This window comes from Sceloporus occidentalis, unplaced genomic scaffold, assembly GCF_023333645.1.
Source record: "Sceloporus occidentalis isolate IW3139 unplaced genomic scaffold, rSceOcc1.0.p SCAF_3, whole genome shotgun sequence".
Lineage (NCBI taxonomy): Eukaryota > Metazoa > Chordata > Lepidosauria > Squamata > Phrynosomatidae > Sceloporus > Sceloporus occidentalis.
Genome location: NW_028316983.1, coordinates 177,499,831 through 177,621,726, shown reverse-complemented (window position 1 = coordinate 177,621,726; position 121,896 = coordinate 177,499,831). Strand labels below are relative to the sequence as shown.

At 39.7% G+C, this 121,896-nt stretch overlaps 1 protein-coding gene and 1 long non-coding RNA gene across 4 annotated transcripts; one reads left to right on the top strand and one right to left on the bottom strand.

The window, feature by feature from the left end:
• Positions 1–738: 738 nt before the first annotated feature.
• LOC149317160 (uncharacterized) lies at positions 739–12,425 on the bottom strand. Its single transcript, XR_016280592.1, has 3 exons — positions 11,072–12,425; positions 1,755–1,922; positions 739–988 (listed from the first exon to the last, which is right to left on the bottom strand). It is a non-coding gene; the product is annotated as an uncharacterized LOC149317160 (long non-coding RNA).
• Positions 12,426–14,945: 2,520 nt separating this feature from the next.
• SOCS6 (suppressor of cytokine signaling 6) lies at positions 14,946–43,627 on the top strand. Of its 3 annotated transcripts, XM_089516953.1 has the most exons (3): positions 15,019–15,120; positions 21,214–21,362; positions 39,173–43,627. In XM_089516953.1, the coding sequence occupies exon 3, from the start codon at positions 39,298–39,300 to the stop codon at positions 40,894–40,896; it is 1,599 nt and encodes a 532-aa protein (XP_089373079.1). In that variant the 5' UTR covers positions 15,019–15,120; positions 21,214–21,362; positions 39,173–39,297; the 3' UTR covers positions 40,897–43,627. The 3 variants fall into 3 exon arrangements, with proteins under 3 accessions (XP_089373081.1, XP_089373079.1, XP_089373078.1); XM_089516955.1 differs by lacking the exons at positions 15,019–15,120; positions 21,214–21,362 and adding an exon at positions 14,946–14,965; XM_089516952.1 differs by lacking the exon at positions 21,214–21,362.
• Positions 43,628–121,896: the final 78,269 nt, after the last annotated feature.

Below are 121,896 nucleotides of genomic sequence, written 5' to 3'. Positions count from 1 at the left end.
TAGCTTAGCAAGAAAATTAGTGTTTAGAAAATAAACATGGAATCGGAATCTTAAAAATAAGAATAATATGTGAACCATATAGAATTATTTGACCATAAAAGACATATAAAGGTCATCTTGACTGAGGGTTCTCAGAGTTCAGCAGGCCTCTATAAATCATTTAAAACTATACATCAATATCTCCTCAGATGTAAATTGTAGGGGAAAGATATTTTCTTTTGAAACCATGGCCTTGTTGATAGTATTTTTTAAAACTTAATAATCTTTGAGTCAGGAAAACACTTTAAATTAAGGTGAGATATCTGTGGAAATATTACACTGGGAGAAAAAAATTATCTGATCGTGCTCAATTCCAATAACACAAGCAGATGAGCAGACAACCATTGCCAAAAGTATATACAAGCACACCTCCTTAGAAATCACTAATTAAGACTGAAGTATAAATTAGTGTCATATCCCAGTCTGTCCCGTGAATTAAATGTGATCTAAAATGATATGAATGGACCTAATTTTGATTGTTTGATAAATGAAAACTGTTGAATACAATGCTTCAGCTACATTCTTAAATTAAACATAACAACAACATTCATTCAAGTATTTTGTCTATCTGCTAATGGGAGTATCTGTAAGAAATGCAACAACAGTGAATTGTTGTGAGCAAATGGAGCATTTATATCAAAATAAATATCTACCTTCTGCATTAGTATGATACTCATATTTTATTTGATTCCAGACCAATTGAATTCAAGGTTTACACATGATGGCCTGTCTGATGTACTGAACAATATAAATACCACAGAAAAGGCAACAGCTGCATAATGCAGGCAGGGGATCAATAATGCAATGACATCTGGCATAATCAGGAATAAATGTTGCACACTGGTTGCTTAGCCACTGCTCAGTCATAATGAAAGGTGGAGATTAAGGGTTGGTTCATGGGCTCTTATAGGCTGTATCCCTTCAAAAATCACCTGGAGACATTCAGGTTCTAATAGGAGGAGAAATCACAACATTTAAAACAATTTAGTCTATAAACAAAGGTGAGTAAAAGGAAGCTGTTCAAAAATTATGTATGAGAAGGATTTTTCCCCCTTCTCTTTTACAGTAGTACTAAAATCATCCACATAGTTAAATTTTGGAACTCTCTGCTACAAAATATAATGACAGCTGCCAACTTGGATCACTTTAAAGGAGGATTAATCACCTCAGCTTTTCCTGGTCCACAGTGCCACAGCTATTCAAAATAAACCAGCTTCAAGTGCTACTGACTGCCATACATTTTCCATGCCCAAATTCAAATTGGTACAAAAGGGATGTGCTCCCCTTCCCAGCATGCCAAACCCTATCAAACAATAGCCTATGTCATGGAGGTTAGGGCTATCAATGGCAGGTGGTCTGGTTAGCTCTGAGAAAGAGGGGGCAGTTGCACTTATGTCCTGCTGGTGGGATTACCATAGGTATCAGGTGACCACTGTATGAACAGAATGTTGGACTAGATTGGCTTTTTCTTTTACTCCTAGTGCCATTTTTAGGGTTTTTTTAAAGATGCCCCTATCAGTTTGCACCCCCTGTCAAAAAGCTTTCACTGCTCTTACTTCTCAACAGAAGCAGTGATCAAAGTAGAGTAGGATGCTATCCTACATCTTTATAAGAAAACACTAAACACAACCCCATTTATAATAAATGGACGTAAAGTCCTCCTCCCAAGGTTGCTACACAGAACATAATAGCAATATGGTGAAAAATCACTTGACCTAAGCCATTGTTGTATGTAGAGCTGGGAGAGGCAGGCACTTGGGAAAACAGTTTCCTCTTCCTCCAGCACTTGAAGTTCTTGGCCCAGCAGTATTCATCACCCAAGTGCTTGTGTGCCTCTGACTATCCCGTCTCCATTTTCACAGGTAGCTCTGACTTGGGTAATGCTAGAAGACAGCAACAAGGCTTTGTCACAAGCAGCTGCTCATTTTACATTTTAAAGATTTTTATACAAACATCTTCAAATCAAAGAATCAATTTTTTCATAGCTAAACTACAAGGAACAGTTTCATAGGTGAGTCCTAACTATTTCTTGGCTTCCTTTGAATTGACAAGCATGAGGTTTATGAGCTACAGTACAACCTATCCAGCTGTGGGAAGAGTAGGCATATGTGTCTGTGTGTCTGCTGCCATACTGCAGAATTAATGCATTTTGATACTGCTTTAACTGTCATGGCTCCATCCTATGGAATCCTGTGATTAGTAGTTTGTTGTGGCAGCAGAGCTCTCAGACAGAGGAGACTAAATATCTCACAAAACTACACATCCCAGAATGCTATAGCATTGAGCCATGACATCTAAAGTGGTGTTAAGGTGCATTAATTCTGCAGTGTAGATGCAGCCTGTGACTGCTAGCTCATTGTCCTGCCATGACAATAATTAACTGTCTGATTGATTGATTAAAAATATTGCTACCTGAGGATCTCACAGCAGTGTAGAACAGTTTAAACAATATCAACAACTTCAAAAAATTAAATCATTTATATTTTAAAACAAATACTTTTAAAACCAGTTAAAACAATTTTAAATACTTTATGTTTAACATAAACTTCTCTACTGCCTGTCCTAAGAACTCAAATACAGATATGTGATGTTGCCACTAATTTTCACTTTTTCATTAGATTCTTCCAAGCTGTCACTCACCAATCTTCTAGTACCATATAAAAATAGAGAATGAAACATAATATGTTTGGCTTCATCTGAACATTGTGGAGATATATGAACTAGGCATGTAAATTGAGAGATTATGCTGCTCAGTGTCAAGCTAGTGAAACATTAATTATATCTTTTATTGTACTCTGCTTATCTCTCTCATTCCTTTGAATAAATTCTTCCTAATTTGGCATTCTGAAAATGGGTTGTTTACAAAGAACATTTCTGAGATATATCTCATGAACTCAGAAGCTCAGGTTGTATGCCACAAAGCTTGAAGTTGTGTGCTTTGCCATAAAGACACTTGGAGGAAAGCAGGCTTTTTTCCAGAGGTGACTGAAAGTTCATCTGGCTGTTTCTCTCTCTGCCTCCTTCAGAAAGGTCCCAGATGTGGGGATGCTTCTCTGCATCTCGCTAGTTAAGGAATATTTGTAGATCGGCAATAAAAGTTTAAAAATGGATGCTGTATGGCATGAGACAAGGTTTCGTCTAAACAGAAGATGCTCCTTGATAGGCCTGTTTCATTGAAAATAATGAAAATGGGATGACATGGTATCCCACCCCATCTTAAGCAGTATTTTCCATGGTGATTTCTGAAACTATTTGGAAGTGTATATGTAGGTTTACAGACTATATGCTCCCAGATTAGGGTTGCCATTAGGACAACATTTTAAAATGTAGGACACACTTTTAAAAAATGGAGGACACGCGAAAAAATTGCTGATTTTTTTAAAATGTTACTATAAATGCATGTTTCTTAGGCATGATCAAAATGGAGGACATTTTGGCATTATTCCTAGACAGATAACAGAAATGTTCTTCCTTTTCTGGCCAACCCCCCCTCCCCTATTCCAAAACACACACAAAGCACATTTGGGCATTTGCAAACTGACTGCCCCGCTTGCCCCCCCATGCCCTCGCTTCCTCGCCGCTTGCCTCCGCTTGCCCCCCCATGCCCCTGCTTCCTCGCCGCTTGCCTCCGCTTGCCCCCCCATGCCCCTGCTTCCTTGCCGCTTGCCTCTGCTTGACGTCCCCTGCCCCTGGTTGCTTGCCGCTGCCCTCTGACCGCCGGCCCGCAGGGAGTAAACAGAGGAGAGCTCCTCCTCTTTAAGATGGCCGGCCAGTGGGGGCAGAGAGCTGGAACAGCCCCGCCCCCTGCCAGGAGTCACAGGCTCCTGAAGCAGGGGGCGGGCTGTTCCCCTATTGGCCAGCCCAGCCAGCCAGCCAGCCAGCCAACCAGAGGAGCTCCAGGCTCCCACCAAGCCCTGCACGCGCGCACGCAGAAGTCTTTGGGCTCACGGGCTTGCGGCGAATGCCGCGGCGGTGGCCGCAAGAAGGGCCGCAGGGATGGAACAGCCACATTGGTGCCGGTGGCGGTGGCAAGGAAGAGCGGCCGCAAGTAAGAGCGGCTAAAGGCGCCGCAGCAGCGGTGCCCTAACAAAACCTGAGGGGGGAGGGTGCGCCGGGACAGACCCAAAAACGGACCGGGACCGTGCAGAACGGTCCAAAAGCGGGAATGTCCCGCCCCCCGGGACATGGCAACCCTACCTCAGATATCCCAGACTATCAGCTCTAGGAAGGCTAGTTGGTACTGAAGAAAATGGGAGATAAAGCACAGCAATGTCTGAAGGGCCATGCTGTGCTTACTTGTTCACTACATTATTTGCCAATGTTGTTGTTATGTGCCTTTAAGTTGACTCTGATCTATGCAATTCTATTATAGGGTTTTCTTGGCAAGATTTATTCAGAGGCAGCTTGCTGTTGCCTTCCTTTTAGGCTGAAAGTTTATGACATGCCCAAGGTCACTCAATGGCTTCCATGGCTGAATGGGGACCTGAACCTTGCTCTCCTAGATTCCTAGTCCAATATTTGCACCACTACATTATACTAGCTCAAGTAAATACATAAATGCTGAATGGGTCACATGCATTCTACTTCCTTTTCTTACTTGGAATATTGTCCCCAAGATGGGATTTGCAGGAAGGTGAACCAGGAGATCAGGGAGGGAGGAGCCATTCCGTATGGTATAAAGGCTCCATGACACATAAATTAAACTCAGGCCTTGAATAGTGCCCAGAAACACACTAACAGTGAGCAAAAGGCACTGGAGTTGAATGTACTCACATCATAAGGCTACAAGCTGCAACATTCTAACAAAGTCAGATCTACAACCCCTTGCAATAATCAGTCCTTATATTATAAAGGTACAGAAGGTAGGCGCATGTGTATTGGTTATTTCAAAATAGAAAAAATATGTCCATTACAACAAGAAATAGTAGCAGCAGTAATTATTTACAAGTTTTATAGATACTCCTTTCTCATGCTATCATACACTCACTACCTCGATTTTTAAAACTAAAATGTGAGATATTAAAGGCATTCAGACAAACCATTGTGGATCTACAGTTGCTATTTATACCTATTTTGGTTAGGATATGCACATGTCTTTAATGAAAGAACATACTTTCCCCTGTATTCTTGATGAAATTTCAAATCTATGTTTAAGGTTATAGCACCAATACCTTGGGATTAACTATCCAAAAACGAGGCTGTATGTGAAGGAGTGGGTATTACCAATTGCTGACAGTGCTCTGCTGGGAAAGAGGATAGAGCACAATTGAATACTCAGTCATTTGAAAGAACCTTCATATTAAATTTTACCTTTTGTGCATTTCTTTGGTAGTTAAATAGCAGCATTATACATCTCACAGCTTGACGCATTACTTTATGCTTTATTCCTTATGTTTTCCAAGGTACAACATCAGTGCCCCAAAAAGCATTAAAAAGATGAATATGAAAGGCATTTCACAGTATCCAGAGCTTCATGTAGAACATTTGATGCAACACTGACAAAAATTACTACTTGATCAGTGCAGTGTGATAGAAATCAGAGATCTGAAATATCAGATGAAACAGTTTTAGATTGAAAAATGTAAGTTGTGTTTAGTCTGTGTCTGGGACTTAAAAGACACAAGTTAAATTCCCATCTTCAGTGAAGATTTCCCTTGTGACTTGAAATAAATCATCTAGTGTCTTTTTGTAAAATCCTTATCCACTGAAGTCAGTAAAATGCATTGCTTTTTCATTAACTTCAGCATGCCATTAATGGTCCGTCCTGAAATCAGAAACAGACTATCAGCGTGTACTATCTGACAGTATTGGGGTTATATCACCTCCATGCAACACAGATCTTTTCAGCTTCTAAAATTTGAGGATATTTCTGTACACCTGATTGTAACTAAGCAAGCTACACTCTGTAATCCTGTAAAAATATTTATGTTGATGTGCAAGAACAGGGCAGAGGTGTCTGGGATGGGGAGGATCAAGGCAAGAGCCAGCACTATTATACTGTGGGGGAGGAATAACCAAACAGCAACAGAATGAAGAATCAAGGACTTATATAGCAATGAGCTGCTGTAGCCAGATCTCTCTCCTACTCTGTTTCTCAAATCAGCCCTTTAAAGCTAGAGGTGGGACACCCATTAGGTTTTATCTGTCTTTGGATCACCAGACGATTGTCAAAAAAGTACGCTGCTGTGATGCTAGCCCTTTGCCAAGAAATGTAAACATAGTATGCAAATACAAAGCTGGAGTATGACATATTCAGAGAAGTGGTTTGTTTCAATATTGTTTTAAAATGCTTATGTTTCAAAGTGTCAGGAAAACCATGCAAGCATTCTAATAAAATTAGTTCTCTAAAGAAGGACTAATTAGAGAACTTTTAATGACACTTTCCCATATTCTGTCATTATATCGGATGAGCAGAACATAGCAGCTAATTATTAAAAAATGAGCCAGAGAATATAAAAATGTTATAATTGCAGAGTACCAGAAATGCAATTTCTAATCCATTCTCAGCATAAGTGGAGAAAAAAACATTTACAGCTAATTACAATCAATATGCATTGCTAACAAGGCCAAATCCAGCAGATCTAATGTTTTATTGTGTGAAATTAAAGCCAATAATAATCAACATTAATGTTGCTTTTGAAACACTGAAAGTATCACACGACTGTGGTTTGCAGAATGTTGCATATATTCTCAGTATAACAAAAAGGTTAACCAATTGTCTTTGACTTTGTTGTTATTCTGAGGAAAGCTTGCATGACTGGCAAGCAGCCCACTCCTAAGGCATATTCCTCAGGAGGATATGAACAGAGATTTTAAAAAGTTTAAGAGGCACTTGTTGACAACTTAATTTGTAGCAAACTTCCCAAGAAGAGGTTTCATATACACACCTTTTTGCCACAAACTTATTCTACCTCAAAAAAGTGTTTTTATAACCTTCTATATCTTATTTTTGTTATATGTAAGCATGTGTTGAGATAACTTTATTTCAAACATCTGTACCCCACTCTTTAGTTAAAAAAGGCTCCCTAAGCAGCTTATGCAAGATCAATAGACACTATCACAAAGAATCATTACAATGTGAAAGGTGATTCATAACTAATGTCTCTGAATCTTATACAGTACAAGACTAGATTCAGACATGTTACTTATGAATCACCTTTTACACTGTAATGATTCTTTGTGATTGTGTCTATTGATCTTACACAAGCTGCTTAAGGAGCCTTTTGATATTCGTCATTAAACTTTTTTAAAAAAATCATTATACATTTGATTTTATTTTTATACCAAAGTCAAATCAAATGTACAATGATTTTTTTAAAAAAACTTTTTATGACAAAAAAATAAGAAAAAATAGGGAATCTTAAATATTTTAACACCATTCAAAACGTTATACCTTGCCATAGTGCTTCCAGCATACCTACCACTGGATTTTTGCCTGAAGTTGCTGAAGCTAGTTTCTGCATCTAATGCTTCAACCTGTTTCTTTTGCTATCAAGCAGAATAATCCTTCCTGGTTAAATCCTTCCAGGGAGGTGATGCAGTGAAGGCACTACTAGAATCTATAATTAATGCATCCTTTAGGGAAGGTAAATTTCCAGACCAACTAAAACAAGCGATGGTCAAACCGCTTTTGAAAAAACCCTCCCTAGATCCCCTGGTAAGAAATAATTACAGACCGGTCTCCCTTTTACCATTCTTGGGCAAGGTGATTGAGAGGGCAGTCTCTTTCCAACTCCAAGTTGTCTTGGAGGAAGCTGATTATCTGGACCCATTTTAAACTGGCTTTAGGGTGGGATATGGAGTTGAGACTACCTTGGTTGCCTTAGTCGATGATCTCCGTCTGGGCATTGACAGGGAAAGTGTGACCCTGTTGGTGCTCTTGGACATCTCAGCGGCCTTCGATACCATAGACCATGGTATACTTCTGGAACGCCTGTGGGAGTTAGTTATTGGAGGCACTGCACTCCAATGGCTCCATTCCTACCTCTCAGGCAGATTCCAGATGGTGATACTGGGAGACAGCTGCTCTTCTAAAAGAGAGCTGACATCTGGTGTCCCTCAGGGTGCCATCCTGTCCCCCATGCTGTTTAACATTTACATTAAGCCGTTGGGCGAGATCATCTGGAGACATGGGGAGCGGTGTTATCAGTACACTGGTGACACCCAAATTTATTTCTCTATGTCTCCGACTGCAGCAGTGACTAAGGATGGCATCTCTCCTCTGGATGCCTGCCTTGAGTCGGTAATGGACTGGATGAGGAAAAACAAACTCAAGCTGAATCCAGAGGAAACGGAGGTACTTGCAATAGGTACCTCAAGTCCAGGGATGGAATTTGCCAACCAGTCCTGGATGGAGTCACACTTCCCCTAAAGGACAAAGTTCGCAGTTTGGGAGTACTCCTGGACTCGTCGCTATAACTGTCATCTCAAGTGGATGTGACGGCCAGGAGTGCTTGGTACCAATTTCGGTTGATACACCAACTGCGCCTCTACCTGGAACAAAAGGACCTAGAAGCAGTGGTACATGCACTGGTAATCTCTTGTCTTGATTTCTGTAATGCGCTCTACATGGGGCTACCCTTGTATCAAGTTCGGAAACTTCAACTGGTTCAAAATGTGGAAGCCAGATTGGTCACCCGTTTGTCCAGGTTTGACCATATAACACCTGTCCTAAAATCTCTTCACTGGCTGCCAATTAGTTTCCAGGCACAATACAAGGTGTTGGTTATTACCTTTAAAGCCCTACATGGCTTGGGCCCGAGTTACTTGTGGGAACGCCTCTTCCTACATAATCTGCCCCGCACTCTCACAATAACTGGGAAGAATGTGTTAGAACATTAATCAACTAGGCTCATATCGACTGCCCAGAGAGCCTTCACAGCAGCTGCTCTGAAATTGTGGAATGGTCTTCTGGAAGAGATCCGTCTTATTACCTCCTTGGAGGCGTTTAAGAGGGCCCACCTGACCTTATGTAAGAGACACCTTCAGACCATTCTATGAATCTATTGCATTACCACTTGACAATGAGTTAGCTTCTAAGATTAAATCTATTTTTATTGATGTATTTTTATATGTATTTTATTACTGATGTATGTGTTTTTGTGGATTGTAATCCCGCCTCAATCCATCTGGGAGAGGCGGGAAAATATAAATATATTATTATTATTATTATTATTATTATTATTATTATATACAATAACAAATACTCAGTGGCATGCCCATTAGGTGCTACTGTTTTTAACTGAAGCAAAACAAGATCTGTTCACAGTATTTAGGAGCTGGAAAGAATCTGAGGAGTCATATAGTCAAATTCCCTGTTCAGTGTAAGAAATACAACTACAGGGGCCCTTGATACCTGCTAGGGTTTGGTTCTAGGAGCCCCCCATGGATACCAAAATTCATGGATGTTCAAGTCCTATTGAATACAGTGGGTAGTAAAATGGTGACCTTTATATAAAACGGCAAAATCAAGGTTTGTTTTTTGGAATCTATATATTTTTTGTATATTTTCAAGCTGTGGATATCTGGATCCATGGATAAAGAATCTGTACATATGGTGGGCAGACTGTACAACATCTTCAGACGAGGCTGTCATGCTTCTACTTAAATGCTTTACAGAAGTCAAGTCCCTTTCAAGATAGTCTTTACTACTGTCTGACAGCTCTTTATATTAAGAAGTTTAACATAAAGATTGACCAAAATTTGTTTAGTCAAATTTGCTTCCTTGGGATTTCCATCCCTTTGGGTTCAGTCCTGCCCACTGGCCTGCTCCACCTTCTCTGTTAGGGGTGGACAACTTGTCCAACATTGGACTGCAACTTTCAACAATCCTAAACAGCACAGACAAGACTCAGGAGTGTTTAGGCTTGCTCTCGATCAGCATCCATACAGTCATGCTGTATCCACCCCATTCTACACTTGGATATGTGCAGACAGCTGTCATGTCTCCTATAATATTATTTTTTTCCAGAAGATATAGCCAGTTCTTTCAAGAGTTACCCATAAATGTTTGGTTTTAACTGCTTACCATCTTACTTCATATTCTCCAAAGCTCTCATTCAATTCTGCTTCTGTGCAGCTAATTACATAGAACTGGGGGGTTCATGGATGAAGATATGAAGTGTGACTTATGCCTATGCATACATCATCATCTTAATTAAATCCTACTATCATCATCATCATAATCACCACCACCACCTTAATTTATATCATGGTTTTGGTTTCCACAAAACTAGGGGTCAAGAGGGATTACAAATTAATATTTGAAAACAGCTATCAGGTCTCTCCTTATTCACTTCTCCTTCTTGTCCTTGTTGCATTTCTCCAGAAAACCCAACAACTAATGAAATATTGCTCTGACATAATAAAAAAGTATCAGGCTAAAACTGACAGTGGCTCTTCAAGATCTCAACCAGAAATGATGAATAATCACATTCATGAATGTTAATTTAAAAATACTTGCAGGTAAAATGTCAGTACAAACACTACCAGGAAGGAGCTTTCTCCCTGATAATAATAGTTTTTTAACTTTCTAGGAGATAATGAAACATTAAAAAATGTCATCCCCTACTGTAAGTAAAATAGCTTTCTCTCCTACCTTCTCTGGATTCACCTACATGTGCAAATAACTCAGGACTGGTCAGACAGGTAGGGGAAAGGAATACATGCAGTAAGGAGCTTTAAACATTGATTGCTTCAGATTGAATGGCCGTTGCAAAGGATGAACACAGAAGCAGAACAGTTTGGCTGGGGGGGGGGGATTTTCAGGAAACAGATCCATCTACACTACAAAGTTATAGTGATATTAATCCACTTGAACTGCCATGGTTCCATCCTAAGATAACTTGGGGTTTGTAGTTTGGTGAAGCAATAGAGCACTCTGGCTGAGAAATCAAAATGCCCCTTCCTAAACTGCAAATCCCAGCCTGACTGGCCTGGACAGACTATTTGCCCATCTAGTTTAGGATTGTTCATAGCACCATCCACCAACTCTCCAAAGTCTGATGGAGAAAGCTTTTATATCATCTGCTACCTGTTTCTTCTTTGCCATGGAGAGCATACAAAGCTTGACTTCCAGCACTGAGGCAGCATCACGTTTGCTGTAATAGAAGACAACAAAAAAGGATGTCAATATCTTAGATCCCTGCCTTGGAAAAATTCTGTGTGGCATTCTGCATGAGTGGTCCTCATTTGATATCTGAAGAACTACAAGTTGGCCAAAGTGCAGTGTAAAACTGCAACTCCCAGCACTCCCTAGCATTGGCTATCCTGCTTGGGGCTGCTACAGACTGACATATGGAAAGCCACAATTTCCATCCATGGTTTAGAGTGAAGAAGAAAAGGGGCTGAAACCGATTTTGTTAGCACAGTGTAAATCTCTAATTTACACATGCAGACCATTGCAAGTTTATGAGATTCCAGACAACACGTAAAGACCAATTTTGAAGTTCTTCTTAAATCAGAGGTGGGAAATGTGTGGCTTTCCATGTTGTTGTACTACAGTTCCCAGAATTCCTCAGTTTTAGCTATACTGACTAAAATTGCTAGGAGTTGCAGTCTGACATATGGAAGGCAACAAATTTTCCACCGCTGTCATACTCTCTCTCACACACATCTATCTATCTATCTATCTATCTATCTATCTATCTATCTCTAATACATGTATGTATGTGCAGGTTGAGTCTCTCTTAATCTGGAATCCCAATATGTTTTTGCATAGGTGGCTGAGATAGTGGCACCTTTGTTTTTCTGATGGTTCATTGTACACATTGTTTGATGCACAAAATTATTAAAAAATGTAGTATGGCTTCTGAGCAGATCAGGCCCAAAATCTTCCTTGAAGCTAAAATGAGTATGCTGAGGTTGTCACATTTTGGCCATATTAGGGGAAGAAAATACTCACTAGAAAAGATTATAATGCTTGGTGGAGTGGAGGGCAATAAGAAAAGAGAAAGTCCACACACCAGATGCATAGACTTAATCAGAGAAGCCATAGCAATGAATCTGCAGGGGCTGGGCAGAGCAGGGAGGTTGAGGACAGTGTGAACTTGTAGGTCTCTCATACATTAGGTTGCCATGGGTTGAGGTCAACTTGAAGGCAATTAACAACAAAAAATAAAATTACCATCAGGCTATGTGTATAAGGTATATATGAAATATACATGAATTTTGTATTTAAACTTGGGTCCCATGTCCAAATTATCACATTATGAACGTATAGGTAAATCTAAAAAAATTCTGAAACCCAAAATAACTCTGGTCTCATGCATTTCCAGTAGGGGAGACTCAACTTATATGTATGTGTATGTGTGTTTGTGTGTGTATAGTGCATATATGTATATGCAGATACAATATATATATATATATACACACACACACACACACACACACACACACACACACACACATATATATATACACACACACACACAAACACTGGCTAGCATGGTGTAGTGTAGAGCACTGGATCCTGGCTAACCACATAAAACCCACTGAGTGACCGCGGACAAGTTACACTCTCTCAGCCTCAGAGGATGGCAATGGCAAATTCCCTCTGAAGAAACTTCCCAAGAAAACCCTGTGATGAATTCGCCATAAGTTGGAAACTACTTGAAGCCACACAGCGATACACACACACACACACACGTGTGTGTGTGTTTGTGAGTATTTCTCTATATATATGTCAATTAAAAGTGATCCTGGCAATGATTCCCAAACTCTGGCCTTCCAGCTATTTTGGATTCCAGCTTCCAGAATCCCAGACTATTGGTCAAGATGGCTGTGGGAGTGACTGTGTGTATAACAAAGATTGTAGCCCAGCCCTTTCCCTGATGGTGTGTCCGTTTCCTTTTTGTGTTGAATTTCTGCACTCCACAGGGAGGAAAAAAGTCTGTACATTTGGCTACAAGTGAGGGTCTCGGACCTCCTTCAGGACGTCCTAACACCCAAGATCTCCCATTTTCACTGGGATTTGCTCCTGAGTTAGTGAAGGGGCACCGAACCCTGTCCAAAACAAACAGGATGCTCTGGCATCTCTATTCTGGGAAGGAAGGAGAACACCCCTCGCTCAGGGTGACCAGATGTCCAAACCACAAAGGAGGACAAGGCACCGCAAAATCCAGGACATTCAAGAAAAATAGAGGGCATGGCCAAATACGAGCTAAAAACACTCCTATATATGCAAATCCATGCTTCTTAGTCATGCTCAGAATGGAGGGTATTTTAGAATTCCTCCTGGAAGGGCGGCTGAAAATGGAGGCCAGGTCCTGGAAAAGGAAAGAGAGAAAAAGACACATGAGTGACTTACATCTTTTTGCCCAGTTCAGAATTAAGGGGACAAAGACTGTTTTGAAAACAAAGGAGACTCCTCTTACTGAAGTGACTAAGTATCCAAGTACTACAAAGAAAGGAAAAAGGGGTGAAGGGCTGGGAGGGGCCCAGTGTTATGTATGTGTGGGTAAGAAAAAAGGGGGCATTCATGATTTATATCAAAATCCATAATTTTGGCCCCCAAATCTGCCCTCGACTTATATATGAGGTCGATTTATAGTTGAGTATATAGATACACATACCATATAAAAACTATAAACAAACACAACAATCTAACATAATGCATAAATAAAAGAGTCAATGTGGTGCAGTGGCTTGAGCATTGGACTATGACTCTGGAGACCAGGATTCAAATCCCAGCTGGACCATGGAAACCTATGGTCTCCATAAGTCAGAAACTACTTGAAGGTACATAACAACAGCAACAACATACAGGGACGTAGCCAAGGGGGGTTCTTGGGGTCCGGACCCCCCCTTCCATTAGAAAAATGAATGGTGCGTGCTGCTGTGCCGCCGCACCCAAGCCCCAATATAATGGTGGCACTTAGTCTGGACCCCCCTTCCTAAAATCCTGGCTACATCCCTGCAACATATATATACATATATGTATGTGCATACACACACATATATATATATTTGCTGTTGTTACATATGTTGTTTCATATATATATATATATATATATATATATATAGACACACACCATACAAAAACTACAGACACAACAATCTAACATAATACATATATAAAAGAGCCAATGTGTTGTAGTCATTTGAGTGCTGGACTATGATTCTGCAGACCAGGGTTCGAATCCCAGCTGGGGCATGGAGACCTATGACCTCCATAAGTCAGAAAGTACTTGAAGGTATATAATAGCAGCAACATATATGTGTGTATATGTATACACACACACACACACACACTAGGGTTAGGGGCACAAGACCCACGTGAATATGAAAAAACCGCAAATAACAAAAACACCATGATTTTTACCTGAGAGGACACTCTCTGGGAACCTCTAGGTCCTCCAGTGTAACTCTGTGGCCAACGTCCCACAGACACCGACCATAGAACTGCACTGGAGGAGCTACAAAGGCCCAGAAGTCTATTCTCTCTAGGAATCGCTAGGCCTTTCAGTGCAACCTTTAGTTAAAGTTGACCACAGAGTTGCAGCGGAGGACCTAGATATCCCTAGAGAGGACATATGAACCAAATCAGTGAATAATCAAATCTGCAAATGCCAAAGCCGCAAATACAGAATGATGAGTGTGTGTGTATATATATATTGTTGCTGTTGTTATATATGTTGTTTTATATATTGAGAGAGAGACACACACACACCATACAAAAACTACCAACAAACACGCCAGTCCAACAAAACATAACACACCTATAAAAGAGCCAATGTGGTGTAGTCCTTTGAGTGCTGCTGGACTATGACTCTGGAGGCCAGGGTTCAAATCCCATGATCTGGGGCATGCATGGAAACCCTCCTTGGTTGGGCTGCAGCCTCCTGAGAGAGAAAGGCAAGGAGGAGGGCCAGCCTCTAACTCTGAACCACCAACAATCTTGCCGAGGAGGAAGCCCCATGGCGGGGAGGTGAGGCGAGAGAGGGGGCCTGGCGGGTGAAGGAGGAGGAGAGAGAAGGGAGCCTGGCGGAGGAGGCGGAGCCGGCTCTTTAGCCCGGCCGGCCTGGACTCCGCCGCCTGCCTCAGCAGCAGCCACAGCATCGGGAGCAAGCAAGAGAAGTCCCGGTGAGTGGGCGAAGTCAGGCTTTGGGGGGAAGGAGGGGAATCCCAGGCCTCCTCAGTGGGCTTCGGGGAGCTAGGCCTCAAAAAAGCCCCGGCCTCGCGTAGCGGCCCCGTCCGCCCTGCCCTGCCTCAAGCCCGGCTCTCTCTCTCCCCCTCGCTTTTGTTCCTGTTTCTTTGCAAGGCCTTTGGAGGGAGACGGTTCTAAGGGGATATCGTGCCTGGGTCCCTCTCTTTATTGCTTCCTGCCCCAAAATAGTGCCCTTTCTCTTAATAATTTGTGGGTGGAGGAGGATTGGTTTCAGAGTCCATGAATGTTAGCTCTTTCCCTCCTTTCTTTAGTTTCTTCTTTTAGGGGATCGGGGTCCTCTTTCACTGCAAAGGAGGACGGGGCACCACAAAATGGAGGACCCCCAGAGGAAAGACACATCTACTCATAGATATGTAATGAAGCCATGCTTTCTTAGCCCTGCTCAAAATGGAGGACCTTTTTGGAATTTTCTCCCTCCCTTTTCCTGGGGAGAAGGGATGGAAATGGAGGACACGTCCTGGAAAAGGAGGACGTGCCTGGCCCCTAAACTTGTTTGCTTTGGAACAGACATCCCAAATCTGCCCCCCCCCCCCCATATATATTTATTATGGGCAAGGCTGAAATGGGGGTGTTGTTTCTAGCTGCTCTGTGTAGCCTTTCCAGGAGGAGGAGGAGGAGGAGGAGGAGGAGGAAGTAAAATGCTGGGAAGCAGGAGCTGGGGGGGGGGGGTGGTGGTGAAAGAGTCTCTCTTTCCTAGGCTGTAGTAAACCCAGATCAAACCCCCCTTTTTTCCTGTTCGCAAAGTGGAGTAAGGAATGAAGGCTGGACAGTTGATTTTCCCTTTAGTTAGGCCTCCTCCTCTAACAACCGAACTGGACCCTGTGATATTCCTGATGTAAACACTCATTAACAATAGAGCACATCATTCTGACATCCACCTCCATCTTGAAAAGTGTTTTCTGACTGCTTAGTTAGTTGAGTAGCTGGTGGCTCCCAAGGTGTTGCAGAGTAAGAACAGCTCTTATCAGGTGTAAAGCTGCCTTGTGTGGAATGAGAACAGGTCTATCAGCTGTAAACCTCTCTTTTTGCAGGTGTAATACAGTAAGAACAGATCTATCAGTTGCAAACCTGGCTTGTGTAAGTGTAGTAGAGTAAGAACAGATCTATCAGTTGTAAAGCTACTTTGTGTAGAATGAAAAGAGATCTATCAGTTGTAAACCTCTCTTTTTGCAGGTGTAATAGAGTAAGAACAGATCTATAAGTTGTAAACCTGACTTGTGTAAGTGTAGTAGAGTAAGAACAGATCTATCAGTTGTAAACCTCTCTTTTTGCAGGTGTAATAGAGTAAGAACAGATCTATAAGTTGTAAACCTGACTTGTGTAAGTGTAGTAGAGTAAGAACAGATCTATCAGTTGTAAACCTCTCTTTTTGCAGGTTTAATAGAGTAAGAATGGATCTATCAGTTGCAAACCTGGCTTGTGTAAGTGTAGTAGAGTAAGAACAGATCTATCAGTTGTAAAGCTGCTTTGTGTGGAATGAGAACAGGTCTATCAGTTGTAAACCTCTCTTTTGCTGGTGTAATAAAGTAAGAACAGATCTGTCAGCTGTAAACTTTCCGCGTGTAAGTCAAGTAGAATAAGGACAAGTCTATTAGTTGTAAACCCACCCTGTGTAAGTATAGTGGAATAAGAACAGAAATATCAGTTGCAAACCTGTCTTGTGTAAGTGTAGTAAAGTAGGAATAAATAATAAATACATAAAATAAATAAAACTTTTATTTATATCCCGCCTTTTGTTACCATAATCAAAGCTGTGTACAACCTTTAAAAATACAGCAATACATACAATTTCCGCCCCCGTTAAAAAAGGATTAAACAATTCTATCCATTAAAATTACAGACAAAGAAGAGCTTGATCAGTTGTACACCTGCCATGCGTAAGTGCAATGGAAAAATAAGAGATCTATCAGTTGTCAACCTCCCCTGTGTAAGTGAAGTAGAATAAGAACAAATCTATCAGCTCTAAACCTCCCTTATGTAGGACTAGATCTGTCAGTTGCAAACCCCTGTTTGTGTAGGATATCAGTATTTTACACTGGTTGGTTTTCTTTTTGTTTTCAGAATTAACTTACTATGAATTAACCATATTATGTATCAAGATACATAAATTGGCAAATTCCTGACAGGGCAGAAATTATTGATCAAAATGAGGCAACCTATGATAACATAATAAAATACAATAACATTAGAAAAACCTCAAAAACAGTGATATTTTTATTGAGCCAACTATAATGCACAAAATACATGCCACAAGCTTTCAAAGCTCCACTAGCTTCTTCATCATAAAATAGTGGTTAAAAATATAATACTGAGTGCATCTTTCCTTTCACTCTTAAATTTCTTCTTTTGCCACACTGCTACTTTTGGTCCCCCTTGTTTCAGATTTAAAGGCATTGTACACAAACAGGTGGAATTGAAAGATATAGCCGTGATAGTTTGTAGGATCAGTATATAGCGAGATCTTGTAGTACCTTTGAGACTAACTGAAAGAAAGAAGTTGACTAAAGTCTCTTTCCTCAGATGCATTAAGGGATACAAAGATCTCTACATACTGCTACAAGATCTCTACATACTATACACAAGGTAGGTCTAGCAGAGGTTGAGGGCACAAAACTAAAGTGGCGAAGCAGAGAGAGCTGAGGCTGTGGCAACTGCATGCAAATTGCTACTCCTTTTCGAGCTGGCAAAAAGCCAGCTTTTCCCTCCATGTCGCGGCTTTACGGTGTTCCTGCTGCATGTTGCATGTAAATCCCATGCCGCCAGAGCAACCTGGGTGGGTGGGCGGCACAGTGTTGGCTTCCAGGCATCTTGGGGGCATGCGTCATCTGCATGCCATGTCCCCAAGCCGGCTGAAAGCCAGCTTTGTTGGCCGGTCTGTTTTGCTCCTAAAACTTTGAACTCAGGAGCGCTGAGTGCTAATTATTAGTTATGATTAAACTCCATACTCTGATTTGTCCTATAAAAATGACGTGATAACTATTATTTTTTCTTTTTGGAATTCACATAAATTGTAAAACATGTCAATTGGAATTAATTTAACAATCTTTGAGTTAATTTGCTGGTAGCACAGTTGCTAAATTATATTTTCTTTGTAGACTCATAGAATCAGAGTTGGAAGAGACCACCAGGCCATCCAGTCTAACTCCTGCTAAGCAGGAATACACAGTCAAAGCACTCTGGACAGATGGCCATCCAGCCTCTACTTAAAAACTTCTAAAGAAGGAGACTCCACCATATTCAGAGGCAGTGTATTCCACATTGTTATTATTGTATTCAGTAGAACAATAAATAATGCAGAATTTCAGTAAAATAATAACTTCTAGTAGAAAATGTATTTGTATTCTGTGAAAAATATTAATAAATGTTTTCCAAAACATACAAATTCATTTTCTGCTAGAAGTTATTCTGTGTAAAGTAATTTTACCACCCATTCTAATTAACTTGGGTAATGAGCCACTGATATTAAATAGGATAGTTTTATCCTACATCACCCCTCTCTTTCCTCATTGCAATGGCCCAATTTATCATTAGGGTGAAGGAATTCTGTTCAAGATCCTGTGCTTTTACTGTGGCCTTAGAGGAGTTTGGATTAGGGATACTGACATTCTGTAATATTCTGGATACTGATCTCCTGATTTGGACACTGGTTATTCCAAGCTTTGATTCCCCTTATTAGAGAAATAGTGTATAGGGGATTCTAAGATCTTTATTTATTAATATTTATATATATATTTGCAATAAGTAAATAAAAATCAACATTGTATTCTTGATAGTTCTATTCTGGGCAATAATCAGATGAATGCTAGTATAGTGATATCCCATGCCGTGAACAGTAGATGAGTAGGGTACTTCGTTGCAAGATGGGTTGTCTTGCCTGTGTCAGAAACTACTTGAAGGCAAACAACAACAACAACAACAATGTGGTACAAGTATATGGAAGTTCAAAAAGGAATTAATTAGTAAAATGGGAGGAAATGACATTTTCCCATTGACAAAAGATTGGTGCATCTCTGTACACTTCTGCTGAACTATCTTATAATCTACATCCTTATCTATACAAGTGCTTTATCTCACCTCCTCCATGCACAATTCAATCCTTGCGCTTTTTGCACACGGTAAAAAAGTAGTAATCTTTGTTGTAGTTGCATCATGATCTAGTCTTCCATATGAATTGCTTGTTGATCTTTATACAGCCAGCTTTTATAACTTCTTCTCTAAAACTGATTAACGTAGCGTACTTGTTGACGCCTTTCAATTGCAAACTTACATTTGTTATAAAAGCAACCAACATTGGAAAACAATAACTTTTCTAAAAAAAATTAAAAGTACCAAGGAATAATAATTTATTACCTCTTTTTCCAGAAAGCTACATCTGATGCTTCTGTATATTGAATTAATTAAAATGCATTTGATTTAATGTTTATGTTGAATTATGTTTTGATTAAATCCTGAAAAAGTTTAATATCAGTTTGTATATTGGTAAATTAGGGGCTTGGGACATGAAAGAGCTCCCTCTCTTCTTATACAAAACACAAGATTCAGTGTCTAGTATTTAAAATTTGGGTTTGATTTTATGTATCTTTGCTTAGAAGAAAATCTTTCAGAATCCAATGAGGCTTCTATTGTATATGCACATATAGTTTCAGCTTTGGCTGTAATATGTCAGTATGTTATTGACAGTAGGGCTCTGTTCTCACTTACCTGAGAATAAGTTTTATTGAACATAATGGGACTGACATCTGAGTATCTGTGGAGAGGGGTGTGCTGGAAAATGCTCAAATAGAGTGATTAACAGTTAATGTTGTCTGCTTAATGACAATATAAAGAACAAATAGAAAAATAGTAATAATATCATTAGAAACATCTGAAACACTTATATGAAATAATCATTGTATGGTTTCTGATACAAGTTCAGGAAAATTATTTATCTGGAAATAGGCATAAGGAGAATTGGAAGACATTCAATTTGTTCACCAAGTGCTCCAGTTTGAAGTACTTAATGCACTACATTTACAGTAGCAACAAGCAATAAGATACCTTAAAGGGAAATGTGGCTGATGTCATGTAAGTGAGTTCAGATGACAAGTTACACGCACCTCTTTTTGACAGAATATAATGGAGCTATCAAAAGAAGTCTCATTGAGTTTTTGAAGTGGAATATTCATTAACCATGTTTAAATAAGGCAGCTATGTCATTCATGAAATGTTTGCCTCTGATCTAGCCGGTAAACTTTATGATGTTGGGCATATTTTATTTCTTTCAAGTTGCAAGATGAACATTCAAGCAAAAGCATTTAACGGGCTTAAAAATGGCTGATATTCTAAGACTGCCAAGTTCTTGTCAGTAACTACATTTATTGGCAGGGATAATTTTAAATTGGGCAAGTATAGATAGGCTAGTCCGGAAGCATTAGGTTCAACTATCATTTTTTTCTTTAGGTATATTCTATGGACAAAGAGTCCCATAACCTCTTTCTCTTGGAAACAGCAAAAGAGCTTTTGACAGAGCTAATTCTACTTTTGAGGGGAAGAGGGTTAATGAATTACAAAGGAGATCTCTGTCAAACCATCTTGTACTCTACCTTGGGAAAAGAAAATTAACGTACAAAGCTTGATTTCTCATTGTTGGTTGCTAAATTTATTATTTATTATTTTTTTATTTGGCGTATTTATACCCCGCTCTTAAGCCAAAAAGACTCTCAGACCTGTTGTTTAAATTGTTAAATAGATTAAATTGTTGATCATTTGTAACTAAATGTATGAACTAACCCCAATGAACAGTGTTTGCAGTGATGTGAAAGTAGTGCCTTTAGTTCTTGTTCTGTGATGGTTAAGTAGTCACCACTATGATGCAGCTACCATGTAATCAACATGAATGTGTGCACTGGCTGTGTGCCTCAGCTTTGTGGAAAAAATATACAAGAGTAACTTTTTAGTTCTGACTCATCAATCAAGAAGGATAACAGAAAATTTGAACTCCAGAATAATGTTTATTCCTGTTGCTCTAGGGAGGACATTACTAAACCTGGTACGCCCCAGAAGCTTTGGAGTACAGCTGCCATCATCCCTGATCATTGATCCTGCAGGCTGGGGCTGATGGTATCTAGTGGATACCACTTTGGGGGATGCTGGATTACAGATTTAAAAGAAGCTGGAGGTAACCCTTCCTTTATGAAATACACATTTATTTATAAACCAAAACACTGTCAATTAGCCAAAGCTAATTAATGTCCATATACATAAAATGTGGGGTAGAAGTGTTCAGCTTGAAGATCTAGCCTAGACACTGAGGGAAAAGATAGAGTACAGTGGTACCCCGGGTTACGAAATTAATTCGTTCCGCCGCCGCTTTCGTAACCCGGAAAACTTTCGCTAGCCGAAAAGCCCATAGGCTTTAATAGCGAAAGCCGCGATTTCGTGTGAAATCGCGCCGAAAAGCACCAAAAATTTTTTCGTAACCCGGAATAACCTTCGTAACCCGGAAACAATTAATTAACTGGATTTTTTTCGTAACCCGGAAATTTCGTAAGGCGGCGCATTCGTATCCCGGGGTACCACTGTAGATAAAAGATACATTTTAAAAAGCTTAAAGCAGGCAATGTTGGTAGGAGAAAGTTAGGTGTAGTTTACCAAAAACTAAAGATAATATGAAATGTATAAATTATTTCCCACCTCTCCTCCAGGCTGGAGGTGGAGTACAGCATGCTAAAATACAGAACACAATTAAAAACACATAAAACCAACAATTAAAATCCAATACAGTACACTTGCGTCGTATGCTGGTGTGAAAGCTGGGGGGGTCCGGAATGGGTCTCCCACATCAGGGAAGGGACCACTGTACTATACAAACAGTTATAGTACACTCCTAAGAGCACATTGTTTAGCCCATACAAATTAAAAGTTTAAATTAAATTAAAATTAACAGGAGCCCTGGTGGTGCAGTGGTGAAATGCCTGTACTGTAGCCATTCACTCAAAACCACAAGGTTGCGAGTTCAAGACCAGCAAAAGGGCCCAAGCTCAACTCAGGCTTGCATCCTTCCGAGGTCGCTAAAATGAGTACCCAGACTGTTGGGGGAAAATTAGCTTACTTGCTAATTAGCTTACAGTGGTACCCCGGGTTACGAAATTAATTCGTTCCGCCGCCGCTTTCGTAACCCGGAAAACTTTCGCTAGCCGAAAAGCCCATAGGTTTTAATAGCGAAAGCCGCGATTTCGTGTGAAATCGCGCCGAAAAGCATCAAAAATTTTTTCGTAACCCGGAATAACCTTCGTAACCCGGAAACAATTAATTAACTGGATTTTTTTCGTAACCCGGAAATTGCGTAAGGCGGCGCATTCGTATCCCGGGGTACCACTGTACTTGCTGTTCACTGCTATGATCTTTGGGATAGCGGTATATAAATAAAACAAATTATTATTATTATTATTAAAAGTCATGATTTGAAATTGACTGAGTAGGCCTACTGAAAGAGCTACATCTTTAATGCTGTTTTAAATGCAGTCAGCGTTTTCAGCTATCTCTTCTGGCAGGTCATTCTACAGACTGGGAGCAGCAGACAAAAAGGTCCTTTGGGAAACTGTTGCCAGTCTAGTCCTAACCGGTTGGAGCAAACATTTCCTAGAGGACCTGCATGTACAGGGTGATCTTGTAGGTAACCTGGACCAAAACTCTGTAGGGCTTTAAAGTTAGTAACCAACACTTTGTACTTTACCCAGAAACTAATTGGCAGTGATTTTAAGATCGGTGTGATCCCTCCCGAGTGTACTCATAATCAGCATGGCTGCCATATTCTGAACCAGTTGGAGTTTCCAGAGTTAACACAATGGCAGCTCAATGTATAGCGCACTGAGAAGTCCGGCTTTGAGGTAACTGGCATCCTCACTACCATCTTTAGGTCTGGTTCTAGGAAGGGATGCAGTTGGTGTATCAGCCAAAGCTGATGACAGGCACTCCTGGCCGTCACATCTATCTGAGCTGAATTTTGGAGAGGTGGATCCAGGAACACTCCCAGACTGTGAACACAGTCTTTCAGGGGGAGTGTGACCCTATCCAGAACTGGTTGACATAGGTCCATCCCTAGATTAGGATACTTGGTAGTAAGCACCTCTGTCTTGTGTGGATTCAGTTTCACTTTTTTTTTTACATCAAACTCTTCTAAGCACACTGTCCTTACCTAAAGTTTTTTTTGAAGATATGGAGAAGTATATTTGGGTGTCAGCATACTGGTAGCATCCCGCCCCATGCCTCCAGATGATCTCATAGTGATTTCATATAGATGTTAAATAGCACAGGGGATAGAATGGCACGTACTGTAGTTGTATGCCCTACAACAGCTCCTTTTTTGAGGAGCAGTTATCTGCAAGCACCACCATCTGGAACCTGCCTGAGAGGTAGGACCAGAACCACTGCAATACATCTGATTCCCAACCCCACCAAGCATACCATAAAGGATACCATGGTTGATGGTACCGAATGCTGCTGAGAGATCCAAGAGCACCATGGGAATACACTCCCTTTATTGATGTTAAGATGTAGACCATCCACTGAGACGACCATAGCAGTCTCAGCTCCACATCCTGCTGTGAACCCTGTTTGAAATGAATCAAGGAAGCATGTGTCATCCAAGGCTGCCTGGAGTTGGAAGGCAATTGCCTTCTTGATCACCTTGCTCAAAAAAGGAGGATTTGATTAAGGTCCAGAGGATCCAGGAAGGGATTTTTCTGCAGTGATCTAATTGTAGCCATGTTGCTGGCTATTTTGCATCAAAATGTGAAATTTACTCTCCTTCACTCTCTCAGAGGTAATGGACTTCAAGTGACAATGAATTAAAATTGGCTGGAAGGACCAGCCTCTTCAGAAACCCTTCTCCATGAGCCTTAGGCTTATTCACTAGATAGACACATCTTCATATTAACATACATAACATATTGGTGTTATATATAATGTTTTACCTTATAATTTGCATGTTCCTCTCTTCCTCCCCCAGCATGAATATCATCTTAAGAAACCCTTATTAATTTGCCCCTGCTAAATGAGGTGCAACATGTGGCTACCAGAGAAATGTTTTGTTCATTGGTAGTAGTAGTAGACCTTGGGCAAGTCACATGCTCTCAGCCACAGGGGAAGACAAACCTCCTCTAAACAGATCTTGCCAAGAAAACCCCATGATAAGTTTGCTTTAGGGTCACCATAAATCAAAAACGACTTGCAGGTACACAGCAACAACAAACTTTGGTTGTACACTGTTGTCTACAGCGAAGCTCCCTGGTACCCACGTTGTGGTCCTTTCCCTAAAAAGTTAAGTTCTTTTTATTATTCTAGCTCTTTAATCTTAAAATTGCTTAGTGCTTTTGCTAAGTGGTATATTTTTTTCTTTTACTTTATTTATTTTGATTTACATCGTGTTTGTTTTATTTCTGTTTTGATATTTAAAATTCACTTTAATGCTTCTGGTCTGTTGACTTTAACTTTAATCAGAATAGTTAACATTAGTAGAAATGTGACTATTCGTGTACTTCCTTCATTGTATCTTTACAGCTGCTTACCTGATTGTATTTAGACTCATAAACGTTGCTAGCCTTTACATTCTTTTGCTAGCCTTCAAAAAGATTAGTAGTCTGTATTTCCATATTTCTCTGCAGAATAAAGAAGGACCTTTCTTTACCAGCCAGTATGGAAACACAGGTTGCTAGTCTTCAGTCACATAAGCTGCATTTGACTGGCAGGTTTACCTTTCCTTTTGCCCAGCCTAAAAACCAAATAGAATGTCAGGTACAGAGATAACCATCCTATATCAGGTATTTACTTGAATTTCCTTGTTAGCCATAGTTACCAAGAAAGTTGTTAAACACAAGACTGGTAGTGTGGTATCTTTCCATTGACTCATCTTCACCAGAACATGGTTTTTCTTGCCTCAACTGTACTTTTCTTGTGCTCCTGATACAGTAATCTACTTGCAGTGTTATATAGGTATTCTTCATTTAGACCATGGGCTGTGCAGTGAAAATGTCTGATTCAGATGGTTGAGGAAAGCATTTGGTACAGAATCCAGTTGCAACAGTGGGATTCATTTGCATATATACAGACCCAGTTATCTTTCAGCTTCCATTAGACTGCACTTGTGACCAAAAGGTTCCATTCTGGAGCCAAGTGTCTCAAGATGTGTTGTCAGCCTTTCACATCATTGTTAGCATTTATGGTAGCCAAACCTGTATGTTACAAAATCAGAATGGAGTTTTTTTTTTCTTTAATCTCTGCTTGCCGAAGACAACAAAATATGAAAATATGACACTGAAATTTTGCTTTTCATTTGGAAAGGTGATTCATGCATTTCTGCTGAAATTATATTCTCATTTCTTATCTTAACACTACTACTTCCTTTTCTTCCCCTCTTCCTAAAACAAACAAAAAAATGCAAGGGTTTATTGCACAATTTTTAGACTCTTTCAGCAACTTTGTTCATACAGTGCAAGTCAGTAAGAGTCTTTTTTATTATTATTATGAAGGTGTTTGCATTAAACACCTTTCTATTTGATACAGTGTGACTCTTGCCGTGCAAATTGCTTAGTTAAAGCAAACATTTAGGTATCAATTAAAAATTACTGTGCTAATATAGACTCAGAGCAACTGCTGATTTGATTTTTTGCAGAAACAATATTTTTTTAAAAAAACAACAACCTTCATGTGTGAGCATTAATGTAATGTTTCCATGGACTTTCCTGTGATGTACAGGATCCATAGGCTATGCACATTTACTTAAGAAACTTAAATATTTCTGTGTTGTTATGTAAACTTTGGCTCATTTTTGTTTATTTAAAATATTTGTAGACTAATAATTTAGCTGCTAAAGTGGTCTACAAACAAATAAAATGTATATCATAATGAGTGCAAGCGAAGCATCAAAGATAATTAAAAATCACATGAAGGCCAATATTTAGAGACAGGGAAATGCCAGAGGAAAGAAATATTTTGTGTAAGTTCTAAAAGCATATGACTGTTGGGCATTGTCCAAAGGTTGTCTTCTGAAGATCTTAGTACAGGACACAATAGCCTTTTAGGTTGTCTGATCCCATGTTACACAGGACTTCGTACAGTATATTAATAACAATACCTTGAGCATGGCTTAGCAGCTAATAGACACCCAGTTCAGTTCTTTTAGTATATTTCTGCCCTGCCACATGGCTCACTGACTACCAAGGATTCATTTTCTGTGGGCTAGAGAGACTTACACAATTCAGCTTCTTCACTAATTGGTCTTAAAATTGAATTTAATGAATTGCTATTTCTTTTGCATAAATGGAAAAAAACCCTGAAAATTAAATACTAGAAATATTTTCACCCACATCATATATGAGTAGTAGAATACATATGTCTGAGAAATGTTAGCATTTGAAAAAGGAGCACAAAAATGTTTACAAATATCTGGGGTGGGTGAGGAATAAACTTTGTAGGTGAAATGAGAGCTCAAGTTTAAGAGATGTGTCCATTCCTAGTTGCTGTTTCCAACTGATTCTGTAATGTAATCCCAAATAGAGTACAATAAAGTAATAAAATCTGGGGTTAGTACATGTGTCAGTGTTAAGCTATTGTGACTCAGCAAAAGGAAAAATGAATTTAGCATAAGAACTAAATTTGGTAAAAGGAACTGCTAACCATACAAGACTACATGTGGTTAGGGCTAACATTTCATTGCAAGGCTCTGTGGAACCATCATTGATCTTTGGTGTTGAAAGGATCTCAAGACAGCAAAACAGGTTTCATTAGATTCTTCCATACCAAGGGGAATCAATACATTCCATTGGCCCTCAGAGTCTTCAATGCAACAATAGCTGCTAAACTGTTACAGTATATGTAATAGCCATTTGGACTGAACCTGCCAACTCTAAACTTGATAGCTTTCAAATAAAATTCTTTTGGGCTCTTTTATGTGTTCTCAGATGTGTTCCCAACAGGAAACAGGAGAATATCCTCTTTCTACTAAGGCTTGGCTACTTGCATTTAAACTTTGGCTTTTGTCTTTAAGTTAGGAATAGGCCTGGTTAATCTCCTGGCTTCAGATAGTTACATCAGTAGATGGACTAAGCTTCCTAAACAGCATACCTATTCATATAGAAAAGCAAACATTTTCTGTTTGGAGCAGCAGAACTAGCAAATTCCCCGATATCTGAACTTGAGCACCACTCACCCATAGTGTTTCCATCTTATCAGAATTGATTCTTATTTTGTTGGCTCTCATAAAATCCATCTCTTCATCCAAGTGTCTCGTTTAGATCATATGCAGTATCTTTTGACTCATTTATAACAGAGACGCACCTGGGTGTTGTAAGCATGCTGCTGACATTTCATTCCACTCTTAGTGGCCATTCCCAGTGGATTCATATTGATGTTAAATGGCGTTGATGGTATCCTTCATTATGCCCCAGGATAGCTGCTAGGATTCTGAGGTGTAGTCTCTGAAATTGGCACTGAATGTAGGAGGGGAACCACTGTAAAACAAGGCTTCCAATATTATCAAGCAGGAGAGTGGTGAAAAGTAACAAGGAATACATGGCAATTTAAATGATGAACATGGAAATATACATAGGTTTTGTGTGGACTTAAAATTCCATCTGATGCAAAACCTAGATGTAGTGAAGTAGAAAAATTAGCATTTGACAAGATATTTAGCTTGATAAGAGTCTCTATCCCTAATATAGAAAGCAGCAGCATAAATAACACACTACAACTGAATGTTCTCTTCTTTCAAATTTTTATCAGCGTTTTATTATATTCATTATCTTCTTTAGGCAAATGCTCCCTGATTTGAGAACAAAGTTCGATAGGCATTTGTTCTTAATGTTAGTGTGAATGTTAGATGATGATCCGTTATTGTAGTGAATTAATAGTAATGTTATTGTTTTAACGATTGTATTTTATATGGAATTGTTTTATTGCTATAATCCTGCCTCGATCCGCAGGGAGAGGTGGGAAATATAAATAAAAAGTATTATTATTATTATTATTATTATTATTATTATTATTTTGAAGTTTTGTATGTACATTGCTGAAAGTAATTTTTCTGTACTGAGTTCTTTAGAGGCAATTCTCACATTTTCGAAGAAATGTGCACATGCCCCCCATGTGGGGGGCGCTGTCTGCACATAGTAGGGCTTGGGACCGCGTCCTGGTGGTGTATACTGGGCCAGTGTTGTGAGTTTGCTCATTTCAATTAGTGTTTCACCGTTGTTTTCTCTTTATGAATCTTTGCTATTGCCCAGAGTAATTATTATGCATATCTTGATTATTGTGTATTCAGTAAATTTCTCCTTTTAGATAATACAGTGGGCCCTCTCCTTACACTAGGATCTGTTCCAGACCACCCTGCATAAGGGAAAATCCGTGTATGCTCACGCTCCATAGGAAACAATGGAGTGCATGCACATGGTGGTGGTGTGGTTTGTGCGTGTGCACCATTGTTTTTATTGTCATGCGGCTTCTGCATAAGGAAGAAGCCCCGTATAGTGTGCTTGCATATGGGGCGGGCACACTGTACTTTGTAAATGTGGATTGTTAACTCCAATTTGTCTTAGGCGTGAAACACACAGGCAAAAAAGAGCAGCTTCCGGCTGTTTTGGGGTGTGGTGTCCACATGACACTTTCCCCTGAATCAGCTGAAGCCACTCTGGGGCCACTAAGGCAGCCTTGGGTCCCTGGAAAAAGGAGCACAGAAAAGGTGGTCCTTGCTGGTGGTCCGTTTGGGACCATGGCGGCAGCCTGCTTTAAGAACAGGTCATGCAGATGCCATGATCCTCAAGCCATTTTGGGTAGAGTGGCCACCGACCGCTCTATCATGCCCATTTGTTTGACCGCATGGACTCCCTACTGCATGTATGATCCTTTTCATATATATGCATATATGCATGCAGAATTCAAGCATATCTTTTGAGAATATACCTAGCGACGCAATATAAACAAGACATTCAAAACTGTGAAGGTGCAAAATAATTTTATTGTGTCACAAAAGTTCAGTAAACAAAAATAAACTAGCATTCTTCCCATTGTGGCATCCTAAATAAGTTCTGTTGCAACCCATTGCCTCTAGCAACCACATGCTGTGTGCCTTTTAATGATCTAAGATTACATATGCCTCTTTGTGCAGGGCCTTAGAGTTAACTGAAGATAATTTCCAAACAGCAGCATCCTGAAGACTAAAGAGCTATCAAAACAAGTGCAGCAAATATGCTATGTCTGGTGGAAAGTTTAAAAACTGTCCATTTTAAAAGTCTTCTGGAATAAAAAGTCCTTTCCCTGGCAGTGGAAGCACAACAGTGAGGGGCATTCTGGCCTTCTTGGGGAGGGAGTTCCAGAGTCTAGAGCAGTGATGGCGAACCTATGGCACGCGTGCCAGAGGTGGCACTCAGAGCCCTCTCTGTTGGCACACATGCTGTCTCTCTAGCACAGAGTTTGCCTGAGTTTATTACTAGAAAGCCAGAGGGGCATGGCACTTTGCAATAAATAATTGGGGTCTGGGTTGCAGTTTGGGCACTTGGTCTGTAAAAGGTTCACCATTACTGGTCTAGAGAATGCCCTTTTGCATGCCCATCAACTATGCTTGTGATGAGAGAAGGGCCTGTCATGATTTCAGGGCCTGAGCAAGCTCACATAGGGAGATACTGTCTGCTTGCTAGCCTAGACCTGAGCTATAAAGGATTTAAGTAGCACTTTTCATTGTGCCTGGAAACAAATTGGCAGCCAGTGGAGCTGTTGTATTAGGGAGTAGTATGGTCCTTGTGAACAAAACTGGAACTGTTGGAGTGGGGTACTGTAAGTTACTGTATTTCCCATCATGGGCTATTATTATTAATACTATGGAAATAACATTTTATAAATGCTTGCAACAGCTCTTGATTTTGTTTGTGAACAAAATATTGACCAGTAAATTGTATACTTTATGAGAGTTGTCTAACAGTTGCAAAAACAGAGGTATCGTTGTTTACATAGTTCATGCACAGAGGTCTGCTATTTGATATCTGATACCACCACACTAAGAATTTTGAATTGCTTTTAAGATCTTGGTACGGTGGTTGTAATTAAGAACACAAATACAGTAACAGGCTTTGTTGATAGGTAGCAAGTTTAGTAGCACCTCCAAGGGTGTCAGGATTTTTTTTTCTTTTCACCCTCATGTATGATGGCCAACTTAATGTCCTTTCAAAAGAGAGAGAGAGAGAGAGGAGAGAGACGAGACAATGCTGATTTGTTCCATATTTCAGAGCCAATATAATATTTGGCATTGTTTAAAAGAGATAAAGATATCAATGGCTGCTAGTCAGGATGGCAGTGTAGTAGCACTGAAGTAGCAGAGGCAGTAAATCTCTAAATATTGATTGCTGGAAAATGTAAGTTTCATTTATGGCTTGCTCATGGGATTCTCATAGGCCTCAAGGTTGGGCTCTATGATACAAAATGCTGGTTTCCTTTGATTGGATGGCATATTTTTCTCTGTGTTTGCATTTTCAAGCTTCTCTTGAAAACAGACTTCAAAACAAGATTTGTTTTTGTTGCTTTTTAAAAGGAACTGCGACTGTTTTTAAGACCTCGATTAACATCATGCCTCTTAACAAGAGGTATATGCTTTAATTTTTACAATCTTTATTCTGACATAAGAATAAATTGTTTCATATTCACTGCCATGTTTGTGTACAAGCAGTTCTACTATTTAGTGATGCAAAAAATGTTTACACATGGTCGGTTGGGGTTGTTTTCCTGTCATTTTAATGCCAAATTGCAAAAGCATATCTTGCAGATTTTGTACAAGATAGTTACTAGTTGTGCTGACAGAGCATTACTGTTGATAGTCAGATAAGAGTGTTGTTGTTGATTGTGCACTTCATCCTAGAGATATTAAAGTTTGATACCTCTGTATGTGTATGTATTAATTGTGCATTGAGAAGACTGAAGAGGCAAGTGGAAAATTTCAGTCCTCTTTAATAGACATTCTTTTATATATGATTTCTTTTCCTGCCCTTTTGTTATATTTATATCTCACTATTCCATTTCTGTCTTAGGGATGCAGTGGCTCAGTGGTTAAGATGCCAATTCTGTTGATTGCAAGATCGGCAGGTTGTCAGTGCGAGGCTTAGGGGCTGCGTGATTGTGCGAGCTCCCATCACTAGTCCCAGTTCCTGCCAATCTAGCCATTCAAAAGCATGCAAATACAAGTAGATAGGTACCACTTTGGTGGGAAGGTAAATAGTGTTCTGTGCAGCCGTGCTAGCCACGTGACTCAGTGAGTAATCCTTGAAAACCCTGGCTCTTCAGCTTAGTAATGGAGATGAGCACTGCTCTCTACAATTGGACACGACTTGATCACCTTGTCAAAGGGGGAATACCTCTAACTTTACCTATTCTATTTCTATCTTACTTTTCTTTTAATAAGTCTAAGGCACAGTGCTTCTTTGAGGTCATGTGCCATTAGCTGAGCTTCATAACTGAATGCAGATCTGAACCTTTGTTCCTCCATTCCAAATCCAGCATTTCATCCACTGGGTCATATGGAATCTCTCTGGTTCTGTATTAATTTGAGGTACAGGGGAAAAGAAATAGCATTAATGTTGTCATGTAATCAGGACGATTGGTAAAAGAATTTTGGTCATATATTATGTCTTTATTTAGAAATTGTGTTAGAAAATTTCAGTTTAAATGTTTTTTCTAAGTTTAAAGAACTCAGGACATAAAATATGTAGTTGGACATTATGGAAGGAGAGGAAAAAAATGTTACATCACATTCTTGAATAACACAGCAAGTTAGTATGGTCTGCTTTTAGCAGGACCTTCCTGTAAGGAAATAGGTGATGAACATACAGATAAAGAGAAGGAGACAAGGAAGAGCAGCGCCACTGAGTTTGGAAAAGATAATTAGTAATTACATATAAGATAGGGTTTTTTGAGTATGAATTTTTAGTGCAATGACATTTTTAGGTATTTTTATTCCCTGTAGCATCTAACACTTACTGTAAAAACACAAATCTAAAAGCTGGATTTTAGACACAACCAGCTTTAAAAATGTCAAAGAGTATTGCTATGTAATCATCTTATTGTTAAAAAATACTGCTATGTACTTGTGTTTCTGCATTCATTGTATGCTAGACTACAGAAAAAGTGAGCTGAAACCTTTTCCTGACAAATTTTTTTCTAAACAAAACAAAACCCTGACATGGAGTTATGGGGAACTGTATATTTAATTAAAGCAATTAGTGGTGAAGTAAGTTTACCCCTTTCCTGCAGGCTATACTTCCAGTCAAAATCTTTGCCAGAAGCTGCTTTCTCCTCAGAGGAGAAAAGGCCGAATTTTACTTGCTTGTAAGCCCTGGTTCACACGGGGAACTCTAGCTTAATACAAGCCATGCTATTTGCATTGAAGTTTATGGAAGATAACAAGAGGGAAAGAGTGGTCAGTCTCAGTGACTGATCCCGGTTTTATAAACCATGGTATATGAAGCCTGAAAAAATATTCACATCCAGAGCATTATGTGTAAACTGTGTGATGGGATCTGTTTCATTATTAATATTGAAGTTTACTCCTTTGGAGGAGGGCATATTAACTACGTAAGATATGCAGATGATACCATACTACTAGCAGAAAATAGCAAAGACTTGGAACAATTGCTAAAAAAGTCAAAGAGGAAAGTGCTAAGGCAGGTTCAATGTTGAACATTAAGAAAACAAAAATAATGACTGTAGAAAATTTACATAAATTCAATTTATAAGATGAAGAAATAAAAATAGTAAAGATTTTCCCCACTTTGGATCAACCACTGATCAGAATGGAGATTGCAATCAAGAAATCAGAAGAAGATGAGCATTGAGAAGGGCAGTTATGAAGGAACTAGACAAGATCCTAAAGTTCAAACATATAAAACTGAACACTAAAGTTAGGATAGCCTAAGCAATCATATTTTCCATCACCATGTATGGATGTCAGAGCTGTACAGTGAAGAAGGCTGACAGAATAAGAATCAACTCATTTGAGAAGTGAACTGGAGAAAAGTGCTTGATGATACTGTGGACAGTCAAAAATACAAACAAATGGTCCTAGAACAGATCAAGCCTGAACTTTTATTGGAAACCAAGATGATCAAATTGAGATGGTTTACTTCAGACACATCATGAGAAGGAATTAATCATTAGATCAGTCAATAATGCTAGAAAAGGTGGAAGGTAGTAGTAGAAGATTGCATATGACATGGATAGACTTACTCAAGGAAGCCACAGTCCTTGGCCTGTAGGACCTGAGCAGAGTAGTTGAGGACAGAGGGTCTTGGAGGTGTCTCACGCATGGGGTTGTCATGAGTTGAAGTTAACTAGAAGGCGGTTAACAACAAGCCTATTCAGGAGCAATTAATGTCCATTTCAATTTCCTGATGGCTATTATAAGAACCATAAGAACCATACAAAAACGTGGAAATAATTGGCTTTCTGTTTATCAGTACACTGTTTTAAAACATCTTAATTAGTTGCATTTGGTCCAGTGTTCTTGTTCTTGTTGTATGTTATAAAGTTGTTTCTGATTTATGGTGACCCTAAAATGAAGTCCAGTATAAAAGACTTTAATTTTAAATATTTTGTGAAACACAAAGAAAATGTCTAGTACATTGCAGTATTCTTCTCAATCAATTATGACTAATGCTCATCTTTAGGCATGACACTTGCATGTACTTTTAGTTTTAAATGAGCGTGATTAATTACAATTTGTTTTGGACTGGTTTCTTTATCTTGTGAGAGTCACAGTTACTGTATATAAGCATAAATAAGTTTATGTCTTTTACTGTGTCATGTGAGAACAGCTGGTGTGTTATTCACCAGCTCTGGAGGGTATTTTTTGAGTATTCTGACTTAATATGTGACATGCATGAAATTCATGGGGGGAAGAGCTGGGGGCATCCTACCTTTTACATTCATTCAGAGTAGTGTGTGAGGGTCTAATTGAGAGAGGCATGCTCTCTCAAGAGCAGTTGATACTAATGTACAACATAACATCAGTTATCTTCCTGATCAGTTGGTACTGAAGGATCATTAAGAAAAGTTAATGATAGCCCTGAATAATGCTAGATGCTATGGCTAGTAACAAAGAAAAATGTTAAATCAAGACAGTGCCATTTGTCACTCACTAAAGTAGATACACACTGTCATCCATGTCTATTAGCATTTGCTCCAGTCTGTTCTGACATGGATACTGCAGTTAATACAGATGAGTGGATGTAAGCTTAGCTTTTGCTTGTCCAGGGTGAGTGGATGATTTTCAATTTGTACAGCTAAGGATAGGGACAGTGTTAGATCCCTGCACAAAGGGAGAGTGACCAGGTGGACAAATTGATATAGTCCATGTTTCTCTAAAAGGCGTAATCCAAACATTCCTAAAGGAGGCAGTTGTAGGACCATTACTGGGAAAAAACAACAACACTCCTTCCTGTTCCCACTACATTTTACAATTATGACTAGCTATCAGTACTGCATTTCTAGCAAGGTATTGGAAGTTTCACTGGGATGGGACTTAAAAGAACTGTTTTATATTGGCTCCATTTCTTCTTTGCGGGGCGAGTTCACATGGTGGCACTGGAGAATTTCTGGACATGAGAGGAGGAAGCTGAACTGTTTTAGCTTGAACTAATCACAGTTAGCCAAGACACCTAACTCAGGAAAGTGTATTTTGGCCTCTCTGTGATTAGTTCGAAGAAACAAGAATCTAACTGTGGCTTTATGTCCTGACTTGATAATTTACCACAGTTACAACACACTTCAGTTTTTAATCTGACAATGAACTACAGAAGTTCTGAATGTTACTGTTTCTTATTTCCATGTAGGGACAGGAGTTGTGTTTCTGAGTTGTGTTTTAATTTAATGTTATAAACTAGTTTTGTTCCAGATTAAATATCCCAGTAGGGATTCACTTCAGTTTATATTTTTACATACCGGCAAGAAAGTTCTCATTTGAATGTAGATACATAGTTATGGCCATAGTTTCATTGGCTTCACTTGGAAGGACTGTAGGACATTAATGCTGTTCTTTAGGTTAAATACTAAGCCAGTAGTTAACAGTTGCAAGGCCAGAGCCAAATCCAATTAAAATAAGTGAGAGTCTTTTCACTGGAATTAGTGGCTTTAAATTAGAGCTGTAATTAAGTGACATTGTTTAGCTTTGAATGGACAGTCTGGTACTTTGTAGCAAACATAAGGTTATCCTGTAGATAAAATAACCTAATGTTGTGAAGGTCTGAATGCAGAATACTTACTTTTGAATCTTTTTAGAGCTGTTAAGGAAGTACAAGAAACTGCAGATACTTCATATTAAGTGATTTGTGGATCACTCTGCAAATGCTGTAGAACCAAATTTGGTAATAATGTTCAAATCATGTCCACAATGGAGAACTGGCTGGAGATAAAGATTAGTATCTTGGAGGAGAATAGTTGTTAAACACAAGCACAGTCTCACTCATAGAATGTAAGAGGGTTAAGTTCAGTTGGGATAATTGGGCAAGTTTTACACTTTCAAAGTCCCTCGTAATTGTAATCTTTAAAATTAACCTAATCCATTACAGTGCTGAATACTTTTGGAAAAATTATTAGGAGATTAATATTTCAGTAGAGGAGCCTTATGCCTATAGGCGTGGGCTGCATCCCCAGAAGGTCCTAGTAAGTGTTGCAGGGCTGGGGTGGCATAGGCATAGGATTGTTGGGAGAAGGGCAAAAATTAAACTAAGAAATGGGTTCACAACGGACAGGTTGAGTGTGTTTTTGAATATATTTATTTTTCCCATTCTCTCTCTCAGTGTGTGTTTTGAAAAATAGCAATGACAGGTTCTCCCACTGAGTAAAGTTTAGTTTGTCCAGTTATTGTTTTTCTGTAAAGTCATATGTAGTTTAAAACTGCATGTACAATTTAAAATTAGCAGAGTGATAGCTGCATTAGTTTACTGCAACAAAATCATGTAGCTGTTTAAAGGCAAATAAAAATATGGCATAAAATTCTGTGGACTTGTCTTCAAAATAAAGCACACTTCACCAAAAATGGCAGCTTGAAATGAACTCTATAGATCAGTGGTATTGAAACTTTTTATCCTAGAGGCCGCCCTTTACATTTACATGCAGACATCACACTCCCCCTCAATGTACATCTATGAATAAAAATATTTTATTTATTTAGTGTGGACTTTTTCATTCACACATTCATGTATTTTGACATTTTGTAAGGAAATAACATCGTTCAAATTAGAACTGTTATTTATTTCAATTCAATATTTAACTTAATGAATGTGTAAATTTTATATATATAAAAAGTTGGGGAAGAAGAGAAGGAGGAATCAGGGTCTTTTAGTATCATGCTCCCCTTGACCCACTCTCATCCCTCTGAGGTCCCATCCCTCTTAGAACCACTGCTATAGATACAATACATACTTTCTTTTGGGACGGACATTTGTTTTGCAGAAATTGCTCCAGTTGAAAATGTTCAGATTTTTTTCTTACAAAAAGATATGCATACATTCCTTTCCTCCAGTTAAAACTTGCTAAATGGGATGTCATTATTGGGCAATCCACAAAATAATTTCATTAGAAATTGTAATGTAGTATTATGAGAGCCAGTGTGATATAGTGGTTTGACAGTTGGACTGGAAACCCACTGGGTGACTTTGGGCAGCCTCAGAGCCTGCAGTGGCAAAACTCCTCTGAATAAATCTTGCCAAGAAAACCCTGTGATATGTTCATTTTATGTGTATATGTGCCTTTAAACTGCCTGTTCACTTAGGGTGACCCCATCAATTTCATAGGGTTTTCTTATGCAAGGTAGACTCAGAAGTAGTTTTCCCAGTTCCTGTCTATGAAATATTGCCTACAGCACCTGATATTCATTGGCAGTCTCCCATCCAGTTTTTACTAACCAGGTCTGACCCTGTTTAGTTTTCAAGAGCAGATGGGATCTGGTGCCTTTAGAGTAGGTCACATAAAGCAGAAATGACTTGAAGACATAGAACAACAACAATTATAGTATTCTCTTTGTGGGTTTTTAAAAAAGCATTCTCTGTCCTAATTTTTTGTAAATCTACTGTAAGAATAAAGTAATACATAATATCTCCTCCTCCTCCTCCTCCTCCTCCAATAGAAATTTGGACACGGCCACAGAAAAAGACAAAAGGTCTATGGATTTTTATGGTACAAATGTTCAAAAATTTGAGGACTTTTCAGAAAACAATCACTAATGTCTATAATCTAATTTGGTTGTCAGATTCAGGCATATTGGAATGAAGCTGGCCAAATTTCAAACCATAAGCACAGCAGGCCAAACCTGCTAAAATTGAGAGTTAAGTACATGGACTTTGTGGAGGAACAGCTTTTAAAGTCTGGTGTTTTTAAAAGATGCTCCCGATTCTCTGTGGATTATTTGCAGAGGTCTTCATTGTGTGTATGTTGTGTATTCATCTCAAAAGCACAGAGATTGGAAATAAAAGGGAGAACTTGTTCGTGAGCCACAAAAAGGGAGCGTATTGGTAGAAGGTTAAAAATGTACCCAACTGGTTTAACTATGGCTCCATACAGACAGGCAAAAATAAAGCTGCTTCGGGTCACTGTGGAAGTATGCTGTTTAAATGATGCATGTATCCTAAAATGCCAGAAGCCACACCAAAGCCACGCTCCAATCCTAAGGACTCGAGCGCAGCTTTGGTGCAGCTTCTGGCCTCTTAAGATGAATGTGTCATTTACATCCTGGATGAAGGACAAGAATGAAGAACAAGCAAAAAAAGACGGGGAGATTTTCTATGTTTATATAAGAAAAGAATGGAAAAACATTTACTTAGGATAAGCAACGGAATAAAACTGGATTATTAATCTAAAGGAAATAATAGATATAAGGTAAAATAGGTTATGGCAAGATCATAATAATGAGTTAGACATGTTAAAAGAACTCATCAAGTGATTAAGATTTGAAGGCTTTCAAATTTAAAGAACAAGAACAAAAAATACAGATGGAGGATTTACAAGACCAATAGAAACGGAAGGATAAGATTAGATATAACAACAAAAGATAGAACCGAGATATAAAGTTTAGGTAATTGAGAAACCAAGTAGTAGGAAGTGAGCTTGATGTTATATGTATTTTAGTATACTGTATATTGTCGGAGAGACTACGTTCTGTGTTTGGTGTCAACTAAAAAAGCTTTTAAAAGGATATCTTGATAAATTACTCACTTAAAAAAGTAATCAAATTAAGAGAAGAAAATACGAAACAGACGTATTGTGAACAAAGAAAAGGAAAAAGAGCAGATTTGGCTAATATTGTTCATAGTATTGTTTAAGATAAGCTAGCATTATATGTAATATAAGTATTATATGAAAACTGACACCAGTTGTTATTGTATGTATGTATATTGTGTTATATGGGCATTGTGTATATGTATGGTGTAATGTAAGGTATTATATGTCAAGTGTAAAACAATTAAAAATTAATAAAAAAAAAATTAAGATGAATGTGTCATTTAAACAGCATACATCCAAAGTGACCTGAAGCAGCTTTATTTTGGCCTGTCTGTATGGGCCCTAAATTAACTAAAAAATTGACAACAGTTAAGTTATTTTCTGTTCAGATTGCTTTCTAAATCAGAATGGGAAACAGTAGCTTAAAGTGAGTTTTTGATTTTGATTTGGAATACATGAATTTACTGACAATTTGCACACTATAGCATACTATGATTAGTCCTACATTTGAAATGTAAGGGAAGCCTTTTGAGAGATAGGATTTGGGATCACGAGAACGGCAGTTGCTCATGATTCTCCAAATCATTCTAAGCAGAGTCTAAGCCCAATGTTAAATAGTCAGCAAAAGAAAGATGAATACAATGAAATATATAAAATATACTTTCTTCACTAAAAAGTATTTTAACACTAGTGATACTGATTTTTATTTTGTGTAAATTTTGTTTTCCTGTTTTTCAGAAAATGGATCTTGGAAGTTAAATGAGAGTTGATGAAATACATCAATGAAGAAGTTTCTGCTTTACATGTTTTAGGGATAGAACTCCAAAAGACTTGAAACGGTCAGACTTGCCTGTGCTTTCATAATGAAGAAGATTAGTCTCAAGACTATTCGTAAGTCTTTTAATTTAAATAAGAGCAAAGATGAAAGTGACTTTGTTGTAGTCACACAGCCGTCACTGAATGATTTTGGAAAAGATGACTCCTTGTTTGGGAGCTGCTATGGTAAAGATTTGGCTGGCTGTGACATCAATAGTGAAGATGAGAAAAGTGGGAAGAACAGATCAAAAAGTGAAAGCTTAATGGGTACGTTAAAAAGAAGACTTTCAGCAAAACAAAAGCAGAAAGGTGGCAAAGGTAGTACACCTTCTGTAAGTTCTGCTGATGATGATACCTTTTCGTCATCTTCTGCTCCAATAACCTTCAAAGATGTGAGAACTCAAAGGCCTCTTAGATCCACATCCCTCCGAAATCATCATTATAGCCCAACTCCATGGCCTCTTCGTCCAACAAACTCAGAAGAAACATGTATAAAAATGGAAGTGAAAGTGAAAGCCTTGGTCCACTCATCAAATCCAAGTCCTGCACTGAATGGTGTTCGCAAAGATTTCCATGACTTGCAGTCAGACAGCATGTTCCAGGAACAAAACAATTCATTAAAAAGTACAGAATCTCAGAATGGAGATTTACATCTCCATATTGATGAACATGTGCCTGTAGTTATTGGACTTATGCCTCAGGACTACATTCAGTATACTGTGCCTTTAGATGAGGGAATGTATCCTTTGGAAGGATCACGTAGTTACTGTTTGGATAGTTCCTCACCCATGGAAGTTTCGACTTCTTCTCAGATGGGTGGTGGTGCATTTCATGAAGAGGAAGCTCCAGTGAGTCAAGATGTAGTAGTTGCTCCAGATATCTTTGCGGAACAAAGTGGTTTATTAATTGGTACCACAGGAGTCATGTTGCAAAGCCCAAGAGTTAATCAGAGTGATGTTCCTCCACTCTCTCCATTGCTACCTCCATTACAGAATAATCAAATCCAAAGGAACTTTAATGGCTTGAATGGCACAGATGTCCATGTGGCGGAAAGTATGCGTTGCCATTTGAATTTTGATCCCAACTCTGCACCTGGGGTGGGAAGAGTCTATGATTCTGTACAGAACAGTGGCCCCATGGTTGTGACAAGTCTCACAGAAGAACTGAAAAAACTTGCAAAACAAGGATGGTACTGGGGTCCAATTACAAGATGGGAAGCAGAGGGAAAACTGGCCAATGTTCCCGATGGTTCATTTCTTGTACGAGACAGCTCTGATGACCGCTATCTTTTAAGCCTAAGTTTCCGTTCCCATGGTAAAACTCTTCATACTAGAATTGAACATTCAAATGGTAGATTTAGCTTTTATGAACAACCAGATGTGGAGGGACATACTTCTATAGTTGATTTAATTGAACACTCTATCAGGGACTCTGAAAATGGAGCATTTTGCTATTCAAGATCTCGATTGCCTGGATCTACAACGTATCCAGTCAGACTGACCAATCCAGTATCTCGTTTTATGCAGGTGCGCTCTTTGCAGTATCTGTGTCGCTTTGTTATACGCCAATATACCAGAATAGATTTGATTCAGAAACTGCCTTTGCCAAACAAAATGAAGGATTATTTACAAGAAAAGCACTACTGAAGGCTTATGGGAACCTTGCAACTTGCACTTTGGGAACAACAACGGAAAAAAATTAAAGGAGAGAGATTGAAATACCGTTTACAAACTTTAATTGCTATTAGTCCTTTGCTGCCATAATTTCATTTTTGTGCATCAAGAAGGGTAATGCATTTTTATTTGTTTAATAGGTAGTCTGGGGTTTTCTTTTAAAAATAATGATCTCAAGGTTTTTTAGAAGCATCAAATAGTTATCTTTCATTCAATGTGCAAAGTAATCACAATGTGAATGATATAAGAGTTTTCCTAAAACTCCCTGTCTCCTTTGCTGCTAATCCACTGTGATTTTTATGCATTTGAAACACATTTCATGTGTTTTTAACCATAAGTAAAAGTTGAAACTTGATGGGATTCGTTTTATCTTCTTCAAAATAGCCTGTTTTGTTTGTTTGTTTTTAATTTTAAAAAGGTGGATAAAACGTGCTGGTATACAGAATTCAAATGTATACGTAAAATGATTCCCCAATATCTTCATTAAAAAATAAAATCAGTTATGGGCTGGAGGGAATGTGTGATGCAGCACAGTCAGACAATATACCTTTACAAAGACTCCATCTTCTAATTAGTTTCAAAGACTGCAGATATTATTATTTGTTCATTCTGAACAATTTCTTAAAAAACAACAAAAAGCAAGTGACCTTCCAAAACACTCCTAGGGATTAGATATTGAAATGTTCATTCTGTAGTTTTTTGTGGGTTTTTCAGGCTATGTGGCCATGTTCCAGAAAAGTTTCTCCTGGAACATGGCCACATAGCCCGAAAACCCCACAAAAAACTATGGATGCCGGCCATGAAAGCCTTCGACGTTCATTCTGTTGTTTAAGCAAAAGCAAATGTAGTTTTAAAGCTACTTTTTCAATTATTTGATTTACCAGTAAATATTCTGGTTTGGACTAAACTACAGCAGCATATGGAAATATATCTCATTTTCTGGACCATTTTAATACTATGGGTTTTTCCCTAGTGTAATTAAAAAAAAATGATTGACTTCAGTGGAGCTCAATGCTGCTCTATAATTACAGCAAAAAAATTTATCCTGCCACAGTGAAAGAAATATGCCTTCTCTGATTCATAGGACGAATTAAACACATTCCTAAGTTTTCCTGGTATAAATAAGGGGCAAAACAGACAAAGGAATGGCTTTAAGCTGCCCTTGACAAAGCTGCATTTGGACTATGGCAACTGCACGCTGCAGCTCCAATCTACCTTTTTGCCAGCTGAAAAAGGAGTGGCAAACAGCCACTCCTTTTTGTGCTGGCAAAAAGCCAGCTTTTCCGCCCCACCACAGCTAGAAGCTGGCTTTAAGGTGCTGCGGACGCATGCGATGTATAAACACCGCACCACAGGAGCACCCAGAAGCCAGCCCACATGACTTTGAAGCCGTTTTCTGGGCATCTTGAGGGTGTGCATTGTCTGTATAAGATACCTGGAAGCTGGCTTTTTATGCTGATCTGTTTCGCCCCTAAGTTGGCTTTTAAGAAGTACTTAACTTTGCTGGATCATTCCTTCCCTTTAAAAAAGTGTTTTTTTAAAAAATTGTTCAATTAGTATTTGTATTTCATCCTTGTATTTTATTTTAATCGGCAGAGGAAACATAAAATTTAAATGTATCCCTCCAAATTATTAATTTAAATCTTGCATGCTAAAATTAAGGTTGGATTGATTGCATTATAGCATAATCCCCATAGGAAATGTTTCAGTGCATTACCAGTTACATTTTTACTTATCCTGATTTGAAACCAGGAAAAATAAATTCCGTTTAAAATTTCTGGTGTAGGCAAACCATCAAAGAACTGCTCTGTTTTCCATAATATAAATGGATTTATTGTTGGGCATCTCCCTTCCACTTCAATTAGACCTGCACAGGAAAAGTTTCCACAGTATTGGAAGGGCTAGAGAAGGAGCTCCTTTACCCATTGGGCTCAAACCAGAGAGTATTGGCCATCTCTTATTTACAAAAACCTGTGACTAATTTGAGTAGCATTTATTTCTCTGGGACTGAAGTGTAACTAAGAGTGTAATCCTGTACATTTCTGTGCTGAATTAGGTCCTGCTAAGTTCAAGGGAACTGAACACCCAGGTAAACTGGTATAGAATTGGAGTCTTTGGTCCAAAACACATTGCATTAATAATCTAGTTTGTGACTGTTTTAACTGCCCTGGCTCAAATCCTGGGAATAGTAGTATACTGTGGCACCATAGCTGCCTGACAGAGAAGACTAAATGTCTCACAAAACTACAGTTCTTAGAATTCTCTAGCAGTTAAAACAGTCTCAATTTGGATTATTTCTGCAGTCTGTTTTGGACCTTAATTTCTCTGAATTGAGAAAGTTTAACTTTTTGTTCATGGGCTAACAGGTTGTTCCCATGCTGATTTTTTTTTACAGTGGAAAGGAAGTTATACTGTTTCTATTTAGTTTTTCTTTTAGGAAAGATATTGTGAATAAAAATCTTAACTAGGAAAAGAAAAAGCTAAATCCTGAATGTTCCAAAAGTAAATATATAATTTGGGAATTTGGTTTTAAGGTTACAGAATTTATTTTGTGCCATCTCCATGTGTCTTACTTTTTTTCTTTTTCCTTTGAACGTTATGATCATAATCATAAATAACTTTTGTTTTCCCATTTTAGTAATTTGAATCTATTTCTGTTTAGATTTTTTTTAAAAAAATTAAAGGGTGATGAAGTATAGAGAAATGTTTGGTTTTGGGTTATTCTCTCTTGCTTATTCTACCTAGCCTTTTCTGTGCTCTGAATGAGTTTATAATATTAAAGTACAGTGTTGCTGCAAGGTGCTGCAATGGCACTACATCCTGGGTTGCCTGAATCGATATGCTAAACTTCTATTTTTTTAAAATTTATTTTTAGATCATAGTGTTTAAAAAGAATATGAGAGGCAAAGCATGTTATTTGCTCTGGGAGATAGCGGTGAAATGTGTCTCTTTTGTCCAACTAAATAGATTTTGGAAAAGAGAGAGAGAAATGTATTGTTAAATTCCGGAGCAAAATATATCTGTTTGAGTGTGTCATTTCTTGACTTTGCCATTCTGATATTTATGCAAAAATTTCATTGTGTTTTCTGAATTTTACTCATGAAGCAAGACTACAAATTTTCTACGTAAAAGGCACAATAATATATACTATGGTACCAGGAGGAATAAGGACATCCTTTTTATACTATAAGACACATACTTTTGGGTAAAACCCTTGTTACTCAGAGAGGGCAAATCCTCTCCTATAAAAATAAAAAGTGAATGAGTGGTTGGGAAGTTGGAGGCAGGAGAAGCTTCCTGTTAGAATAAAATGTATTTTGACTGTAGATCTAAAGTCAATACCCCAGTATTTAACAATTAAAATAATAATTTAGGTAAAATATACATTTGTTATCCAATATCCCATATTATGAGACATTAGATAATGAATCTGCACACTTCCTTTCCCCCATACATTTTCATATTCAGTTCATCAATACTGAAAATAGATTTTCTGAAATGGTCACCCGGTACTTTACGGTGCTTTCCTAACTTTGAGGTGTTCCCCCTTTGCTCTAGCTGTTACAGCACAGTGTTAAAGTAATGACTTTCCTGGACCACAGTGGATTTATGGAAAGCACTGTGCTCCATCAAATGGCAAAATATCACCATGTGCCCCAGGAAAGAATGAAATGAGTGTCTCTTTTTTTCCTGCTTTAACTTTTACACAGTCACTACTTCATTTCCCAGAAAGCTAGCCAACTAATAGAGTAGAAACAGCCAGTGACACACACTAGTCATCATCCACTTGGGAAACAATCAAAGGCAAATAAAAGTGGCAGTACTAACACACCTTTGAACTATCCACATGTTTCAAAAGTAGCTCAGTGAGACCAGGTACACGCTATTTTGCTGCTGCCATCCACTTGATAAATTTCTGTGGATGAATGAGCAGAGTGCATTGCTAAAGTTAAACTGGTTTTTATTTCTTCTTTGGATGGCTGTGAAGGAAGTGGCTGGCTTGGCCAAGACATGGAAAAACATTTAAGATATAGCCCAGTAATATCTTGGTAATATCTCACCCGCCCACCCCCCACCCCAATTCAGGGCCTAAATGGCTAACGTTATTAAGACAGATAAAACCTTTGGTAGCTGCTCTGTGTTTGCCATTTGAGGTAACAGTTTTTTGTTTGAGGTGAGTGGCAAATTGCAACCACATGTTACATAAAAGAGTGAATACATGCTGTAATGACTTTTGAATGAGTACATTGAAAACACTTGGTGAATTGCCTTTCTTGCTCTGTTCTTTGAATTTCGTGGAGAGTTCATTTCTTAGCCACATGGATTTTCTATGCTATATTCTTCTGTATTTGGACTGTTCCAGTGAGTGGACTGCTTGCATGTTCAGTGTAAGAAAATAATTACTGCAACAGTTCATAAAAACTTGCATGAGCGCAGTCTGCTGGGAAGTGGAAGTCATTGTTCACAGAAATTGTGGCCGCAGTTTTGCCTGAATTTTCTCCTTTCGCTTTGCCCTCCTTGTGCCAGAAGACTACTCATGCAAGCTGTTACACTGAGTCATGTTTTAATTGCATCTAGCACTTAGTAGGTTCTCAGACCAACAATTGTTAAGCATCAAAGCAAAGGGACACCTTCAGGATGAGGGAGAACAAAATCAGTTAATCTGCTGTTTAGCATTTTTACAGCGATATTAAGTAATTTCCTCAGGTTTTAAAACTTTTCTTTAAACCAAACTGTTGATTCTGTGCTACTGAAACACCAGCAGAAAGAACACTTTGTAATAAAATAAATTATCATAGGGTTGGTGTAATAATTATAATTGGTTCTTTAAAAATTACTATCACCTCTTCATTGCAGTAGCTGCAATAATAAATGCAGCTGGAAAATTGTTACTATGGTAAAGATAAAATGCTATTGTAGATTGACTGAAAAATATAGTTAGTATATTAGCATGCTAAAAAGTTAGTGATAAAAATAGAGCAATAACTAAGTAGCACTTGGGCTGCAGCTGCTTTGTAGGCAGCAAAGAAATAGCCCATAATACTTATACCTGAATGTGTCCCTTAAAAACAACATTCATTTAATATTAAGAAGTAGCAAGCTCTGTTTTGTTGGTGTCTTTCCTATGGATATATTGTGAGAAAGCAAGTTTGAAGTTCAGCAACAATTTCTGAGCCTACTATAATAAAAATGCGATTGTTTTTTTAAAAAAATGAAAAATGGTGTTAGAAACAAAAGGCAAAGTCCAGCCTCAGGGATCTGCACAGAGTAGGGTCCACTATTCTTTCAATAATAAAGGGAATGGTTTCTTTAGAAGATTGTCATACATGCTTCTAATTGATTTCATATTTTAGAGCAAAAGCATCAGATTATTACAGTGTTGCTGAAGTGTGTCTGTTTTGTTTCTTTGCCCCCTTTTAGTAGGTGATAAAATAACATTTATGAACAGGAAATTTTGGAACATGTTGTAGTCACATTCTTCTGTATTCGGATATATAAATACAATACATTTATTTTTCACACACCTGTATTATGCAGTTAATATACTATCAAAGCAGCACCAAGAGGAACCAACTAGTTTCCATTGTCTGCCTTCCTCCTTACATTTTTGGATTTTTTAAGATCTGTGAGAACACACAAACGTGCTCAACATGTTCTCATAGACTCAGTACTAAGAGTATTTACATGAAACCATATAAGACCACCAGATCTAATGAGTATACATCCAAAGATTACAATTTCTAAACTGATAGTACTGCTTGTAAATTAGGGGCAGCTATGACTCCATAGTTGGTGGACTTCTATTTGCGATCTTACAACTTCCAGCAGCCCTAGCCAGGATAGTCAGTTGTGAGAGAGGATGAAAGTTGCAGTTCTCAAAAACAAAATCTACAAACCCATTCTTTTCATCCTTATTGTGGTTCACTATGGTACATGTATGGAACAGAGTCACCCCATATCAAGTCCTGTGTCTAATATAACATGAAAAAAATCTTATTTTGTTTCTTCAGAATTGGGAGTAGTAGCTCATAAATTCAGAAAGGAGGGAAAATAAAGACAATTGTTGCCTTCATATGTCTGCCCCACCCCCAGTTCCAAGGGGAGATGAATGGAAAGCAGGCTCATGTTGTCAGTATTGGTGATGGGCAGAGCTTCTTTAAGAGCTATATAGAAGGGAAATATGGCAAGACTGGTGATTCAAATGAAGCTTGGCAGTATTCTTGGCCATAAAATTTGAGCAATTCCACATTTTGCAATTTTAATCAACGGAACCTTGGTGAGGACATGGATTTCCTCAGCATAATTTCATTTTTGCATTCAAATTTAATTTATCCCAGCAGATCTAGTCTAGTAACCCCAGTTTTTATTTTTCACTGCCCCCAAGTATCAATATTTTGGTCAAGGTGCTTATTGCTATAATAGTTCTTGCTGCTGCTCTTTGCAAAACATGCAGCTTTTTCATACAGATGCATTTCTTAATGTGTAAATATTGGAACTATTAAGTGAAACCAAAATGCCAGCAATATACCGATGGAATTCCAGCAAGGAAGGGTCTTCAGCTACATAACTTCAAAAATTAAAACTAAAAGGTGGTCACATCAGATTGCTAATATTGTAGTTTCAGTACTATAAAAATATCAACAATGTGTCCTTTAACAAAGATGGGGGTAATTTAACATGACAAAATACTGTAGAATTTGATGTATTTGGAACATGGTCCAAACTCTTTATGCCAATAATAAGGTGGGTGGGTGGGTAGAAATTCTTATAGAATTTTTTATTACTATGTATGGGTTAAAGAAGTTTTATAGTGGTGATGGAGTGCCATGCAATTAATACTAAAAATCCAGATTGCTGTAGTTTACACTTTTCTGTATGTTTCCAGCTAAGTGTGCTGTATTTGTACTAAGCACACAACAGAATGAATTATCCAAAGTCCATTGATTTTAAATGTGTTTTGGTTTCTTAAAAAGATTATAGTAATTTCTTGCACATTTTTTGAAAAATTGTATAAGGATTTATGTATCTGCTTCTAGATACAGTGTGTAAATAAAAAAAAATCACAAAAATAGTATGTGGTATGTATTTTAGTGAAAGACCATTCAGCAAAGGCAGTATTCATGTTTAGCAAAATATTTGTAGAATGAGTCATCAGTTTCTTCATTTGCTCTTACAAATGCTAAAAATTGTTCACTTAATGGATTCTGAAATTTTTGCAGATTTATATTTCCCTAAGCAGGTGTGGTTTTTTTAAAAAAAACAAAAACAAACCAGTAGTGATTTTAAAAGAGTAACAACCAGAAAGGGCTATGACGGTATAATGACACAAGAATCCAACATAGAAACCCCAAGGTGTCAATTCCTAGATTAGCAAATCCAAGGGTTTTTCTTTTTTGGGGGGCATGGGGTTATGAGTTTGGATGTAACAAGCAAACTTCCAATCTATGCATTGTGGAGAAGAGAATGCACAATTTTATTATATTAATTTTAAACAAGTTGCATTTTTACAATAAAAAATACTGTTGGTGTAAATGAAATCTTGTAAGTAAAACATGTAGAGCGGAGGACTGTGGCTGTGACAAAGCTAGTAACCTTATCTGTTTTGCAGGCCGTCATTGGAAGACTACTATACATATCCATGCACATAACCCACTATTGAGCAGTCTGTATACTGAGTGGGCAAGGAATGGCTTTCATGGTCTGAGTGTAGTGAGAATAAAGGCGAGAACTGTCTCTTGCTGTTTCCAGACTCTGGAACTCCCTCTCTAGGGATGGCTTGGTCCTTGCTCTCTGGCTGGGTAGTTAAAACACCACCACCCTCTTTTCAGGCTTTTAGAAACCAACTGGAATAGCATTTTATGGTCTGTAATGCTGTTTTTATAGTTTGTTAACGAACTTTAATGGTTTTAACTTGTTTTGAACTTGTTTAATTGCTTTTTTTAAAAACTTAAATCTGTAGTTTTGATTAAGATTTTGTGTAGTTTTTAATCTATTTTTAATATGTTATTAGCCACTTTGAGTCTCATTATTGTTTAAAATGGAATTAATAATAATAATAATAATAATAATAATAATCATAGCAAAGAGATAATAATAGTAGTAGTGAATTATTTTCTGGCCATTTTGTGGTATTCCACCCACCCACCAACAAACATGTTCTCTGAGGACCTTTCTTCAAAACTGGAACTGAGCCAACAGAAAATGATAAGCTCTTTTAGGTAAAAACATTTTGAAGTGCTGGGAACGGAGCCATCAGAGTGACCCTCTGAGGTTCCAGAGCTGGTTGTCAGAGGCATGCTGTATACTGAAACAATATTATGTGAATATCTTATGATTAGAACCAATAAGTGTAGGCCACACAAGAGATATTAGATACATGAAGGGCAGGCAAGTCATGGAATCATACCCATCCACATGGGTGCATGTAGAGTTGCATACTGTCTAGACAAGGCTAAATAAGCTACACATGTTTCCAAAAATGTAATGCTATTCTTATTTTTATTTAGCAAATGAGTAATATTTGTGGCTTCTTTTGCTTCCAGCTTCTGGTATTTCATAGCTAAAACTGCATTGCTGTGTATAATCTTACACCACGCAGAGTAGTTCTGCACTGCTTTCCTTGCTTCTAGCTTTATCAAGCAGCATTGGGATGTTGTGTTTCCATATTTCTGCAGTTAATAGTTTGTGTGTGTAAAAACCAGTTGCTTTTCTTTCTTTCTGGGAGTTACTTCATCATACAAGGGTATTGCTTATGCAGTTGCAGACCTCAGGTATCATTTTAGTGATATGTTTTGTAAAATTAGTTTAAGAACATATCTTTTTGGTGGAATATTTCTATGTGGTGTAACACAAGGGCATCATATGCAATTGCCTATAAAAACACCTATTGTAAATGTTTTGCATAGGACAGTGAGGGGAGTTTTAACAGGATTTTCTACATTTGGCTTGTTTGTAACCAGGAGTACTTTGTGTATTGGTATGCAATCTGATTAAAGAAAGGTAGTAACAAGGGGTCATCAATGCAGTAATAAAATGTAAGTGTTAATTAAGGGGCCTCAGAAGATATATCAAGTCACCCACTGTAACAGTACACATCCAGATATTTATGTTTAACAGTGTATTTTCTTTTAAAGGAATTATACAAATCCCTTCAAGCCCTCTTTCGAACTGTAGACTCTACACATGCTCATATTTGGCAAATGCAAGAGGTCTTAATTTCAGTACATATGACAGATATGGTCATAGTTAAAATGCACTAGGTTTCAACATTAATTGTTCCCATAGTGTTGCACCCAGTTTTCCATCTTTTAACAGTTTGCTTTAGATCTCATGTACACATTAGAGCCATTGGCTTAATTATGTTCTTTCCCCTGGCTTTGCTTAATGTAAAACTGTTATGGTTTCAGTTTTATGTCCACATATTTTATTGCAAGATGGACTAAAAGTAATGCACACTTTTTCTGAGTTAATGTGGGGTAATGAGAGAACAGGCAAAATATGAATTTTGATGTAGTCTTGCATGCCAGGACAAAGTTAAATGCAAATCTGACATACGTTACAACATTTGTGAAACTATTTGCTATAGTGTGAGTGGTCAAAGGGTTGAGGAAGTCAGATCTTTTGAGGAAAACCATAAAATATAATAACTGCTGAAGAAATTTTGTATCAACCAAAACTTGTGTCTTGGCTGCTGCAATATTATTGTATGCCATAAAGAATATTTATGCTTGTTCCATGCCACAATACATCTAACTATACCTTAAGGGTATAAATGTAATAAAAAGAAGCAGCTAACAGTAAATCCATATATTTGTTTACTCAAAATAGGCCTAATTCAGTTCATTGGCTTACTCCCAAGTATAGAATAACAGCCTTATTCTTCAGTGCTGCACCCAATTATACTTGACCAAAGCATAGTTGTTGCTTCTGTCAGGCATTAAAGATGTATAATGGTGCAGAATTATTTTTCTCCCCTTTCGAAAGCCCTTTGATTATAATGTGTTGCCAATGGAATAGTGTAAAGAAAAATATCGATTAAAATGTGCTTGGGGTATTTCTCAGTGTTTGCTATCAAAGGGAAATGACTAAGCTGCCCAGTGAATTACTGTGATTTTTTGGCAAACTGGAACAGTCAAGGAAGGCAGTGCTACTCAAAATGGTGGCCCCTGGGTTGGTATTTGTCCCTGACAAGTTTTCAGGGGGGAAAAAAGAAATCACTGTAGCCAATGGACATCAATATGGTGCCCATGAGAGGGAAAAAATGGATGGTCTCACATTTGAAATTTCTGTAGGAGATTTCATGGTTTAAAAATTATAAAGGCATTATTTCCAAAGCATCAACCATCTAGAGACAAAGATCTCAATTGCTTTGCAAAACCCTGTCACCCATTCCTGTCCTTACATTGTTCAACAAGATCTGAAACCCTGTATGAGCACCTTTAACACTGACATTGTTACCATTAAGATGTCACTTGTTCACTTCTGGCTTTCACACACACACACACACACACACACACACACACACACACACACACACACATCATTTCTTTTAAGACTGGCAGAGAGCCAACTGCAAATGTTCTGAAAAGAACCACAAAGCACAATCTCCTTCAAAAGAAATCTCTGACTAACTGGGAAGTTCAAAGGTGAAAGAGAGGGTCATGATTAATCCCAGCCCAGGCATATGCAAAACATTAACTGCTGTCATCTTAAATAATTGGGACTCTGCATTTGAAGATTAATGGCTAGGAATCTTATGAAGCTGGCAGCCATTGATCCACAGCTAAGACTCTTACAAAGCCTTCAGAATCTTGGACATCCATTTATGTTCTGTTCTGTGTCCAAATACTTTTTAAATGGAGTTTCTCAGGAGTTTTTCTTTTTGCCAGGCCTAAATGTTCATAGTGTAAATGGCAATTTCTTTCATGGTTCAAAAACACGCTGCAAGTTAAAATATTGGGCAAATGTGAATGGTGAGTTCTCGCAGTGTATGTGTGGTGGGCAAGGAAACAATGAAATGCTCCCAAGCACCCTGTTTTCCCCCCTCATTCTTGGTGGTACTTGTACAATTGTCTGATACCAAACTAAAATCAGAACAGTAGCTTTTGAACAATCGCGGTGACTTAACAGTTCAAGTTTGTGCAGGTTGTTCTAAGGTAACATATATCAGCAGCAACAACAAAAGTATAATGTCAAAGAGCAGGTGGAAAAATGATCTGCTTGAGACCATTATTGCTAATACTGAGCAACGGGAGATGCTGTGCAAAGGGACGGAAGAGAACTGTCATGACATTGGTAGATCCACATGTATGTATCACCAGTAAAACCTCTCAGTTATGGGCACAGATTGGTGAGCTGCAAATACAGATGCATAATTCATTCTCTGTTTAGATACTGTTTAGCATGAGTGTAGTTAAAGCCACAGTCATCTTACATGTGGCATCCTAAAGGCTGAGAATTTTTTTTGAGAATACAATTTTGATGTAGAAAACTACTAGGGAATAGGTACACAAGAAGGCTTTAAAAAGAATCAGCCATGCAATGACAGAAGGAATTTAATCTTAGGTACAAAATAAATGCATATTGTAAAAATAACTCAAGATTAATTTGTGCCCTATTGTGTTTTGTATTGCCTATTGCCCTGCAAGGAAGTATTCATGCAACCATTGTAAGAAACTCTCTGAAAGTACAAGGGCTAGCACTGCTGGTAGGAGGAGGTATGACTTTTTATATCTGTTTTTGGACCCTATCCAAAATATCATTTATTTTAACAGTCAAATAAGTGGTCTGAGTGGTTATTAGGGGAGAAAAACCCATGCAAGTCAGAGACATGACTAGACAAACTTTTACCTTTTTTAAAAAAAAAAATAGTGCTGAAGCACTTTAACACTTTGACTTGACTCCTGAATAATATTTTATAAAGGCTCAGTGGAAATGGGTGGAAAGCAAATTTTTGTGACATTGCATGATATTGGATATGGCACATCATTGATAGGAGAGGGAAGAGGAATGACTTAGGGAAAATGGAAGGGAGGAAACTCAGCTTATTTCAAACAAGAGACTGGATGCAACTCGTGAATAAACAGCCACAATCAAAACAAGGAATTGGAAACTCTTGAGACTTCCAGACACATTGTTCACCCTCTGGAGCTACCTGGTGTTTATAATTCTACCATCCCTTCACCACCTCCTCTGCCACCCACATTGTAATGATTGCATGTATTCTCTTTAAAAGCCTTCAGGGTGAATCCAAAACCTGAGATCACTGTCTTTATTTATTTCATTTTTCTTTATATGTCCTTTTTCTGCCAGAGTGGAACACAAGCTGGCTCACAAAGGAATCAATTGAGATTACCACATGGCCATTTTTGCCCTGACTCTGCACAGGACAGGAATGAGGTGGAACAGGGAAAAACGGGTGTTATCGCACAGTAAATTGCTACTGTGCTACCACCCGACTATCACTCGTCCCCTGAGTGCATGCTGCCAGACAATTCTGGTGGTACAAAAGGCTTCTGTACCACCAAAATCGTCCATCAGAGCATGCCCGGGGGACAAGTGATAGTTAGGACGGGTGTTACTGTTCAATAATCCCAGGATCCAAGGTCATAGCTTTAAAACTTGATTACTTTCTTCCCCTTCATAATTAGGTAGATAGACAGTTTGCTAGGAAGGCACAGATATTGAAAGATCTTCACTCTTACTGTAATATTTTGGCCCCACATTTGCTTTTTTGATCTGAGACGTGAGATTCTGTTTTATATTCATTGCTAGAATTACAACCATGTAAAACTGATTTTGAGGTGTTAAACATTAATCCTCCCATCTCAACAATTGCCTTTCCCCCTGCTGTCTTGGACTAGGTGAATAAAGTACAAAGAGGTAATTGCACAAGTGTGTTGAGCTGATGTTGATGTTAATTTGCTTCAGCAGAATTACTGTATAGTTTTTCTCAGTCATGGAGTGCTAACCTTCTGAGTTCAAACTTAAATGAATGGAATTGTGACTGTAGCACTCTGCTGGAATGTTCCCTTTGTGAATCTGCCAAATTCTAGTCAGTACAGCTGGCTTGAAAGACAGGGGGAAACAAAGATAAGCCATAGTTGTCAAGCCTATGATTCATCCCATTACTTTCTAATGAAAGGTCAGTAAACTTTCCATTCTCAGCTCTACCTCCCTTTCAATAACTGTTATTTTAACACTACTTTTAACAGTTGTAATGAGTTACTGATTCTTCAGGGTATGGCCTTGCTTATCAGCAAGAGGAGTAAGGTGTGTCCTGCTGGTTGGCACTAAATGTAGGCAAATGTGTTTCCTTTATTCAGAGGTAATAAGTGACACTCATGTGGTTGGCCAGCTGCAAAAAAGAATCACAGTATGAAAAGGCATAATTGAGACAAACATGAATACACTGAGTACATGAAAATTAATATAATAGCGAGGTTACATTTGAATTTAATAACAAATTAGACATTAATAGCAGTAGTGCATTGGTCAGCTACTACAGTGAGCTCCATGCTAACGTATGTGTTTTCTTGTCAGTTTCTTTTATCGAATGAAAATATGCCGTCCTATTCCTTAATGCATTAGGTGATGCCTGGTCCCTTCCAATTCACAAACCCCATTGTTACCAGTCAGTTCAGTACAATTGATTTTGCAATTCTAAATATGTTTACTATTAGAAGCAATTGTTGAACACTGTAACAAGGTATGCTCAGTAAATATGGATATTAGCTTTTGATGCTTTGGACAAGAAGGTGTCTGTTGCCAGAGTCTAAAATAAATTCATAATGGAAAAAGTAGGTCTGTAGCCTGGAACCTTTGTCCATCATGGAAAGCCAAGCCTTATTTTAAACTGCAAGACTGCAAAATTGCTTCATCTCCACCCTCATTGCTGGCAAGGATATGGTTGCCTTTATATACTGCAGTGCTAAACTATCTTGTCCACCTCTGCTGAATGCAGACCTGCTGAACTGGCTCAGACTGGTATACCTGCTTTGGTGAAGTATTGTGCTGCCTTCAGAGAGGCTGACAAACATCTGATTTGAAAGAGAGCTAGCCTGGTACAGTGGTTTGAGCTTTGGACAGTGACTCTGGAGACCAGGGTTTCAACCTGGCTCATCTATGCAAACTCACTGGGTGACCCTGGACAAGTCACACTTTCTCAGCCCCCCCCCCCAAAGAAACTTGCCAAGAAAACCCCATGATAGGGTCACCTTAGGGTTACCATAAGTTAGAAGTGACTTGAAGGCACACAACAACAAGAAGGGCTATATTCATTGGTTTTGTCCAATTCCATTGTCTCCATTGCTCTGACCACTTAAGAGCCATTATCAGACCTTGAAGGGCAGTTTCACCTCTGCCCTTTTTGCAAGCACATGAAGTCATGTTTGCTCCACCCAGAGTTGTTCACTTCACACTTAGGAGAGAAAAACTTTAAATACAGAGACACAGAGACAATCTTTCTCTTTGAGCTGCCCTTTCCTTGACCTGCCCCACTGACCTTCCTCAGGCTCCAAGTCATCTCCACATTGGATGATCAGAAAATCCATGTGTGTGTTTTAGTCTTTAAGCCCCTTAAGCTTAGCTACAATCTTCTTGTCTCCTAACTTCCATACTGTCTCCCCCCACCCTGTTTTTTGTTTGTTTGTGAAACAGCTTTCATTGAGTATGTTGGTTTCTGCAATGATCTTTTTCTGTCTTGTAAAGAAGAAAATAATTGTTTTTGCTGCAAAATCAGCTTGTCCTTCTCCCTCATTTTTACTTGGAGTCAGCTTGCAAGAGAGCCTAGTGATTGGGATAGCTTTTCCCCAAACAAGTTAAAACCAGTGCACAGCTCTTAACAAGGCAACGGTATTTATTTCTAAGTATACACACATTGATTTATAATGTAATGCATGCTGATTTAGTTAGATCCAGACTTTGACATACTTAGAACTGATCCATCATGAAACAGACTATCCTCATCAGTGATGGCCCTTTCACTATGGAATTTCTCCCTAGAGAAGACTGGTTTCTTTTAAGAGACCTTTAAACCAGTTTCCTGTGGATTTCAATTGAAAAAAAGTTTATTGTGTTTGATGCAGCTACATTTTTGTGGTCTATTGCATTGTCTTGAATTTTATCTTATAAAAGTGGTTAAAGTTAAGTAGTTCTATAATTTGAAACTGAATTTTCTTGCTCTGCAAGGAATCCCCTCCCCAGATAATGAGGGAGCATGGTGTCCTCCTCAACCAAAATATAGTATCATAGATCAGTAAGATTCACTATGAATTATATCATGAATGGGGCAAACACCTACTCGCTAAGATAAAAAGAGGTAAGATTAATCTGCCATTATTTGTTTTTGAGAAATCCAGCTAGCCCTAAGTAATCACAGCATTTCTTTGCTAAGTGCTCACCGACCCGGCTGACTGACCTGTTCTACAACTTTTGCTAGTATTGACATTGAGCTGATGGGTCAGGTCCACCCTTTCCTTTGTTTCGAAGATGGGGGTCAGCATTTGCCTGTCTCCCTCTGCAGGAACTACACTTCTTTTCTAAAGATTTCAAAGATTATAGATGAAAGTTCTGAGATTACAGAAAATGCTGCTTCCTGTGCAAAAAATATTCCCTTGGCTAAGTAACCACATGCAAATTTTGTGCAGAATAAGCCCCAATCTGAACAATCATCAAAACCTGCACAGTTTTTAAAGACATTCTTGTAGCAGGAAGGGAGTTGCTAAATGCCCATTACAGACGGGCATAAAAGTACGTCCTGGGGACATACTAGGGTTAGAAAGGGGCATCACTTCCTGACGCCCCTAACCCTAGTACGGACCCAGTCCGTACAAAATGGCAGCGCCCGTTCCACATGGGGGCCGTCATTACGAAGTCACGAACGCGCTGCCTCCAAACAAGGCGGCGTGGACGTGATGTGCCGTGCAAGGGCCCCTAGAGCGCCCTTTCCGCGGCGTGATAAGGAGCTCTGAAATGGAGCTCCTTCTGAGATTTGCGTCCCTGGCGCAGCCTTTAGATGGCTGCGCCAGGGACAGAAGGGAGAAAGGGGCCGAGCGGCCCCTTTCTCCTCCCCGCCGCCATCAGGTGTCCTTGGGGCATGAAGCCCCAAGGACATCCTTTTCCAGGCCACGGGGAAGCGGCTTTTTGCCGCTTCCCCGCGGCCTGGAAAGCGATGGATCGGGGCTTCGGAGGCTGCCATTGTGGCAGATGAGGTCCCGATCCGGCGGGGAAAGGGCCGCTTACAGGCCGCCCCAAACGAGCGGCCTGTAACGTGCCAAAATTTCCTTTTGAGAACACATTAGTGAAGCATTTTATCCCCAAGTTGAAATACACTTGTTTTCTTCTGCTCCAGAGGATAGGATAGAAACTGGTGAATTTAAATTAAAAGAAAGGATATTCCAACTAATCATTGTGTCCAGTTGAATGATTCCTTCAGAGAGTGGTGGGTTATTCTTTGTTGGAAGTTTTTAAGCAGTTGAATGGCCACTTATCAGCTTTAGATCCCTGTAGTGGGAGTGGCAGTGCAGCAGTTGAACTAGCAGTGACTCTCAAACTTTGCTCCTACAGATGTTTTGGATTTCAGCTTCCACAACTCCTCACTGTTGACCAAGCTGGCAAGGATTTTATGTAAGCTGAAATCCAAAACACCTGGAGGACCAAATTTTGGGGATCACTAGTAGAGGGACCTTGTGGTTCCTTCCATTTCTATGATTGTATGATTAAATGACTGGTTGGTTTGTAACATATATTTTATAACTGCATTCTCCAATTTGTAGCTCTCCAAACATTTGGCCCACACTACTGTACCACTGGATGAAATAATAATGACACTGCTGTCTTGTGGATCTGTAAAACATGATGATGCTATGGCCATCTAGCTGGGGATAACCAGATTTGTAGAATAGGAAAGTGTAGGGCATTGGAATATCATGAAAAGTGTAGTTCTATAAAAACAGGCTATGTATAGACTGGTCAGTATTGCCAATAGATAATGGCCATTACTGATACCCAAAATGCCCCAGCTGTTGTCAGTAGATAATTAGTGTGAGAAAATGAATGATATTTCCACTAGGTGCCATGCTGCCACATTTTAAGATTAATTTTAATCTGGTGAGTCATGCTTGTAAAATGTTGGTTGGGGGCTCTTAAATGAGGTTACATGGTGAAACTCATACTTGGTCTACAACAGGTGTTTTCACATTTGTATATTTTTGTCTAGTCTAAAAATGTTCTATGCAGACTTGAAAAGATCTAAGGAATCTCTAGGCAGTGAAACAGAATCTCACTCTCATTCCAAACTTCTATGAAGTCATGGGTGTGCACTGTTTCCTTATATTATTCAGTCTGCACATGAGTTACAATAGTTCAGCCTAATTAATCTACCATGGAGAGGCTTGGGAAATGAGCACTGAGGTAGTGCAGTTAAGAGCTTTTCCTATATCATTGTTCAGAAAATTGCTTGGTGTGGGTATATACAGACTTTAAAAAATGTCATTTATTCACCACATTGCTTTTCTTTCTGTTTAGAATTCTGGCAAACATACAGTCTGTTATTTCACAACATACAATGCCACAACCCAACCTAGATGGAGGCACTCAGTACCTGACGTAATGAGACAAATTTTAATCTAAATAGTCCAATATCCTTTTGTGTGTGAAATTATTTTAAAAAGCGTGCTAGTTATAGCTGGAGTATACCACACCCCATAAACCAACAAAACTACTGTTTCCCCATTCTTCCTTTACCCCAGCTTCTCCATTCTTACTTCCCCAATTCACTGGCTCTTTTCTATCCTTGCCTCTTTCCAAAAAATCTATTGCAACAAGCAGTAGATTTCAGTAAGTAAGTGAGTAAAAACAATTAATTACAAAATATGGAGTACAGTAGGCCCTCCTTATCCATGGATTCTTTATCCATGGATTCAAGCATCCACGGCTTGAAAATATTAAAAAAAAAGTATAAATTCAAAATAGCAAACTTTGATTTTCCATTTTATATAAGGGACACCATTTTGTTCTGCTATTATATTTAATGGGACTTGAGCATCCACGGATTTTGTTACCCATGGGGGATCCTTGAACCAAACTCCAGCAGATAACAAAGTCCCACTAGGAGCCCTGGTGGTGCAGTGGTTAAATGCCTGTACTGCAGCCATTCACTCAAAACCACAAGGTTGCGAGTTTAAGACCAGCAAAGGGCCCAAGCTCGACTCAGGCTTGCATCCTTCCGAGGTCGCTAAAATGAGTACCCAGACTGTTGGGGGCAAATTAGCTTACTTGCTAATTAGCTTACTTGCTGTTCACCGCTATGATCTTTGAAATAGCAGTATATAAATAAAACAAATTATTATTAATTATTACTAGAGATAGGAGTAGGAAAGAAAATGGAGACTTCTGAATGATTAAACTGGTTTTAAAAATCCTGAGAAAATCAAATTAAAAGGCTATTATTATTGTGATCAGAAGGTGAATGATATGAAGGGAAGCATTTCTCAGTTGGCCAGCAACTAAAGAACATATTGCTTAATCACTTCCATCTTTTTATGTTCATGGCTGCTACTCAACTGCTGTTGTAGTAGAGATGCCAACTGACAACTGTTGATCAAACAGGAAGTAAGGGAGATATTGACCCCATTCAAATGGGGATGATGGAAAGAAGGACCTAGTCTATACAAGACTATTTGGAAGAGAGAGCATGGGACCATCAATAGCACAAAAAGCCTCAGTCATGCTTTTGAAGAGGTGTGCACTAATAAAAGCTCCAAAACTGGTATGTTTCCATTCTCTTTAAATAACATGATTGTGACAGAACTGAGGTGAGACTGATGCTAGATAGAGGCTTGAAAGTCCTTAGTTCAAAGTGCAAATGTAGTTTACCCTCAACTCAGCTGGGAGAGGAAAGGATAGCAAGGAGTGGAACCTTGTCCTTCCAGCAGGCTTTGGCAACAGCAGACTTCAGCCTCTCTTATCTTATGCGTTCTTCCTCATTTACAGCTTCTTGCTATCTTGACCACACACTGATACTGCTTGACTATATGTCCTGGTTTTCATCTGTGAAATGTCAGAGGGTGAAAATTTGGCCTTAGGCAGGACACACAAAGTTATGTGAATGTAAAGAACGAAAAAGTTTTAAAAAGCTCTGTAAGCACCTTGTTAACAAAACAACAGAAGTCACAGGTTGTATGAAAGGCCTGAGCCCTGATGTACAGATTTATCATGTTTGCTTGGTACAAAGATGTTTTTGGATACTTTAAAAATGAATCAGGAATGGAAGCATCCTGAACAACAAACATAAATTTCTCTGTAATTAATGTTATAAGGATTCTTCATCAGTCTTTAAATCTTCTTTCCATTTAAGATGTGTTCTATACAACATTTTTGAGTGATCAGGGACAGAGTTCTGAAGTTCTAGTTAATCAGTTGTGTATTTATTAGTTTTGCTGCTGCCTGCATATTATTCAGTATCTATACATTCTAAGGATTTTTGGTCAAAGGGAGAAATACATTCCACTTCCTTGAGGATTACTCCATCTAGTGGAAATTCTTTAGTAATACCATATGTTATCTGTCTAACTATCCTTTTGAGCCAAGATTTGTCATCAGGTGAGTATGGACTGCCTGCAACCAGTTTCAGCTATCTTTAATACTCCAGGAGAAAGAAACCATGATTCTTGACTAGTATTGATAAATTCTGCCAACGAAGACATCTTTCTAAAATGCATTAAGATGTGAGTTTTAAAATTGCAGAGAGGACTGAGTTCTTCTTTGCCTCTAATGTTTGAAGGATTACCAAGAAATATAATTAGCAGAAGGATGATATGTGATCTCAGAATAAGTGAATTTAATGAAATCATAAAGAGAGAGAGAGAGAGAGATGAGGAGAGAAAAAGGAAGCAGATAAGTCTGCTTCATCAGGTCCCCTAGCATGTTAAAAGAGAACAGATTTATATGTTTGGCTACCAAAGTGGAAATCATAAGAAAAGTAGAAGCTGGGGAAAGAAGAAGTCATCCTTGGATGCATTTTGGAAGAAACCTTCAAGCAGTCTCTAGAAAGGTTCAAAACATTTTTGGTTTTTTTATACAAGGTTTACCTGAACTGGTTGCTGTATTTCAAATGTGCATACTGTTAGTTTTGAATAAAAAGTTTGTTGAATCATGTTGATTTATTCTTCTTTTTTGTGTTGCAGAAACCTATCTTTATTCTTTCCATATTATTTCTGCCTTTAGTTCCAAAATTTCTCTCAAAGGAGTAGTGTCCAGGAACACATCTACTTCATTAACTGAGGTCCAGTATCTAATGTTCTTAAGCATGAAGTTATTTTTTTGTTCTGATATTTTATAACTGCAATTTCTTCAGCTACCTGGATCAGACCTCATTGTAGTACATCTTGCTCATGATTCTGTGCTTGTTTGATCAGGACTATGTGAGTTATGTGTTGGGGTGACAGTGTTTGTTGTTGTTATCATGTGCCTTAAAGTCATTTACGACTTATGGAGATGCTAAGGTGAACCTATCATGGGGTTTCCTTAGGAAGTTTATTCAAAGGAAGTTTGCCATTGCCTTGCCCTGTGGCTGAGAAAGTGTCACTTGCCCAAGGTCAGGCTGTGGGTTTACATGGCCAAGCTGTGATTTGAACCATGGCCTCCAGAGTCATAGTCCAATGCTCAAACCACTACACCACTCATACATAGTATATACAGTATATATGACAATATATGGGGTACTTGTTTCCTAGGAATGCTAGGATGGCTTCCTTGTTGCTCGTCTCCTGGCACATGTGAAGATTTTCCTATTCAAACTAGCTTTTAGGAACTGTCTGCAAGAGGTGTGAAGCTGAGAGAGTGTGACCTGCCCAAGGTCTCCCAGTAGATTTCATGGTAGAGAAGGGAATCGAACACTGGTCTCCAGAGTCATAGTCCAACATTCAAACCATTACACCACACAGGTTCTCTTAAGGTAGTTGCCCTTAAAGAGGACACACACATAAAAATCCCTTACCTATTAGGGCTGTAATTGATCCGTTATACACACAGATGTTGTGCAATAGTGGGTTATAGAAGGGGCACCACTGTACCAATTTCCCACCTCATTTCTCTACAAAATGGTGGCAGAAAATGGAATCCCACAAATTTCAACAATATGGCATATACAACAAAGGGATAGCAATAGCAAGTGCATTTCTATACTGCTTAATAGTGCACTTAAGCTCTCCCTAAGCGATTTACAAAGTGGAAGCTAATTGCCTCCAACAATGTAGGTACTCATTTTAGCAACCTCGGAAGAATGCAAGCCTGAGTTAAGCTTGAGCCCTTTTGCTGGTATTGAACTCTGTGAGTGAGTGGCTGCAGTACAGGCATTTAACCACGGTGCCATCAGGGCTCTTAAAATTGTACTGTTGAAATTGTAATTTTCTGTTGTAAAATTGTACTATTGTTAGTGTTGTACTTTTTAAATGTATATGATTTTTAAGTGCTTATATATTTTTAAACTATTCTATTTTTTAAAAAAGAACAAGTGATCAGTTTTAATATTATAATAGTCTAGTTCTATTTTAATGGGGACTTTTGTTTCCTTTTAATTGTAATGTGCTTTTAAATTGTAATCTCCTTTGAATCCCAATTTTGGAGGAAAGCAGGTTATAAAAAACCAAAGAACCATTCTTGTCTAAACTCCCAAAGTCATTGGCACATTCAAACTGCAAACCTGAGGCTGAGATCACTGTCATAAATACATGATAGTTTGGTTATACTGGATATCACAGCTGTTTAACTGGCTGCACATCAGGTGCCATGGCCTTTAGCTCACCTACTGAGCCTCCCCATCAAGACAAAAGGAAGAGAGGGTGCTGTATGTACATTTGATTGCCTGTGCTAAGAACTGTAGACATATAACCTCTAGAAGGCACAACTGCTCATTTAACTATTTTTTGTATTAATGGACCATTAAGATTCAGGCTTGAGTCTTCAAGCAGAGTGTGACACCATCTAGACAGGTTGAATCCATATTTCTTGTTCTGCCTTTCAACTAGTAGAAGCCACCTTTATCTTATCTTGATTAAAATTTACCATCATCCAGTCTATTACTGACTTCAGACACCATTTCAGAACTAAAATTGTATCCTTGGATTTAGAAAGACAGAAGAGAGTTGGATGTCATTAGCTTGCTGGTGGCATGGAACCCCAAAACTCTGAATAAAGTCTCCCAACAATTTTACATATCTGTTAAACAGCATGAAGGACAAGATCAAATCCACAAGCCAATGACAATAACACTAAAGAGGAGGCCCTCAACACCTTCCTTCTAGAACTCTACCTCTAAGAAGGACCAATGCCACTGTAAAACGGATCATCCATGTCTTTTCCAGACAGAAGGCCCAGAAGGCAGTCATATTTGAAAATTGCTGCCAAGTCCCATAGAACCAACAGGGACAGACTTTCTCTTTCCATTTTCCAGTGTAGGGTCACTACCAGGGTGACCATATTGAGGCCTGAAGCCCATCTGAAATAGATTTAGATTATTCAGAACCTGGAGATGAGATGCACTTTGTCTAAGAATCAACTATTGAAGAGGCCAGACATTTTCCAGTTTTGCAAGGTTCATGAAGGATGTAAAAATTCCAAGTTTCTTTTAGTCATGGAGCCATAGCTTATTGTTAAAAGAGGTGTTCATTAATATCCTTGCCCAGTCCCTGCCCAGATGCTTTTATGATCTAAATAGTGTCAAGCACACACTTGGTGCAGATTGATATTTTCTGAAACTCACTTTTGGAAGAGACTTTCTTCTAGAAGTAAACCTTGATTCATCATTTGGCCTGCATTTCAAATTCTTCTCCTGTTTTCTTACATACTTAGAGCAAAAACTTCAAATAAACTGTTATGGAAAAATGATTGTAAGCCAATGATAAACAGCCAGTGATAAATGTTTTAATACCTCCCATAGTATAAGAGAAGCCATTATTAAACTATATATTTTTTTTCAAGCATGCTCCATACCCCTGGGAAAAACGCATGATTATCCTCAATACCTGAAAAGTAATATGCAAAGTCTGCAATTCTCTCTCTCTCTTGCCTGTGTCTTGGGTCTCTCAAAATGCAATCTTGGTTTTAAAAACAACAGCAACAAACTGTCAGCTGTAAACATTTGTTTGGAGCTAAACTAGAACAAGCAGGAGTAACAATTGCAGATGTGGATGGAGCGGTGTGAAGTATATCACCTTGTGATCCAGACACCCCAATTTCATTCCTGCCCCTCCCCAAAATACTCTGCTTGATTATGATCAGTATCGACTGAACTGATGTATAAACAATAATGCTAGGAAAGGTGGAAGGAAGTAGAAAGAGAGTAAGGCCACATGCTAGATTGATGGAGTCTATTGGAGAGGTCAAGGATATGAATTTACCGGAACTAAGCTGAGCAGTGGAGTCTTTGAGATGTCTCATCTGCAAGGTTGCCATGGGTCGAGAGTGACTCGAGGGTGGTTAACAACAAACAACAAAAAATATCCTTGCTCCAAGGTGTTTTCTCCCTTAAATCTTTTTGTACTTTCCTCCAAACTACTTCTTCCTTGTGGATAGTGTTATTGTGTGCGTGGTGTTATTTTTGCCTACCTAAGGACCAGCAGTTGGATAGTTGCAATTGGTGTTAATATGTATCTGCAGTTCATACAATAAAAGGTTGCACCTGCCTGCTTTTGTTGAAACATGCCATCTTTCATTCCCTCTCCTCTTTGTTTTGTTTTTCTTTTGTCATCAGTGAGATTTCATTCTTCAGTGGAATTGTTTTTAGGAGGTTTTTGGTTCAGGTTATAGCAATAGCAAGTAGATTTCTATACTCCATATCAGTGAATTAGCACTCCCTAAGCAGCTTACAATATGTTATCCAATTGCACCCAACGTCATTTTACCAACCTGTGAAAGGATGGAAGGTGGAGTGGACCTGGAAGCCCTGCTCTAGGATCTAATTTACAACATTGTGGCTGCAGTACTGGCATTTAACCACTGCACCACCAGGGCTCCATATCTAAGGGCCTCAACAGACTGGCACTAAATGCCAGCATTGGTGAAGAGTGGGAGCATGCCCTGACTCTTCTGTGATGCCGGCATCACACTGCCTACCTGACCACAGGGCAGGCAGTGTCACACCACTTTGGTGCAGCGTTTACATGCACTGCACCAAAGAATCTCAGAAAAAGTGCCATGGCAGCAGTAAAGGTACATTTTTCCCCGGCACGAAAAGAAGCAGCTTTCTGTGGCTTTTTGCACCAGAGAAAGGCCAGATCAGTGTGTGGTGTGTAGTTGCCATGGCCCCGATCCAGCGAGGAAAGAGACGGCAGGACGCCGCTCCAAAGGGGCGGTCTGTTTCGTCCCTGAGACACTTGTCTGACCAGTCAAGGTACTGATACCACTGCTTTAGATACATCTTAAGTATACTAAATCTCCAACACAAGCCTTGTTCAACAAACACTAGAGATGGGTTTGATGATAGTTCCCTCCTACCAGAGGCCTGGATGTAGAGTTCCTCCAGCTGGGATACAGTCTGTGCTCAGCAGAACCTACAACCTAAAATGGTACAACTACCAGTAGAACACTCCTTCTACTGATGATTTCAGCCAGCTATGCACCTTTCCAGGATATTCCATTAAGTTCATCCCAGATTTTATTTTCCCCTCACAAACACCCAGTGTTCTGAGGCCACCAGGCATAATCAGATTTAAAAATTAAGATTAATTAAAAATTAAGATTAAAATGCCTTTTTTAAAAAAACACATAGACATTCCCCCAGTCTTTCTTTTACCACCCTCTTGCATGTAAATGGCTATATAGGAGCTGGCACTTTAAGAATATATGTGTGTCCCTCTTTGTGTGTGTGTGTGTGTGTGTGTGTGTGTGTGAGAGAGAGAGAGAGAGAGAGAGAGAGAGAGAATTGTTTTACTAATAGTACCCTCTAGTGGTGAATTGTGTTATATCTTGCATTAATTCTTCCTGTGTCAAGAAGTAGCTAAAAGAAATACTGCTTTAAAAAGTGTGGCTAGGAAAGATCTCTCTAGCAAAAGATTTCTTAAACATCCTGATATTAGTAAACAGTGCTCTGAATAGCCTGTTTTTCTTATATGGTAGATGTTTTACTGTTTCTCAAAAATATAACAAGAAATATCTAATGGAATTCCTATTGTATTGACTTAAGATTGTCCACATTCAGGGTGAGACACTCTCAACAATCTTTGTGTGTCAGTATAATAACATGTAAAGCTTCATTTCCCTCCACACCACTGATATTAATCTGCCCTTTTCCAGTTTGGGAACAACACTAAGGAGCAGCATCTCAATTTTTGTCTCTTTCTGTTGCCTGTGTTTTGACAATAGTGGCATGACGTATAGTGTCAAACACATTTAAAAGAATATACAGTGCAACTGTACAATCTACATGGCAATCTTGTCCCTCCGAGACTGGTCAAAATCTGTTGCTCTTTTTGTGAAGTATTTGTCAGGCCTGGAGTCTATCACTGTGTCAGGATGCTGCTAGGGCAGCTTCTGGCAAAACAAACACATTCAGATAGGCTGGTGAGACAACAAAGTTGGGCTTGCCAAGAGCCAGAAGCAGAAATATAGCCAGAAGATGAGCTATGGATCAGCAAAATAAGGGCTGGAAGCAAAGCCAGAGGTGAGAGGCAAGAAAGTCTGTGTTGCTACTCTGTCAGACAAGTTTCTTAGACTGAAAAACATAGTTTTGAAATATATATATATCCAACCAAGCTTCTATTGGGATCTCAAGCCACATGATCCTGGAGATTAGGAATCTCAGAACTTTCAAAGTATGGGTCAGAGGAGTCATTATTAGCAACCAGGTTGGTATTGATTTTGTCTACTTGCAGGTACTTCTAAGAGAACGCAAATTATTTTCCCCATCTCATTATCATGGAAATATATTTCAATATGAAGTACTTTATGTACAAATACTGTATGTAGAAGTGTCCTCCACGTTTCAGTGTAACTTCCAATGTAAGTATGAATCAGGGTTGGTCTGTATGGGACAAATAAAACACAGAGACACCATCCTCTCGGGGAATTTGGATGACGCAGGACCCAATCCTTGTTTGTTTGTTTGTTTGTTTTTAATCATCTTTTGTTAGCATCTCCCTGGAAGATGCAAAGCCCCCTGTTGAGATGCTGAGCATCTGTTTTCAATATGTCCCACTGTGTTGTCTGGCGTGGCTGCATCAGTGGTGTCATTCTGATATCAGAATGAGGTGCTCAGCCATGTGACTGACACTGGGCACTTCATTCTGACTGCAGAGTAAGTGACTTGCTGCAGAGGCAGCCGTGCCTGATGGCACAGCAGTATGCGCCTGCAAACAGCTGCTTGGTGTTGCAGGAGAGGGTCCCAGGTAATGGGGGACATTGGAGCAGCTCCAGGAACAGAATACTACAGGCTACTTCCTGAGTGTTCTGACCCATGTGGACCCAGCCTCAGATAGATTGCAAACAGCCTTTATTATTGTTAGGAGGGCTTGACAAAAATCACTGTCTTAATATTTCTTGGTGCTTGATCATTCAATACAATTCTGATTGATAATTTCTTGGGAAGCTCATCTATGTAGTTTTGGCAGTCCAATTTTGCTGGATCATTATGGGGTGTGTGTGTGTGCACTCAGCCCCTCAACTTAGTCTTGAGGGAGGGCTTGAAACCCATTTCCCCTTTCTGATGATCATAGTAGATAGTAATGGGCTTAAATAGACTCTTACAGCTTGGTCTAGTAAATGACAGCTTCTTAAACTACTAGTCATCTGCTTGTGGGAATTTTTCCTCATTATTGTACAGAATTCAGTATTCATAATTGTGAGGAATCTCTGGGTCCCTGTCCGTTTTCCTGTCTGGATGGATGGGACCCTTTGAGGCCATCTTTTATCCAAAGAACTTGCCTCCACCCTCCCAATGATTTGACTCTTTCCCCTTTAGCAACACAACAGGACTGTTGCTGCGAATTCCCTGGCACTTTCCTTGCAGAGATCCTTCCCTTCCACTTCCCACTTTTGGGGAAGAGTAACGTCCTGCTGAACGTAGCAGCATGAGAGTGAAGTGAAAGAGTACTTTTAAAGACAATCTTTTTTCTAAGTAAGGAAATTATATAGTAAAAGAAGAACTATCTTGTCCTTCAGGCACAGATAGAATAGTAGAATAGATCATTTCACCCAAATTAAAAAAAATTAAAAAATTAAAATGCGACTGACTAGTACCTTTTCCTAACCTTACTCATAGGCCAGATGGGATTTGTAGTCCTCGTTGTACATTTGTGGACTCCATTGTCCAGCTTCAACCAGCCTTTCCAAATGGAGCCCGAGCTCCAAATGTTCTTTTGTTTCAGAACAGCAAGGGTTGTTTAGAGAGAGAGAACCTGAGACAAAGAACCTTGTGGTGTTTTCAGGCTTTTCAAAACCTCTCCTCAGAATCATCTTAAAGGTTCGTGCTTCTTCCTAACTGCTCATTTCACTGGACAACTGCTATCCCATCACTTGTGACACTGAACCTCATTAAATGTAACTGTATCTCTTCCTACACTTAACCTTTTGTTATCTAGGGAGAAGTCTCTGATAATGAGAGGGCTTCTCGTTATCACAATAATATATAATGCTCATGAGCTGATGTCTTGTTAAAGGTACAAAAGACCAGCCTCAGATATTTTGCTGCTTAAGAATGCAGCAAGTGAGACCTGGCTGCTGCACAGTGTGCAAGGCCAGCCAATGCATTCTGTGGTAGGAGATCCCAAGGCTTCTTTCTTTCTCTGTGGTAGTTAAAAAATGATGATATTTATGACAGATATAATAAAGATGAAATGTTTCATCCATTTGCTACCCTTTCATGGCATTTCAGATCAAGTCCCTGAATAATGCTGCATTTCTGATCACATATTCTGTGCTTGATCTAATTGACAGTAGCCACTCTGTCCCATGCTGTTATGCCAAAGGTGAACTTGGCTTTAATTTTTTTACTCTGTTTCACAGCCCCTTGTGTTCTGCAATGATTAGTTATCACTTCAGGCTAGAATATTAAAGAATCCATTGAAAAAGTACAAACCACTAAAGTAGAACGGCAGTGGAGCATTAGAGCCAAAGAACATCTTATAGATCAAAGAAAAGGTGTTCTTTCTTATAAACTACTAGGCTGTAAATTAGGCTTGCACACACTTGCCTAGGAGGAAGGAACTCAGGCTTATTTTTTTCCAGAGAAACACTTAGGATTGCACTATTTATTTTTAGTTTATAGCTTGATGTTGCAAGTGTAGTCCTCTGGACAACACAGAATTATAGAATCACGGAGTTGGAAAAGACCACAAGGGCCATCCAGTCTAAACCCCTGCCACACAGGAATACACAATCAAATACACATCCAGCCTCTGTTTAAAAACTTCCAAAGAAGGTGACTCTCCAAGGCAGCATATTCCACTGTCAAATAGTTCTTACTCTCAGGAGGTTTTTCCTAATGTTTAGGTGGAATCTCTTTGCATTTTCTATTCCCCCTGTTCCTTGTTTCTTGCAGGACTTTCCTCAGTCTGGGCTATATTCAGCTTTTGCCCCTTTATGCAACAGGGACGTCTTCAAATGTTTGCAAACTTACCGCTGTTACATTCAACTTTCCCATTGCTGAGTCCAGGAAACTGAACTTGTGAAACAAGGGGCAATCATTTAAAGCTTAGCACAAGTACTGTAGATTTTTACTCTCCTAAGAACAAGGGGCAATCAGACTCTCTCCAGGTGTTTGTCTGACCTGAACTCACTTTAGCCATTTCCTGGTAGCTGATGGCAGGTCTGATAAGTCATCAAGTAATCGGTGGAAATGGAGCGTTAATAAGAACTAGCTGTTCAATGTCACTTGGGCCATGGCACTTTTTACACATCATATTTTAAATTTCAGGAAGCATATTTCCGAGCAACTTTCTTGATGTGAGTTGGTAACTCAGTTAAATCTCATGAAAAAGACTATCAAGCCAAAAAGCAGGCCAATTTGCTCAATAAATTCACATGTATCTAATAATCCAAACGACTGTGCTATGAGTGTCTGAGAGTACATCCAGACTGATCAAACAAACCAGAAAGTCCAAGATTTTGTTCCTGTTCTTTCTTATTTTATTTTGGAGATCCATAAATGTTTTGTTTATCCCATAATATTTGCTCCCAGCTACCTCTATGATAATATTTTTTTACTATCAACTCCTCAGGTCAGTTTATTTTAACAGAGTATAAAATTGGAAAGAACAGGAACAAAATCTGGACTTTTCAGGCAGACTGGATGTACTCACAGAGAAAGAAGCTAACTACTGTCCCATTGAGATATAATGAAATGAAATAATTTGGCTTTGCCATAAGAATTTTATAATGGCCTGACTACAACAGAAAACCACCCACCAAATAAAAGACTCTTTGGACAGTGTCATGTGACAAAGCTTCACAGTCCCCACATCCTGTGTGTATGAATTCCCATACGTAGAATAAAATATTGCAGGGCATGTAAATGCCTAACAAATATGTCAAGATGCCCTTAATAAAGTCAGTTGACACTTCCATATCGAAAATGTATGAGAAAGCAAGTGTGGAGAAAAGGCAGATTGAAGCATTGGCACCATCCATTCAGAGTGAGCCTGGTATCAGTCAATGGGAGCTTAACCAAGAAAAGGTGGGGGCTACTCCCAGGAGCAAGGATAAATAGGAAGAGAGGAGCATGTTGAAGTAGATAGGGAATTGGATAGGGACCAGATAGGGACAGAGCTCAGAGCTAGAGTTAGTGGTTTATTAGATCCTGAAGGGTTTTAACAGCCAAGGTGGCTGAGATACACTGCTTAAAGGACAGTAGGAAGGGGCTTTGAGTATCTAGGGCGGGATACAGACTGACCAAAAAGGGTGGTCTGCCGCCGCCTCCATTTCCTCCGGCGGGAAGCCTCAGCTGCCAAATGGCAAGGCTTCCCGGCGGCAGAAAAAGAACCCGCAAAAAGTGGCTTCTTTTTGCGTCGCGCTTGCAACGCCTGAGTGCGCAAATGGCGCACTCGTGATGTCGCTAGCACGATGGGATGTGCGGACGCTATGTGTCCGTCACGTCAAAATGGCGGCACCCTGTGTACAGGACGCCGCAATTTTGACGCCCCCATCACGTGCTGGGGGTGAGGCCGGTATGGATGCTGTGTCCTCGGCCAACCCCTAGTACATGACGGGGGCGGCGCAAAGGCCCATTTAAATCGGGCCTAGGTTGGCCTAAAAAGAGGTCAAGTGTGGAAATTGAATTGGTGTGGTTGGACTTTTCCTCTAGTTGCAACAAAGTGTTAAAGTACAGAGTCTAGTCAAAAGTCGTATGTGAAACTGTAATCTAGGGACCACTTCAAGAATATAGTAACAGATACTGTAAATCTTAGTAACTGTTTAAGCCAGTAAACACTGTATCAACCAGAAGAGAGATACTGTAACCAACTCTCTTGTAAATAAAGTTTTCTTTTGTTTTGTTCAACATGTGGTTGCTTGAAGTATTTCAAGAAACTATAAGCCAAATGCTACCAGGGATTACTAATACTTTTATTGCTCAGAACACTCAAAATAGTGAGAGCCCTGTCTTCCTACAGAGTGACCCAGAAGTAAAGGAAAAGTGTGGGAGTCACTCTAGTGAGGGATCTGAGTTCAAGGCTCTCATTGTGCAATACGGTGGTAGCTAGGGAGGTAGACTTCATATATTGGTGGCAGCAGTGGGATAAAAAGACCCATTGTGCTGCTGTCAGAGAATAGCTGGGTGAGTGAGTCTCACTGACACAACAAGTAAGTTTGATTTCCATGCCATTCTTTTACCAAAACACTATTTGCTACCAGGGAGTGGAGGGGGGGCATGAATATGAAAACAATGCAAAGTATTAGTCTCCAGTGATAATACTAATTATAGCAATAGCAGCTTCATGTATACTGCCTAAGCAGTCCCTAAGCGGTTTACAACTGTAAGCTAATTGCCCCCAACAAGCTGGATACTTATTTTAATGACCTCAGAAGGATGCAAGCCTGTCAAGCTTGAGCCCTGGCTGGTATTGAATCCTCTGCATATAGAAAAGAAGGTCTTATGATTGCAGACCTCTTGGGCTCTTGTTTGGTCTAGCAGAGCTACTTTTTACAATATCGCTCAGGATCCAGATACCCTCTGGATACAACTATGACCCATACTCTATTTGCTATTGATTGGTTGGGTGTGTGTGTTGGGAAATTTCCATTACATTACTGGTTCTCTGTCTCTGAAAGCTGGGCCTCTGTGCAAATATATAGGTAGAATTTTATGCTCTGCCAGCTTCAAACAGGATCATGGTTTTTATTTTTTGATTGAATCAAATTCTAATTGTCCCTTCCTAGGGGAGAACGCTGAGACAGTGGGAGTGGAGATGGTGAAAATCTGTTACCTAGGGGAGAATACTGCTACTAGTGAAAGTGGAGATAAAGGAAGTCGCAATTTTGCGTATTCTGTGCTCTGAAGTTGCCATATGGGCCCTTGAAGGGTGTGGATATCCCTTTCCGAAGCCATGCTCACTGCTGGAAAAAGGGAGAGGAATCCTCATTATCTCCTGTTTGTGATCAGAGGTAACAAGGATTCTATTTCTTCCTCTCAGCCAGTGATTTCAGGAGCTGGCAGTGTCAAATTCAGGGAAAAGGAAGCAAGAATGAAACCTTGTTTCTTGCTAAGCTGACAGGATTGAAAAATACCTGGTGCTTCATCCAAGGACCAAATGACATTAGGATCACTCATTATGTATGCTCTAGAAACCATCTAGCTCACAGAGACTTGGGGAGGGGGAATCAGATTGAGTGGTTACCTAACCCTTCTGTGTGCACATATCTAAGTCCCAAAGAAACTGGGGGGCATTCTTCTAAGATATGCTCTAAGATATGTTAAAATATTGTGTCTATCTTTGCCTTTCCCTTGCACAATACAGACCATAGGCGTTCTTGAGAAATGTATAGTTACATAGCTGCTAAGAAAAGATCATGCATAATATGCAAAATTCTTTATAAACCCTCGCTTTATGCATCACCTTACAGGTTCAAATGCTAACATTTCTCTCTTTTCTCTCCTCATTAGTGGGAAGAGGAAGACACATGCTAGTTCTATGCTTTAAACACAGTGAACTGGAAATTATAACAGCATGGCTTTATATTCTTCTTGATGAACAGAAGGCTCCCTGATGTTGGAATGGTACTGGAATAAATTTGGATATTGCCATACAGTAGTGTTACTTGAACTAATTTCAATGTGTTAAGAGGTCTCAGCACATAGTCAGCTATATGTTACAGAAGAAGTTAAATGGATTTTCACAGAATATGTAGGCCGTTCCCCCGTTCCATCTTGAACATTTTATTAGGGTTTTCATTTTTTAAAACAGCAGAAAAAATATCTGTGTCTAGTGCCCAGATATACAGTATCTTGATGTAAGTAGAACTAATGCTGGATCAATTCCCACACTGTCATTCTGAAAAAAAGAATAGAGCTCAGGGATGAATTTTCTTGCATTTATACAACTTTAAAAGAGCAAGTGTCACAAGGAAGAGCAGTTGGCAGAATTTTTGGCAAAAGGAAGAGGAGGAGGAAAAAAAGAAATCCCAGATGATCCAAGAGATGTCAATTTGAAATCAAATCACAAAATGGAGGATAGAGGGATGGGTGGGTAGGAACATTTCCAAACAAAGTAAAGAACTTATTTTGAGCGATTTTAAGCCATTCATTGGCCTTCTTAATCTATTTGTTTCTTCTTGCCAAAGTACTAAAACTTTTTGTGGCAAAGTTTTAATGAAGTGAGTATGCTGCTTTTCCAGGTGGTGGTGTTTTACTCGAGACTTAAAAAAGAGCTCATAAAGAGCTGTAGGAAGAAAAATATGAGAACAAAAAAACCCAATCTGTCATTTATATCTATTTTAGGTTTAAAGCTCTTCAGTCTGCAGTCTCCAATTGAATGAACATATGCTGACAATATTTTCTGACTTTTGTCCTGTTCTTTAATGGCCACTGTTGGTAGAACTCTACCAACGTTAAGCCCATGTAAAGTTAAACTGAACCACAAGCTCAGCGTTGCTTGAAGCATAATGGTTCTTAGTCAGGCAGGTCCACTGGGCCAAAGACTGAAGCAGGCAGAAACCCACCAGCAGTTGTATTCTCTAAAATACCATCTCTTCTCCTCTCCTATAGATTTCCAACGTTACCAAAACAAACAAACAAAAAAAATTGGGCTACTGCCACATTGCAGAATTAATGCAGTTTGACACTACTTTAACTGCCATGGCTCCATCCTACGGAATCTTGGGATTTGTAGTTTATTGTGGCACCAGAGCGCTCTAACAGAGAAGACTAAATATTACACAAAACTTCAAATCTCAGAATTCCATAGCAGTGTCAAACTGCATTAATTCTGCAGTGTAGATGCAGCCACAAATTCATAGAACCTCAAAAAAGTAATAGTATTGGCAACCTGGTGCCCTCTAGGTGTTTTGTAGTCCCAGCAAGTAGGTCCAATCGTTAGAAAGAGAAAGAGATTCAAGTTAAAATATCTAAAGGGCAACAAAACAGTTGATGTCAGGTCACTGTTCCTGTATTTTTATTGCCTTCATATTTTTGTTTTAATTTTGAATGGAAGATATACAGTGAGCCCTTACTTTACGTGGGGCATCCATTCCGGACTCCTCTGCGTAAAGCAAATTCCGCCTATGCTTGTGCCCCATTGTTCCCTATGGGACATGCCACCCCTTCTCCCCATGAGGCTTTCATCATATGCTGAAAGCCGTGTAAAGTGTGCCTGCATATGACACAGGCGCACTGTATTTTAAAATTGTTCCTGACTCTCTGAGGGCTGAACAACAAACTATGCTAAATATGTAGCATGCAGCTGAGCACCAATTTGTTTCTTCCTCCAAAATAAGCACACTTGGGCTTCATTGAATGGGACCAGTTCATCAAGATTGGGGATGGGATCAAATGACATCTTGCCATTCCCTCCACTCTTTAAATTGGTACTTTCACTGGGCATAGGCTGAAAACTAACCTGAACAAACAAGAAAAACTCAATTGGTGTCAATATTGTTTTCTTATTTAACCCTCATGGGAAGAGGGTGAATTAAGAAGGATTAAAAAGCAAGATTTTAGTTATGGGACAATGTTGAAGTGTCTCATACCACTCTTCATGATCCAGATTGGCCTTGCATGTGGTTACTTTAACCTAAGCAATTGAGGCTGAACTGCATGCTGTGTATTCCGTAGCATATCCTATAGCTGTGAGTGACTCACAGGCACTAGAACTATATAAAAGTTCTTTGGTAAGATTCTTTTGGAGGTGATCCAAAGTTACAAGTCCCCCCCCCCCCCCCCCCCAGTTTCTTAAGGAAATTAATGGACAATTATTTGTAATGATAATAATTTATTTTTAGGATTCTCACAATAAGGATTTTTCACTTTAAGAATTTACAGTAACACATATAATGAGAATTTATAAGAATGTACCATAAAACATGATTTAATTATTAAAATGCTTCAAAACACACACAAAAAAATCTCAAGCAAAAATGTTCTCCATATTCTCCCCAGTTCAAAAAGGAGAATAGATATTCAGTCTCATTGTTTAAAACACAACTCATTTCTTTTGAAATGCCCAAGGACCATTTTTAAAAACTGTCTGAAGATGAAATTTGATGCACTTATCTGAGAGTAAGTAGCATTGACCTCAGTGTAGTTTACTTGTAAGTAGACACTATGTGCTGATAAGATATTAACACAAGGACTAGACAAACTTTCCCAGGAAAGAAATTCCCAAAATTGGGTCACTAATGATAAACAAACCCTGTCTCTCATGGCTGCTCACATCATTTCAGATAGTGGTGGCACTCAGAGAAAATCCTCAGTTATGCAAGTTGATATAGAAAATGGTGGTTTTTCATTTCTATTTAGCTCTACCATCAAGGGTTGTAAAGGTTTAAAAACAGCACCTTCAGTTCAGCTCAGAAATGAACTGGCCACTAATAAGTGAATACCATAATCTCCCTTTGATAGCATCCTCCAGAAATTTCCCCCAAGGGAGAAAGGATTCTCATATCCCTTTTTGGCTCAGCCTTACTCAGTAAAGCATATATGGCTCTCAGGAAGAGCTTACAGCTTCATCGGTATGAAGGGAACACGCTTGAGTTTTCCCTGGTGAGTTGTGTCAGACACATGGAAAACAAGCAAATTCGAAGCATTTTCTGAAGTGATGGCTGTGTCACTACATGGTCATATGTCAGTATGTATCAGGACACATTTCTTTCAAATATTATTTCTGGTTTCTTTCAGAGCTAAGTGTGTGTGCTTGTGTGTGTAAAGGGAGAAAAGGTTTTTAGTGCTTTTATTTCTGATGTTATGAGGTTACATGCTCTAACCTTGGGAAAGTTTATACCAAATTTGATTTTTATTGTTTCACAAAATGGGAATTGTTTTATAAAAGTCAATAAAACCATAGGTGATAGTCCTTTTATAATAGATTTGAGCAGGCTATTACTATTTGTTTTAGTAGTTTGACTGCAAGGCAGCCCTGTAAGGGATATCACTGGAGCAACACAATTTTATCAGGCTCATTTTTCATATGTAATAGGTCTCAAGACTCTCCTCCATTTTGAAGAAAGATCAATAGATTGATATGAATTTTTAAAAAACCCAAAAACCTTTTGTCTAAATGAAGATATGCAAACACACACAGAGCTTGCTGCTCAGGCCAATGGTTCTGTCCAAAGAATGAAAAGTCTTTGCCTGAAGAGTTATAGAGTTAAGTAACAAGCACACAGGAGGCAGATGAATTAATGGGTAATGGAAGTTTGTATCAACAGTTTAGAGTCTTGAGAAGAATATGTGATTACTTCAGTGACATATTATTTGTCTGTATGATATATATCAAGAGTCAGCTTGGTGTAGTGATTTGAACATAGGACTATGACTTAGGAGATCAGGCTTCAATTCCCTGCTTGGCCATGGAAATCCACCGGGTGACTTTGGGCAAACCACACACTCTTAACCCAGAAAACCCTGTCCTAGCGTCATTTCCAGCTTGCCATAAGTTGGAAATGACTTGGAGGTACACAACAACAACATGATATATATATAGTATCTTATGGCATAAGGACATTTTGCTGTGTGACCAACACAGCTACCCCTGGATATAGGTCTTATGGCATAGGGATATCTCTCTTTTACTATTTACTCTCAAATTGACAGGTTCCAATTATCAGTGAGACTGCCTTTTCTCTTACCTCCTCATCCTGATTCCACCCTGAAAGAGAGAACATACTTCTGCTAGAGAATTCTTCAGGCTTAGCTGCCAAGCCTATGAAGTTTTATCAGTAGTGGCTGTATCCATTTGAAAATAGCTCAAAAGATTATTACTTTGCTTACTCATTCTCCTATATTAAAAAAAACCAAACCAAAATTCTACTATTCTCCCATATTCCAATGCTTAAGTGGAGTGTTGATGTTCTGCCTGTTTGGACTATACCATTGTTCACAAGTTGCAAGTGCAGGTAACCTGAAGGCAATGAGAGGGATCTCCAGACAGATACAGGTTAGCTGACAAATGGTGAAAAACACTCAGTCCCTCAGTCTAAAGAGATGTGATGAAGAACATCTGGCTACGTACTGTACCCTAAAGTAAGGCTGAAGAGATTCAACCTTGCTCACTTGAGTAGACCATCTTCCCCTTCCTGACAGCCACAGACTTAGGCAGAAGATTAGCACCTATGGACTGTCAATAGGACAAATGGAATCCGGATATAGAAAATAGCTATTCAGAAACATTGCTTTGGCTTTGCTCTAGGTTTCCTACTGATATGTTTGGATGCTTCTGAGAGTTCATAAAATGATTTCCATTCTCCCCATGTATGCATCAAAATCAAAATAAAAATTTACCTTGTTCCAACAGAACTGAAAGTTTTAAGTTTACACGAAGCCTTGTAGGTAATATAATGTTATGGGAGATGACCTATTTTATACCACTCCAGGCTCAATATTTTCACCTCAGCTCACACTAACAATAAATTCTTACAGGATTACACAGTGTATTACTGAAAGGTTCTGTCAGGACTTTTAAACTGTTTTTCCCCCTGTTCACAATGGCTAAGAGTGTAGTTCTGAATTTCTTCTATGTTTTGCTCACTGGAAGAGCTATGACAGGGATAAGTCATTGTGAAAATTGCTCCAGTGTACTTGTATATAGTATAGTCTATGTTTTATGTAGAGTGTTAATTGCAAAAGAAGAAAAAAAACGCAGAAGAAAGTAACATGGTACATGCACAAAAATACTGATGACTAAAAAATGGAAGGATAACTTTGACAGAGAAGATGAGCAATCTACAAGACCACTGCATTTCCAATATTTCTATTGAATAGTGTTTCTTCAAAACATTGATGAAATTGTATCAAACTAAGTAGTGGTGTTTCTTGGAGGTTAAATTTTAAGTAGGCAAAATTACCTAAAGCACATTCAGATGAAGGATGTGATTTTAAGTCTTTTACAAGTGGGACAGTCTCCCTTGGAAAACAGTGGAGCTTCAACTGAGGAGGAAAATGGAAGAATAATTGCTGTTTGTTGCTCTGTCTGTTGCCCAAGTTCTCAGGTGTTCTTTTTAAACAAACTGATAATTTTTTCCTGTTCACAGAATATCCAGAACAGTTCCAAGAAAAAACAGAACTGGTTTATTGCTAACAAAACAATGGGCTCTTTTTATTTCAGGACAAACTGCAGCCAAAGTTCAATTTTTCAAGTAGTCCAGTTGGCTAGTTGCAAATCTTTGTTGTTGTTGCTGCCGTTGTACTTTGAATAGCAGAGGAAGCCCATGGTGTTTATACTAGAATGATAACATTTTTGAAAAATTGTGGATTGTTTAAAAAGGAAGGCATGCTCATTCAGGTCTCCAGACCCAACAGTGAGCAAAGACACAGAAGAGAGCTCTCACTTACCTGTTTTCTATAGAATTATGATATTTGAATGTTTATTGGACAAAATGCCCATCCAGCATGCTTCATCCTCCTGAAGCTGGAGAAGTCCACATGGAATGAACATCCTTTTCTAGGAAGTACTAATGGGTGAGAAATGAGGCTTTTTGGAGTGAGATATCTCAATTTTTAAAAATAGTTTGGTTAGGCTGAGAAACAGGCTACATGCGAATTCTGGTAATTTGCACCAGTGTAAAATAAGTCTCACTTCCCAACCCTTTGGCGCGTTATGTCTACTTAGGAAGTGCTGCATCCATATGTTAATGTATGGATTTTGTAAATGTGTGATAGAGGTCCCGTGAAGGCCTGAAACAAAATGTTGCAATCCAAAAACCCTTTATTTCACCCTCCTACACACAATGGCTAGTGTACAGTGGAGTGGTGGTGGATTGAAGAAACGTGTGTCCCCACCAGTCACCGAATGGCAGGAGGTATGTGCAGTGGCTCGATGCTAAGTGCCATACAAGATTCCAGCTTCTGATTTACTGTCAGCAAGAACATCATGATGTGAAAGGAGAGTCATAATGGAAAGGACTGCCTTAAAAGGTGGTGATCTCCCCTTCATTTAAGATTTTTTAAAAAGAAATTGTATGGCTATCTGTCATCTGTAGCTGTAGGATTTCTGTACTGGTAGGGAGTTGGGTCATATTTTCTTGTAGTCCTTTCCAACTCTACAATTCTGTGATTCTAAGAAACCAAATATTGCTGTGTTCAGCAGGTAAACCCCCTTTAAATGAATAGGACTTAATTGTGAGTAGGCATGTAGAACATTGCACTGTATGCTTGTCTTTTAGAATTCATTTTACATACATTTCCCATTCAACTGTAATTTGTGCATGTTTGCCTGTGCATATTATTTATTATTATTTATTTGGAGTATTTGCATGCCACTCTTCAGCCACAAAGGCTCTCAGAGCAGCTTACAGATAGTTAATTAGACATTTCCCTCCCCTCAGGCTTATAATCTAAAAAAGACATGACACAAAAGGAGAAGGGAATGGCAGTGGGAAGGAAATAAATCCAGTGGTTCTTCTCTCCCTCTGAGGCCTGGACAATGGCAGGTGGACTGGAGGGAGGGCTCTTCTTCTTACTTTAGGCTAGGGTATGCATATGTGTATGTGTATGCAAACGCACATGGATAGTTAGGTGTATCAATAAATGGCTTGAAATCCAGTTGAGCTGGGATCACATTTCTTCTTTGTGTCATTTTCCAACTGCACTAATATTAACTTGGGAGCAGTCACTGAGAAGGCCCTTGTCTCTGTTTCCATCACATGTGTCTGGGAAGGTAGTGGAAATAAGAGAAGATCTTAGAGCCCAGGAAGGCTTATATACAGGATGATAGAGTGCCTCATTCTTTCATCTAATATGGTTATGAAGGCAGATAATTGTAATGATTATGTAATATTTGTGCTTTGAATATATATTTGGTGATGTTTATCATTTGTTATTGGTTACTTTGTATGCCTTGCATACAATAGCCATCTTTCTGTATATAAATTTTTATAAAAGCAATTGCAAAAGAAAAGAAAAAACTTTATACCTCCATGACTGAATCAATGCCACCATTTATTTGCATGAGTGAGAGAGGTAATATTTCAAAACCTAAGTAAATCTGATGAGTATTCAGTAAACTGTGCATGTAAATGGGTTCTCCCCATGTCAGTTGTGGTGGAAGGCAGAGATCTGTGAGTACCAGAAGAGCCTGTAGTAGTCACAAAATGGAGACATGATAATCCTTGAAGAATTTTCCTAAACAGAACTCAAGTATGTTCAAGAAATCTGCATGTGAAGTGTCCATCTATTTTTCTCTGAAAGATCATTTCTGAACTCTTTGTTAAAGCTATCCAGCTTAGAAAAGGAGAGGAGGAAAAGATCTAACAACCCCTTTGAGTAATAAAGCATCACTTAACAAACTATGCACCTCTTCTCCCAATGTGCTTTGCTGAGCTTTGCTTCCAGGCACAACTAATAACACTGTAGTCTATATAAAACACTGTAGTGTATTTAAATTCCCACATGAGACTCTGGCAGCACCAATGTGAAGGCAAATTGAGAAACACTTTAGCTCTCAGAGCATGCAGCAGTTGGCAGAGCTTCATCTTCCATGAGTTAGATTAGTTTCAGAACTAAATGTCTATAAAGAATACAAAAAGGCTTTTCAAATCCTATAGAATTTTTTAAAAAAATATGCTCCTTACTGTGACAATTACATTGATGCTACATGTGTCTTGACTGAGGAGGAGGACAGGATCCCTCAGATAAATATCAGAAACTTTAGAAAATAAAAAAGAGGCTATAAATAGTTATGTAGTGGTTTCACGATACTTTCTCCTCATCTGTAAATGATAGTCTGTCTATGTCTTTGTGTTGTTGCACTTACAGATCAGAAAGTCCCTACTCAATAAGACCCTTACAGGAAGGTTACAAAATTACTAAATGAGATAACTAAATGTTTGGAATGATTTTCCTTCCATGGCAAAATTGCTTGGAACAATTTACCTTCTATGGATGGAAGGATTCTGCCCGTGGAAAGTTCCTTTGTCCAATTTAAAAGGATTTTCCTTGCCCCACACTCATAGTTGTAGCTACCAGGAGGGCAAAAAAATGGTGTTGCCCTAATACAAAATTCTTCCCACAATGGAATTTTCCTTCAGTCCTCAATTTTATACCATTGCAGAAACTTAAATGTCGTCTGAGCGTTTGGAAAAACAGTTTAGGGATCCAAAGAAAAGCAGCAGACAAAATGATCAAGGGAATGCAGATGCAGCAACTACAAGAGTTTTAGGTGTGAATCATTTCCAATATCTCACTCTCTAATGCTAGACATTTAGAGACTGAAAGAAAATGTCATTGGTGAGATAAAATTCTTCCTTGGTGGGTGGGGGAAGGATATCTTAATTTCATGTCTCCCATAGCTATATCCCTGCATACCCATAACTATCCCATTCTGCTGGTTTCCTGAGCCTTTGGGGTTGTTCTCACTAGGTGAAACCCCGCGTTCTGAATCGAATCCAAGGAGTGGCGTTCCTATTAGGATCCGATTTAAACCTAGAACGGTTCTAGAGCAACCTGCAATCGTCTCCACTACAAATCGAATTGTAGAGCGGAATAAAATTTTGATTCGAGTTTTCCTCATTTAACGCGTGTTAAAAAAACACTAGGGTCTGACCTACGTTTTTCCATTGATTCAATTTAGGAACCGGAGCATTTAAATAGGAACGACAGCCTTTGAAATTGCGTTAGATGAATGGGAGGAGCGGAGTGCGATGGGGCTGTCCTTGGGGGAGTTGCCCTTTCTGTCCCCATCCGTCATGGCTGTCGCCATTTTTGCTTCCCTCACCCCTTTGTCCGCTGTGGTCTTTCAATAAGAGATAAGGATTATTTTTATTTTTTATTTTAATGGTTTACAGGCGCTTAATCTCTTCAGCGCTTTAAGCGCCTGAAGTCCCGGCTGCTCAAGCGCCTGCATCTGCCAAAGGAGTACAAGGCTTCCCCCGGTGGATTGCAACCTCCCCTCTGTGTGGGGAGAGCCCATTTCTAACGGAGGAGAGGCAGGAAGGGAAGGCTCCTCTCAAAGAGGCATTCCCTGCCCGCTTGGGCACTGATCTCGCCCAGGCAGGGAAGGGAAGGCTCCTCGCGAGGAGGCATCTGATCTCACCCAGGCAAGGAAGGGCTCTGATCAATGGGGGGGGGGGGATAGAGCCTTTCTCCCTCCCTTTCTCAAACGGAATCTGCCTTCTCCTCCAACCCTGGAAAAAGAATCTTTGGGAAGAGTGCTCCCTCCCTGCTTTTCCAGCAGCCTCCTTCATTGATCTCTGTGCTCTCTGAAGGGATTCTCCCTGCCTGTCTTGGGAGACAGGATGCTGCCCTCCAAAACCTATCCCATAGTTCCTCTGGAAAGAGCTTCGCTTTTTGCCAGAAGCCTCCTTCATTGATCTCTGTGCTCTCTGAAGGGATTCTCCCTGGCTGTCAATGAAATGGAAACGATGCCAAAAGATAAATCGCTTCCAAATATTCCGGATTAACGTTACGTCATTCTGACGTACTATTGATTGACAGCTCCAAATAAGGTATGGAGGAGAAGAATCGCTTTATTTAAACACCGATTTCATGCCAAGTAGGAACGCTTGCAGGTAAAAACTTCGATTTAAATAACCAGATGGGAACGATGAACAAAGCGATTCGGATAGCGGGATAAGAACAGTGTTATTTTGAATCGATTTTATTAAAAACGTTGTATTTTAAATCGTTTCAAATCTTAAGTGGGAACAACCCCTTTGTGTAGTATTTTCACTGAGCTGGATAGGCTGATATGTAGAGAACCCTGCATCCACCAGTCCAGTTGGACATTCCTAAATCTGGATTTTGTTGTTAATTACCTTCGAGTCAATTTTGACTTAGGGCGATCCAATGAATAAGAGACCTCCAAGTCATCCTGATATCAATAACCCTGCTCAGTTCTTACAGACTCAGTGATATGGGCAATGCTGACTTTGGTATTTAATGATCTATCTTTACACTTGAGAATTTTGTCTAATTTCTTCATAGTTGCCCTTCCAAGTCTAGCACTCTTCTGAGGTTTTTTTTGTTACTACAGTCTCCATTCTGATTAATTACTGTGCCAAGGTACCAAAAATCTTTAATAATTTCTATGTCTTAATTGTCTTCTTTAAAGTTATGTGGTGGTTTTTTGTTTTCTTTTCTTCGTATTCAACTGTAACCCTGACTTTGCGCTTTCTTTCATAGTCATTCTAATTCTTTCCTATTTTCTTCTAGTACTATGATGTCATCTACTTATGTTAAATTGTTGATGTCCCTTCATCCAATTTTCATGCCTCTTTCCTCCAAGTCTGATCCACTTATACATATGATATATTCAGCACACAAGTTAATCAGATAGGGTAATAAAATGCAGTCTTGCCTGATGTCTTTGCCAGTCAGAAAGCATTTCTTTTTTCCATATTTGTCCTGCTATCACTATTAAGCAAGGAATCAGAAGCCAAGTGACGAAGGAGGTATCCACTGTCAATGGCAAACCCACCCCTGGTGTCACCCTCTCCCCCTTCTCTGTGTGTGTGTGTGTGTGTGTGTGAGAGAGAGAGAGAGAGAGAGAGAGAGAGAGAATGTGCTGGGCCTTCTTTACTGCTGCAGTGGCAGAGGTCTCCTTGTGAGGACACCTCCACCACTGTGGCAAAGCCAGGACGGGCACAGCTGAAGGAGGGTCTGACTAGGTGTGACCCATCTTCTGGGGTATCATGTGTCCTCCTCCCCCCATGCCCCTTAGTTGACAACTGTTTATTGTCAATGGTCCAGGTTCAAGAAATCTGTAAATCAGAAACAGAGTCCAAGGAGTTGCGGTGGCAGAGTCATCAAACAGTCCAAGTGTCATAAATCCAGTGCATATACTTATAAGAGCAGGGTAATCAAAAGGCAAACTGAACTTGCCTTCAGCAATTTGGCTGGGGGAAGTAGCCCACTTATAAAGGCAGCAGGCTTATCCAATACCTTGATTCCCACCAATATTTAAAGAGCATGTCTGATTCCTTGAATGAAGCCTGTGACTCCATCTGTGGGCATGGTCTAAGCCAGATGTGGAAGCCTTTCTCAGGGACTAGAGGGCTTTTATTTCAACTGCTTTTCCAGATTTGAACCAACCTCAGCCTGAACCATAGGAGGAATTATCCACTCTTGACTTCCCTAGTGGTACATCTGCTTTGTCTTATGAGGGAAATTAATCCTCAGTGGCTTTGCTATAAATCTATAAAGCACAGGCTGATTTTATTCTAAAATTCTTTGGTGCACTTTATTATCCAGTGTCTGTTTACAATATGATCTCTAGGACCCCTTCCTTTTCTGAACCTAGCTTGGATATATGGCATTTCTTGCTCCAGAATTGTTGTACAGTTTTGAACATCACTTTGCTTGCATGAGAGATTAAAGCAAAAGCAAGCGTCCAGTGGTTACTACAATCCCTGGTGCTTCTTGGGAATTGGAATGTATGCTGAGCATTTCCAGCCTGTGGCTTACTGCTTTGTTTTCCAAATTTGTTGGCAGATTTTAGTTAGAATTTGAGTGGATTCTATCTTTGCAGTTTGATTCAGTTCTATTGGTATCCCATTTGTTCTTGGTGATTTATTTCGTCCAATTACTTCGAGTGCAGTTCCACTTCACTTTCTAAAACTGTAGGTTCATCTTCAAATGGTTCTTTCTTGAATTAGTCTGTCATCCTTTCATCAATCTGGATCTGATCCATAATATATAAAAAAACCCAAATTTATAACCCTTTGATTATATTATGCATATAAGCTCATCATCCAGAATCACTGGTTTAGGACAGTTATTCCCAGAGTCAGATCTACATTGCCATGGAACATCAGGCAAGATACCACCATTGTTTCCTCTTCACATGCCAGTAGACAATACTCTCACGCTAAATGGTGTGCCAGACTAGTCACTCCCAAACCCTGCTTGCCCATCTTTTGCTATGGCCAGGTGTCATATGAAAAGCTCCATATGCAAATATGGTGGCAATGACCATATTCCCCACCACCACTCCCCTCTCCTTTTGTGTCGTGTCTTCTTAGATTGTAAGCCTGAGGGTAGGGAACTGTCTAACTAAAAGATTGTATGTACAGCGCTGTGTAAATTTACAGCGCTTTATAAATAAAAGATAATAATAATAATAATAATAATAATAATAATAATAATAATAATAATAATAGACAATGACAATGATGGGCCAGAGCCCCATCTGGTGGAGCAACTTGCCCTGTGGAGCAACTTGCCCTTCAAGCACTGGCATACATCAGTTGTCAGCAATTGTACCATTTACAATTTGAATTCCAACCCATTATCCATGGGTGGGCATAATAAGGCTCACAGGCTGTGCATGGTCTCTGCACATGTTGTCCCCCTTTTGTGGTCCCCGAATTCCCTAACAGGAGGGTCTTGGAGGAATTGGCCCTCTTGCAGTTGCCCATTCCTGCCACAGGGGCTAATTGAAGTGTTTGGGGTCAAATATGAAGCCACTGAAAACCTTCATCCATAGTAACATTTGGACACCAGCTTTAACATTTGAAAGCCATGTCCAAGTTAGTGCCTGGCAAGGCTATACACTCCTTGGTTTAGAGAACCCTGAAGCAGTTAAATCAGAGTGCTTGGATAGGAGCTTTCCAGACTTCACTAAATACCTCCAGGCAGAAACTATACCAAATAGTCCTCCTATGGGAAATGCCATCTGTCCTGCGTATGCAATAAAAACATCACTCTTTTATGTCAGTTTCATGGCAAGCACAAGAGTAGTCAAAGAATAATCTATTACTTCAGAATGATGCTGAAAGCATACTTTCAGGGATTTCAATCAGACATTTCATTCCACATCAGTAAGGTTATGATGTGCTAATGATGTGCTAAATGGGGGCTTTGGACTTGGCTACACCAGTGAAAATCCCTTACACACCCCAAAGCTGCTACTGGCAGTCCGGATGACATACAGTTACTTTCAGGGAGGATCCATGTTTTTCAGCCTTTAACCTGACTTTGCTCCAAACAGAAAGCCAGTGTGGTGTAATGGTTTGAGAATTGGACTATGAGAGCAGCGTTTGAATCTCTGCTTGAAGAAAGGCAGGCCAGCTGCATTGGGCCTAGCCCAACTAAGATGAAGAGCTTACCCACCAGCCCAACTGCCATGGCCATGGCCCCAGAGAGAGAGAGAGGAACCAATAAACTTGATCCTTTCCCCACCACCATTCCCTTCTCCTTTTGTGCCACGTCTTTTTAAATTGTAAGCCTGAGGGTAGGGAACTGTCTAATTAAATAATAATAACGGTAAGCCACTCTGAGAGCCATTGTTGCTGAAGAGCGAGGTATAAATACTCCAAATAAATAAACATAATTAATAAAATTGGTCATGTAAACCCACTGGGTGAACTTGAGCAAGTCACAGTCTTTCAGCCTCTGTTCCTCCATTGTGTTGTGTGTTTACAAAATTGAGTGTTGTGTCAAGACAGAGATTCTCTTGGTGTACTACCCACTTCACCAACCTGATCTGAACAGTTGTTCCTCCAGTAAAAACAGCAATGGCAATCCTTCTGTGATAAAACTTGCCAAGAAAGCCCTGCAATAGATTTGTCTTAGGGTCACTGTAAGCCAGAAATGACTTGTAGTCACACAACACACACAAACGCACACAGTTGAAACCCAGATGTTTTCCAGAAATCCTAGAGTGACCTCAGGTTCTTTTTGGACAGCCAAATTGGGTCCAATTTGGCCCAATTCAGTTGTCCACATGCCAAGAGCCATGCCATTCTGCTTCCCTGCACTGAGCAGCACAGGGAAAGGGATGGCTGGTTTTTGGAGCATTTCTGCCACTTCTTCACAGGCCAGAGATCTGTATAAAAGCTGCCTGGTGTGCTACCACTACTGTTGGGAACAGAAACAGGGGCCTGGACTCCTTATTGATCACATGTCCAGGTGGCCATTTCTGACTTCCGCAGAAGCAGTGGCACACCAGGCAGCTTTTAAATGAGCAAAACCTAGGCAGACTTCACATGGAGTTCCTGTTTGTGAGGAAGTAGTGCTAGTGGCTTCAAAAACAGGGGATGGGCCAGTGGGGCTGTTGCACTGTTAGCCCATTTGGCTTGCTCACACAGCAACCAGCATCACACTGGATTTTGCATGATGCCTGTGGTTGGTTTGAGGTCAGTCTGGGGCATAATGCCCTGGAATGGCCCTGAATTAAGCAGCCAGTGTAGACGTGCCTTTTGAAGATACTTTTGCACTGCTAGTTTACTGTTTACTATTGCTGCTGGATTTGCACATCACCAAGGCAGGTTTCTCTTAGGTCACTAGTGGCTGTTCTGGAAATGATTCCAGCCACGGAGTGTGAAACTTTTTTTTTTTTAAAGAAAGAAAATAAATGAAGTGTTGACATTTATTAATATACTATCCTAATACACATCTTTCACATTTTTTCAAGTAGAACAGCCAACTAGAAAGAGTGTAAGCAATGCTGAACTAACATGCTGAGAGAGAAGGTTTAGATCTAATTCCAGCTACTGTGGAAACTCCTGCTTGAAAAGTTAGGTGCAAACACTCAGGATTGCATCCAGTCATGAATTGAAAGCTCTTTGATCCAATAAAAATGTGCATTGGGGTCGAAGCCAATTTTGTCAGTTCCTTCCTCCTTTTTGCCAGGGAAATCATGGAGGGTAGACCTGGAGACGGCTACATTGGGGAGGTGAATATATAAAAATCACCAACCTCCATTTTACGGTTATAGAAGCCTTCGGTGGATCAAAGCATTATTCCTCAAAATGATACCCTTGGATACAACTCACAATGTACAATGAGAAAAGGGTTGTTGTTTGCATATTCTAATTTGCAATCTCCTGTATCAAAAACCAGCTATATTTTCAGGCAGAAATATTGTCATCTTTCCTTTTTTGTTACATACTATTTAAAATCCTCCTTAACAAAACTTCAGTTGAGATAGCTGTGATAATCATTCCATCAACAAACAAGTAAAAGTTCTGCAGTATCTTAATCATAAATGTGTTAGTATTTAAGGTGGTACAGCACTATTGTTTTTCTCCAAGAGCAGCAGTGGCTGTTAGAGCAAAGAGCCAGCAGAGGGCAGTGTGCACTGATTTTCAGAGTTCTGATCCTTTAACAAATCCTTTTATTTTGTTTAGAAGTGGGGAATATTGGCTGCCACCCAAGGTACAATCAAGATGTATAGGTTCAGAAAGCAACACAATGGTACCATTTTGATGGATAAAGGCAAGCTCAACATATGGCACAGGAAATAAATCCAGCAGTACTGATAACTAATAAGCAGAGTGACTGTATATTCTTATTAATTATCCTCAAGTAAAAACATTTAGTAAATTATCATTTCACTTTTCACATGTAGATATAACTCAGGGCCCTAGAGAATTTCCACCTACAGCAAATCATATAATAAAGTTAACTGTGAGCAACACACAGGAGACGTGGGCCATAGTTTAGTCACAGACCTTTGCATACAGAAACATCCCCACGGATTATTTCCAATCTCACGTTAAAAAGGAAAAGATTAGATGGGAAAGACCCATACTTGAGAGTTTACATCTGTCAGAGAAGATACTGGAGTAGCACAGACTACTCTGGCATCAATAACCTGATAGCTTCTTTTTTGTGGCCTTCATGGCACTGCTACTCCAAGCATGTATTGTACATCACTAACACTGAAGAGTTTTTTCTCTCTCCCTCCTCCTTGTTTCCATAAGAAAAAAATATATGTGACAGCCTGCTGTCTCACAGGACTTTATGGAGTGGGATAAAATCAGCTGTCTTATACAGTGCCAAAAAATCTAGCAGGAGTACTCCACCTAATGGGTTCTGGGATGTCCAATGCAACACCCTGGATACTATCCCACCTTGGTTGCTTTTAAAGTATCCCAGTTTTGCTCTCTTTTCCCCACTTTCCCCTTTGTCCTCAGCTTATCTCAGTTGCTGCAAACTCAGTTGAAATTGCAAAAGCAGTTTGTATTCAATGAATTCAATGAACTCGGTGGGGGAGAGGAGAGGAAAAAAGAAGAGAAAAGAGGTCAGAATCTTATCCCAGTCTCAACAAGCCCATGAGCTCTTCTTTGTTCATTAAGGTTGTGTACAGACCGCGCCTTTTCCCGACTGATAGGGGCCTCAGCTGCCACAGCGACAGCCCCGAGGCCCCGATCCGCTGCTTTTCCAGGCCATGGGGAAGTGGAAAAAGGCCGCTTCCCCATGGCCTGGAAAGGGGTGTCCTTGGGGCTTCATGCCCCAAGGACACCCCAACAGTCGCAGGGAAAAAGAGAAAGGGGCCGCTTGGCCCCTTTCTCTTTTTTGTCACTGGTGCAGCTGTGTAAAGGCTGCGCCAGCGACACAAACGAAGGAAGAAGCTCCATTTTGGATCACCTTCCGGTGCCGCTGAAAGGGCGCCAAGACATCACATCCGCGCCACCCCATTTGGAGGCGGCGCGGCTGTGACGTCATAATGGCGGTGCCCATGTAGAAAGGGTGCTGCCAATACAACATACTAGGAAAGGGCACTGCCATTACAATGTACTAGGGACCATTGACATGGCAGTATAAATCTGGAAAGGACGCCCCGAGGCAACCCTAGTACATGTGCAGGTCAGTGCTTTGCACCATTTTGTACAGCACTAATGTTTGCCATCTTGACTACGCCCTGATGTTGCCACATGTGTCCTGGCTTTCATCTGTAAAATATTGTAGGATGTGTTCCTGCCTTAATACTCAGTGATAAAGTTATCTTATCTGTATTTCCTGTATTTCCAAGTAGCCCGAACAACCCATTCGTTACAAAATGCTTTAAACTTTTCTGATGGCCTACGCAAACCAGCCAACCAAAAGCACAGATGCACCTTTCAAAACTAGGTATTAAAAAAATACAACTGTCTGGACAAGAGTTAGTACTGCCAGTACATTCTTCATACTAGTCCTGTTGTTTGAACAGGACTGAAAAAGCATCAAGAACCACTCCTGCAGAGGATTTCCAACTGTCACAATATGCAATTGCCAATGCAAAAGATGTAGAAGAAAACCAGTGGCCAACAATACTTTCATTCTGTAGTGTGCTTACAGAAAAATAAAGAATGCATTTGTGGGCTTTTCCAAGCAAACAGTCACATACCTGGCAACTATTTTCAGAAATGCTTGACCATTGACATGGCAGTATAAATGAATGAATGAATTGGTGAATAAATAAATAAATAAATGCACACAATGTGTTTCTCTTCTTCCCTCAAAAGACATTTTCTGATTAATTTTCTTAAAAGAGAGAAAAATATATGCAGGAACTGACACAGTTATAAATAGTGTGCATGCAAAATCCCTTTTAAATTACTCTAATAGATACCTAAATCAGCTTTGCTAATGGCCTATGAATCACAACAGTCCCCCTGCATCTGTTTCATGTTCCCTTCTATGACTCAAGGTTTTCTTGTGTGTGTATGTGTCTGAGTGAGCGAGTGTGCGAATGGGCACAAAAAAAAAAAGAGAGTGAAAGAGTGAGAGTATGTGTTTATTGTTGGGTTCCAGTCTCCTTTTGTCTTCCAACTTCTTTTATTATTCTTTTGTATCCAGGCTTTCTCTTTGCTAAGACTTGATGTCTTCTCTCTCCCTCTGCTGCCTGTCAAGCTACTTTTCCTTTTCAAATCTGGCATACTTTTTTTCCTGATTTTGTTTTTAAATTTAATGATGCTACTGCATGGAACCCTGCAGTAATTCTGTCTTATGCCTTAGGTTATGGAGCACTAAGACTGCAAAAATGCATTTAGATACATAAGTTTGAACTTTCTGTGAAAACATTGACTGCAGGATTGGGAAAGGAGTCCCTTATGGCAGGTAAACAACCCAGGGTCATACAAGGACACATTTCTTATGGTCCTTGATTACCATGAGCATTTCCCAGTTATGTGGCATCCATTTTGCCTTTTGTGAATCATACATTTGGAGAGGTTGATGAAGGATATTTTCAACCTCCTCATCCAAGGAAGTTGCTATGTAGATTTATTGCATATCTGACACAAAGCTGTCCCACCTGTGCTTGAATACTATAGTGTTCGGTATGTCTTTATAGAAAAATGTTTGTGCATATTGACCTTGGAAAATTATTATTTTGGATTACAGCACACACAGAATCTCCCAGCTAGCATGCTCATTGGATATGTTGATTGGAGGATTATGAGTGATGTAGTCCACCTCATTAATATTTTCAAGTTCTGAACATCCACTGGATGCTCATTAATATTGTTGATGTAGGATTTTCTTTCTTTGTTCACATCTTCCCAGATCTTTAGATGTTAAATATCTGAGGAGTGTGCATGTATGGACACATTTTAATTTCAGCTGGCCTTCATCATGTAGACAGGTGATATGAAACAAGTGTAAATGATCTATGTTGACATGCCCAGACTTTCTCTCTGCATGGTCCCTAAGCTGTATGCTCAGAGCAGCAAACATGTCTTGAGATGACCCTGCTTTTAGCAGATATCTGGCATCTGCTATGAGCCTTGGTTTCTAAATCTTGAGATCGTAAAGTCCTTCAGTCATCTGCAGGGCTGCTTCTCAAATTATAGCCAGTGTTCAAAACTCCACTGAATATACAATATAAAACTATAAGATAAGAGATTTAATGGCAGATATGTTTGAACTTTTCTTATTTATTCAAACAGGATTAATTAATCTTTTGAAATCCCTAATCCATACATAATAGTGAATTATTTTTCCTCTTGATGGGATGATGTGTGGATAGTCTTCTAACCATATCATTAACATCTGAGGCGTGGTGGTGGTGGTGAGCAAGAGGGTTACTATGAAAATGGCTGCAGCTTGTTTAGTGTCGGTCTCAAATCAAACAGCCCTGGAGACATTTCTCATCATAAGCAGGCTATCTCTGTTGATATGAGAATAAAGTCTTTTGTATGTAGTTCTCATGCCCTTTACTGCTATTTACACTCACACTGGAGCATTAGATTCACCCCTCCTTTAAATCACTGTTGAAATTGCAAAATAAAATCAGTAGATGTTTCCCTGTGACTCTGATGTCTAGATTGTGAATCCCTTCTCAGGAAAAAGAAAGCATACATGTGTGGGATTTGTGTATTCCATCTCCTTTTCTACAGCTTTAACAAAATAATTATTTACATATTTTTATTTAATGGATCTTTATCCTGACAAATTGATTTGATGTAATTATATATTTCCAAGTGATCTTACTTCTTAGTGCCTCCTTGTATATACATGGGTGGGTATCATTTTGTGCCTATATATTATACTTCAGTATTTATTTATTTATTTTTAGATATTTATTCTTTTTAGACTCTCACAGTCATATTTACAATAAAAATAATTTTTACACAACAGTTCTGAACATAAAATGTAGCAGAAAACCGAAATGGTACAGCACTTAAGAATACAGGAATGCCATTAGTTTAAACTTTCATTATATTATATCAATTATTGTTTATTTTAAAGTTTTAGGAGATCCTGCACCGAGCAGGAAGTTGGGCTTGATGACCCATGAAGCCCCTTCCAAGTTTATGATTCTATGATTCTACAGCCCAATACAGACCGTCGGTTTGCGGCGGCCTGGGGCCAATTCTAGGGTTCCAGAGTGTGCAGCATCCACACACTCTGGAACCCCTGCATGTATGGGTGGTGCCATCTTTACACAGCTCTGTCCATATGGTGTGCACATTGATAATATATCTTGTGTGACACGTCCAAAAGGCACGGCACACAAGACACGTCACCACAATGCCCCAGGGTGCTAATGGCGGCTTGGTGTTATCGTGGGAAGGAGCTCCACTTTGGAGTACCTATTTGCAGCAGATAGTTGTCGTGGCTGTGTGGCTGCCCCGGCAACAATCCAGAGAAGAAAGGGACGTCTTCTGGTCACTCTGTTCTTCTAATCTGTACTGGGCTTACATGGCTTTTGATTCTACATGGCTTTTGGGTTCAGGTAGGGCCTTGTGTATCAGTATTCCTTCAAATTATTAGTGAAGAGCAAGCTGAATCCTATGATCATTTACATGGGAGAATGATTCATTGAACTCAATGAACAGAAGTTTATTGGACTGCAGTTCTTGGGCTTTTACAAATGAAGCAACTTCATTAAAAGCAACTTCTTTGGAGATTTTTAAACAGGCTGGATGAAATCTTCAGACTTCTAAAAAGTGCTGGTGGAGCACAGCTGGGACTTGGCTTGGACCAGGGCTGATGGCGGCTGGCAGTTTGGCACGATTTAGTGAGCGATAAACCCCGCCTTCATCTCGTGTCCCGGCTCCAGGCTGGGAGGCTTGAACCAGATTAAGCTCCAATAGTTGCAGAACAATAAGCTCCATAGTTGCAGATGCTGAGCAATGCTGCAATGCTTGACTGATTATCAATGGAACATTTTTGTTATAAAATAACAAAAACTCCTAACAAGGCACTCATTCCCCATTGTACTGATTTCCTCAAACATTCATATCACTGTTTCAGCAAAGAATCTTTCACAGCCAAAGCAGCTTATATCATTCAGATAGCTGGCATAAATATTTGTATTTTGAGCCTGCCTGCTCTCTGGATTTTATGGCCTCCCTTGTCACATCAGCAGAGTCACGGACTTAGAATTAGCATATCTTTGGATGCTCCAGATGGGCTCATAACAGAGATTTACACCATTTCTTGTCAAGCCAGGTGGTTGCTTACCTCTCACCAAGGAATTTTGTTGCAGAGGGGAGAGAAAACAACACAAGAAACACAACCAGAAGGCCTTAAGAGTTCTCTTTTTAAAATGAGGATGAATGGGAAGCGGGTGCTTTCCGGTCAGGATGGATACAACCCCAAGCAAATGGACTCTTGGAGAAAACAAGCCAATTAAGCATTCTGCAGCCCCAAGAGCTACAGTACCTGGCAGTTCCCCAGCATTATTGAACCAGATGATATCTTGGCACAGTGCTCTTCCTCTTAATTGTGATGATTTATTTTTATTCCAGGGAAGCTAAACCTTGTTGTTATGCTGCAAGCTCGATGCAGCCTTTGCCTGAAGGTGGCTGTAGCTCAGCCCTCAACTATGTTAAATAAGAAGCCATAAACACTAACAGACCTTGGGAGAACTCATAATAGGGAAGAAACATTACGGTTCAAAATAAGAGGCTGTAAATCAGGGATTGGACACTTTCTAGAGGATGCTGCAGAGCAAAGATGCCTTACTGATCTTTTTTGTCTTCCATTAGAATGTCGGGAGTAAGCATGAGTTGTAGGAGCCTTGTGTAATAAATTTTGAGGAGCTTCTATACCTTATCAAAATTGTGGCAAAAGATCAAGAGGAACCTCTACACTTAACAGAATAATTTGGCCTATGGGTAAACATTTTAGAGGCGGCTGCCAGCCTTCATGACCTGGGACTTTGTGTGGCACAGCAGAAGAAATATATGCCTTTGATCTCAATGCAGCAAAACAAAACAAAAAAACCCTGGTAGGTTCATCCCCAAAAGCCTTCATGCAAAATATTTTCTGAAACAAGGACACCCTTTCAAACTCTGAACATGAAATAAGCCAGTATTCTCTACCAGTTTAGTTAAGTATATTTAACTAAGTACCTTTAACTAAATTGCCTCTCCTTTATCACCTCCCCCCCCCCCCGCAAAAAAAAAGGTTACAGAAACTTTATTCACTCATGCTCTGTTCAATGGTAAAATGACCTCCTTCTACTTATGCAGCTGATGCCAGGTAAAGTTGATTTGGAAGATGAGGTTACAATAACTGAAATGGTATTACAAATGTGACTTTGTATTACAAAAGTGATCATGAATGTGGAACAATCACAGATAAGTAAATCTAGGTAATGGTTCTGCATTCATGATGACTACTTAGTCACACTTATGACACTATTACTGTGGTGATAACTCAGCCCACAATCTACTTTAGCAGGCAGCTGTATGAGGAGAAGAAGGTCCATTCTGTTGGTGATCAAAGCATGGACGAATGATGTTTCCACCAAGTTTGGGGAGGACAAGCCAGGAAAGGTTCCTTAGGCGTGTTACAGACCTCATGAAAACGGCAGTCTGCTGGCACTGTCATTTGCGGTGCCGAGAAGCCCCAGCGGCCAAACCGCGAGGCTCCTCAGTGCCGCAAAAAAGAAGCCCCCAAAATAGCGCTTCTTGTTGTGGCATGCTAATGACGCCGCAAGGCGCCAATGGCGCACTCGCGACATCATTAGCACCGTGTGACGTGCGGACGCTAAGCGTCCGCTACGCCAAGATGGCGGCACCCGTGTAGAACAGGCACCACCATTTTGTGTGCGCCAAGCGGTTAGGGGCATCCATAAAGGACACCTCCTCCTAACCCTAGTACGCGCTCGGTGCATACTTTACGCCCATTTGTAACGGGCCTTAGTTAATCTCTCAGAATACTGGCCATATTTTTAATCTAGGCCCGGGACAAACTGCCCCAAAAGGGCAGGCTGGAAGTGGCCTGTTTGCCTCTGGAGGGACGCCGCAGCTGCCAAACCGCGCAGTCACCCTCCGGAGTAAAAAGAACCCCAAAAACCCACGTTCTTTTCCAGCGGATGTCACGAGTGTGCCAATGGTGCACTTGTGACGTAGGCGATGTGCAGCAACATGTATATGCTGCGCGTTGCTTATGTCAAGATGGCAGCACCCATATGGATGGGACGCTGCCATCAGGAAGCCGCCATGCCGTGCTAGGGTTAGGGAGCATGTGGTTGGTGCGCGGTCCCTAACCCTAGTATCGCCACCACTACGCCCCTTTCGACCCATCTGTCTCGGGCCATAGTAACTTAAAAAAAGAAACTTTAGGAACTTTTTTTTGCTGGGTTTTTTGTTTTTGGTTTATGCCTCCCTAAGATATATATTAGAAGTTATATATCTGACTATTGTACATATTTGATTTTTGATTTTTTATTTTAAATATCTTTATTAATTACTTCCACAATCATACATTTATATTTCACATATTGTATTAATACATAATAAAAACTAAATCTTCTTTATCTTCATCTTCTTCCTTTTCCTTATACTTTCCATGTCAAATGTCCTTTTATGTTACTTATCTCATTTTCTACTTGAGTCCTGCTGTCATTATATACATCCTACTGTGTCTTACTATATTCCCATTATTCTTTCTTCTATTCCATTCTCCATACCAGGGGTAGGCAACCTGTGGCCCGCAGGCCGGATGTGGCCTGGCGAGGCCTTGGGACCAGCCCCAGCCTGGTCCTGCCGTCGATTGCCGCCGGGGCAATTGTCTATAGAAGCCTCAGAAACATGCATTTATATTAACATTTTTTAAAAAATCAGCAAATTTTTTCACGTGTCCTCCACTTTTTTTTAAAAAAAGTGTCCACCATTTGAAAATTTTGTCCTACATTTGTCCCAGTTTATTTATTTATTTAAATTTTTAAAAAAAATTAATTATTTATTTTTTGGCTACGTTCCCCCAGTTGTCTGAGGGACAGCAACCCGGCCCCCGGCTCAAAAAGGTTGCCTACCCCTGCTCCATACCTACAATATTTAGGCCTTTAATCTTATATCCTTGAATGACATCTCAATATATCATTAAAAAACAAAAACAAAATAAAACCTGTATTTTCCAGTATCGCCTATATCCTTCATCAGTACATCTTCACATCTTGTCCAAATTTAATAAAATGTTTTATCCAGTTTTTCCATCTGCAATAGAATGTGTTAACAGCGTATTCTCCTTATTTTATTTTTCTTCCAATAACTTTGATTTACCTGCAAATATTTTCTTCATCCTGGTCAATTATCTATTCTTTATTGTTATTTTTATTCATTGTTTATGTAGTTAATAATTATGTTGAATCACTTACCAGGATTTTATTGCAATAAACTTCTATCAACATCCCAGATTTCCCCCCCAATATATTACAATAGGGAGCCATTCATCTTCCACTTTATCTAATCTCCCAGCCTCGATCATGAATGACAGTCTAGTCATTTCTCTATTTTCATTAAGTTTTATTAACCATTCATTGATATTTAGCTCATCTTCTGATTTCCAATTTTTGGCTATTATTAATCTAGCTGATGTAATAAGGTATAGTATTACTCGCCACAATTTTTTTCTCATCTTCTGCTTTTAAAATTAATGTCATATTTAATAGGATATTTTTGTATATTTTATCTTAAACATATCTTGTATTATTTTATGTATTTTATCCCAAAAACATTTACTTTTTCACATTTTCACCACATGTGGACCATATTTGAATACATTTAGATATGCAACATTTGGGGCAGGGCCAAACTTACCATACAGCATGATGTTTCATGTGACAGAATTCACTTCTTTCAAGGTCAGCATTCTCTAAGGATAGATTCAATTTTTAAAGTCTTATCCCATTGAAATCATTATATTACAATTAAGGATAGATGCATGGACATTGGAAACCACAAAAATAGTTATAGTCTTCTGTTGCTGATGTTGTAATAATAATAAATAATAATAAATGGTTTATTTGTATACCGCCCTTCCAAAGATCAGGGCGGTTCACAACAGTTAAAATTACATAAAAAGTTCCAATATACAATGTTAAAATACAAAACAACACAAAAAGAAAAACAACAACAAATGCCCCCGGGTTAGCAACCCATTGCCTGTGCGGCCTCTATGGCGGGGGGGCCTATAAGGACTAATCGGGGAATGCGATGCCAAACAGGTGGGTCTTCAACTCCCATTTGAATTGGGCCAGGGAGGTGACTGAGCGGAGCTCTATGGGCAGCGAGTTCCAAAGGGCCGGGGCGGCGATGGAGAAAGACCTCCTGGAAGTGGAGGATAACCTCGCCCCGGGAACCCTAAGGAGTTGCTGCCCAGATGTTCTGAGGGTGCGAGGCGGAATGTATGGGGAGAGGCGGTCCTTCAGGTAACCTGGGCCCAAGCCATTTAGGACTTTATAGGTCATTACCAGCACCTTGTATTGCGCCCGGAAGCGAATGGGCAGCCAATGGAGGTTTTTTAAAACCGGTGTTATATGGCTGGTCCTGGACGTGCCAGTGACCAGCCTTGCAGCCATGTTCTGCACCAATTGAAGCTTCCGGGTTAGGTACAAGGGCTGTCCCATGTAGAGTCCATTGCAGAAATCCAATCTCGAGGTTACCAGGGCATGTACCACAGTTTCAAGGTCCCTCTGGGTCAGGTATGGGCGTAGCTGGCGAAGAAGCCGAAGCTGATAGCAGGTGCTCTTGACCGTCGCATTCACCTGAGCAGTCAGGTGAAGGGACGAGTCAAGAAGCACCCCCAGACTGCGCACGGAGTCCTTCACAGGGAGCGTGACCCCGTTCAGGACAGGTGGAACCACCGTCATTCCTGGACCAGGGGAACCTATCACGAGTACCTCCGTTTTCTCTGGATTCAGCTTTAGTCGGTTTTCCCTCATCCAGCCCATTACTGACTCCAAACAGGCCACGAGAGGAGAGACGCCATCCTTGGTCACTGCATCAGTCGGAGACATAGAGAAAATGATCTGGGTGTCATCAGCGTACTGATAACCCCGCGCCCCATGTCTCCGGATGATCTCTCCCAGCGGTTTCATGTAAATGTTAAATAGCATGGGAGACAGAATGGCTCCCTGAGGGACCCCAGTTTTAAGGGCCCTCTCATCGGAGCACACGTCTCCCAGCTGCACCATCTGGGACCTCCCGGAGACGTAGGACCGGAACCACTGGAGCGCAGTGCCCCCGATCCCCACCTCTGCCAGGCGTCCCAGAAGGATACCATGGTCTATGGTATCGAAAGCCGCTGAGATGTCCAAGAGCACCAACAGGGACACGCTTCCCCTGTCGATGCCCAGACGGAGGTCATCGACCAAGGCGACCATGGCCGTCTCAACCCCATAACCTGCCCGAAAGCCAGTTTGAAATGGGTCTAGATAATCCGTTTCATCCAAGACCCCCTGAAGCTGGATTGCAACCGCCCTCTCGATCACCTTCCCTAAAAATGGCAGCAGTGAAACAGGCCGATAATTATTATACACCAGGGGGTCGAGGGAGGGCTTTTTTAACAAAGGTTAATAAAAATGAGAGCTGTGCGGTTTGTTTTCAGGGGAAAAAAGCCTTGTTAAAAAGTAATGCATCTGAGTTCTACATGTCATTATTCAGGTTGTAGCTTCTTCACAGAATCTTCCAAATATTAAATTCTGCAAATGATGAGATCACTGAGGGTGGTGTCACCTTGTGTGTATGGGTGGGAGGAATGCCTTGCCCTCCCCCCAGGCTGCCCACTCACCCAGAGTCCAGCATGGCTGCTCAAGAGCAGCCACACTGGACCCTGAAGGTAGGCACCTCTGGGGTGTCATCTGGTTTGGTCTGTACCTCCTGCACCCCCTAGTGATGCCTTTATCTGCAAATATTCTATTGGAGGCACACCTTGTCTCTAATACTATAATGCTTATGATACCATGAGCCCTTTTGTTGTGAGAAAGGTTAGTTACAGATTGAACTCCAGAGAAGAGGTGGAACTGTAAAAAACTCTGCCCCAATCTCTATTCCTTTCTTGCCATCATATCAAAGGATTTAAAAACTTGGGGAGGTATTTGTTGCAAAGCAGCCAACGACAGACACTGTATGGCTTACTAAACTGATCTACTCTATCAGGTTTAAATCTTAATTCAGGCAGCATCCCGAATACATCTCGAGTGCATCCCCGCTTCCAGGAGTGCTCCGGCGGCCAATTTCTTATACTGGAAAAGTCCCGGATCTGAAGAGCCCGAGAAGCACTCTTGGAAGCGGTGGTACACCTGGGATGTATTTGGGTGGCAAATTCGGTGGCAAAAGCCCTCTGATAACATCAGCATGCCACCCGAATTAAGCTTTAAGCTGGATAGAGGTAAATCAGTTTAGTAAGCCATGGGATAAGCTCCTGTGTGTCTTTTTATTAAACCCTTCTCCATCACTCTGCAACGTCATTGCTTGCCTTCACCTGATCTGGAAGAGTCTTGATCTGTTTAAAAATTACTTAATGATTGGGATAGGAATCACATTCCTTCAGTGGCTCGATTTAGCTCTTAGGGTGTCCTGTACAGCTCCCCCCCCAATACCTGAAGTAAAATATACTGCCCCCCAAAACACTTTGTTTGGGTGGAAAGATGCCTGAAGAAATCATGAATGTGCTTCTAAAAGCTGTTTGCTGCTCTCCCTCACCCCAAAACAATAAAAAAATCACATTAAAGATTAACGGAAGACACCAGATAATCGCTTGCAGTCTTTGAAAATAGTCCCAGGGAGCCTGTATAGGGAAAAGAAGAACCAAAAATGGCCTCTGACCCTCCATGCTGCTCTTTTATTTCCTCCCCTGGGCTTTTCTTGATGTGAAGGAAGCCATCTGGAGAGATGACAGTAAAATGAAAGATGGGAAACAGAGGAAAGGCCCTTCAACACCTTGTAACTATGCACAACTGACCTACCCTTGCTCAGATATGAGAATTTATCTGGACTTTTCTTCTACTTTGATCATTTTTGGAAAGCAATTTTCTTTTCTTTTTTTTTTTTTCATCAACTTGACTGATAATGGATTTTTAAAAAGTACCAGAAAGTTTTGACACACCACTACTTGTCAGTAGATGTGCTGCCTACCTGCATAGTGGCACTTTTATTTTAACTTGTCCTAACTTTTCTCAGCTGGCCTTCAGTTAGCATCAGTTTCCTAGTGTGGACCTAGCCCCACATATTTGTAAAGTCACACTAATTCACCTTAGCTTCAATTGGTACAACGTCAGTGCCTGCTGGTAATGGCAGCATAGATAGAGCCAAACTATTTGGAAAACATAAAAGAAAATAGAAGTAACCCCCCATGGTTGAAAACAACTAGCAAATGTACCCCAAATAACCAGAATGTCTGGTTATAGCAATAGCAATAGTAATAGTAATAGTAGTAGTGAGTACATTTCTATACTGCTTATCAGTGAACTAACACTCCTTAAGGGTTTTACAATGTGTAAGCCAATTGCCTCCACCAAGCTGGGTCCTCATTTTACCAAGCTATGAAAGAATGAAGGGTTGAATATGTTAGGGGTTAAAGCCAGCAAACGGAGCATCCAGCACCAGAAGGACAAGGCTGATTAGCCACAGCTGATGCTCATAGGCACAAGGTCACTCTGCTTGCCTATGTGCAGCAAAGCCTGGATGATGAAACATGTGTCTGCATGGACAGGAGGACACTTTACAGTGTGGGACAGGTAGTGACTGAGTTTAGGAGACCGCATGGTCTGGAGTGTATATAAACTCATGGGCTTCCAGTAATTGCTTGTGGGTTTGAGTAGGAGTTAGTATTCGTTTGATCTGTATAGTAGCATTGGTGATTTGTGGTTAGCACTCTGTAAATAAAGATAGCGCTTTCGGGAGCCTGGCTTCTCTGGTCGTTTATTCAGCTGGAGCTGGAGCAGCAGCGATTGCTGGAGAGTTCCCGAGATTCCTGCAATTCCTTCACTTCTGGAAGAAACTCCAGTGTCTGTCATCTTCACTGAGGACTGTGAACCACGTTTCTGCAAATTTGTCAACTACTCTGCTATATTCCAGAATTGGTTTATAAGCCCAGCAGTTTTTTTGCCAATAGTTATTGGGCTCAGCAGTTATAGTGACAGAATAGACCCTGCAGCCCTGCCTGTGATCGAACTCACAACCTTGTGTCTGTGAATGGCTAGGACTGGCATTTAACCACTCAACGACCAGGGCTTCTGTTTATATACATTGCTGTGATGACATTGACAAATCACAGGTAGGTTAGGTTGACAATGTGATAGAATAATGACACAGCTTTACAATTATTATAGAATTATGTGCAAAGTCATATATCCATGAAATTCGCATTTTCTTCTAAGTTTCACCTTCACCATGAGGAGAAAAACAACAACATTCTGTCTGCTTGTGTGCCTTCAAGTTGTTTCTGACTTATGGTGCAACTAAGGCAGGGTTTTCTTGGCAAGATTTGTTCAAAAAGAGGGTTGCCTTTGCCTTTCATTGAGGCTGAAAGAGTGTGACTTATCCAACCAAGGTCACCCAGTTTGTTTCCATGGCCAAGAGTAGATTCAAAACTCTGATGTTCAGAGTTGTAGTCCAGTGCTCAGACCACAAGACAGCACTGGCTCATATGCATTGTAATTATTGCAAAAGTATCAGTAGAATTTACTACAAGGGAGACATGCCAGGATTATCCTGTGTATTGTATTTATAACAGGGTATAGAGGACCAGGGTATTGAGGACCAACTCTGTGATCCTCAAGAGAGGCCCTTCTCTCCATTCCTCCACCATCACAAGCATGGTTGGTGGCAACATTCCGTGGTTGCCCCTAGACTGTGGAACTCCCTGTCTAGGGAGGCCAGAATGGCCACTTCTGTGCTGGCCTTCCGCCGACAGACTAAGACCTACCTGTTTAGACAGGCTTTTAAAACAGAAGGTTTTTAAAGCATGGGATGGGGTGGCATTGTATTGTTTTAAAGTATTATTTTTAACATTTTATCTTTTTATTTGTATTTTATTCTTTTCATATGTAATTTGTTTTAATACGGTAATAATTTAATTCTATTTTAATATACTATTTTGTATGCTTTTAATTGTACTGTTTTTTTTAATGTTGTGAGCTGCCCTGAGTCCCAGTTTTGGGAAAAGCATGGGATATAACAACAACAACAACAACAACAACAACAACAACAACAACAACAAATTGGTCCAACTCAGCAGAAAGGAGCTGAAGAAGCAGTGAGAACACAGTAGTGTGCCTTCATCACACTACTTCATCACCCTACCAGTCTAGTGTCATCTAGCCATCAACAGTATGTTTTGTGACATGGGCATGAGTATGGTGGTACAGCTTTCTTTGTGGACTGGTGCAATCTCTTCCCCAACCTGGGAAGAGCTGTCAGAATTTGCTACGCTTTAGACGAGTGCTGTTTAAAGTGGGTCATGGATTAATTTAAGTCCCTGAGACATTGGCTATTAGTCTGTGGTGAGTTTCCAGGAAAGAAAGGGAAAAAAGTAGGGAATGGGCATTAAACCAGTACAGGTCTGAGGCACAGGGGTAGGTGGGAATCTATATTAAATAGTTTGAAGTGCACTGATTTTAAACACCTTTTGCTCTCAAGGCTTGCCACAACATGTTCCTGCCCCTCCTTCAGAAATTCTACTACCATGTCCTGGCAACTCAATTTCACTTTTCTTCCTACAACACATGTTCCTACAACAGATGTTCACCTTGAATCCCATTTTGGGAGAAAGGTGGGATATAAATTCCATAAACAAATAAATAAATAACTTGAGATTAAGCAAGAACATCACTGTCATTCTGGTAGATGTTAAGCCCTTCTGAAATAAGTGTGAAAACCAAGCCCCTCAGTATCAGACTGAACTGGAGCATCAACAAATGGAACTCTAGAGAGGGAGTTTCTATAAGATCGTGAAGTTCAAAGCCTAAAATTACTTTTGTGAACCAGCGCTGGCAAGGGCAAGTCAAGGAAATGAGAATGAAAAGCCATCTCTTTCCTTTTACTTATGAAGGGAAAGAGAGGCTGTGCACATTAGAGAGACCAGTCCTCCAGCCCTACCTCACTGGCTCATGGAGTAGAAATAACAATTTTGGGCATGCTCTGAAATGTTATTCCCTTCCAAGACCATGGTGACAACGTAATTAGGACCTTTTCTTTATCTTTGTAGAATTGCATCCGTAAGGTTGACCCCCCCCCCACTTGCAGAATTTAAAATTGTTAAATGCAGAACAAAAAATGAGACTGGGCTGTAAAATGCAGAAATCTAACGTCTTGATATCTTCCGAGTAATCCAACTCTTTGCTGGAAATTGAATAAGTATTTTAAAACCTCCCTTTAAATAGGCACATGTTGTTTATTTGGAAGGGAAAAAAATACAATATTTGTGATCTTCCATATGTTTTCAATAGTTGATATGGGACCCAGAAGCTGGAAAAGTAACTTTTACAAACTCTGAGCCTGGAATCATAGATGTTCGCCTTTATTGTCAGGAACTTCATCTGTATTTCTTATCAGTTTATCAGTGTGTGTGCATATGGAAGTATGTACAACAGAGGCTTTCCACCCACAGAAGGATATCTTCAGAATGATCACCAAGGAAATGGGAAAATTAAAAAAAAAAATGCTTCTTGGTGGGAATCCACCTGAGGGTCTGGCCATGCATGCCTGCCACTCATAATCTATCATGATCTATTTTTCTAAGCATTGAGATGCATTTCTCTATGGAACCTTACTGAAAAACCCAGTTCTATTCAGTATGGCTGTATTATATTTATTATCATGGTGCTTGTTCAATGTACATGGAGCTTCTGCAAAATAGAAGAAAGCTCTGTACAGATAATAAAACAAGCACAAAGCTTTTAGTGTGTTTGTATCACCAAGGGGGGGGGTAGAAAGCTCTTTCTTTAGAGAGTCCTTTAAAATTGCTATTTTAGAATCTGCTTCTTATACTTTGGTGCATGTAGGTGTTTTAAAATGCACAACAGAATAATTGCTTCTGGATTTGGCAACAAAAAAAATCTGCGACAAAATAAACTCATTTCATTTATCTGCTTTCAAAAACCATTTCTTAATGTTTATGCACAAGGAAGCTTTGAGAACAATTAAAAAACAAACCCCAAATCAAATCATCACTGGGAGGAGAAAAAGGATATTGTTAACCATGCTCTGGATGCAGAGATTCTGTGAATGCAGCTGGCTCATGAGATGCTTCCACTGATGGATAAGGGGCACATGCTGTGAGTCCCCAAATCGGGAGTTGCCTGTATGAGAAAGATGAGAATCCAATGTACAGTATATCTGTTCTACTAGATGAGCCTAATGTGGACCTCTATGAAAGCTCTATTACTGATGTACATGATTTCATTTCTATTTCTATCTATTCCAGATATCCTCAGTAATATTGTGTCCAGGTCTGGGCACCACAATTCAAGAAGCACATTGGTAAGCTGTAGTGTGTCCAGAGAAGAGTGACCAAAATGGCATAATGTCTGGAAGCCATGCCCTATGAGGAGTGATTTAGGGATTTGGGTATGTTTAGCCTGAGGAAGGGAAGGTTAAGAGGTGGCATGATAGCTCTGTTTAAATATTTGAAGAAGTGTTATATTAAGGATGGAGCAAGCTTGTTTTCTGCTCTTCCAGAGACTAGGACCCAGAGCAATGGATTCAAAGTACAGGAAAAGAGATTCCATCTCAACATTAGGAAGAACTTCTTGCCAGTAATAAATGTTCAACAATGCTGCCTTGTAGTGTGGTGGAGTCTCCTTCTTTGGATGTTTTTAAACAGGATGGATGGCCATCTGTCAAAAGTGCTTTGATTGTGTCTTCCTACATGGCTGGGGGAAGGACTGGATGCCCCCCCCCCAGGTCTCTTCCAGCCCTGTGATTCTATGTTTCTGTAGGTAGGGAGTATGGAGATGGCAAAGATCTACCAGGCTGAAAAGATTAGAACATATCCAACACATTTTGCCTGGTTGGCATGAGATGCCATGGCTTGGGATATGGTAGGAGATCTACTCCCCTTCTCCTTCCTGACTCTGGTTAGGATGGGTCTGCTAGTCTCACACGCAAGACTCATCTATGGAGAAAAAGTGTTATAGACCCTGTAGAGAGTGTGGGGTTTTGCATTTAGCAAGGATGAGCACAGACCACATTTTATTGGAATGAAAAGGACACAACTTTACTGGAAACAGCTGAATAGCCTGGGGCTTGGATCTGGATCCAAGCATCAGACAATCCACCTGTTGGTTGATAGCAACCTATCCATCAGTTGACCTTCCTGCCACCTATGATAACCCACCCTTCCATGCCATTTGTTGGGTAGCACTGGTGCAGGACTCCACTTGGACGTAAACCACTGAAAGGTTCCCTGGCCACCTGGGAGTCAGGCTGAAGCACCTCTATGCTGGACATGACCTGATTGCAATCAAAATTCCAGATATTTCTGGGAAATATCTGTACTTGGAATGATGGATGCTGGCAATCCCAAAGTGAATCTAACCACCACGAAAAATCACCCAAAATTGTGCCAATCAATGTTAATAATGTAATACTACTAATGAAATATTTCATGCATACAAAACCTGAAACTCTGTGGAAAGATGGGCAGGGATACTGATCACAGCTGACTGTTGGCATGTTATCAGCCTGAACGTACAACTGAATCAACCCTTCACCCCCTGTAAGCCAACCAGGCTGCCTCTGATTGGTCAGCTTTTCTCTTTCACATCAGAGTCTGAGGCTGCTGCTACATTGCAGAAATAAAGCAGTTTGACACCACTTTAGCTGTCATAATTCAACTGCTATGGGATTCTGACATTTGTAGTTTTATATGACATTTAGCCTTCCCCGTCAGAGAGCTCTGGTACCCCACCAAACTGCAATTCCCAGAATTCCATAGCATTGAGTTATGGCAGTTGAAGTGATGTGAAACTGCTCCATTTCTTCAGTGCGGCATCAGCCTGGGAAAACCCAAGTGGGTCTCTGGGAAAGAGAGACCCAGCACATAGGACATATCCAGCTGATGAATCTCTTCTGGCAGGTCATTTCACAATCTGGGGACAACCAAAGAAAATGTCCTCTAGATAACAGATGTCAACCTAGTTTTGGCTGACTGAAGGAAATGTTCCCTAAAGGCAGATAATATAGGAATAGCCAATCCCATAGGTAACCTGGACCCAAAACTTGTAGACCTTTAATGGTACCATTCAACACTTTGTACCTTGTACTAAGATAGGTCTCTATCATCTGAGAACTTTTCTTTTGAGAATCACTATAAAATTAGTGTCATAAATGAAGCTGCTCTCTGAATTGCTTATTTATTCTGTTTATAACATGCCATTATATGAAGAGACCCACAAGGGAGCTTACAACCCAATTATGAGTAGTAACAGAGCAGTCTCTCAAATGGTACTCATTCTTTTAAACACATGAAATATTGTTTGTACATTATACAGTTTCACCCCCAGCTCCTTCATTTTCCTAGTGCTGTCAATAATCGTAACAATGAATTCTGTCCACAGGGAAATGCAGACACTTAAGAGTAATTAACAGATGCATTTTTTTACATAATGAAGTCAATAAGAATGAACCTTCCTCCAATGGGTTTTGGGGCATTAAACAAGTGATGTGAATACTTCAGTGCAAATGCATATCATGCTTTGCCATGCCCTGGTTTAAGCCTCTCTTGATTTAAGAAGATAGCAAATTTATTTGCTAATTTGTTTACTTATTTATTGCTAATTCAGTTTCAATTTGTTCCCAGGGGGTGCTTCTGGATTCCAAAACTACCTGCCATGGGAAGCTAGCTTCATTCTCTCTCTCTCTCACTGTTATGACCTTCTGTCACTATGCAAAGACTTCCCTGAATTTTTATTTTGGCATGTAAGCTGGTTTTTGTTGAAGAGCAATTAAGTGAATAGAAGCCAACTCTGATGTTTATCGTTGTGTTTTTAATAGTGTTTTAAAGTATGTGTCATTATGGTTGAATCAAGATTTGTTTTTTATTGTGTATTTTATTATTGTTAGCCACCTTGAATACCCTTTTTTTGGGTGAAAAGCTAGCTATAAATTGAATAAATAAACAAATAAACGTTCCGTGAAAAATTTTGTTTACCCTGCTCAAACCTATTTGACCAGCAAAAACATGATTTTAACTGTTCTTGGCAAAACTGTGGGACATAGATTCAATTAAAAAGTAATGTTAAAATGGGAGTAATGCATTCAAAGGAAATCAATATATATATTTTTTAAAGAAACAGCAATATGACCAAGGCAAAAAACAGTGCTTAACATTTTAACAAGTAAAAAGGAAATAAATAGACTGTTAACTAGGAAGCAGCTTAGGCTTAGCAACAGCTGAACATTTCTGAGAAAAAAAAAGTCCATGCACCAGAACTGAAATGGCCTCCTCCTTGGTGCCTACCTGACTAGCCTCCGAAGTGAGAAGTGCTCTAAAAAGATCTTTATAATCAGGTAGGTCTTGATAAAAATTTTGATAAGATCTTGCTTTTTTCAAAATTGGGTGAAAGTTCCGCTGCCCACGTGGCCTGGTCCTAAGGCAGGCTGAATAAGCATGGGCTAACTGCATGGCATGACACCAAGCTGTGCCCCTGGGTAATTTTTTGTTGCCTTCCCACCATACATGCACACCACCACACAAACATACCCCTGTGACCTTCAAGTAACTTCCACATCCTCCCAGCTGCCATACCATTGCATGCCCATCCCTTTGATCAGCCAGTCGCATGTGCAATGCTCCACCTGTATAGGGCATTATTCCATTGGTATGTGAGTGATGCGTTGGCAAAGCACAATCATAGAGGGGCCCCCCATACATGCCCCCTTCATCCCATCCCCCCTGTTGGACTGTCTCATTTGTGTATGTTGTAATTACATCCATTGGAATTGTTGCACTTCCATTGCTTTGCTTTGCCTGCAGCCCTGCACTCATGTCAGGGCATTTATATGTAGTGGTGAAGATGTACATTTTCTGCCTTGATTAGGACTATTGCGGCTTCTTTTTGCTCCAGTTTTTGGCCCCAGAGTGCAACTTCGGTACAGTTTCTAGCTGCTTTTGAGGTGTGCATCGTCTAAACACCCTGCTTTGAAAGTGGCTCGAAACTGCTTTATTATATCTGTCTGTTTCACCTCTGTGTCAAGGAAGCCATGGCCTTGAGTTTTCAAAGCCTGAGCAGGGCTATTGATGAACAGGGCTCTTGGAGGTCTCTCATTTATAGGGTCTCCTTGAGCCAAAGCCAAACAACAACAGTGGATCATTTCACTGGTAATGGATCATATACAGAGATGATTATTAACAGTATCTGTAGACTATCCTAAAATAGAGGTCTCAGGGCTGCTTGCAGCATAAAAATAAAACAATCAAAAATTCAGTAACAACAACACAAGTAACAAAGGAACAATAATTCCCAAGCTGCAGAGAAAGAGCCTAAGAAAGAGATGGAGAGAGAAGCTTAAAGGTAACACAAATGTGAAGATTTATAAATATAGAAAGATCCTTGCCTGCAGCTGAAATGACAATACTGCAGATGCCAGGTCAAGCTCTCTGGGTGGTGAGTGGCAGTTCCACAGCTAGCACATAATGACCACATTTCCATCTGCTGCACCTCACTTGGCAGGGTAAACCAGAGAAGGATCTCTAAAAATGGATAAGCATGCCTTGGCTACTGCCTTCCACATTATCAGTGTTCTTCTTGTTATTATTTGTCCCTCTCTTTCCTTTGAATACTATTTTCTCCTTCATGGAAATCTCAGTTAAGCTAAGATCCAGCTTTCTATGCATTGTATGCTGAAAGACTGCCATTTTTGCAAGGCCGCAAGGTCCACTTATAGAATCCATAATCTATGCCCAATGTTCTGTTCTAATGAAAAATGTTCTACCAGTACAGTGGGCATAGAACAATCCAATAATACAAATAAAAATCTAATACAAAATAATCTACCTCTTGTCAGAAGGCAAAAACTCAGAGGAGCAACAGTTGTGTGTGTGCTCACAGAGGCACATCATCTGCTAAGAGGTAGTGAACTGCTTCTTCAGTGCCAAGTATTTCAGGAGGTGATGACAAATAATATTAATTGAAGACATCTGTGTGCTGTTTCCCATATGCTAAAACAATGTAACTAATATTAAATAACAAAAACAACAGTAGTAATAGTATGAGACTGCTTATCTCTACAATTGCTATATGCACTTATAATGATATGATTCCACTTTACCTGCCTTGGCAATATCCTATGAAATCAAGTGATGGGAAGGTTATTTAGAATTTTTAGAATTCTCAGCTGATGATGCCAACAATAAATCTCAGGATTCCATAGGCTGTGCCAGGATAGTTAAAGAGGAACCACAGTACAATACCTACAATACCTATGCAGCGTGAAAGGTCTGAAGAGAGGCTGAAGCTAGTAGATTAGCCTTAGCTAGTTAAAAGTAGTGGAAGATATTTCATGCTACTTATTCTTCCCAAAAAAGGGACAGATCTAATGACAGTGCTAAGTGATCAAACTTGTCATTTGTGCAGCCCAAAATAAGCCAGTCTCTTCTACCTGTTACAATTAAAACACCCCTCATTAGGACTTTCATGTTACTGAATTTAATTTCACTTTACCGGTCATAAACACTTTCTCAGTTCCATTGATCCAGACAGAGAGGGAGGGAGAGATGGGGTAGAGAGAGAAAGAAAGAGAATGGAAGTTAAATGAGTGATTTAGAGACATACTGAAGTATTTTTTAAGAATGGCTGAATCAAAGAATCTGTCAGACATCCCCACCACAAGAACCATTACACTGAAAACACCACAAAAACAAAGTCACTCCATCTACCTCCATGTCAGATGCATTTTTCTCAATAAACCCAACATTTTAATATTGAGCCACAGCAAGATTTCCCCTTTGGCAAGAAATCTTGAAATGATGCATGAGGTACACACTGTGTTTCAGTGGCAAGTATCTGGGGATTACTTACTGCTTGCAAATGAAGTCTTCAAAGAAATATGTTTTTGTAGCTTGCAGATGAAGTACAGGTCACACACAAACTTTAAGTGTATGCCTCTGTCTAGCCATTGTCTGAGTGGTTTGGAGGTGCAGAGATTGGCATTAAAAACCAATAGACCATAGATTATATAAGTGAAAACATTCAGTATGCCTTTGTAAAATGTCAAAACACCAGCTGTGGGGTAGGGGAACCATGCATAGAGATGAAAACTTTATTCTGGAGTGAAATGCAGCACTGAAGAAAGGGCGAATTTCATCAGGACCATAGCTTATGAGAAGATAGAGGCATATTACCTTTTCCATAAGTAGTCTATCAGGTAATCAACTATTTCTTTTGTTGATGCTATTTCCAAAAGTGCAAAAATTAAAACAAAACAGTCACACTAAATCAGGGGTAGGCATAATTTAGTCACCAGATGTTGGACTGTAACTCCCAAGATTCTGTATCATTGGCTATTACGTCTGGAGTTGCTGGGAGCTGGTGTCCGGGAAAGCAGCCAAAGGGCTGATAAGGCAGCTAGTTCCCAAACAAACAAACCCCCTCCCAGCACAGCAAAGTCAGTGTAAGCTACACAGTCCTGGAGATTCACAGTAGTTCTACCAAAAGGGATTACCAAGAGAATTGTCAGACGGTCCAAGGTTCAGGGCAACAGATAGGCAGGTCGATAAAGCAGTCCAAGGTCAAGGTTTCCGGGTAGTCAAGACAAGAAGCCAAAGGAGCCAGAGACAGAGTCTTTCCTCTAAAAGAGTCAGATATCCACTGGCAAAGAACCACACATGCTCTAGGTGCTTAAGAAGGCAAGGAGCCGGCCTTCAGCTGTGTCTGATTACGAAGACGCTTCTGATAAAGCCTCCGAGATCTTCGAAGGCCCTCTCTTTCTGCTCGACGCTCATTGAAGGTAGGCACACTGCCCAGATCCTCCTCCGTGTCCACAGCCTCGGCACCAGGCAAACTTGACTGCTGAATCTCTGGAGGGGCCATAGACTCTGCTCCAGCAGAACTAGGGCCAACCTCTGGCTCCTCCATTACAGGTTCAGGTCCCAGGGACTCTAGCTCATCCTCTGAGTCCTCCAAGCCATCCTCCAGGCTGGGCATGACAGCTGGTATCCAATAACTTATAGAGAGCTGCACAGGTCCCACTAAATGCACATACTCTAAATGTCATGTTTAATTCTCTTGTCATCCATTTCAGATGCACTTAAAATGTCCCAGTTTCTCTCTCCTCCCAGTTCCGCCTTTTGTTTTCAGGTTACTTGTTGTTGCAAAGCAAGTTCAAAGTGCAAAAGTAGTTTGCACTTAATTAATTCAGCAGGAATCAGAGGAGAAGAGAAAGCAGAATTATTCTCTTCTGAGTAAACTAAGGAAAAAGCAAACTCCTGTAGCCTGTCCTAGCTTGTCTCTTTTCATCCTACCACTTTTGCCATCTTGACTACACTCTTATGTTGCCCAAACATTCGTGCCAGTTGTAATATGTGAACTGCTGGAGAGAATGTAAATGCACACATCTGTGGCCTGTGACAACTGCTATCCTGATATTCCCAAAACTCCATAAGTCAATATTTTTCAGGCAGAGAAAAAAATGCCTGGAAAAGGCTTTCTGGAGGTTTCCAGGATGGACAGCTTGGTTAGAATTCATCTAACCTCTCACCGCATAAACCCTGGCTGGACAAACCAGGAGGTTGCAATGATATGGAAGTCAATTGGTGTAGTAAAAAATTACAGAATGCAACCCAGTTCTCAGTGCTAGTAACACTATGCTAAATACTTTCACCTCTGTAAAAGACAAAGTATCTGTATTTTTTGCCTACCACCAAGTCCTTCCAATCTTCTTCTAATTTTTTCAGTCCACTTCCTGGAATAAGTAGAATTGGTTTGATGCAAAGAAGGGAAGAATGGAAGGACTGGTGTGGTGCCTGATGGCCAGGAAAGCAGGACTGGGGTTACCTTCCAGGTTATGGCCTAACATCATTGGTGAGGCTGAGTTAGGTTTCAGTTGGCTTTGGATATACAGTCCCTTCAGATATTTACTGTTTTTCAAAGATGTAGAAGGTCACATTAAGCTTGGAATCAGATCTTAATATCTGTGTGCAAATGAAGGCAGCAAATCTCTCTCTGTCTGTCTGCATAAACTTCATTTGTCTGTATAAACTTCATGCAAAACTGAATTATCAGTTTCAGCACTCTTTTGTTTTCATGGAAAACTTTAAGGCACCTCCGCTCCATTCCCATCCAAGACCACTATTTTAATTGGCCATTTTGCAGCTTTGCTCTTCAAGCACAGCCATTTTAAGTCTCTCCCCCTAGTAAACAAGACTATACCTGACAAAAGGAGATGGCTGGAGGTATATCTTCACAAAGCCCCTCATGATGTTCCCCTGACATGTGCTGTCCCAGTTTTATAAATTAGAAATCTGGTCATCTCATTTTAAGTCTCTAAGCAATGCCAGCTGTCTCCCATCTCCAACACTTCCAAGATGCTTTGAAGCTTTTTCTATATTCTGTTGGCAATATTTGTGCAGAAAGATTTGAAGAATATAATAGCTGGAAAAGGTTACACAGGATCACGTAATTGACAGCAGCAATATAAAATATTGCCTGCTTTCTGTTTTGTAACAAAGTAGATATTGCTTTCTTTTAGGTTTGAAAAGAAACAAAAAAGTACACCCGAAATGTCTGTTCTGCTAACTTTCTTAACTTAAAGAAGGAGATCTGTATTGTTAAACACCATTCTCTTGCTGCGCACATGACTCATCATTCTATCCAACTTTTTCCTCTCTTTCTTTTTTATTTCCTTGCTAAACTGAATGATAACTTGCACTTCTTTAAAAGTAGTGAAGGCTAGGTTATGGGAAGAAGCGAATATACTGAAAGTGATGGTTTCTTGTTTCTTTTTTGTTCATGTATGTTTCTAGGAGTGTAGCTGTGTGTGCGTGTATGTCAAAATGAGGAAAAGTGCTTGCCCAAATAAGAATTCTGCCCCCCATGATATTTTCCTGTACTCTTGAAATTTCTAGCATCAATTGAGCATTTAGAAGTACAGTGCGGGCATTCAAAGAAGTGGGTCAGGCAAAATGATCAAGGACATGTAAACACAACAAATACAAGAGTTTAAGATATGAATGGTTTTCAATGTCTCATTCTCTGCAATTTGGGGACTGAAGGAAAATTGCACTGGGGGAGAATTCTTAGTCGGGGGCAATGTTTTCATTTTGCCTCCTCTATAGCTACAACCCCTGTTCATTTCAGTGTATGTATATAGAGAGGATAAATAAGTGATAAATAATTGGCATGTGTTAAGGACTTTCCATGGTTTTCTCGAGTTTTAAAATGGTAGGAAAGTGTAGTTGCAAAAGGGGTACACCCTTAACTAATCTACTTGCCAAAATATGTATGAATGTGGTGTAGTATTTGTTGCTGTGGTTAGTCCCCAGTACATTACCAGCTTGCAGCTGGATGACTGTCAGTGGCAGAGTGTTAGAACAAAGACTTAGATTTGTCTTCTTGAATGGAACACATGAAGCAATTGAGGCTACTATTGTATGTTATAAGTACCAACCTGGCAACAATGCCATTTATGTGAAACGTTAGCTTTGGATAAGACGTTGAGAATCAGCTAATCCAGCCCCCAGTCTTTTGCCTATTAAGGGAGAAAACGAACCAAGCAGAGACTAATTTAAAGTACAACCAGCACAGATGTATACATGGGAGTATTATGATACTGTATACTCTTGACTTCTTTACCTCTGAGGCATTACAGCACTCACTATTGGGAAGGAAAAGACAAGCAGCTGCAGCAGCATAATTGTCAGAGGAGTGAGAGGGCCTGGGCCATTGGTGGTAAGGATCCCTGCTGGTATAAATCTGATATCTGGTCATTGAAATACTGCTTTGCTCCTGTTACCACTGCTGAATTATTCAGACGTTCCTTTATTCAGACATTCCTTTCAAACTCCTTCATTTCAAACTCTTTTTAAGGTTTGGAAACAGGAAAAAGTCAAATGGAGCAAGATCTGGTGAGTTGGGTGGATGGTTTATGCACCCACACCCCAGCTCTGTCAGTAGGTGCATTGTCCTGCAAAAAGGGAACACCTTGCTGCAGTTTCCCTCACTATTTTTCCTTCAATACCTCCATTAATTGTCACAGCAAGTTAGAGTAGTATTCTGTATGAACAGTTTGGTCATTCTGAAGATAGTGAGTCATCAGAATATCCTCCTTTCCCCAAAAAACTGTGGCCATAGCCTTTCCTGCTAGGTAAGACATGAGGCTTAGTGAGAGTGGCTGTTCAATGAACAGCCACAACAACAACCACAGCAACCTTACTCTCATGCCCCTAAACTTTTTTCCTCTTGTAATTTCTAGTAATTTCTAGTAATTTCATTTTCATGAGCAAAAGCTATACTCTCCCCCCAGTACCACAGTTATCCATCCTGAACTGTGTGGTTTTGTAGAAGCTTCCCAAAAAACTTGGTGCAGGCTTTCTGATCAGGAGACATGTTAGAACCCTCTGAAATAAAACTATCTGTTGATAAATCCTAGTTTGAAAACAATTTTAGAGCAACTCTAAGCAAACTGGGATCACTTCTAAAATGCTTATTAAAAGGCTTGTCAGATCAAGGGCATCTCTTTTTTTGCATATTGAAGGGTTTAAAATTGCAGAATACACTGCTTTTAATTTAAAAAGGGAAATGCACTGCAACAGTAAACTGTTAATCAAATGTTTACTTATATTCCAACAGTCTTTTATTTTTTCTGAGTCAAATTATTTCTAACTTTCTTGGTTAGAAGAATATCTCCTTTCATCATCTGTGTCCATCTGGCTTTCAGTAGAATGCTGGAGGATAATAAGTTCTGAGAACATAAGGGGAACAATATGCTTGAATGTATATAGACTACCTTTTCAAACCAGGAAATAATTCAGAATGAAACGAATGACTTGCCATAATGTTATTTTTTTTTTGGGGGGGGGGGGAATCCCAAAACTCTAAATAAAATATATTGACATTTTACAATCCTGAGCAAACTGTAGCCCAGTACAGACAGACGGGAAGTCCTGTCATGGGGCCAAAACTAGAGCTTGGGAGAGCACAGCAACCACAAACTCCTGAGCCCTAGTACGTGTGGGAGGCACATTTATTGAGCGGCACCACCCACATGGGGGGTGTCCATGACATATGGGCGTCTGAGCGCTCAAACATTTGTGCCAGGAAGGGGCATCATAGGGCTGCGTCACAGCCCATATGATGTCCTAAGGAAGAAGATACTCTAGGCAGCTTCTTCCTGCCTGCGTATGATTGCTGCATGGTTTGGTTGCGGCAAATCATAATGATGCTTTTAAACAATAATGCTGCTCTTGTGTGTATGTGCTTTCAAGTCACCTGTCAACTTATGGTAACCCCATGAATTTCATAGGGTTTTCTTAGACAAGCAATACTCAGAGGTGGTTTCTCCAGTACCTTCCTCTGAAATGTAGCCTGTAGCACCTGATATTTGTTGGCAGTCTTTCATCCAAATACTAACCAAGGCTGTCCCTGCTTAGCTTCCAAGACAGGATCTGGTGCTTTTAGGGTATTTAGTCCAATAATGTTGCTCATATTCCTATAATAATCAATGGCTTACAAGTAACAATTTTACTTGTTACATGCTAAAAAGTAAATGTAATCCCTTGACATGAATGTCTAGTTGTAACTGACTATAGGAATGGTGCTCATCTCTATTACTAAGCCAAAGAGTAAGTGTTGCCCAAGGACTACTCTGGTGGTCATGTGGCCAGCATGACTACACTGAATGCTGTTACCTTCCCACTGAAGTGGTACCTATTTATCCACTTGCATTTGCATGCTTTCAAACTGCTAGGTTAGTAGAAGCTGGGACTAGTGACAGCAGCTCACTACATCATGCAGCACTCGGGCCTTGAACTGCCAACCTTCTGATCTTCTGATCGTCAGAATTGGCATCTTAGCCACTAAGCTACCACATCCCTTGTTACATACTATTCAAAGCTATAACTAATCTTGATTAATTTTTTGTGCCTGAATGTGTGTATGTTGGAGAATGTATTTAGTGTGGGAATTTTCATCACCACTGTACCACATCCAAAAATTCAAGCAGTCATTCAGCCTTCCACTGTTGAGTTTAATGAATAATTGGTATTTTTACAGTACTGTGCTATCACTCTTTGTGTATCAATTTTCACACCAACTTATCTATTGATTATATACATAAACATTTAAATGCCAAATCATTTAAACTGTCATGACAGTCACCTTTTATGGCATCTCTTCATTCTTACCAAAATAAATAAATAAATAAATAAAATCCACACACTTGTCTTTAATTGCAGCTCCCAACCTTTAGCATTTTTATCATTTATTTGTTTAATGAGTGTCCACCTGACCATTTAGAGTAAGTCCTCACAAGGCATAAAAACAAAACAATTAGGAAAATGTAATAAAGTTGCATCTAATTGAAACAGTCTAAAATATTTGATTACATGAGGGCAGCAATACAAATCTTGGTGGAACAAATGAGTCTTTAGGACCATTTGAAGGTCTCTATTACATATACCGATCACTGTTCGCAAAATTATTCATGTAACGCAACTGCAATGCAACATCATTGTTTTTACCACGAATAAATAGTAAATTCCTCACTTGCCTCGAAGACAATTTCATGGTCCAAAAGGTGGAAGAGGCAACAAGGGGGTCAGCTATTTTAGATCTGATCCTAACCAACAAGGATGACTTGGTTAATGAAGTGCAAGTGGTGGGATCCTTAGGTGGAAGTGACCATGTTCTCCTGGAGTTTGTTATACAGTGGAAAGGAGAAGCCAGGCATAGTCAGACACGCATCCTAGACTTTAGGAGAGCGGATTTCAGTAAACTTAGAGAAATACTGGGGGTGATCCCATGGTCAGGAATACTAAAAGAGAAGGGAGTTCAGGATGGATGGGAGTTTCTCAAAAGGGAGATACTGAAGGCACAAATTAAAACAGTTCCTGTGAGAAAGAAAAATGGGAGGTGTCACAAGAACCCAGGATGGATGACCAAGGAACTTTCAGCTCAGTTAAATTTTAAACGGAACATGTATAAGAAATGGAAAAATGGGGAAATCACCAAAGAGGAATTCAAACAAATAGCTAGCATGTGTAGAGATAAGGTCAGAAGAGCTAAAGCACAGAATGAACTCAGGCTTGCTAGAGAGGTTTAGAACAACAAAAAGGGCTTTTATGGATATGTCCACAGCAAAAAGAAGAAGAAGGAAACGGTAGGACCACTGCGTGGAGAAGATGGCAAAATGCTAACAGAGGACAGAGAAAAGGCAGAATTACTCAACACTTTCTTTGCCTCAGTCTTCTCAGAAAAGGCAAAGGGAACTCAACCTCAGGATAAAGGAGCAGAGGACAGAATAGGGGAATTTCAGCACAGAATAAGTAAAGAGATAGTAGAGGAACACCTTATTAATCTAAATGAATTTAAGTCTCCAGGACCAGATGAGCTACATCCAAGGGTATTAAAAGAACTGGCAAATGTAATATCGGAGCCATCGGCAATAATCTTTGAAAACTCCTGGAGAACAAGAGAAGTCCCAGCAGACTGGAGGAAGGCAAACGTTGTCCCCATCTTCAAAAAGGGGAAGAAAGAAGATCCAAACAATTATTGGTCAGTTAGTCTGACATCAATACCAGGAAAGATTCTAGAGCAGATAATTAAACAGAGAGTCTGTGAACATCTAGAAAGCAATTCCACAATCACAAAAAGTCAACATGGGTTTCAGAGAAACAAATAATGCCAGACAAATCTAATCTCTTTCTTTGATAAAATTTCTAGCTTGGTAGATGAAGGGAATGCTGTGGATATAGTATATCTTGATTTCAGTAAGGCCTTTGACAGGGTTCCCCATGACATTCTTGCAAACAAGCTTGTAAAATGTGGGCTAGACAAGGCAACTGTTACGTGGATTTGTAATTGGTTGACCGGACAAACCCAAAGGGTGCTCAACAATGGCTCCTTTTCATCCTGGAGAGAAGTAACCAGTGGTGTTCCACAGGGCTCTGTCCTGGGCCCAGTACTGTTCAACATCTTTATCAATGACTTGGAGGAAAAAATTGGGGGAATACTTATCAAATTTGCAGATGACACCAAATTAGGAGGAATAGCTAATACTCCAGAGGACAGGATCAAAATGCAAAACGACCTGAATAGACTAGAAAGCTGGGCCAGAGCTAAGAAAATGAAATTGAACAGGGAGAAATGTAAGGTACTGCACTTAGGGCAAAAAAATGAAATGCACAGATATAGGATGGGGGACACCTGGCTTAAGGAGACAACATGTGAAAGGGGTCTAGGAGTCCAAGTAGACCACAAGTTGAACATGAGTCAACAGTGCGATGCAGCAGCTAACAAGGCCAATGCGATTTTAGGCTGCATCAATAGAAGTATAGTGTCTAGATCAAGGGAAGTAATAGTGCCACTCTATTCTGCTCTGGTCAGGCCCCACCTGGAATATTGTGTCCAGTTCTGGGCGCCACAATTCAAAAAGGACATTGAGAAACTGGAGCGTGTCCAAAGGAGAGCGGCTAAAATGGTGAAAGGTCTGGAAACCTTGCCCTATGAGGAACGACTCAGGGAGCTGGGGATGTTTAGCCTGGAGAAAAGAAGGTTAAGAGGTGATATGATAGCTCTGTTTAAATATTTGAAGGGATATCATATTGAGGAGGGAGCAAGCTTGTTTTCTGCTGCTCCAGAGACTAGGACCCAGAGCAATGGATGCAAGCTGCAGGAAAAGAGATTCCACCTCAACATTAGGAGGAACTTCCTGACAGTAAGGGCTGTTCGACAGTGGAACACACTTCCTCGGAGTGTAGTGGAGTCTCCCTCCTTGGAGGTCTTCAAATGGAGGCTGGATGGCCATCTGTCGGGGATGTTTTGATTTGGATTTCCTGCATGGCAGGGGGTTGGACTGGATGGCCCTTGCGGTCTCTTCCAACTTTATGATTCTATGATTCTATGAAAATATGTTAACATGAAAGCACCCAAGGTCTTCATTTAACAAGAGACACTGAGGATATAAAACGAACTGACATGGAGCCATGTCCTGCTGAAATCAAACTGGCAGTTAGATTGTCTATATAAAGACATATATATATAAAGATGAGAAAATAGAAATGTAACATGTTCTTATGATGGGTTCCATACAAATGGGGAAAAAATAATAAAAGATCAGGCACCATTAACAGATTACAGCAGCTGGCAACTATGTGAGGGACTGATAGCAACCTCCGACATCCAAAAAGGAAATCACTACTCTTGCAAATAAAGGAAATAAGAAAACAAGCAAACTATCTGAGTTTCTTCAAACCATTGAAGCACAGATGCGAGGTCCATGAGCAAAATCCAAAAGCAGGCTAGATAAAACCTTTATAGGATCTAAATAATTTTCAGTCTAACAAGAACAATCTAACTATATACATTGTTATATGTATGTTTGGTTGACATGGGTAAGACTGAGGTGCAAAAAAAATGTTGGGAAGAATGAAGAATGGAGGATGGAGTAAGGCACCATAGTTATAGAAACACAGGAAGCTACCTTAAATTGAATCAGACACATAGCTCAGTATAGTCAGCTTCTATTGGCAGCAGTTTCAGGCAAGAATCTTTCTTAATCCTAGCTAGAGATTTCTGGTGGTCTGAAATACAAATACTGCTATATAAAAATTGCCATGTTTAGCTTCCAATAGCAAATGAGATAAGATATGTACAGGCTGGTAGATATTTGCCATTTGGAAAACCACTTAGATGAATTTATTCCTGACAAAACTCAGTCTAAGGGGAGCATATTTTAGGCTGCTGCCACACTGCAAAAGTAAACCAGTTGGACACCACTTTAACTGCCATGACTCAAGGCCATGGAATTCTGGGATTTGTAATTGGTATTTAGTCTTTCTTGTCATAGACTCTGCTGCCTCACCAAACTACAAGTCCCACAATTCCATAACATTGAGCCATAGAAGTTAAGGTGGTTTAAAACTGCTTTAATTCTGCAGTGTGGCAGCAGCCTTAGACTATATTGAATGCAGTTGTTACTCAGTGATAAAAAATGCTTTCTGTGCACAATGACCGTAGTTCAACCAACCCATGATATCTCCACAGATGCCTACCAAAGGTTCATGTCTTGGACCATGTGACTCAGTGTTCATAAACACTGAATTAGATTCACCGATGGTCTGACTCAGTGCAAGGCAGCTTTCTATGTTCTGTATCAGTCTGTTTGAGAAACAGCACCCATGAGGTCAGCCAACACTATTCAAACAACACTTTTCACAATGCCCCCCTCCCAGTTGACATGTAGAAAAGAAAAAAGGGAGGAAGCCTCAATTTTCTTTCTGTAAGATGTTCTTTCCTTATGTCTGTGGGTCCTTTTAATAAAAGTGAAGCATAATAATAATGATAAAAAACTTGCCAGTGGGCATTTCAGGGGTGAAAATGATAAGCTTCTGATGAGATCCATAAAGTATTTATTACAGTCTCCACAGTAAACTTCAGATACACACCAAGGAGGGGTGGCAGTGATTAAAACATCCAGCATCTACCCTGAGATATGGGAAGCTTTTAATATACTGTGTATAGATTGCTTGACAGTGAATACCAGCTGTTTGTTTCCTGAAGTTCTCCACCACAGGAGGTAAAATGAATGAACCACATTTGGGTAGGGGAAATGGGGGCTTTATGGCTTTGCTGAGGAGACTATCCATTTACCTCCTCCAGCTGTGTGTATATTAATAATGCCCATAAGCATTGTTAATATAATACTAGTTTGATTTCATCTTTTTTTAGACTTAAGAGTGTGAGTTTTCTATTCAAGGGCTGTTGTTTAAAGGAATACCTTCAAATAAAATACTGGGAT

Coding starts and splice junctions, on each gene's coding strand:
- SOCS6 (XM_089516955.1), top strand. CDS start 39,298: ATGAAGAAGATTAGTCTCAAGACTATTCGTAAGTCTTTTAATTTAAAT.